Source organism: Mytilus galloprovincialis, chromosome 8 (assembly GCF_965363235.1).
Source record: "Mytilus galloprovincialis chromosome 8, xbMytGall1.hap1.1, whole genome shotgun sequence".
Taxonomy (NCBI): Eukaryota; Metazoa; Mollusca; class Bivalvia; order Mytilida; family Mytilidae; genus Mytilus; species Mytilus galloprovincialis.
The window spans coordinates 13,221,370-13,365,548 of NC_134845.1; the positions used below are offsets into that span (position 1 = coordinate 13,221,370).

The 144,179-nt window shown below is 32.2% G+C and overlaps 3 protein-coding genes and 2 long non-coding RNA genes across 5 annotated transcripts; 2 read left to right on the forward strand and 3 right to left on the reverse strand.

Moving 5' to 3' along the window:
- Positions 1-372: 372 nt before the first annotated feature.
- On the forward strand, positions 373-48,798 carry LOC143043128 (uncharacterized). Its single transcript, XM_076215579.1, has 6 exons — positions 373-453; positions 13,648-13,721; positions 20,342-20,456; positions 22,163-22,206; positions 47,623-47,667; positions 47,948-48,798. Exons 1-6 carry the CDS (start codon positions 383-385, stop codon positions 48,217-48,219), a joined length of 621 nt encoding a protein of 206 aa, XP_076071694.1. The 5' UTR covers positions 373-382; the 3' UTR covers positions 48,220-48,798.
- On the reverse strand, positions 39,879-42,869 carry LOC143043127 (uncharacterized). Its single transcript, XR_012968210.1, has 2 exons — positions 42,549-42,869; positions 39,879-40,188 (listed from the first exon to the last, which is right to left on the reverse strand). It is a non-coding gene; the product is annotated as an uncharacterized LOC143043127 (long non-coding RNA).
- A 13,625-nt stretch (positions 48,799-62,423) lies between the features above and the next one.
- On the forward strand, positions 62,424-70,540 carry LOC143043129 (uncharacterized). The gene is made up of 3 exons (XR_012968211.1): positions 62,424-62,525; positions 67,608-67,654; positions 70,475-70,540. It is a non-coding gene; the product is annotated as an uncharacterized LOC143043129 (long non-coding RNA).
- A 24,063-nt stretch (positions 70,541-94,603) lies between these two features.
- Positions 94,604-96,902, reverse strand: LOC143043130 (uncharacterized). The gene has a single exon (XM_076215580.1). It carries the CDS (start codon positions 96,874-96,876, stop codon positions 95,017-95,019), a length of 1,860 nt encoding a protein of 619 aa, XP_076071695.1. The 5' UTR covers positions 96,877-96,902; the 3' UTR covers positions 94,604-95,016.
- Positions 96,903-109,857: 12,955 nt separating this feature from the next.
- Positions 109,858-118,453, reverse strand: LOC143042965 (uncharacterized). The gene is made up of 5 exons (XM_076215467.1): positions 118,282-118,453; positions 116,938-117,240; positions 115,565-115,631; positions 110,836-110,894; positions 109,858-109,931 (listed from the first exon to the last, which is right to left on the reverse strand). Exons 1-5 carry the CDS (start codon positions 118,367-118,369, stop codon positions 109,858-109,860), a joined length of 591 nt encoding a protein of 196 aa, XP_076071582.1. The 5' UTR covers positions 118,370-118,453.
- Between the last annotated feature and the right edge of the window lie 25,726 nt (positions 118,454-144,179).

Consider the following 144,179-nt stretch of genomic DNA (forward strand, 5'->3'; position numbering starts at 1 on the left):
ACAGTTTCACAGTATATCCCATAATTCATTTTATTGATATGGAAACTGAATATTAGATATAATACGTGCGTTCGATCTTTTAAACCCGTTTAAGCTGAGTATTCAAGTCGATCTTAATATATTTGAAAATTTACTAAATGAACCTGTTGCTTCTTGCAAAGGTCAACCGTCTATGTGTCATCTTTATAATAACCTTTATCTGGACGCCATTTTTTTATGATGTGGTTATTGACGATAATCATAAACATCTAAATCTATGTAAATACTCAAACTATGTTTCCTTGTTCTAATTGTGTCATCAGTTTCATACATGTATCACTTGTATGACTTCGTAATTCCGTTTCAATTGTTTCCTTATCACTACATGATGGATTGGCATTGTATGTTGTCCTTCTATGTTCTTTTTATTTCATTTGAAACCAATTCTGCAAGTGTGTGTAGTCAAGATATAAGGTATGATTATGACTTATTTAAAAGTGACTATGTTCGTAATTATATACTGATTATTGTGACTAATAAAGGCTTATAATCGCATTCATCTGCTACAGCAAATTGATATATCATTTAGAAATGCAAGTAACTTAATCGTGGTAATATTTTATGGTAAATAAATGCAGAATGTTGCCATGGATACACATAAGAGGAATTAATTTTCACCCTTTTAACTTTTGAAAATCAAATCTATGGAAGATACTGATTACATACATATGTACATGTACAACACAAACAGTTAGGTTAATGTATTAGAAATCCAGGAATAGGAGATGATAAAACATTTTGTGGCTCATTTTTAATTTTATTTTCTAACTGTGGAGTGCTACCTTTTGGCACATCAGAAAGCACAGAAATGCACTTTTTAAAATAAAATTTACCACAAATCTTTAGTCTTTTATGTTGTTGTTTTAGTTCTAAAGGTATTACTAGGCACAAAATGAAGTTACATTTTACTACATTAACCTTTAACTTTTGTAGAGTTATTTTCTGTACATATCAACGTTTAAAAAAAAAGACAGATTTACATACTCCAGGAGTTTATTTATTACTGTATCAGGGGTTTGTCATAAAAAACAATTATTTCCAATAATTTTATTTGAAAAAAATGAAAAACAACACTCATCTTTACGGTAATACCACTAAATCATGGTACGTCACATCCCGTTGTATACGAAAAAATAATTCTTTTAAATTTGACAGTTGTAGGTAAATACAAATTTAATCCTACATTTAATTGCAGTAAATCATTTCTGTTTGATAAACATATGTCTTAGGTATTTCAAATCACTATTATTATTTTTTTTGGGGGGGGGGGATTTCTATAGAATATTTTGTAAACTTAAGGTTACATAATATGGTTTCTAAACCTTGTACACAGGTTAAATAAGGGGAAATTTGATAAGTTAATTTCCAGTGATGGTTATTTTCTTGTATGCAATGAAAATTGCAAATTTAACAAAGACTAATAGGGGAAAATCAATAGTGGTATTACACCTTTATTACTACAAATTATTTTATTCAATATTTTATAGCATAATCTAAAATAAACATTTTAAAAAGCGTATCTGATGCAAAGACAGATTTTTTTATATCCCGCTTTAAAAAAGGGGGTATACTGTTTTACCTCTGTCTGTCCGTCAGTCCGTCAGTTCATCTGTCAGTCCGTCAGTCCATTCGTCAGTCCGTCAGTTCGTCCGTCCCATGAATATTTTCGTCGCATTTTTTTTCAGGAACTACAATACCAGGATTTCTGAAATTTGGTTTCAGGGTTTATATAAGTCGGCTTTACCGTGTGATGCATTTTCAGATTCATCACTCAACAACTTCCTGTTTTCCGAACACTTGTATTATTTTACACATGATGGCCAAGTTGAAAATTATCGTCACATCTTTCTCAGAAACTACAATGCCAGGATTTCTAAAATTTGGCTTCAGAGTTTATATAAGTCAGCTATTGTGATGCGTTTTCAGATTCATCACTCGACAACTTCCTGTTTACCGAACACTTGTATCATTTTACACATGATGGCCAAGTTGAAAATTTTCGTCGCATTTTTATCAGGAACTACAATGCCAGGGTTTACGAAATTTGGTTTCAGGGTTTAAATAAGTCAGCTATACCGTGTGATGCGTATTCAGATTCATCACTTGACAACTTCCTGTTTACCGAACATATTTTTACACAATTGACATTATCCTCTTGCGGCGAGGGTATCATCAATGAGCAGTAGCTCACAGTTACATTTGGTAATTTTGCGGAAAAAAGATAATTTATGAGGTATTTTTTCAAATGTAAGAAGGCTCATTCATGGAAGGATTTCAAATTAAAGGATAAGTGTTATACACGCAATAAAAAGAAATTAACCTATAGCTGTACAATGTAATCTATAGGAATGCAACAAGAGTATACATCCCAAGAACCCAACATTATACCATAGTTATCTATGATATATGTTCACAATTATACCATGGTTTTGTTGTATATGTTCTTCGAAAAGAAAAGGAACGATAACTAGACCTGACATTTGACTCTTGATTTTTTTGACACAAGAACAACAGAGTCAGTGCAGGGCCACTAAGCTAAACTGCCTGCTTTGCACAACCGATTTTAATGAATGTCTAGGATGGGAATCGAACCCACGTACACCAACTCCGTTGTCCTATATTTTAAAAGAAGCAAAAATTACCTCTCAAAACAACGAATAGTTTAAAAAATCTAATATATATTACATGAAATTATGCGTTGGTTTTCAAGTTCGTGAAATACCTATATTGTATCCTCATAGGCTCCGCTGTACGGCTACATGTTTAGATTTAAATATGCAGATGCTTTTTTTAAAGAGGGATGGAAAAGCGGGCACGCCTATTTTAAGGAGCTTAATATTTGATAAATACATTAGCCTTTTTATAACAATATAAATGTTGGACCGTTAAAATTCGATAGCAACTGGTTACTCAACATGAAGCTCAACGTTTTGTATAATTTCCTATGATCATCATGTAATTAAACTCGTGATAATTTTTAAATCCCATTTAATTAAAGTCTACACAAATCTTGGTAATATTTGCTACTTATAGCCCTTTTCTATAAAATGCAATGAAACAATAAAAAACAAAGCTTTGCACGAAGTTTACCCTTGATATATATACAAAATGGTCCATCACTATTATTCATTAGATTTTTTGATACTATTGCAATTTAAAAATTTCGTAATTCACATGGCTGCAGAAGGGATCATGAACCTAAATAGCTCTGGTGAAATTAATTTTCTTGTTTTTAATAAAAACAATTTAACATTTGGACCGTTGATACAAAAATTAAAAAACTAACCCTAAATCTGGGATTCCAGAGAGCTTCCAAATATAAAAAAATCTGTGACTTATCTTGCATACATTTCCAGTAAATCTATTTCCTTTACCATATGTTTGTCTAGATCTGTAACGTTATCCGCCACCAATGTAAATGTGCATCCTTCCATGTCGTGTCGAAAATTCATGTCTAACATTACTGATAATCAATCGGTTTCAGAATCCCGTGCTTATTAAAGAAATTAGGCGGAGCTTTGTGTTTGAGGTCAAGAAAGATTTTTTAGCTGATACTTAACAAAGTTGAACATTAAAAGATGTTATAGGTTAAAACAGCTATTTCATATTTTGGATAGTTTTGTGGTGTTTCGTAAATTATATCATAGTTTTTGTTGAAACCCCCGGCAACCTCATTCGACAACCTTCGGTCTCGTAAGGTTAAGGCCGGAGTCTTCAACAAAAGCTACGGTATAATTTACCTTTAACTTTAATGTTATCAGCTGTTAACTTTCACTTCCATAAATAACCACCTGTTTTACAAAAAACTATAACTGTCAGCATATGGTCAGTTTAAAAACTTCAAATGTGAAGGAAATCTATATTAAGTGGTTACACTGTTTAATTGTTTATTCAAAATACACCCAGGCGCAGATTTCCTGCGTAACAGGAGCGACAAATACACATACATTTACAAATAACATAGAAGTGAAATGAGTAGAAGATATAGTACAATGAAATATTTTTACAAAGCTAAATGTATACTAAATCTAGATACCATACCGCAAAAAGTCCGTGCAATCTGTATAGTTTAAATACCACGTGATCACATAAACGCAATCAAATAATAATAGATAGTAAGAAAAAGTGTAACATATATAAATATTCATTTGTGCTGATTTACAGAGAAAGCAGTAGTTTTTCAACCTTTTGTATGAAAATAGAAAGGTTAGTTAATACAAAAGTCATGTAAATTGCAATATTTCAGCATTCCACAAAGTTTATTGATATTTGGGTTGATTCTGTAGTAGTTAGGAATACATTTGTATATGCATTTCTTATTTCAATAACATCAGCATTGCTACTAAGAGCTATGTAGTGATATATACTCATCTCCAGGACCAATTTTACAAAGCTTACAGTTTCTTTCAATTTCTGGAATTCTATTCCATCTCCCTGTTTCAATCGGAAATTTGATATTGCAAGTACGAAGTTTGCAAATATAAAGTCTACTAAATTTTCTAAGTCTAATTAGATAGGGTTCCCTACAGAAGTCAGTCTTAAATTTTGAATAAAACTTCCCCATTGATGAGTTATCGATATCCGAAAATTATTTTTGTATGGACTGGTCATGGAGTATTTGTTTAACGTTAAATTGTAAAAAAATCAAATTAACCTTTCCTTGTTCCTGCCAAATTTCACTGTTAACAGTTTCATCAAATATAGATTTTACATTATTAATCAATCTAAAAGAATTATTTCCATTTTCACATAAATTAAACATAAGCTTGTAGAGTTTTCCAGACAGTTTATCAACATTTGTTACAAGCTTATACCAGAAACAAATCATTTTCATCTTGATACTAATTTCGATAGGAAATCAGCCAAGTTCACCATAGACCATGAAATTTGCTGTCGATGACCTCACCCCAAGAATTTATTTACAGAACTGTAAGTGTATCCTCTCAATTTTCAACTTGTTTTCATATCCCCAGATGTCGGAGGAATAAGTCAAAATTGGGGCTACCAAAGAATCAAATAGTGTTATCTGATAATGTAAAGGGATACTTATATTATTAATTCTTTGGTACAGACTGTGTAAAGCTTTTTAAGCTTGATCAACTAATTTGTTTCTGGCTTTACAAAAATTACCCTTATAATTAAATAACAAGCCAAGATATGTATCTTGGATCTCAATTTCATCATTACCGAAACACCACAAAACTATCCAAAAGATAGTAAATATCTATAACTTAACACACATACTTTTAAAATCCGTTCTTAGTCAATGAGAATAATTTAGATAGAAGTACGAAATATCAAGTGACTTTGTTGACTGATTATATATTTTACTTGATTAACAAAATCATACATTTATTTTGCATGCAAGTTGTTGGACACTGGGTAACATACTGAATGACCAAAATTAAGCTTTTGAATAATAACTTCTTTTCGTTTACGGGTGTAACAATTAACATTATAATCATAGTAATTCGCTATGAACACATATTATTTTGTTCGTTTATTTATTATTTGTATGTAATGGTTAAGACGTTCTAAGTTGCAAAACTTGTGTCTAATCCTACTGTCAATGTTTTTGGACAATGAAATATGTTTAAACTATGAACGCATATCTTCCGATATTATAAGCTTGACATAATGGAACCTTGTTATCAAATTAATTTGAACTTTAAGAGCTTAAAAAGAAAACAACCCGATAAAAAAGCAAACCACAGATGTAGGCCACCAATGGGTCTGCCATATGCAGCGAGAAAAATCCCGCATCCAGAGGTGGCTCTCTCCTGCTCATAAATATCAATGTGTACTTGTTCTGTAGATATGGACGTCATAATAAACTCCAAAACAGTTAAAACATATAAATGAATTAAAATAAATTTAATTTTCGACAGGTATTTTTGGGGTGTACTTACCACTGTTTTGCAAGTAGATAATGTTTCAAGGGAAGAAAAGGTTCTGTCCGATTTCCTGAAAACATTGCATGTACCTATTGCTCAGTGTGTCATGCACAGAGCTCAACCCTTTTTTACTTCATTTTAGTTGAAGACTTGATAGCTTGGGAATGTTCTCATTTTATTTGAATTTATTGTCTTAAAGAATCACACAACGAAATAACTGTGTTATCAGACCAGTTAACTACAGCTTTTATTCGAGTTCTTCGACTGCACTACTTCGGTCTTTCCATACCGTAATTATGATCCCAATTCAAAACTTCGACTTCCAGCCTCTTTTAATTATCTACTTTTAAACAATAGCGTATATTTGTTTTAAGAAATGGTGAAATAACAAAACATCACTTCACACATCTGTTATGCAGGTGCTTAACAAAATCCGTTTCTAATATAAGTTCAACTGCTGCTAATGAAAATTCACCTTCAAAATTTTGCACATTTCACAATTGTGTCGAAAGAGGCAATGCCTCAGCAGCTCGGTTTTTCCTCGTAGATATCCACAAATATTGCCATGCAATGCTTGCAAATGACAAACCTGCTCCAGCTTATCTTCAGAGGATACATTTCGGTTATCAGTGAAAGGGAGAACTTTGTTCCGCTTTTAATATGAATTTACATGAAAAACCCAAATCCAAATATCTTGGCTTTTTCAAGACACCATTATCTTTTTATTTGGTATTTCTATAGAAAATTCCGGAAACTTGAGCATACATGATTATAAAGGCTTGTACACCGGAAAAAAAGTGGAAATTCGATTGGTTACCTTCCAGTGATGATTATGTTCTTATATGCAATGACACATTATGTGAAATTTTGTTTATAGTACTGAACAAGATAAAACTTTACTCATGCCTTTTTTTTAATTTGAATCAAAGATAAATTCTGCACATTCAAGTTTTTTGAAAAATTCAAATTTAACAAAAACTAAATTTAAAGGGAAAACCAATGGTAATATTACACCTTTATTAATTAAATATTCTTATATAATAGGCAAACATGAGAAACATGGTAAATTTGTCATTTTAAGGGACATACATGTAACTCCTATAAAATCTTCTGACTGTTTTGACTTAAAAGGATATTAGGTAGAGTTTAACATCTGAACATGTTTCCCCATCATTTTTTCTCTATTCGTACAAGTTTTCAAATAAAAGTCGACACTTGCTGTTTATTCCTTTGTTCTAATTTTAGTCATGTCAGCCATCTCGGTAGAAGGGCCGGATTTTTTAACACATTTCCCAAACTAGATACACTAATTATAATTGTGCCCAAGTTTAACCAAAACTGTCAGACAACTTCTTATAGAACATGTGTTTAGTAAAACTTGGTCAGTAGTTTCAGGAGATTATATTTATAAAAACAACGACGAGGACAGACGACAGAAGCCAACAGATAAGAATAGTTCACATGACCTGATGGGCCAGGTCAGCTAAAATATAAGTCTTGAAGTATACCACCACTTAACATGAAGTCTAACAGCTGAAAACGACCATGACAGCAGAAGCATCGAATGAACAATTCACTATAATTGTATCTGCTAAGAAGTCATCAACAAAATATGAACCACAAAAGAAACCATTTTATAAAAAATTGAAAACACACTAGAGGCAAAAACAAAACATGGACTCAATACATCAAAAGCAGGAGAGCCAGACGGAATAAGACTTACAATATTAAAATTAAAGCACCAAAGGCGCTGTAGGCAGTTAATTAAAAAAAGCAGAGGCAAACTTGGCAGAAGTTAAGACGAATATTGTTGAAAAATTGGTGAAAATATTTATCTCGGCTATTTCTCAAGTATTGAATAATGTTTGTACCCTAAAGTTTTCACTATCCAATCCTGCCACTTTCAAAAGTTATGTCCAATTATTTTTTTTTAATATTCAATATCTGCAATTATGCACATACTGTACACTGTCCCATGTTAGGGGAGAGTTTTGTGCCAGGTAACATGTTTAACCCGTCACATTCTGTATGTACCTGAAGACCCGGTAATTTGGTAATTGTTGCTGTACATGTATATCATATCTATTTTTCATAATTGTTTTGTACATAAATCAGGCTGCTTTAGTTTTATTGTTTTACATTTGTAATTTCCTAATCTTTTAAAGCTTACTATGCAGTATAGGTTTTGCTAATAGTTACAAGCTGCATGGAGGAATATTCTTATCAGAATAATAATTTCAATAATGGTGTCCAGCAGTGGTGTATGGTTTAATTCAACTCTATTCTAGAGTATGAATATGCCATATTAGCAGTTTTAGTTGCATCAGCTGGTGCACCTATGCACAATCATCAAATCATAGCTGAAACTATCTAAAGTGGTGTAATTTTCTTGTAAATTATATTACAATAAATGCTGATGTTGTTATAATGGCCTAGCAATGATGCAACATATATTTTTGAAGCCTGTACGGTTGCCTAACTATAATTGATTACATTTACTTCATTTGAATTTTGGTGGATATATATATATATATAGTTGTTTCATAATGACGCATTGGCAATCATTCCACATCGTCTTATCTTTATAATAATTGTACATGTCTAATCTATAATCAGCTGTTAAACGCAGAGACATGTTTTGCCTATTTGTTATTTTGATAATGCAAATAATACAATTAAAATAGAAATGCATTAACATTTAAAATATATTTAAAGACAATGACCCATGACTGATTGTACAGGGCTGAACAATCCCTATGGTAATGAGATGTGCCAATGCTCATACAACTGCTTACCAAATACCATTGACTTTTCATAAGTCGTCCACTTCAAACAAACCTTAACACATATCTAATTTCTAAGTCAATGAACAATAATGAGAGGGTGGGGTTATATAGTATCCATTGAATTGAAACTTTCAAATACCAATATGTTTGCATACCAAATGGCTTTGACTTAAGATTACTGGTACATGTATCTTAAACTAACATAATTGAGTGAGGGGAAAGGACCAAATATCCTCTATGGAACTGAGGTGAACTAATGCTTCTTCACCTGCATGGCAATCATCATTGACTGACGACGATTGGTTTCCCTTATAGTAAAATAATTAAAAGCTTTAAGAAATTTCAAGTAACATAAGTTTCCAAGTAAAAAAAGATAATTGAGGGGACAGGGCCAAATAATCTCAATAGAAATTGAAAGTGACAAAGTTTATACAACTGCACACCAAAACATCATTGACTGTTCACTAATGGTTCCCCTTAAACTGACCTAATCACAAACTAATACATGTTAGCTAAGTTTCAGAGTCAAAAGACTAAGGGGTGGGGCAAAATATTCTGGTAATGAGATATGCCTATGCTTACACAACTGCTTACCAAATATCATTGACCTCCTATAAACTAGACCTAATCACAAAATCACAAACATTGTTGATGCTGCCAAAACAACACACCTATATATATGCCTCTCTTTTTTACTCTGTCGAGGCTAGACAAAATTTGCAACAAATTTAATACAAATATTTTGTCCATCTTTTTTAATATGTCAATATTCTTAATTTCTTAAATATATCAATGCTGCATTTACACATAATTCGAATTCAATTCGAAACGTTGAACATGTTTAATGTCCAAAAAAAAATCAACTTCAATACGCGTCAAAATTACTTCACAAATGAGCATAAATTTTTAACTCAATGATATTCATTTATTGTAACTGCTAGCAAGTTTATAATAATTCCTGTCAGAAAGCTGAATCAAAACTTGTTGTACTATTTGACATGATTAGACCTGACTTAAACAATCTTCAAAATTGATCATATGTAGATGTAGGTATATGTAAATATCTTCATAACATCGTAGTAGTCTAGAGTTTCATTGCTGTTGTGGAACTATTGTGGTGAATAGACACCCCAATTGCAACAGAGAATCATGTATTGCACATATACATGTATGCCTTGCCTCTTCTTGTATTAGCCATTGCCAAAGATTGGAATCAAGCTGAAATAAAAACAATTACAAATAGGTATAATATTGCTTTCAAATTTTGACATATACAATGTAGCAAAAAAGCTTCATGTCTAAAATCTGTATGTATTAGTTTTGTCCATGTTCATTGAGGCCCTTATAATTAATGCTTAAATTCTCAGAGTTCCAAGTCAGGATCATCTGGCCGTTGTTAGTCTTGTATGATTTTTAATTATCGGGTCTTGTGTATCATTCTAACTTAAGTTTAGTATGACTATGAAGTCCATAATCACTGAACTAGTATACATTATTATTTAGGGGTCAGTTGAAGCAAGCCTCCATGTGTGGGAGTTTCTCGCTGCATTGAAGACCATTTGGTGGCCTTCAGCTGTTCTCTGCTCTTTGGTCCGGTTGTTGTCTTTTTGGCACATTCCCCATTTTCATTCAAATTTAATTTGATATTGTGAGTGAATTAAAATATCTTGATTACGGTTTCGCTGTCATCCATTGCCAATATTATAATAAAAGTATATATCTATTCTATAAATAATTGTTGTAGGAATTAAGAAAAAAATGTTTGTTACTTGTTGAAAACGTAACTTCGTAAGGCACAACGTTACCTTCTATGGCTTCTTTTCGTATCATGCGAGTTTTTTTCATAGAAAAGTGGTTTACCAGTACCAAGTTGCTGAAGGAAACGGATAGAAATTATTCTTGAAAACTTCACGAGTGTTTAAATATGAAAAAAATCACAAAAAGAAGCATCGAAAAAAGATGTGTTTTTATTTCCGGAAAATGAAAAGTGTTTGTAAATCAAAAACAACTACGGTGTGAGACGCGTCACAAATTCGTACTTAATATTTTACAATAATATGCGACTTTTGGAGTGAAATAATGCTGTCCTTTAGCAAATTATTGATAAAGTATTAATTTCAATATTGTTTGAATCACCTTTGGCTATATCAAAGCACATGTAGCAGTCTGTAACACCAAAAACACGAAGAAGGAAACCATCTTGAAATGACCTTGACATCGACAAAATCTATAAATACGTATTCAAATGAGGTCCCGATTGAAATTGCAAAGGCCACGATCGAGTATAATGTTTGAGGGTTTACACGAAACATAGCAAGTAGACAAATAATAATAACATCAGCTTGCATTTAATGATTAAATAAAATACATAACTTCATAAAATGTAGAAATAAAATAATCAGTTAATTTTACAAATTCAAGACTTATACCAGAGAGGAAGTAAGTTAATGCTTTTAAATATTTACCTTTATTTATAATTACCTAATTAGAATCCACCAAATTCAACGGCGTCACTGATTAAAAATAGCCGCAAAATAATATCCATGCGCCATTTGGCAAATTTTAATGACTTCATTACAAACATTTTCGGTGATGAAATTATTCTTACAATAGTTCACTTACATCTTCATCAAAAGCACAGACGATAAAAAGCTATGTTTAACTTTTTAATGAGCACTTTTTCAAATGGGGAACATCAACTGTTTTGGGTGATTCGACGATCATTTAAGCTAATCTTCCACATATTTATTGTTTTTCATAACAAAAAGTGTGAAAAAAATGTCTAATTAGTTATAAAGAATCTACCAGACCTGCCAGATAAGAGCAATGGCACTTTTTCAAAAATTCCCAGATGGGAACCCAAATCCAGGGTGCTCGCATAAGGCAGGTTAACTGCCTAAAAATATCACAATCGTCAATACCAGCTCAAAACCTGATGGATAGACAACGGCAGACATTTGTTCACTTTTTAAGAAGAGTCGACCATTCGATACCGCTAAGTATCAATCCTTGTTCAGGTGTTATTTAGTACTAGTATAAAATCTTGGAAAATCTGGTGTTAAGTCAGTAGAATCATCCAAACGAGCAGATGTATAGTGTAATTTCTTTTCGTCATAAGCTAGGAACAGAGAATAATGGGTTTTTTTTCAGTTGTCTTGAAATACTAAAAGCATCAAAATGTTTTCAAAAATATCAATATAAATAAGAGTACCTTTCAAATTACACCATTCTTTAAGTGTGAATGCATGTCAATTTCTATGTAAATGTTTTTAATTATAGTACTAGTAATGTACCCGTCTCCTTGGAAATTCTACCAGCTGTTCTTCGTATTTTATAGTAATTGCATTTTTTTGTAATGAAACATATACAGTAGAATTAATAATAAGTGTAAAAAAATATTCGGATGTTTTAGAGAATTACGTACATTTAATGGTCCTTATGATTCGATTGACAGTTTGTTCTGATCTTTATACTACACTTCTACACAATATTACGGAACAAAAGTTTTTCTATCTAATTGAATGGTCGTTTGATACATTTGGTTGAAAACTCATTTTTTGCAGCTCATACATGAAAAGTCTTTTTTTTTTCTCTTGTGAGAAAGGTAAACATGCTAGATATTCTTACTGGAGGTGAGATGAGATGATTAAAGTAGTAAACATTCTCATTCTCATTGACAACACCTTTGTACGTTTGGCAATAAAGTTTATCAACAGCTTGTAGGTATTTATATAGGCACCAATCGCGCCCCTTCAAGTAGAGCTATTCATAAAATCCATGCAGGGGATGATTCCTGTACACGTGTGTCACAGAACTTATTATTCTGGACAGCTAAGATTGAAATAAAGGTTGCAAGCATATTTTTCTATTTTTGTTGAACATTTGCTATAGAAACATGCAGTCGTACATACAAATACTAGACTTGATCCTTAGTTTACTGTAATGAATCACAGTTTATGGTTAAATTCAGTAAAGGACAGTCAGTCTTGGTTCCATTTAAATGAGAAACTATTCAAAACACTTTTTGGGATACGAACCTGACATAACTGCTGAAAATGTATTTGACTGAATTGTATATTTTAAGCCTTTATACTGAAATAAAGTGGAACCATACAGTGGCCATGCAGTTTCAATAGAAAGCACCAAATATGTTTTTTTTTTTTTATATTTATCAATGGTTAAAACATTTTAGAAAAAAAAAATCCGATGATAAAGTTCAAATACTATTTAATCAGTGGTAAACATTCCACCATAAAATTTTAGTTTTATTTGGTTTTTGAGAGGAGAAAGATAACATAAAAGATGTGTTTTTTTTTTTTTTATTTCAGTTAAACATTTTCAAATTTTATGAAAATCACTTCCATGAACACTAAGGAAATATATAATTCCTTGAAGATCCTTAAATAAAGCTTTCACTTCTGAAAGATAATGGTTTTTCTGAATTGATGAATTGATTTTCATAGTATTTGAAACTAAAATTCTACCTCGGAATGTTTCATTACCAATAATTGACACATTAGTCTATAATTTATTATGCATGTAAAAGTTAGTAGTTTACCGCATGTTAAAAACAACGGTATACTAATGTTGCCTCTATTAAACCCACCACTTTCTTCGAGAAATTTCTGTACCAACTCGAAGTCAAAAAATGAAAGTTGTTTTCTATTCGTTCCGTTGTTTAATGGTTTGATTTTGTTTGTACTCATGGAATTCCCCCATTTTTGAATTAACCTTGGAGTTCAATAATTTATTATACTTTTATGTCTAAGCAAATTTTCCAATTGAAAGGTATTAACTGGAATATTGATAATACCCCCATTTTTGAATTAACCTTGGAGTTCAATAATTTTTTATACTTTATGTCTAAGCAAATTTTCCAATTGAAAGGTATTAACTGGAATATTAATAATACATTATATCAATTGCAGTGTAGATGGAAAGAAGATACATAAGAAGTATTACTGTTGCAATCACCACGTTTCCAGGAACAAAATATGCGAACGTATGTAACACAAATTTTATCTATTAACCTCTTGTTTTCTGTTCCATTTTATTCAGGAGAATAGAAAACAACCAAATAGCATATTTTAACGGTATTAGCTCGTCTAGAATTATAGACAAAACTGCACAAACAGTTTAAACTATCGTATTACGGAAGCCTTTTAGGGCCATGCTAATTTACTTTTTACAATTTGATATAACAAATTATTAATTTTATATAACAGATTATTAACTGTATATAACAAATTATTAATTTGATATTACACAAAATATTAAGTTGATATAACAAATTATTAATTTGATATAACAAACTATGAATTTGATATAACAAATATTTCTTTGATATAACAGATTATAATTATTTGATATAACAGATTTTCAATTTTGATATAACAATTTATTAATTTAATATAACAAAAAAGGAAATTTGATATATCATATTACTTATGCATGGATTGGGGGGTTTTCTCCTTCTCTATTTGACATAAAAGGATATATAAGTACAACGCTAAAACTGTTTAGATGTACAGACCTAAATATGTTTTGCGTTCCTCATGATCTGAAATATTAAGCTACTCAGATTATACATGTGTGATCTGTTTAACAGAAATTGCAAGTCAACAATCAAATCTCACGAATGTTTCTTTATTTTTGATTAAAAAATCCAAATCAAAACTATATATTGAAACAATTGTATTTAGGACAAATGCAATGATGATTTGAAGGATGTTTAATAAATCCTTCCATGTTCCTATTGAAATTAATAAAGCAACATGCCAGGCTTTTTCAAAAAGGTGAATCATCCTTGTATGTTCCTATGTTCCTAGAAACACCAATATCTCAATAGAACTCATTCGTTTCCCTTTGATTTGAAGATATGCAATATAAATTGATCAAATAGCCCCCACCTTTTTTGCTCTCTTATACTTGTTCGTTCTAAGACACAAGTTCCCATACACGAAATTGAGAAACTAGTCCCAAAATCTGTCTCAAATAAGTGGAAAGGGGAAAAAGGCGAGTTATAGAAACAATGAAACTGTAAATTGAGTTTTGAATCCGCATTAGATATTTGTCAATGCACGTCAGATGAACAATCAATAAATACACGAAATGCGCCAATTTGGGTTAGGCAATCTTTTAATTAATCATTATTGCATGTATGATAAAATTGTTCTATTGGAAGAGAAATTCACAATTTGTTTTATCAAATTAATAATTTGTAATATAAAATAAGTATATCAAAATTGAAAATCTGTTGTATCATATAAATAATCTGTTATATCAAATTGATAAATAGAGATTAATACATGGCCTTTTCCATATCAGTCTGGGTATCATCCCGAGACCCCCATATCCGCCCGAGACGGAGTCGAGGTGCTGATATTGGTCGAGGGATGATACCCAGGCTGATATGGAAAAGGCCATGTATTAATCGCTTTATCATATACTCCGACAATAGTTTGTGTAAGGGAATTACAAATGCAATAACTGAAACAGTCAAAAACTTTATAAAGAAGTTAAATTATGAATCAAAATATATACTATACTTGTCAAACAACAGCATCACTACCTCCATATATATGTATGGTAACATTTCCTATAGAGGGCATTTTGAAACATTGAAAATTTGGAAGAGTTTTATGATCATTATTACTCCATGTTTGTTGTACTATAAAATGATTCATAATTGTCAATGGCATTTGTTAGCCAGCACTAAACTATCTCCACAAACGTTTCCGTAAATTTTGACGTCGTCTTAAAAAATATCTGACGTCACAATGGAAAAGTAAACAACCGATACCGGAAACAACGGAAGTTACTTGCACGAGAGGCACTATTATGGGTTTTGTGCACGCGATGCACCTGATATGGGTTATCAGCCCGGGTGGGAAATTATGGCTTGTGTACTTCCGCTCATTACACATATGCAAAAGCTAGCATATCAATGCTAAGTATATGATAATCTGTTATATCTGTTATATCAAATTAATAATTTGTTATATCAAACTCAATAGCTCAAACAATCCTTTAAGTTAATTTAAACTTTATTAATATTATATGTTGGCGCGTCTGTAAACACCGAGATCTAAAAATGTAGTACAGTCTAGTAGTATATAAAACTATAAATGAATAAACCGATAAACATTTCTACACACAACGCATGCTGGTTTTTTTTCTGGATGAAGCATATCTAGTTGTTTATCTAGAATCTTTCTCGATTCTTGCAAGGTATAATTCTAGTGACTGATATTTTAAATCACTCGAACTTGTATGCGATTTAAGTCATCGATAATATGGTCTGACCGTCTGAATTTGCAGATAACAAGGAAATGTTGCTCCTTTGAAATATCACTATCATGTACCTTATACGTTTGTGGACTGGCTGCTTTGACTCACCAATATATTGGAAGTAATAAACCAAACATTCTAGAATATAAATCATTCAAACATTTGCCGGTAACATTTCAAAATATGTTTAAGTTCTTATGCTTGACCTTTTCTTATGGTTGACCTTGCTTCCAATTATTGATGCATCATTTTGCAACATTTTAAGCGTTCGTCGACCCTTGAAAGCGACATTCTACAAATAGGTAATCCGTTTTTTCTACACATTTGAAATAACGTGAAATATCAGCTGTCAATCTCAATGTGAACCTTCTTGATGAGTTAGTAATCAGATAATCTTTAATACTACAGATGGGTGCAGTCCCAACCTTGACAAAAGTTAACTTAGAGTTAACTTGTTGACTGCTTTATAAGTTAACTTGAGAATTTTTAAGCAGACCAGCAAGTTAACTTCGTCTACGGTGGACCAGACCTACGGTCCGCTTTTTTATGACTGCGGCAGACCTATCGATGGGTCTGCTCCAGACCAGACCTGTGGACAAGTCTGCTTTTGACCAGTCCTGAAGACAGGTCTGCCCCAGACCAGACCTGTGGACAGGTCTGCTCCTGACCAGACCTGTGGACAAGTCTGCTATTAACCAGACCTGGAGACAGGTCTGCTTATGAAATGTTATCGTTTTTGCGACTTTTCATATCAGACTTCAGCTTTTTTTAAATATGTATAAACAACATTCGCATTTTTCTTCCCTAGACGGCCTCTGGTAGCAAATTTCTTTACTCGCTATATATACTTTACTAAACCAAGGATTTGTATAGTTTTCTAACTATACAAATCCTTGACTAAACATTATTAATAACAACACAATTCTTTCTTTTTTATGTGATATATTCTTATATACATTAGTTAATAACATAGAGCTATCAATCCTCAATCCTCAATCTTAAGCCCTGTTGGCACGAATTGTCCCAATGTGCGGTTTTCCTCAATGTATTTTCTTCTCTGTGCTTTAAATTTGGTATGCGCGGTTAAGATTGGGATTGAGGAACAGCAGTATTAAATCTGCCCGTTCTGTCAATGTAATGTGCCACTGTTTTTAATTTGGCTTTTTATTTTAATTAGAAGGCGGATAGAAAGGTTGTCCAACGCATCGGAACAACATTCTTATATCATGGGATATCAACATATTTATCCACGTTACTTCGTTCCCCGTTTTTTACCTGTCTCTTCCTAGTTTTTACTTATAAATGCATTTATACATGGATGGATATTTCATTGTTATTCTACTTGTTTGGATTGGATTTACTATTCTTTTTCCGCAGAATATTCTAACGAAAATTGTACAGTTGTACAGTGTCCGGATATGTACGATGTGGTGAAACTACCAACAATCTCGTCAAATTCGTCAGGTTTGTCAAGAGATTTGTGCACATGAATGAAATAGTTGTCACTTGATGTTTAACTACAAACAAAATAAATCAACCGACATAATAGATTAACAGTATACTATTCCCAGAAGAGAACCTCATATACTTTTTTTTATTAAAAAGCACAAATGAATTCAGACATGTCAGATGATGCAGCCTAATAGTTTTGTTTTACACACCCTAGTGACTGTTCAATATTATGAATACAGTGACAAATGAGTGATGAAACTCTGACATTCTCAATCTATGCGGGAAAAACATTGCATTAATTGTTTTCCTTATTCAACATGTTCAATGCTTACATTTGCCGTCCTACTATAATGTTCACAGGTGTGCAAGGAGAAGACATAACGACCGGTCAATTATTTTATACATTGAATCCAGACATAAAAAATATGGCTGATTTACTATGCGGATATATATAGATTTTTAAATTAAAGTGCACATATACAGGTCAGTTTTTGGTCCATGCGGTCAAATAATTGTGTTGTTTAAGTCTCATGAGGTATCAAAACGACTGAAATTGTGTTACGTATCAATATTATGAATAAAAGGAGGACATGCTGGCACCTAAAGTTTATACGAACAAAAATTGGTTTTTATTGTATTGCAATATTACCATCCATTGTATTATACATTGAATCCTGACATAAAAAAATTGGCTTATTTACTATGCTGGTATATAGATTTACAAATTAAAGGTGCACATATGGTCAGATTGGTCAATGCGGTCAAATAATTTTGTTGTACAAGTCAGCATGAGGTATCAAAACTACTGAAATTTTGTTACGTATCAATATTTTAAATAAAAGGAGGACGTGCTGGCACCCTAAGTTTATGCGAACAAAAATTTGTAGTCATGTGTTAAAATAATGCTTTCATTTTGTATAGTAAATTCTATCCGGAAATTAAAATATTGCTGATTGGCTGATTGTGGCTACATATAGATCAAGGAGATATATATAACTGACAAGGACATATAACTAATTTCTAAAATACGTCCTTTCATAGATATACAGTTAAATTTAAATAAGTGTAAATACATTTATCATGTTTATGGTTGAATCTGATAGGTATTGGAATATATATTCAGTGCTCGTTATCATTGTAACCAAGATCGTTTTTTCATTTATAGATTGGCAGATCACAGATAAATTTGTGTTACAAGCAATGTTTTATGCGTACTTTATTTTCAAATATTTGGATTAAATCCTGCTTATATAACGGAAGTATCAATTTTACTTTATTTTCGATGTTTATACTACGAAACAAAGATATTAAAAAATATTTTAAAAAAAATCAATGTAGACCGGTCCTGGTTACAAGTTAACTTAGTGTTGAGCAGACCAGTCAAAAGTTAACTTGGGAACAGGTCTGGTTTCGATAGGATTTGTCAAAGCAAAAGTTAACTTATGTTAACTATGTGACAGGACTGGTTTCGAAGTTAACTTATGTTAACTTTACGGCAGGACTGGTTTCAAAGTTAACTTCTGTTAACTTTACGGCAGGACTGGTTCGAAGTTAACTTATATCAATAGCGGACCTGTTTCGAAGTTAACTTTTTGGCAGACATAAAAACAGTCCTAGGACCATGTCCACTTTTCAAGTTAACTAGATTTTGGTCTTAGAACTGGTCAGAGCAGTCCTAAATCCGGTCACAGGTTAACTTTGACCAGTCCAAATGACTGGTTATCAAGTTAACTTGCTGTACAGGTTTGGACTGCACCCATCTGTAAGTTTATCGTGTTTTTTTTTCTTTTCTTGTCTCGCATCTTTAGACAGATTTACGATTGATAAAAGTAAGCTTGAATGCTCCATTCATTTTTATTTTATTTTTTTATTTTCATTATTTATGACTTCTAATTTACAACATAATATACACAAATATAATAGCAATATATAATATTTAAATCTATAGATATTATCTATTCAAGGCGTCTTTCTATAATTTTTTTTTAATATACAAACATAAGATAGAGAGCAAAGCAGTTTGCACACCAGAGAGAGAGAGAGAGAGAGAGAGAGAGAGAGAGAGAGAGAGAGAGAGAGAGAGAGAGAGAGTAGTGTGGTGAGTTTTCAATATAATTCATCTAGACATTGAAATTCAAATTTTGACTGATAACTTATCCTCAGACATTGTGAGGTATCATATTAGTTCCGCTAACATTTCAAAACTGTGATACAAGAATTACGGAGCGAATTGACAGGTTATTGATGCAGGCTAAGAAAGCACAATTAAGAAACAATACTTAGCTTAGACTCTAGACTTTCATCAAGAAGCTGATTCCTCGATGGGATACTAGAAGTTTTTAACTGATCCTTAATGTTCAGAAATTACACCGAGGCTGGTTGATACATGGAGTTAATCTTCTTGTTCTCTTTAATTTTAGCAGCTTGCTCTTGTTGATACTTTTTTTTATTAACCGTCTGGTCTTACGAAATCTTGTCTTCAAGCAATTTTCGTATCTCATTTTGTTTCTGAAGAACGATATACAAGATTTTGTTGTCAGTATATCTCGATACGAAATATTTCTTAATACAGACACTTCTGGCATATCGAAATGTAAAGGCCTTTCGATAACTCGGTCTCGTTAATTGGAACTGGTGATTAATATAGGTAAACACCTTTCGAGTGCAGAGAGGTTTCGATCTGGTGATAAATAGATTGGTCACAATATTGAACCAGTTGTCTAAATGAAAAAAAAAATTATAGAATGTTATACTAGTATATATATAATCTAATAATGACTTTGTGTACTAAATAACAATACAATATTTTCGATTGCTTAAAATCCGATTTATAAATAATTTGTTTTGTATATTTAGACAGACTTCTTTCTTTATTTTTAGTTTGTCCGATCGGTTTTACATCTGAGGATCCAAAAAACGTCGAGTGTGAAAAATGTCCAGACAATTCTCATGGACTTAGATGCGCCAAAACATGTTCATGTAAAGAAAATGAGAGGTATATCATTTTGTTTTAAAATGAAAAATGAAAATGATTCGGTTTGGTCATTGATCGTATGTCTTTATATCTAGTTATTATAATTATGTTTGCTTATGTGTCTGTGTCAGTGTGCTTGTACAAATGTACATATATGTATGAAATATTATATTTCTAAAGTTATAGAAAATGAAATGTCGTTTGATTTACAATGAGACGACTATCCATCTGAGACCAAAGGACAAAGAAGTGAACAACTGCATGTCATTGTCCAGCATTAAAAATGAGGAAACTTATACAGTGAATCTATAAACTTTTAAGGTTCCGTAATGATATTATTTGAAACTATTTAAAAAAGAGAGAAAAATAAGACAGAAACCCAAAACCCGATATCTATAGTATATTAAACAAAAAAAAAAGACTTCTGGTAGACAGCAACAACTGTTAAAACTGGATTGCAGACGGCAGCTTGCCTGAGACATACACACACAATATGCAGGTAAACCATGCTGATGGGCGCCAACTTTCTTGTTTACCGTTGGTAGCTTTGTTACAGAGCAAGCCAGGGGCATAGCTGGACTAAATTAAAGTGCAATCATATATTATACCCTGACAATGCGATGCGATATATTTTTTGGACAAATCAAACGGCCACTTTTAAGTCTTGACTTATAAGATATGAATTTTAATCGAAAAAGATTTCCGGTGCTTGTACTATTGCGCTTGTATTAGTAAATGTGAATACTGCATGCAAGACCCAAAGCATGATAGTTATTCATGAGCACCAACAAAGATAATCTATCCATACCATGTTTGAACGAAGAAAATTTTTTAGTCGCCGTATGACCATTCAGTAGTTGGTGTAGTTACTGGAATTGTAACTGGGGTGAGAAAAAAAAATGTGTTAGCGAATGATTAAATGATTTTCTTGTGTAAATGCAGCGAATTGTTTGGAACAACGAATGCAACTACAATATCAGCTTACAAACGGCTTGGTGACAAATCAGCTTAAACATACACAGCTAGACGAAATTGTTGACCTTTAATCAAAACTATACATGTTTAACGTGTAGTTAGTGGTCTTTACAGTATTTTAGTGTCAGATTACATTTTGACTCTGTTAAATGTGTCAATTTGACTGCATTTATTTCTAACCAAAATTTTGTAAACGTTGTGTGGCGTTTGTTGCTGTTTTCTAAACTCTAAAAAATTACTTACAAATACATCGTTTAATCAGTGTTTACTGATCCTGTTTGAACTTTCAATAATGCATGCACATGTTGTTGGTAAACAGATGTATTACAAACTCAAATTTAGCGAACGCATAGTGTGTCAAAATTTATATAAACTTTGCAAGCGTATGTTAAAAACAAATGGTCAAAACATGTGCGCTTTGCCGTTTGCATCGTATGTGTTAGAAAAAATGCACTTTTCGTCTTGCTCTTTGCTTTTTAACTTTAGTTATTTATTGAATTGGCATGCGTCTTTTTCTAATTTGAATACGTTCGATGAATCGTATATGTGCAGTGTAGCAGCAATAGGCGTATGACGTACCAAATACTAAATCTGATAGATTTCACTTGACAAGTTTTGTACATGTCAGCTGCTTGAGGTAAGCATTGATGTCATTGATTTCATTTATTTAGACTCTATGTCACTAAATTTGTTTGCGAAATTCTTTTTTGCTATACTTCCTTTATATATTTCTAACATATATCATTTAACAGATGTGACAATGTGCAAGGTTGTGTGCCTGTCAGTGTAACATCAGGTAAGTAAGAACTTCGTAAGATTTTTTTAGTATACCTTTCTTTAGACATTTGTAAGCATCTAATTGCAGGAGGCATATTATGCCAATTGTAAAGATGTGATGACAGAAATTACTCTTTTTTGTGACCTGATTAAATAATAGGACATGAGTCCTTTTGCGCCAATTACTGTTTTTCAGGGGTTTAATTTTTTCTCTCAAATGTATCAATTGTACTCATTTGCACCAATTTACATGTGCACATATTTATCATATATATTTATCATATATGATTAATATATTTTTATTCTTATATTTTGCTCATTATCATTCGTGAAATAATTATTACTCTTTCACATATACATGAGACAGACACACAAAAGATTCAGGAATGGACATTATATTCCAGTGGTATACTGCCTTTTGAATGTGCTTTGTTCCCACCATCCGTAGGGAGGGAAGTCATTTATCTACTCATTGGCGAAATCTTGTATATTATATTTTAGTCGCAAATGATAAGTATGTAATTTAAAAACAATTGACACAAAATGAGAAAAAAGAATTCGCGCAAAAGGACGCATTTTTGGCGCAAACGTATTTCTCCCATTTATAGAATAGAGCTACTTATAACACAGTTTAATGGTTGTTATAGGAGTCAAAATGAAATCACATCAGTTGTTCGGCAACACATAGTCTTCTTTAAAAGGTCATTCGTACATCAAACAATGATATGATCTTGTCTACCAAACCAGCATTAAAGTTCATGATTGCATTTCTTTTTTTTTTAAAGAAAGCAACTCGTTTCATATATTGATTAAATATATATTATACAAGTCTTTATTAGTTTATATAAACATTAAAAAGCACTATGTAAATGTAAAAGAAAAGATAAAACAACTGATTAATTTATTTATTTGTTTTAATAACTTAATTTGTTTAAAGTAATTTCAGTTTAGTTTAAACAATTCCAAACTATAATACACTCGCTAAAAATGCGTCTGTAGTTTGTCGTTAGTCGTTTGTTAGTAAAAACGGTGTATTCCTTTCTAACTTTCACATTGAATCAATTATTTATGCAGAGTTTTCCCACTAAAAAGATTGAATCTGACAAAAGAAAAATAAGAACAATTTTGACTGTCATTACTCAAAACAATGTCAACAATTACACAAATTAAGGTATATTATGTATATGCTCTCCTTTCTCTCACAGGCGCTTGGGTATATGATACAGGTAAAAAAAAAATTATTGATTAAAATATTCAATTTTCTATATTTATAATACATATCTATCACTTCTGTATATGTCTCACCTAGTTTCGAGTGATTTAAACGACCCAGAGAAAATACCCAATTTTACTATCCACATGATCCATACTAAGAAACAAAAAGGCAACTTACTCGACGCCATTTTTTTTGCTATCTATAAATAAATAAACTGACCTACCTGGATTCCCCAACGATTTCTCTTGAAAAAGTGCCTTCCTTGCCCTCAGATCGCAGACATCGTTTATATTTATCAAATTGGTATTGTCCGTAACATGTTTGATCCATCTCCAGCGTAAAATTAATGGATTTTAACTATTTCGACTACTTTCAAATTTACGTGCCCGGAAGTTGACTGTTTTTCCCGAACTTTTCTTAAAGGGAAGTTAATTTTTCCCGGACTTTTTCGGAACATCTCTACAAGTACGTATGAAAATAATGAAGTGATTCGATGATTTCTGAACTTTTATAAAAAAAAAAAAAAAAAAGGCGCAACTTTCCAATTGCCGAAAAAGAATCTGAAATAATGACAATTCAACCGTAGGAAGTTACTCATGAAAACATTGATGATAATTTATAAATATACAAATGCTCACACAAAATTGACTTATGAGAGGAATAAAAAAAATACAGCCAGGGACCATTTGATCTGGTATTTTCTTTTTTTTTTTGATGGGGGAGGGGGGAGGTGTTGCGAGGAAATATTTACTAATATTTTCTTGCCACCAAAATATTATAGACTTTGTTTTAGTTATTACAAAACATGGGTAGTGTTAATGAAGTAAAAAAAAGGGGGGGACAACATTTCCATATTTTGCAATTCCCTTTCTAAAATAAAATCAAATATTCTATGACTGTGTTTGTTTGAATATTAAAAGATTATGACCACTAACTATCAAATTAAGGGCTTGATCTTGTTCTTTGTTCATCATATCTGTTTGATTACATTTAGTATCAGTTCGGAAATCATCGTAATTATCCCTTTATTATTTCTATACGTACTTGGAGAGATGTTCCGAAAAAGCCCGGGAATAAATTACTTCCCTTTAAGAAAAGTTCGAGAAAAACAGTCAACGGACTAACCATGTTACAAACAATACCAATTTGATAAAAATAAACGATGTCTGCGATCTGAGGGCAAGGAAAGCACGTTTTCAAGAGAAATCGTCGGGGAATCCGGTAATAGATATGTATTATAAATATAGAAAATTGAATATTTTAATCAACAACAAAAAAATACAAAAAAAATATTTTGTATCATATACCCAAGCGGCTGTGCTTTCTCTCAGTGTTTCTATTTCATATTCATCTGATAAAGACGAAGAACTGACAATAAAATAATGAGTATTATATGTACAGAAGTCTTGAGTGTCTAAAACATCTTCTACAGTAGCTATTTTCCTACATAATAAGTTTGTTTGATAACAGGTTCAGTCCACAGGCGCTTGGGTATATGATACAGATAAAAAACAAATGTTGATTAAAATATTCAATTTTCTGTATTTATAATACATATCTATCACTTCTGTACATGTCTCACCTAGTTTCGAGTGATTTAAACGACCCAGAAAAAATACCCAATTTTACTATCCACATGATCTATACTTCTTAGTATGGATAGTAAAATTGGGTATCGCGTACGGTGTTGGTGATAATACGGTTTTTGCTTTCCAGTTCGCCTTTATTGCATTTGTTAGAAGTTTCGGAATTGATAACTATATAAATGTATATATCAAAATGTGCGTAATTACAAGTAGAAATGAACTATAATGCCTTAAAATCAATATGTTTATTCATTTTGTTACTCGAATCCCTAATAACACTGATTTTGAGCGTGTAGACAAGTAACACCGCGACATATTATCAGCGTTGCTTTGAAGTTATTCTTGCCATTTTTTAAACTTATTAAAAAAATGTTGTACTCCTAGCAAGAGAAGTCTTTGGTGTTAATGGTGTATGTTTTATTTATGACGTCATCGTTAACTGGACGCGTCTGACCAGGGCGAAAAGTTCAATTTGTTTTGTGGTCAAGCTGAAAATAGAAAAAAAATATGGATAGGGGTGAAGTTAAGAGTGATTTTAAAAGGTAATTCAAATAGATTATTCCGAAAAAGATATATCTTTTTATTCCGTATATAATAAGGAAAAAAAAATAAAAAAGTTTTGATACAACATTTCAAAAGATCGTGGCAGAATTAATGATTTTTTGAAATTTGTATTTCTGTCACAAAACCCAAATCTCGCATATATTTTGGAGCTTTTCAAAATTCGAACGAATGCTGCACATCCAAACCACAATTAACCTATCCAACCTTCCTGTGTCAAAATTATACAATAAATATACAACTTTCTATGTCTTCAATTAGTAAGTATTGTTTAAATTATGTCCTAAATTGTAACAGTTCATTTTATTAAATCCGTTGAAATGTCACACTCGCCGTTTTCTGACGTTTTGGCGTATTTGTTAAGTGTCTTATGAAAAGTAATAGACAGTTGCAGTCTTTTCTACGATAAGAAATTGTATTCAAACGTGAAAACTTTTTTTTTAAGTGTACGAAAAAAAATTGTGTCGAAGTTTAAGAGAAAATATTGAAAAAAAAATAAACGCGATCTTTTTGTTTTTGTCTAGTCAAAATGTCACAAAACGCTGTTTTTCACATTTTTGTTACAATTATGATAAGTCATTTTATACAGTTTTGGAAGGGGAAAACTTGAAATTATAATAGCACAAAAAATACTATATAACATTATAATCTACTGTTCAGGGATTTTTTTGAACCCATTTCGATCACATGTCGGAGGTATTAACGACACAGTCAGCGACTACTTTTGTCTAGTCATAATGTCACACCATGCTTTTTTACTCGTTTTGACGTTACGTTCTGTAAAACTTGACATGTAGTGCCTAACGTCGCAAATTACGGAAGCCTTTATGTGCCATGCTTATTAAAACTTTTTTTCAATTTGATATAACGAATTATGAATTTGAAATAACAGATTATGAATTTGATATAACAAATTATGAATTTGATATAACAAATTATGAATTTGATATAACAGATTATCAATTTGGTATAACAGATTATCAATTTGGTATAACAAATTATCAATATGATATAACAGATTATCAATTTGAAATTAGAATTATCAATTAGACATAACAAATTGTCAATTTGATATAACACATTGTGAATTTCTCTACCAATAGTATGTTTTAATTATAATAATGAGATTGATTGAAACATTGCGTAACCCAAATTGGCGCATTTCTTTTTTGTGTATTGATTCATTGTTTATCTGACGTCCAGCAACAGAAACATTAAACCTGTTAAGAAAGTTTTGAATAAGCATTCAATGACATATTTGTTGCTGGACGTCAGAAAAACAAAGACCCATGCGCTAGATCTAGAAGAGAAACCCCATGCACAATCAGTGCAAAAGGGATTTGATATATCAAATTTATAAATTTTTATTTCAAATTATCATAATTTGTTATATCAAATATTTCAATTTATTTGTTATATCAAATTGAAAAAAGTAAATTTGCATGGCCCTCAAAGACTTCTGTATGCAAAACCATAATTTTTTTTATAATTTTTTGTATACAATATCTTAACAGATTTTTATCGAATCTAATTAAAATTAATATCTGTATCTGTTTCGGCGGAGGACATTTTGGCGCATTGGTAGGACATTTTAGAGAAAAAATCTAACGTTTTAGCGCCAATGTAAAGCCCATTTTAGCCCAAGATTTTTAACCCATTCGAGCGAAAATGGAAATTACCAATGCCTCTTTGAGAGCAATGCTTTAATCCATTTTTGATTAATGATTAATGATCAATTTTTTTTTAAATAGAAGCAAGACAGCACAATTTAAAAAATATCATGTCCATTAAAATATACCACTTAAATTTTAAAATCATTTTTTTTTCTCGCTAAAATGGGCTTACGAAAATACAGCTGAACGGATTAATCCTGCGCTAAAATGGCCTCTAATGTCTGCGCTAAAGTGTCCCCTAGTAGTTTTAACATTGTTCGCTAAAATTATCTGCGCCAATCTGTTTTCTTGTTCATAGTTCAGATTAAATTTCCTTTTGTTTATGAAATTGTCAAATTTGATTAAATTAATTTTATTGTGGTTAATTTTGAATTTCCTATCAACGGTTGATTCTTTTAACATTTAATACAGGCGATGAAACAAACGATTCAACTAATAAAATTTTTATTCGGAAATTATCAAAAGCGGATAAAAGAATAAGCCCTTGACACCATTTGCGAGTATGATGGTCTTGTGAAACAATGATTGTCCGTCGGAAGGGGGCGATACATGACTGACCGGTGTTCAGAGAGAGCAATATCTCTTGCACGTAAAAGTCACCGTTTTATATTTCGAAAAGAGCAGACTAAGGCTACAAGGAAGCACTCGCACCCTCAAAGTGGAAACGGATTAATATAACTTGTAATAACTTGTCTACCAATCCACTATAAATAAATATGTTTAAACTAAAAGAAAAGGCAGCAGAAAAGACAGTGGTTTAAACCTTTTTTTTAAATATCCTGTTTCAATCAAAAGAAAGAGAAAATAATTTTGCTCCAAGGGGATACTAATTTAAATGAATATTATTTTTCTGTTTAGATTTAACTGTACTTGTAAAAGTATGTGCCGCTTTTGCATTTCGGTTCTATATGTAGCAAGTCAAGCAAACCGCTCATATAAATTATGCTGTATGATTGAGCTGCATGAAACGAAAAAAGTATGACGTTTTTTAAACATTTGCATGAAAAATAACGTCAAACAGACGTTACCAAAACTAACACCAACACCGTACGCGACGTCACTGTAAATTAGCATGAAATACTTGCAACTTGACAACAAGCGATTTCAGTCAAAAGTTAATTCATATGTTACAGATTGAATTTTCAGGTATGGTAATCAGTTACAACCGGCATTGAACAAACTGATGCTAATAAATGACCACTTCATCAACTGTGTCCCCCATCACAGAAATGCCGTGAACGTTATTGATGTCATTTGTGATATACATGTATTAGCGCGAAAAGACGCGAGACGTTATGGCGTTTAAAGTGGACACGTTTGGGCGAATATCAATTATCGGACACGTTTGGGTAATGTTGAATATTTAGGACACGTTTGGGGAGAAAAGACACGTTTGGGGGAATCGGACACGTTTGGTGGGAAGGACACGTTTGGGAGTGTTACATATATAAAAAAGAAGATGTGGTATGATTGCCAATGAAACAACTCTCCACAAGAGACCTAAATGACACAGAATTTAACAACTATAGGTCACCGTACGGCCTTCAACAATGAGCAAAGCCCATACCGCATAGTCCGCTATAAATATAGTATAACCCATTTCAGCGCAAGATTTGTAACCCAATTTTATAACAAATATTAAATACAAAATACAAATTTTAATAGAATCAAGACAGCACAATATAAAAAATGTCATGTCCATTAAAATACAAAACCAACAAGTTAAAAGGTTGAAGCAAATGTTAAAAATCCGTTCTAGATTGAATTTATATCATAGAGAATGAACGTAATGGGTTCTGGATGTACTCCCTGTACTATATATACCATTTTTAGAATTGTATTAGGAACTGTTCTTTCTCTTTATCTTGTCTATATTGTGGTGCACATTCGTCATTATTTCGTATTTTTATATATGTTAGTGTTTGCAATTTGATGATAGTGTCACGAAAAACGTTAACAGCAAGGTGACAAGTTCAATAGTGTATTATAGTCTCACCACATACATACAAGTATAAACACAATATGACATTTAATACACAATATAAAATTTGGAATGCATGTTCCATTCTTAAAAGAACTTTGACATGTATGAGAGACTTAGTGTTATATACAACAAGCTGTATATGCCCGTGATTTCGCGGGTGTGTTCTAGTATCGTTGATATGGCAAGTCAATGCACTATTATTGTCTATATAACTATGCGTAAGCCTTATTTCAGTATTGGTATTGTCATCTGATAAAGTCATGCAGATTATAAGATGCACAGTTTTCTCTGCTTTCAAAATGTTTCTGTTTGAACCCTTCGACCTGGAACTTAATTTAACGCCATGCTGGCTAACAAATCGAAAACTGTACATATACGCCTTATTTTAAGTCCATATTTTTAGTATACGTATCGCCATCTTAGAAAGTCATACTGATTAGAATACTGCAATAGGGAACAATGTGACAATGCTTGAAGTTAGTAGTGTCAATCCTGTGATTATGACCCGTGTATATAGCAAAATTTTGGTGGTGCTCATGTCAGAGATAAGGTAATAGGTGAATATACTATTGGTATCTGTATCGGATTCGCCCCGGAACTTCTTAATTATTGGCAATACTAATTATGTGGAAAACAAAAGGGTCTGGAGTGGTGTAATTTTTAATCAACACCATTGTCCTATATTAGCTATTATATAAACTTGAATTCTTTGATTCATTGTTTTTACGTGATGACGGCTGACAAATTCGACCTCGTTATTTTAGAATTATAGATATCAAAACATCAGAATAAAACATAGTTTTGTTATTTACACAAAACATAAAAGTGCAATATTACCATGCACATATAAGGATGAAATTCGATACATGTACACAAAAATATCATCTTTAAATTTCAACGATATAAAATTATACTATTTGAATATTCGTCGCAAGTTTTTGGCAACAGAACTACAAACATGTTCATACATTTTTAATCATCTGATAACGTTAAAAACCTATTTTTATGTTGATGAATTTTATCAATAAATAAAAACTGTCTTAGTTCTTCATATAATGGGCATGTTAATTATTATTATACAATTCAATATTTTTATTAAAGTCTCACTACTTGCAATACATAAATATACAGTACATACAGAGTATAAATTATACACAATATAAAACAGACAATACAGACATAAAATACTAGTACCATTCTATTAAGAATTATGACAGACTGTAAAACAATTTCTATATAAAACTAGTTTAAATATATACGATTATTAAAATGATTTCATTTCAAGAATATAAAAAGGTATTTCTTCTACTTAAAATATCAAAGCAGGTTTTGGCAACCGTAATTAATGTTTTTAAATAAATACACAAATTTATCATCATCAGACAAATCATTAAAATTTACATTATATTTTATAGCTTCGCTATATAAACAAAAGCGCAAATCTGCATATAAAGAGCATGATAATATTACATGTTTTTCGTCTTCTATGTTATTATTACACATAAAACACACTCTTTCGTCTACATTTTTATTTTCATACTGCCCTGTTTCAATTCTCAACGGAGCTACTCCGCATCTAAATTTAGCAAAAGCACTTCTATATCTGTACGATAAATTTTTAGATAAATATGATTCACTTCCATAACTGTCTTTAAACAATTTATAAGTCCGCAATTTTTTACCAACATCTTGTGTCAATATTCTATTTTGCCAGTTTTCTATATATTTATCAAAACTTCTTCTATCTGTGTAATATTTTGTTTATACAATACATTATTTAAATCAGTATACAAATCTAAATTACATTCTTTAAACTTAGACATAATCCTAAAACACCAATTTCTTCTCTTATTAAGAGCATTACTAGGACACCATTTAAATATTCTATAATTTAAATTATCTGTGCACATTATGTTACATCTAATACCCCAGTCCAACTAGGCCACGATCGCACTACTATCTGTGAAAAAAATGCAAATTTTAATGATCGCAGTACGATCGTGTAGATCGCAGTAATGTCGTATCACGGTCGTGGTGAGGTCGTCAAGATCGTGATGAGCGTGGCAAACTTTGAACATGTTCAAAACAATCGTGGTGCGGTCGTGGCGAAATCAGGTCGTAGAAGAAGCGTAGTGAGAGCGCACTAAGATCGTAGTAAGATCGCCAAGGTCGCTGTACCATCGTAGTGAGAGCGTAGCGAAAGCGTGATTCTATTCGGAGAAACTGCGCTACGATCTCATTGCGACGTTATTACGACCTCACTACGACCCTCACGTTCTCACCGCGACCAAACTACGCTTCCACTACGCTTCCACTACGACTATACCACGCTGTTCACGACCATAGTACGATTCTAGCACGCCCTTGCCGTCCTCATCACGCTCTTCTTACGACCTGACTACGTTCATACTACGACCATTATTTTCATTGTCATTTTTCCATAGAATATATTAATTCTCTCCAGGTTTTGTTTAAGAATTGAATGCTTCTTTTCGTAAATTTATTGGGGTGTAAAAGCGTTGACCAAAGTACATTTTGTATGAAGCGCGGAAGCGCTTCATTCTAAAAATGTACGCACGGTCAACGCTTTTACAACCCTATAAATTTTATAATTACATTTTTTAGCTATGATCATGAAAACACGAATTTTATATATTTTATTATGTAATTCACCTGTGCACTTTATTGATGGAGCACGTGTTATCATGAGTGAAAAGTTGAATTGAGCAATGCAACTGCTTACGGAATAACACGTGATGTGCAGTTAGCCAATCAGAATAAAATATTATAATGAAACATACATCTAATGTAATTATTTGTCTGTATGTTATTGGGACTTCTTGTCCATTTTCTCTAACGGCTCAACCGTGTTTCTTGTTTTCATATAGATTAGACCGTTGGTTTTCCCGTTTGAATGGCTTTACACTAGTAATTTTTGGGGCCTTTTATATCTTGCTGTTCGGTGTAAGCCACGGCTCCGTGTTGAAGGCCGTATCTTGGCCTATAATTGTTACTTTTAGAAATTGTTACTTGGATTGAGAGTTGTCTCATTGGCACTCATACCACATATTCCTATATCTATTGACACATCTGTTTCATATCTGCTATTGTTCACTAAAATATCGTCATTTCAGCTTTATGGACCAGCAATAGGTTGTAATTTAGGTCGGATTGGTCGGTCCGACATCTCTACTTGATCACGATTCGTTACTATCAGAGCTCCATCTGCCTCTACATCAACCCTAACACCACGCCCACGTGTTCTAGTAGATTTTGGTGGCATGACTGTATTTTTTTAGCTCACCTGGCCTAAAAGGCCAGGTGAGCTTTTCTCATCACTTGGCGTTCGTCGTCGTCGTCGTCGTTTTTCAAACATCTTCTTCTCTGAAACTACTGAATGGATTTGAATGAAACTTAAAATGATTGTTCCTTAGATTATCCTGCATTAAGTGTGTGCTTCGATTTTTGATCCGTCAAAAAACATGACCGCCGTTACTTAAAATAGAACATAGGGGTCAAATGCAGTTTTTGGCTTATATCTCAAAAACGGAAGCATTTAGAGCAAATCTGACATGGGGTAAAAATGTTCATTAGGTCAAGATCTATCAGCCCAGGAATTTTCAGATGAATCAAACAAACTATTGTTGGGTTGCTGCCACTTAATTGGTAATTTTTAGGAAATTTTGCAGTTTTTGGTCATTATCTTGAATATTATTATAGATGAAGATAAACTGTAAACAGCAAAAATGATCAGCAAAGTAAGATCTACAAATAGGTTAATATGACCAAAATTGTCAATTGACCCCTTAAGGGGTAAATGTCCTTTAATGACAATTTTTCACAATTTGTTCATCATATTTGCTAACTTTAAAAAATCTTCTCCTCTGAAACTACTGAATGGATTTGGATGAAACTTAGCATGATAGTTCCTTAGATTATCCTGCACAAAGTGTGTGCTTCGATTTTTGATCCGTCAAAAAACATGGCCGCCCTTACTTTAAATAGAACATAGGGGTCAAATGCAGTTTTTGGCTTATATCTCAAAAACGAAAGCATTTAGAGCAAATCTGACATGGGGTAAAAATGTTCATTAGGTCAAGATCTATCAGCCCTGAAATTTTCAGACGAATCAAACAAACCATTGTTTTTAATACTTTATGCATTAGGTCAACTATATTTGGTGTATGAAAATATTTTATGATCTATATGTCGGTTACGCAGGTTTTATTTGAACTTGACCTCATTTTCACAGTCCATTGCTAAGTTTTAAGTGTTTGTGTTTTGGTCTCATTTTCTTTATTTATAAACAGTAAGTCATATATATTTGTAATATTGAAGAATTGTTAGCTGTACATGTTTGCCTGGCATGGTTCAATATGTTCAATAAGGCATTGTTTACCAGGTGAGCGATTCAGGCTCTTGAGAGCCTCTTGTTTTCGAGAAATCTACGTATTAATCAGAAATAGAACTGAAGGAATGATACTGTATTGAGATGGAACACGATGTTGACGTTATTGCTGAGAGCGTAGTAAGATCGCGGTTTGAACGTAGTGTAATCGTGGTAAGAACGTAGTGTTATCGTGGTAAGAACGTGCTATAATCGCAGTAGAAGCGTGGTAAGATCGTGTTGCAATCGGATAACTCGTGGTATGGTCGTAGTGAGAACGTGATGAGCGTAGAAATATCTTGATAAGCGGAGTAAGGTCGCAGAATAAGCGTGGTGAGAACGTGTTATAATCGTAGCGTTATCGTTGTAGAAGCGTAACGAGGACGTAGTTGCATCGTGAAAGCAACGAAAATTTACATTTTCATGCCGCTCATTGAAGACCTCACCACGACCGTGATACGACATTACTGCGATCTACACGATCGTACTACGATCATTAAAATTTGCATTTTTTTCACAGATCGTAGTGCGATCGTGGCCTAGTGGGACTGGGGTATTACATGTTTTTCCTCTTCTATATTATCACAATAACAACTATAAATTGCTCGTTATAATGGGCGTTGAACGACTCTGGAACGTGGTGTATAAGATACAATTAAAAGCTAACAAAACAACAGGTCGGTAACAACAGTTGCCGGTTATTTTTTCTGCTCGAATATATAGTCAGGTGAAATTCCAATGTAATAATAAAAAAAAAACACACACAAAAACAGGCCTGCCTCCGCTCCTAAAAAAAAACCAATTTACACGTAATTCGAATTCGATTCGCATTAATTAATTCGAATTAGTTTAATTCGCAATCGACGCGTTTAATATTTTGGCCACGAGCATCACTGAAGAGACATGTATTGTCGAAATGCGCATCTGGTGCAACAAAATTGGTACCGTTAATTTTATTAACGTCCTAACGTCAATTCTAATTCGAATTTGAATGGGCGTCAAATTCGCTTTACTGTCCTTATGACGTTAACTTTTAATTCGGATTGACAAAAACGTACTTCGAATTAAAAAAAAAAAAGTGTGTGTGAACGCAATTCGAATTAAAGGTACGTGTGAACGAGGCATTAGATTGGTGTTATCACAAATATATACTGTTCATGCACAGGCATTTAACTCAGAAAAAAAATCCAATATACCTAAATATATACCATTATATATTAAGGTCAAATGAAGGTTTATAGGGAAAAAAATCTTATACAAATGCCTGTTTGTATGTGTTATTTATAAGATGTAACAAAAACGTTATATACAAATGAACGATACTTTATAAAATGTAAGTGTTAGAATACAGTACTATTATCAAACTGATGAATGCATTGATTTTGTATCTTGAAAAGTACTTAATTTGACCCTTTTTTGTTGTTTTAAAACGTCGATACATTTGTAAACTGACACATAACATATTACACTATAGGAAAATTGTATAGAGATAACACTAGATAAAACCTGGACGCAATCGAAATTAAAATCAAGACTTCTCTCGAACAAAAAAACAAGAACCTAGAACCGTAAAAAAATAGTTAAACCATAATAATCCTGATCTGATATGTTATTTCCAAATTCTATATGTGACCAAATAAATCCCTTAGGCTTTAACTCGTCTGATTTGTCCGTCCAGCGTATACGAAACTTAATCTTCAGATACAAAAATGTATCACTGGAAATTTTCAGGTTTTTCTTTCAAATAGAACTCAACTTTGTTTCGCTGAATAACGTTTCTAATCCTACTCCGGAAATATCTGAATTGTTTATTTAAATCACTACTTCCTCAAAACATCAATGGTCAAAAGCGAGGTGATATAATTTGATATTTCCAGAAAACACGCTAGTGTGCGTCATCAAATAACAATTATGATAATTGTAAAATAAATGTTTTGAGTAGTCTTGCACTAAGTTATGAATTAAATAATTTACCAAAAAAAGGTAATTATAGTATAACTAATCGCCGTATTTGAATATCAAAAATAAGACAACGCGTGATCGAACGACGCATGGATTAAACGAGTGCGCAGCACGAGTTTAATCCATAGCGGCGTTCGGTCACAAGTTGTCTTATTTTTGATATTCAAATGCGCACTCGTTTAATCCATGCGTCGTTCGGTCACGCGTTGTCTTATTTTTGATATTCAAATACGACGATTAGTTATTCTTTTTTATTACATTGGCAAATGGCTTTTTTTTTATGAAATTAATGTAGAAAATGTAAGGAACTATATCTTTTTCGTACGCATTGACAATTTGTTTTGATCCGACGTTATCGACGTCTTGACAACGCCTATTGTTGTATGACGTCAGAGAGTGAAATAACCACGTTTATTTCACATGTGAAATTATCGGTTTTTATTTTTAAAACTGGGAAATCAATGTAATTCATTGCAACCAATGTAATAAAACAAAATATCCTTTAGCTAGAAGACTATAATTTTATTGTCTTTTTCATTGTACATTTGTACCACGTGACCATAATTTTTTTATGTACATATTTCAAATATATTAAGAGTTTCAGAATTTTTTCATCAAATAGGTTATCGATTCAATAAATATCCATGTTAGTGTGCTTGTTCATAGACAGGGGCATCGTAAACGGGTTTCTTTTTTCTTCTGAATGTTTTGGTTGTTGCTGTTTATAGAAATAGGAAGATGCATATCCTAATAACAAGTCATATTATTCAACAATCACACGTCAGACTCTCCAAAGGGTGACTGGGGAGGTGTGATCACGTTCCTCCAACATTTTATATTTTTATATACAGGTAAGGAATTTCTTTTCAATTAGGGATTAACGGAATGTACCTGTTATTTGAGTTACAGTAAATCCCGCTCAAATGTACATTTTAATAGTAAAAAACAATATTAATAATACCAAATGAAAAAGTCAAAATTATAAAAATAAAATGGTTACTCTGGCATTCTTCCTACTGGCAGTAAAACCCTTGACAAAGAGGGGCGCCCCTTGTCAGTGCTGGAAGTACAAGAACATAGCCAAGTCCGGTTATAATGGGACTTTAAATTAATTTAAATCCAGATTATTTTTTTCGACTTTCAAATGCAATCATGTAGAAGTTTAGAGAAAAACCTAATTTAATTTTTCGTATTAAACATATTAACTGGATTATAAAAATGCTAATTAATAAGATAATAAGAACATTAACATTGACTACAATGTAACTAAGGAGGGATGATATGTTTGTCAATGAGATTATTATTCATTACGGCGTGCACAACAGTAGGACAACCGGATGTGCCTTTTCGGCTAAAATGTGATTCGGCGGCGCTCAGTAGTCCTACGCCGAAAATTGGACTATTTTGCGTCGGCCGACGTCAACTGAAAAATGGCGCGCTTTTGTATTTTTTTTAAATTCGTTTGCGGCAAAGTGCGGACGATAAATACTGTCGATTTTAAGCATATCTACATGAGAAAAATATATGAGTTTACATATTATTTTCATTTTTTATCATTGAAACATAAGGAAATCTTATTTTTTTACATCTGAACATAGAATTTCGGATTTTGATTTTCTGCACTAAAGGATTAAATGGCTATATCAAAAATGGGAACAAAAAAATACCTATCCTTCGATTTGCTAAAAATTTTTACAACCTATTTTCGCGAGTTTTGGCATTGAAATTCGTAAAGAACAGAGGTGTCCAAGCCAGGGCAAAAATTTGTTCCCATTTTAAAGTAGGGGTCTCAATCTTTTATAGGTTTTTTCTTGCATGGTCGGTAGATTTGAAAATTGGAAGAGTTTCTGTTTTTAAAGTAAATATTTATTCAAATATCATGAAAAGGTGAATCATTAGGTATAAAACCACTTTAAATATAGCAGTCTGTGTCACTGAATTGTAAAATTATAGATTTTTTTCGAAATTGAAGAAGGCGCCATTTTTGGCTATTTTTCCATTACGTCTATTGATATGCTAAAATTATGAGGTGTTTCTAAAAAATCTCCGACTCAATTTTTTTAAAACTTTCATATGCTAATCTTTGGTACAAAATGTATGTGTTTTGAAAAAATTAGGCACTTCTATCGAGTAGAAATGGAGAATGGTCATCTTTACTTTGTATGTCCCCACTATGGGGGCCCTGTTCCTCCCTTTACCTTGTTTCTGAAGAACACGATAGTAATTCATCTCTCGAAAAAATTATCCACTAAAAATAGTTTAAACATATCAAATATATGTTAAGACATCAATAAATTTTACTGGATGTGATTTTTTAAGCAGAATTGCCGGAATCGACCTCAACCGAAGTTGTGTCAGTATATAGATAAACGTTGTCAATTTCCGGCGCCGAAAATGCCAACGTAAAATGTCATTAAAAGTTGGATTCTTTTCTTCTTTGTAGCAATTTTGTTAATCTTAATGCCAAGGAAGGCATGCAATATGTTGAATCCATACCAACGTTATACCATACTTGGTACCCTAGAGTGTTAGGCTTACACATCATGGGACCCCGACTGATTTGTTGAAATCATGATCGTACTTTAACTAAAAGTTTTCAAAGTAACTTATAAAAAAACTAGATTCATTCCGTGAATATTGTTACCTGCCGCTGAGTTTTTAATGAACATTTAATCTGATTAGGTCATAGAAAAGCTGTTGATATTCCTTTCGTTAATATAATTATCGTTGTGTGTTTTGTTTGGTTTCTTATTTTTAAAAGGGGGCGTTGGCAGGGGCATGCTCTTTTTATTTTGTCAGAGGCATGTGTCATTTTTAGGGCTCATGGTTCTCAATCTCTGGTTACAGTGGAGGTTCAAACTCATCATGACTTTAAAAACTTATTAAAAATTCATTTTGCAGTTTCTTGGGGCATTGACATACTGACTATCAATATATCTATGCATAGGAGGGATGACCAATTCTATTCAAAGTAGGTGGTGGGAATTCTAAAGAAATCCTGGTCCGTTCACAATAGTACTTCAGTGGCGGATCCAGAACTTTTCCTAAGGGGGGGGGGGGGCTCCAGTCATGCTTCATTGATTCCCTATATAATCAACCAAATTTTTCCCATGTAAGGGCCCCCCCCCCCCTGGATCTGCCTATGTACTTGTTCGCCCTGGGTGCTTTGCCCTTATACCCATTAGCCCTGTTCTTTTTTTTTTATTTTGTTGTCCTCTTTAATGTAAATTATTTGAATGAAGTATGTAAAATTTGGTTGACAATTTTGTGCATAAACCACATACGCCAAAACGTTGCAGATTTTGTCTGGATTGACTATTCATTTGCATCCATTGCTACACATGCATTTATTTCTAAACATATTTTCACTTTTGCGTACAGATGCAGAATATTCCTTTTCAGCCTGTCTTGTGTCATGTAACAGGGTCTTTTATACATGTGGCTCACTAACTGCTTTTTGTTCAAGTTAACCTTTTTAGACATTTGATATCTGGTGGAGAGTTGTCTTATTGGCATTGATCATACCCCAACTTTCTAAGTTTCATATTACTGAAAGGTAACTGTATTTATTACCTTGAATTGAATAAATAACTACTTACAAAAAACAATTCCACATGTAAAAAAAATAAATGAAACATAATTTCAAATGATACAATGTAGCTAGCCTTATGGAATATTTTGTATGTTGTGCATCTCTTTTCTCCTTTTAGTGACAGGGGGCCTATTTTGTATGGTTGGCTGCTTCATATCTGGTGATGGGATATACATTTAGTTATGCAGTGTTGAATACAAGTCCCCACCCCCCTAATTGATAGGAATAAACAAAACAAAAATTCTTTCACTCAATCTCAACAACAAGGCAAAAGTGAAGTAAATCAATATAAGCATACTACTGGTTCTGCTCGTTTTCTGCTCTTTGGTTGGGTTGTTATCTCTTTGACACATTGCCCATCTATATTCTCAATTTTAAAGATTATTCAAGTATGTGATATGTGATAAATATCCAAAAATGAGCTTATTTGATAAAATTCAGCCTTGATCCACAATTTCTTGAAAAAGTAACAAAGCAAAATACAACATGTGGGTACATGTCTAATTTACCAGGAAAAAAGTCGAATAATTCTGGAATGGCAAAACTTGAATTTGCCCAAAACTAAAAGCGAGCTTTTTTAAATTACACTCATGCAAAATAAAAGGGAAACACTTGAGGCCAGAGGGAAGATATAATATTCGGTTGTCAGAAGTATAAAATAAACGTGGAATCTTATTAATTATATAACAGTGAAATTGCTTAAAACAAAATATTCATGAAAACAACCGAGTCAATAATCTGATTTTTTTTAATAAATATGGTGACATTTCACTTCTGCACTTTTTAATGTTGATGAGTCTCACATATTTAAAAAATCCTCTTGTTAATAAACTTTGGAGCCCATAGTCTGTTAAACTTTCATTTATTAAATCCTGCATTAGTTCAAATAAAATATCCGCTTATAATCACTTGAACCACCTCGGATACCATTCTGTACATGAATATATCTCTCATAACAAATTTCATATAAATTGCTGATTCCAGGTATCAAAATTTTTATCCTCCAGTAAAATTATTCCTCTGACAGGATGTGTTGTCTTCTGAAAATGAAATATTTTGTTATTAAATTAAGTTTGTTAATTCAATCAAAAAGTGATGAAGAATGATAATTATAATATATTGTATTTCATTGTTATTGCCATCTATGACTTCTATACAGTCTGCTCAAGTCATTCTCTTATCTAACAAAAACAGATGCTCCGCAGGGTGCAGCTTTATACGACCGCAGAGGTTGAACCCTGAACGGTTGGGGCAAGTATGGACACAACATTCAAGCTGGATTCAGCTCTAAATTTGGATTGTGATTAAATAGTTGACACAGCATAGGTTTCTGACACAGAATGAATGTGGTCTAATGAACTTAAAAATTTTTTTGGCCTTTGAGCAATTCACTATGCTGTTGAATATTAATCCTCTCAAAAAAATGTTTGAAGAAATTTTCTTTTTATTTATGAAATCTGAAATGAAAAAAATTGACCCCCCCAATTTTTTTTCACATCCCCCTTTCCCTTATTCCAAAACTGATCTCAATTCAAATTTCTAATGGAGTTTGCAACAATAACTACTCATTTAAATACATCATAAAATATTAAAACGTAAAGAAAGTGCTTGTAATCACTGAATGGTAAAGATTGTTTTAATTTATCAGTTGGTAGTAAAAGTGAATATACATTGTTTATTGTATAAAACAATGATTTAAGTTGATTCAACTACTATTCTGGACAAAGAAAGATAACTCCAATTGAAAATTCTTGCTATTGCACAATATTGTGCAATTAGATATTTCTTGCTATTGTGCAATACTATGCAATTGAAAATATTTGCTATTGCACAATACTGTGCAATTGAAGATTTCTTGCTATTGCGCAATACTGTGCAATTGAAAATTTCTTGCTATTGCACAATACTTAATATAATAATTTTGGATCCTGATTTGGACCAACTTGAAAACTAGGCCCATAATCAAAAATCTAAGTACATGTTTAGATTCACCATATTAAAGAAGCCCAAGAATTCAATTTTTGTTAAAATCAAACTTCGTTTAATTTTGGACCCTTTGGACTTTAATGTAGACCAATTTGAAATCAAACAAAGTTTAATTTTGGACCCCGATTTGGACCAACTTGAAACTGGGCCAATAATCAAAAATCTAAGTATTTTTTTAGATTCAGCATATCAAAGAACCCCAACTTGGCCAAGGATTCAATTTTTGTTAAATCAAACTAATTTTAATTTTGGACCCTTTGGACCTTAATGTAGACCAATTTGAAAACAGGACCAAAAATTAAGAATCTACATACACAGTTAGATTCGGCATATTGAAGAACCCCAATTATTCAATTTTTGATGAAATCTGGACCCTTTGGGCCCCTTATTCCTAAACTGTGTGAACCAAAACTTCCAAAATCAATCCCAACATTCCTTTTATGGTCATAAACCTTGTATTTAAATTTCATAGATTTCTATTGACTTATACTAAAGTTATGGTGCGAAAACCAAGAAAAATGCTTATTTGGGCCCCTTTTTGGCCCCTAATTCCTAAACTGTTCAGACCTCAACTCCCAAAATCAATCCCAACCTTCCTTTTGTGGTCATAAACCTTGTGTTTAAATTTCATTGATTTCTATTTACTTATACTAGTTATTGTGCGAAAACCAAGAATAAAGCTTATTTGGGCTCTTTTTTGGCCCCTAATTCCTGAACTGTTGAAACCAAAACTTCCAAAATCAATCTAAACCTTCCTTTTGTGGTCATAAACCTTGTGTTAAAATTTCATAGATTTCTATTTACTTTTACTAAAGTTAGAGTGCGAAAACTAAAAGTATTCGGACGACGACGCCAACGTGATACCAATATACGACCAAAAAATTTTCAATTTTTGCGGTCGTATAAAAATGGTCAGATTTATTAAAACGCTTCATTTGCATGGATATGATGCACATCATGTAAGAGTTAATTCCCTTATAAAGCCTTATATTGATTTTTTTATCATAAAATAAATTTAAATTATGGTACCCTTCATTCTTGAAATTAGGTTTTAAATCCAAATGTAACTATCTTGACATTTATACAGCATAGATAACAGAATAAAATCTTTAAACTATTAAAAGAATACCATTCGACCTTAAAGTCTGTGTATGATTCTTTTACCTATATCTCATTAATTATAATTTCCATCCTCAATTTATTCCATTGGCAACTTTTATATATAAAAAAGAATAATTTAGTATATAATTATGTCTGACTGTCAAATGTAGATATTTTCAGTCAATTCCCTTATGAAAACAGTCTGCATACCATGTATATTATGTTTTTGTTTCATATTTGTGGGATTGAAATCATAGCACACTGTAAATAACTGACTGTTTTTACCCTAAACAGACACTTTTGGATTACTTACCCATAATATATTCTAGTCCTATTGTTTTCTATCAAAATCATTTTGCTTTCAACATTACTGGACACTGGTCGTTGACATTCCATTTGATTACTGTTTTCTTGTTGTATGTATATCACACATACATGACATACACATGCACATGTACAAGTGTTTTTTGTTGATATATAAAAGTCCTATGTATTGAATTTTTGATTCATAGTGAACATCTTTCTCCTTCCTGTAAATATAAAGCAAATGTACATACAATTACTAAATAAATTATATACTAAATTATTCAAAGCAAAATTAAACTTTGCATTGTTATTATCAACACATTAATACAAATTTGCCATATGAATAACCAAGAAAATACATGTTTTTACTAAGTATTATAAATAATTATGCCTCAAGCATTTTGCTCAATACATAAAAGTTAAAGGCAATAATGGGCAAAGAAAATATTTCCAAGTCTTGAAAAATTATTTTTTATGTATAATATAAAAAAGAAGATGTGGTTTGATTGCCAATGAGACAACTATCCACAAAAGACCAAAATGACACAGACATTAACAACTATAGGTCACTGTACAGCCTTCAACAATGAGCAAAGCCCATACCGCATAGTCAGCTATAAAGGGCCCCGATAAGACAATGTAAAACAATTCAAACGCGAAAACTAATGGCCTTATTTATGAAAAAACGAAGAACAAATATGTAACACATAAACAAACGACAACCACTGAATTACAGGCTCCTGGCTTGGGACAGGCACATATATAAATAATGTGGCGGTGTTAAACATGTTAGATAACAATGTTTAATATCATAACATGGAGCAGATTTGTGTGTTAACAATCCTTTCGTTAACATTTTTATATTCAATTAAATTATAGTGTACATAAATATCATAACATGTACAATACAAGCTAAAATTATATACATTTTGGGGGCACTCACAACCCAGTTTTTCTCAATTTAAATCCTGGAACCACCACTGTCATGACTATTGAGACCTTGTTGGTAAAAATTTGGATGATTATATAGGGACTGAAGCATGACTGGAGCCCCCCCCCCCCCCCCCCTTTATGAAAAGTTCTGGTTTTGCCACTGAAATTTGTTAGTTTCTGGTCTGACATGTAAATGTATGTCACTGTGTAAACTCTCAAATGGGTGACGGGTGATTGGTTAATTACAATGGGGATACTACATGTATCTGGTTTATTTTTTTATATATGGGAAAGAAGAGTATGGATAGTGAACCCCCAATGTCAGAAACAAGTGCCTATAATCCCTTTCCCTTTGTATTGTATCAATTTGTGTTCATAAAAGATTTAATTTTTATAGATAAAATATTAAACTTGAGTGTACATGTATTATATAAATGAAATCAGGGACATATAAAAGTTCAAAGTTCTTTATTTTCCAATTAAGGGCCCCTGACGGCAATAATGACAACAATACACAATACATTCCGATTCTTAACACATAAACAATTAACATATAATGAGTTTTGTCTCTTGCTTGTTCATGTTGTTATAAGTGTCAAAAGTGTTGGCTGTTATGTTTTATTGTTGTTTTGTTTTGTATATGTTTTTATATGTTCATGTGTTTCAGCAATGATCCTTTTGTACTGGATTTTATTTTTTTTAAATTAGTTAGGTAGTAAGTTTATAAGGCTATTGGTACTTTACGGAACGGAACGGAATTTCATTTAAGGTATCCAAAGGGGGCATTTATCAAAATTTCGAAAAATCTTTAAAACAAAACAAACTTTAGAATTTCTGTGTTTTACGGTTTTCCATATACAAATAACACAAATGTATACTTAATCTCATCTTCACAGGTGAAATGTGTAATAATGTATAACATCGGGAAATATTCTGTAGATGAATATGTCGTATTGTCCTGATAAATTATCATGAAATTAACGCATTTGCAAGTCATGCATTATGATATCTAGACTGACCTCACGTCGTCCTTGATTAGAGACAGTGATCAAAATGAATCTGATTTAAACTTTTTAATTTATTTTTCCGTTCCGTTCCGTTCCGCAAAGTACCAATTGCTCTGAGGAATTGGTATTTAACGGAAAAAACGGAAACAGACATCTTTAATGTAATTAAAGCAGTATGATAAAAAAAAATTGTCTGACACCTCTTTTTGCATGAGTGGTATGTGTTTTAGATAGCATTTTCGACTTGATCAATAATAAAAAATTTAACACAAAGGCTGGTTACACAAAAAGTCTTTCTCCTTCCATCGGTTATTATATTTTAAAAAAGAGGCCTTCAACAGCCCGTTCCGACGATGATTAGAGACAGTGATCAAGTTGAATCTGATGTAAACTTTTTAATTTATTTTTCCGTTCCGTTCCGTTCCGCAAAGTACCAATTGCTCTGAGGAATTGGTATTTAACGGAAAAAACGGAAACAGACATCTTTAATGTAATTAAAGCAGTATGATAAAAAAAAATTGTCTGACACCTCTTTTTGCATGAGTGGTATGTGTTTTAGATAGCATTTTCGACTTGATCAATAATAAAAAATTTAACACAAAGGCAGGTTACACAAAAAGTCTTTCTCCTTCCATCGGTAATTATATTTTAAAAAAGAGGCCTTCAACAGCCCGTTCCGACGATGATTAGAGACAGTGATCAAGTTGAATCTGATGTAAACTTTTAAATTTATTTTTCCGTTCCGTTCCGTTCCGCAAAGTACCAATTGCTCTGAGGAATTGGTATTTAACGGAAAAAACGGAAACAGACATCTTTAATGTAATTAAAGCAGTATGATAAAAAAAATTGTCTGACACCTCTTTTTGCATGAGTGGTATGTGTTTTAGATAGCATTTTCGACTTGATCAATAATAAAAAATTTAACACAATTAAAGGCAGGTTACACAAAAAGTCTTTCTCCTTCCATCGGTAATTATATTTTAAAAAAGGGGCCTTCAACAGCCCGTTCCGACGATGATTAGAGACAGTAATCCAGTTGAATCTGATGTTAACTTTTTAATCTATTTTTCCGTTCCGTTCCGTTCCGCAAAGTACCAATTGCTCTGAGGAATTGGTATTCAACGGAAAAAACGGAAACAGACATCTTTAATGTAATTAAAGCAGTATGATAAAAAAAAATTGTCTGACACCTCTTTTTGTATGAGTGGTATGTGTTTTAGATAGCATTTTCGACTTGATCAATAATAAAAAATTTAACACAAAGGCTGGTTACACAAAAAGTCTTTCTCCTTCCATCGGTAATTATATTTTAAAAAAAGAGGCCTTCAACAGCCCGTTCCGACGATGATTAGAGACAGTGATCAAGTTGAATCTGATGTAAACTTTTTAATTTATTTTTCCGTTCCGTTCCGTTCCGCAAAGTACCAATTGCTCTGAGGAATTGGTATTTAACGGAAAAAACGGAAACAGACATCTTTAATGTAATTAAAGCAGTATGATAAAAAAAAAAATTGTCTGACACCTCTTTTTGCATGAGTGGTATGTGTTTTAGATAGCATTTTCGACTTGATCAATAATAAAAAATTTAACACAAGGGCAGGTTACACAAAAAGTCTTTCTCCTTCCATCGGTAATTATATTTTAAAAAAGAGGCATTCAACAGCCCGTTCCGACGATGATAAGAGACAGTGATCAAGTTGAATCTGATGTACACTTTTTAATTTATTTTTCCGTTCCGTTCCGTTCCGCAAAGTACCAAATTGCTCTGAGGAATTGGTATTTAACGGAAAAAACGGAAACAGACATCTTTAATGTAATTAAAGCAGTATGATAAAAACAAGTCAGACCCTTCTTTTTTGAATGAGTGGTATGTGTTTTAGATAGCATTTCGACTTGATCAATATTTAAATAAACAGCTGCGCCATGAGCGCATGATACGCCCGTCGTCTTGTGAAAAAACATAAATCTTTTTTGAATAACACAGGGTTGTACAGGATGTCATGCTTAGTATATCCTGACTCATTCCTTATTCCCGCTCAATAGGAAGATTGTACAAGATGTATTTGGAAACCCGACGCAACATTAGCCTGTTAAGTTTTAAGCAATAGAGATACAGCGCAACATGTGAAAAAAAACTCTTTTTTTACAAAAAACTCAATAACTCGAAAATATAAAAATGAAGCTGAGTCCACAAACGTAACGTCTTCAAAGTACTAAAATCATTCACGACGTCGGTATTTTCCCCCAGAAAACAAGCGCGTAACAAAAACACTGGACACTTAGTTTATCACATAACTTTAAATATTTACGTTCAACATATTTATTTTTTCTTTCGAACAAAAAAGTGCAGCAAATGCACATTCTGGAAATATAGATAAATATGTGTTCAGAGCAGAGAAATGGAAATGATTAGCGACTATGTCGTGGACACCTTTCAGAAAATAGCGTTAAAACAATATTTCTTTAGATTGTAACATAATAGCTGGACATTTAAAAGAATCAGGTGTTCAGTCTGGACTATCGAATCATTCATATTTTGCAGATAATTTTAAACCTCTGGTTATGCACATTTGGAATACCAAGTTATTTTAAAAAATAAAAAGATTGCAATTACATATTTTTCTTGCCGATTCTTCCATTTCGATTATTAGTCCTTCCAAATTACTACTTCTTACACATAACGAAGATCATTCAAGACTTATCTACCATGATCTTTTTTGATTTTTTTGCGATGAATTTAGTGTGATGTCCGAGTCCGAGTCCGAACAGTTCTGTTAAACGAAAATGCAGGAAAATATGTTGAATTTGTTTAAGTTTCAGGTCAAAAACTCTTATTTATGCTTATTTAATGTTACAAGTTACACCGTATTTTTTTCCGTTTTCTATATGTCCGTTTCATGCTTTATAGATTAAATTTTAATTTACCTTACTAGTAATGTGGATTTTAATGGCATGCATTCATCATTTTATCATAAAAAAATTCTTATTCTTATTCTTATTCAGAAATATTTTAAACACGGTTGTGTAAAACTTTTTAAAACGCGCATTTTACAGTTGCCGTCAACTTTGTGCACGCCTAGATTTCCTGTAAGTCAAGCAATAGGATTACTTAAAAAAAAACCACTGTTAATTCTTTTGCAGCAAAGTCGACAACTTCTATCAAGGATGAAACAGCCTCAGAAACGGGTAAGCTATTTTTTTCCAGCCGAAACTGATTAAAGTTAATACGGAAAACAATTTGATTTGAAAACACTACCTAGTACACAGCAGCAGAATACATTTACATTGTATGTAACTCTTACTCTTCAAACTACGATGCAATTATCTAGATGTTAAAAACTCGTTTAAATTCCAAAACTGCAACTTCATGATACTTAGTAGATATTTTTTTCTGGCTGTTTAATGAGCTTATACTCGTGTTTGACAATTTTTGCTGATTTTTGCAGTATCGATATCTTTCATCCAGGTTCCTCCAATGCAGTAGTCGCATACATGTCAATTATTGCAACTATTGGTGCCGTTGTTGTTATTGGTATTGCGGCTTGGAGAAACAAGGAATTTCTTCTGAGGAAACTTAAAAAACAGAAGATAAGATTCCCCAGGCTACAACGAAGTACAGACGATGAGTCCGGAAAAGAGAAAAGCGAGAAAACTACTACAAGGAAGAGCGAAAATCTCTACGATGACATAAACGAGAAATACATGATCAAAGATTTCAAGGTCGTTGACAGAAAATAAAGAGCCAGGAATACGTTTTAACTGTTACTGCGTGCTTGATTGACTAACAAACATTAAAGTATACCTTGTTTATATTCCATACGCTGATAGAAAAGATAAGCGTAGCATATAATCACACATACCCAATTGATTTCTTTTATTTGATTATACATGCCCTTTTCATACATCAACTTTTGTCCACTTAAATGCCACTGCTTTATCTCTGCAACCTCAAAAACGGATCAAAATCTGATGTTTCACTTTGTCGCGGAAAACAAATCTAAACATTCAAGCAGAATACAAGATATGACATACATTTATATACTACATGATATGGGGATTGGGGGGTACAAAGTGTGACTATGCAAAAAATAGACAGACATATCTTTGTAACCCATTTAAAAAATACTAATAACTAAACAAACGGCTAAAGATACATGTGTAACACAAAAAACTATCATCCTTGTAAACTTCGGTGCTCTGCAACAATTATCAATTCCTGCTCCACGAGTAACGAAGTCGTGGTCCTGTTGATTGATTTTATACATTGTGAGGCTTCAAATCATGGCTAAATAATAAATATTTCTCGCCTTACATGCATTTATGACTTATTATTTTGTACATATTAATTATGTGACTCTAAAAGGTACAACATGAGAAGAGATATACTTTCAAAGTTTAAATATTCTCTTTGGAAACTCATTTCCAGTGCATTAATGAACGTATATATATTGCATTATTCTTAATTGGTATTTTACATGAAGAGTGTACTATCTAATAATTACATTAGAAGTATGTTTCATTATAATATTTTATTCTGATTGGCTAACTGCACATCACATGTTATTCTGTAAGCAGTTGCATTGCTCAATACATCTTTTCACTCATGATAACACGTGCTCCAACAATAAAGTGCACAGGTGAATTAAATAATAAAATATATAAAATTCGTGTTTTCATGATCATAGCTAAAAAATGTAATTATAAGTATTGAATGCTTCTTTTTGTAACTTTATAGGGTTGTAAAAGCGTTGACCGTGCGTACATTTTTAGAATGATGCGCTTCCGCGCTTCATACAAAATGTACTTCGGTCAACGCTTTTACACCCCAATAAATTTACAAAAAGAAGCATTCAATTCTTAAATGTATGAAAACCTGTTCATATAAAATAAATACATGTTACATGTAGTGCCAAGTACTTCTATATACATGAGTTCAACAAATCAAAGTACAACACAACTGACCTTTAACTTATGACGTGGAAATTAAAAATGAAATAACCAATTACGAAAGAACAGATTGTGCAGTGAATCAAGGTTTTCTCTAAGAGACAAACCTTGTATAACCACAATCACAAATTAGTATCCATACTTTATGTGAAAAGAACAGCGCACTAGCAATACAATAAAAATAGTAACACTTAAAATATGATGAAAGAAATATAATAGATTTCATAACTGCAACAAGTGTGTTACGATATTATCCACCTTACTGCTATAAAATTTTAATTTTTAAAGCGCGAGGCTTGCCGACCTTTTCAAATAATAAAATTTTACTGTTGAGAGTGAAAAAATATCGCAATACACGAGTTTAAGTGGTGGAATCAGTTTCTGTAATGATTTGTATCCTTAACCTTCCTTTACAAACATTTGCAGAAAGTTGTGTTCTTTATATATGTGACGCCATCAGGCATGGTCTCCGTTTTTGATGACTTCACAATGGGAAATTAAAAGGAAATTAAGAGAATTCAATTTCATAATTAAATTTTGACCAATCATTTGCCGAGAACAGACATGTCTCTCGCTCAGGAAATGTGAATATAGCACAAAAATTAGAGAATACTTTAGCTATTTAACGTCAGAGCGAGATTGTTGGCAATCAAACCACATCCTCTTAGTTCTTATCATTCAGTCTTTGTACTAAACCGAACAGATGTTTTATTTAAATTCCAATGTGAGCATGTGAAACAAATGCTTCTGACAACCTATCAATATAATAAAAGACATGGAAATGTGAAGGGGTATATGTCGATCAGACAGCAACCCGATGACTTTATTACTATCTAGAGCTCTTCCAAACAACGTACAGTCCTCAGAAATCATTTTAATTAATATGATATGAATACATAGAGATGTTGGGTCATTAAATGTATACTCTTCAACTTCACAATTTTTCGGGCTGTTTTTCTAACCTTATTTTTTATTCGAGCGTCACTGACGAGTCTTTTGTTGACAAAACGAGCATCTGGCGTACCTAATCCCATTTGATATGAAGGGGTTTATTCAGAGCTCAATAATATTTAGAATAAAAATTTATAAAAAAAGAAGATGCGATATGTTTGATGGAGACAACTACATGCATTTGCAAAATGTGTGACTCGCGTGGTGTTGAAAATGAACGCCACTTCCTGATGGACTGTCTTTTACCGAGATTTAAGAAATCAACTTATATTGGATATAGAACACTCTTTTGAAGACCTTTCTAAAGATGAACAATTTAAACTTCTTATCTGCAAATATCCTAGAAAAACTGCTAAATTTTTGAACAATGCATTTAATAAAAGAAAAAACTTTTTGTATAGGAACAATCAAACATAAATTCTAATTTTGTCCACTGTTATGATTATTATTTTTTATGTATAAATGTTTAAAGTGACTTATAGGTCCAAAGGGCCGGGTGTTGATACATGTAATTACAACTGCTTATTGAAATATTGTATATTGTCATAAAACACATGTATTAAATAATTTGGTATTGGTATTACATGCATTCACCAAGATTAAGATGAAGAGGATCTAAATAAATATAGGCAACCGCCTTCAACAAATGAAAAAAACACGCGTATTGTTGGATAAACAAATCTCCGAAATGGAAATATAAATCTGGTTTTAATCAGACTGAAGTAGTCAAATTTACCTAGATTTATATTTTCATTTCGGGGATTTGTTTTGGTATGTGCAGTCGGAAAGCTGACCCCGGTTTGACCCCATTTCTTAAAGCAACAATGGACGTCATGTGATTACCATATATGGGCATTTTTTTAACAAAAAAAAGTGAAGCCCGTTTTTTGGAATTTGTATATTTTTGCATGGATTAAAAATAATTTCCTTTTAAGTGAACATTCTTGAGTATATAAGAAATATATTACTCAACTCAATTATGGATTGAACTCATTTTTTCTCTCAAAATATGTCTTCAAAGTCAAGGTGTTGACGAAAAAAAATGGTCACAGAAAATTAAAATCGTAATTTTCTTTCATGACTTCTCTGGAAGCTATGCTGAATTTAAATTATGTTATGTAACATAACTTCGACTATGATAAATCAAATTTGTTCCACTTGATATGCTAAGATACGCAAATGTTCCACTTTGATGTGGATGTGTCGATATTTCTGACGAAGCGGGGCCGTCGGTACTTCACGAGTTACGTCCCTTTGCTTGACACTATCATGAACAAATTATTGTTATATCAAGCACCATATGCTGTTATTTACATGTGGATATTATTAAAATAATCTTATTAAATATATTTTGATACTGTAACATGTGCAAAAAATTAGAGAAACACATTTTATCACTTTTCAGAACTCAGTCCCAGTAAAATAGGGATAATAATTTAATATTAATTTAATATTTTAATATTAATTTAATATTCCAAGAGTTAATTCAATATTTATGTTTTGGTAAGTGTTTTGACTGCTGTAACCAAATTATTTTAACACAGAAATACATTTCTACTCAATTAATACAAGGGGTAGTCAAAATATTCATGAATAATGGATCAAGACAGGATTAAAATGATAAAAAAACAGGAGTTCCTTTTCGTTACTGATACCTGGTCCTACCTTTTTCATTTAAATTTAAAAGAGATCATAATGAAGGTATTCTGAATGTAAAATCTTCATTATTTTGGATAAAAGGAAATTATAGTTTGCAATCCTTGTATGAACAAACTAAATATAACAATAAATGTTGTCTTTCTTGTAAGAGTTTTCTCGCTTTTGTCTTTTCCGGACTCATCGTCTGTACTTCGTTGTAGCCTGGGGAATTTAATCTTCTGTTTCTTTAGTTTCTTCAGAAGAAAGTCCTTGTTTCTCCAAGCAGCAATACTAATAATAAAAACGGCACCAATAGTTGCAATAATTGACATGTATGCGACTACTGCACTGGAGGAACCTATATTAGGTTAAAAGATATCGATATAAAAAACTCGATTAAAATTTGAAACGTAAGTGCAAGTTTATTTTAAAAACAGCAAGGCAAGAGAAATTGACTATTGTGATGTTGCAGTTTTAAATCAAAAACGAGTTTTAAGCAATTTATATTAAAATTAAAATAATTGCATTCTACTTTGAAGAGAGTGTTACATATGTATTATCCTGTTGTCTATGTAATATGTTAAAATTAAAGCGACTTTCTTGTTCTAAAGTTATCTCAGACTGAAGAATATCGAAATAAATGCCTTGTTACTTTCTAACCTCAGATACGGACCAATTTTGAAAATAATTAATTGACTTTAATCCAGTAAAGCATTGATATACCAGTGCATAGTATTTTGATATCACAATATTTTAACCAGGGTTTACTATCCATCAGGTCAATTGTTTTAGACATGTGATAAATAACTTTATTTTAAAGTTGATTATTTCCGTTCCAATCACATTTTATATGTGTATTCTCGTTTTCACATATAGATCTATTAAACTTGTCACTAGTATCAACATGCGTTTGTATGTATTCTATAACTAGCTGCATTATAACATTTGGATTTGTCCATGATTTTGTAAATAAGGTCTCACTTTCATGAATGATCATCAAAATAGTATGCACTTCCAGAATTACTTTTTTTAATGGTAAGGAGGCACCAATACAATGCATTTATTATAAATGTATGTGTAACATAATATCTAGGGAACATAATAAATACTCTTTTGAAAACTTAGTAATTAATATTATCAGTGATAGATCCAGATATTTTCATAAGTAGGGGTCCACTAACTGCCTAAGAGGGGACCCGCTTCGGTCAAAATTCAGTGATTCCCTGTATAATCAACCAAATGATTCCCAGAAAAGGTGAGGGGCTGTGCCTCCCCTAAATCCGCCTCTGATTATAGCCAGTGATATTTTTGTGAAACCATTTGTATATATGTTAGCGGCAATAGGTGAAATTAGGCATTAAGCTTAAATCCTAGGCAATAAGCTAACGCCTAGGCAGTAAGTCTATTGCCTTAATGATGTTAGGCATTAGTCTTAAATCCTAGGATTTAAGCTTAAATCCTGAAAAATATGTGCAGGCATTAAGCTTAATGCCTAAAACATAAATGCGAGTAAATAAAAGACATTTATTCATTTAAATAACAATATATTTGTAAAATAATAACATTATGAGAACTGGGGCCTGTTTATCGAAACTGTCATAAGATCGATCCTATAAGATATTCTTAGGACAGAAATTATGATAAGATTAGGACCGACTTACGACAAGTCTCAGCATGCACATTGAAGCTATCTGAGGATTATCTTAACTAACCGCGTATTGACGTAAAAAATAGCAAATGAAAAAAATTAATATTGTATCAAACTTAACCAACAACTTTAATTTAAAAACCGACTAATTATTAGAAAATAAATATTAGTTTTAAATTATAATAATTTGTACATTGTAAACTATATGAAACAAAACATAAGTTAAAAAAATAACTACGTTTTATATTAGAATTGAACAAACTAACTGCGAATAGTTAAAATTTTACATATAATCAGTAAAATCATGCTTTGAGGGAGCTGAAATGGAACACTCCACAAGAGACTGAAAATAAAATCACTAATAAGATATGTTATCTATATTAAAATAATAATCTAAAAATATGAAAACTTGATAAAATTTGTGTTCAAATAATTTTGTTATCACAAGTTGTGAAACTGTTAATAAAGAAAACTTACTTATCCTATAAAAAAAAATTTGAAAACTGGTGTGAGCAAAAAAATCACATTTTAATTTTGTCTACTTTTGAACAGTTTAAATCAGCTCGACTACACTGAAGTGAACATTTTTTCAAATAAATATTAAAATTGTTTTATAGAATCTCCCCCTTGTTTAATTGGATTATAACAATCACTTTTTTAAATCTTTTTAATATTTTGTAATATCACAAAAACATGAAAAAAGTATGTGTAAATTCTGTTTTTTAACTGCTAAAATCATTAAATAAACTAACTAAATTTGAAGATCTGTCAAATGAATGTATATTTACACATGTTATATTAGAAATAAATTAAGTAACTCCTTTATATCAAGAATAAATCACCAAATATGCATTAATTATAGATTTCACTTATTGCCTAAAATTATGTTCGGCAATAGGATGAATAATCATCATAAGATTTCAGGTAATAAGCTTAATGCCTTAAAATTTCAGGCAATAACTTAATGCCTAGGCGTTAGCTTATTGCCTAGGATTTAAGCTTAATGCCTAATTTCACTTATTGCCGCTAACATATACATGCATCTATGTCGGAATTTAAATAAAAACAAAACACTTATAAATATATATATATTCCTTTTGTCGTCGTATATCTTACATAAACATTTTAACAAGCTGACCACACTCTTACTTATAAGTTGGCGCACATCAAAGTCGTGCTCCTATGGCAAACAATTTTGTTTGGAAAGAAATAAAGCAAAATTATATGTCCTTTTTATCATTTTAAATAAGAACAACACATTTAATTATAAATATTGAAGCATAAATCTTTTCGATACAATTGTTTTGAATTACTTAAAATAAAAAAGATCGTCATTGTTTAATCAGTTGCTATGTTATTTGGCATGTGTCAATCGGTTCATTGATTTTCGGCATATCAAAGAAAAACCGGCACGTGTCTAAATAATGTTGAATATCTCGTTAATTTATGATTATTTTTCTGTAAAATTTGAAATTTATGCATTAAAAATCTCTAACATGATATATAAAAATAATACATATAACAGCACTCTTTCTAGTCCTTAGTGGCATTGTATAGTCAAAGCCCTAGTGCACTAAGGACTCCTTAGCAGTGTTTAGACGTTCAGAAAAAAAACAAGATTATATCTTAAACTTGTAAATCCAATTTCAAGTTTTAACAGTTCCTCAATTTAAAATAATACATGATATATTTGCGTGATCTTATATTTGTTTAATTAAAGTAATGCCTTCAAATACATAAATTGTTTATTTTTATTCAATTTTCAACAAAACATTTTAGCTTAGTTTAAATGAAATTCAGAACAGAGAATTCAAACACTGTTGAAGAGAATATACATATTCGTGTTAATTCGCCTCAGTTTAATTTGTTATATTAAGTTTGACATTTAACATTTTTATCCGCAATCCACATTTACCGACAATCTTGTATATTGTATTTTCTCAATGGAATAACATAACGTGCATGTGACCGTTTTTCATCGTGTGCTGACTTAATTTTGTGGACTGTTGTTCGTTTCTTGGACTTTGATTTTATTTTGTTCATGGTTTTAATTATGTTTATTTGATTCATGGTTTGAGATATCGATTGTCCCTTTGGTATTATTTTACTTTATGCATCTGGTGCAGGAAAATTGGCACCGTTAATGTTATTAAAGACATTAAAAGAGGGACGAAAGATACCAAAGGGACAGTCAAACTCATAAATATAAAACAAACTGACAACGCCATGGCTAAAAATGAAAAAGACAAACAGAAAAACAACAGCACACATGACACAACATAGAAAACTAAAGAATAAACAACACGAACCCCACCAAAAACTAGGGGTGATCTCAGGTGCTCCGGAAGGGTAAGCAGATCCTGCTCCACATGTGGCACCCGTCGTGTTGCTTATGTGATTACAAATCTGGTAAATAGTCTAATTCGGTAGGTCACATTCATGAAAGGGAAGGGGATTGTAGTTACGACGTAAGGAACATATCCGATATCATTTGTGAAACGGTTATTCCATAACGGTCAACCAACTCGTGATGGCGTCCGTAAAATTTACGAAGGGATGATTTCAACTTCACCATTTGGAACTCTTGGTTTAATAGCTTCCTTGTGAGCAGTAACCCTCTATCAAGAAAATCATGATAGGAAATGCAAGCACGGGAATATCGTATCAATTGGGAGATATATACCCCGTATGCAGGTGCTGCTGGAATGTTGCTACTTAGAAATGGAAAGTTCACAATTGGAAAGCTGAAATCATCTCTTTTGTCGTAAAGTTTAGTTTTCAATCGACCCTCATTATCAATTTCTAGATGTAAGTCAAGATATGAAGCCGACTTAACTGTATCTGTAGTATCCTTTATCTCCAATTCGATGGGATAGATGCGTTCCACATAGTCACCAAATTTTGAATTGTTTAGTGAAAGAACGTCATCTATATAGCGGAAAGTAGAGTTAAAGGATATTGCTAACTTCTTATCTTTCTTCCTAAGAAGTTCCTGCATGAAGTCAGCTTCATAATAATAAAGAAACAAGTCGGCAAGTAGAGGGGCACAGTTTGTTCCCATTGGGATGCCGACACTCTGTTGAAAAACACGTCCTCCGAACGTTACAAATATGTTGTCAATCAAGAAATCAAGCATCTTGATAATATCGGTTTCAGAGAATTTTTTGTTTGAATCAGAGTGATTCTTTACAAAGTATGATTTATCCCTCCCTAAGACAAGATACTTGTATCTACGTTGGCCATTCTTTTTTATGAAGCAAAGTAATACCAACTCTTTCAATTTGTCTTTTAGCTTGGAATGTGGAATACTTGTATAAAGAGTAGAAAAGTCAAATGTTTTAATACTGTTACAAGATGAAAGAGAGTTAGATTGTATATACTCTAAAAGATCTTTGGAATTTTTAAGTATCCACATCTGATTCACGCCACCTCTAGAATAGGCAGTTTCACAATAACTTTGAAGCCCGTCTTTGATTGCTGATAAAATAGATGTTAATAATTTAGAAAGAGGTTTCGTGGAGCACTTGGAAGACCCAGCAATATACCGTTGTTTGTAAGGACACTTATGTAGTTTAGGTATCCAATACAGTGATGGAAGATCCAGTTCTTCATCTTTGGTTGAAATACCAAAGGAACAAAGAACAGACCTATGATTATCTAGGATTTCCTCTTTGGTAAGTGTCGTGAGGGTATATGTTGAGTTTCCAAGTGAATTGCAGTAATGAAAATCGGCCAAAAAATCGCCTCAAAGTAAAGTGAAGAAGATTAATGCAATAAGACAAATATCCGCGAAAATAACTTAGTTTACTCACGGTGATATAGAACCAAATCGTTTTCATGATACATTTAGCTATACTGATCTACAATTTTTAAACCTTTAACTACTTGAATAGTGACGAAATATATCAAAAGGACATCACACTCATAATTGAAAACTAACTGACAAAGCCGGGCAAAAAACGAACACGACAAGCAACAGTATACAAAACACAACATATAAAACTACAGATTGAGTAACACAAACCCCCTAAAATATTTGGGGTGAACTCAGGGGCTCCAAAAGGGTAGACAGATCGTGCTCCACATATGACACCCGTCTAAGTTTAGACATATTTATCTATAGTGGATTGGGAAACACTTACTTGCAACTTATATTAATCCCTTTCCACTTTGCGGGTGCGAGTGCTGCCTTGTAGCGGCATTAGCCTGCTCTTTTGTGAAATCTACAAGGGTGTCTTTAACGTGCAAGAGATATGGCGCTCTTAACACGGGTCAGCCATTTATCATCCCCTTCCGATGGACTATCATCGTTTTCCTCAAGACCATACTCACAAATGGTGTCAAGGAAGAGCCGAAAATTCATTCCCTGAAATTTACTCCCAGGAACGGGAATCGAACCAGGAACCTTTGTGTTAGTAGTCCAATGCACTTACCACTACACCACGGTTATCTTTCACCCGTTTTGTGGTTCATAATTCCTAACTCGGTGCCAAGCCTTATTCGGAAGGTGACAGTCATGGCAGAGATGACGGAGTTTTGGTTACGTTGATTGGAACTGGCGAAACAGATATCTCATAATTGTCAACCAACTCGTAGTGGCGTCCATAAGTTTTTCAAAGGGATGATTTCAACTTTGCATTTGAACTCTGGTTTAAAACCATGTTTAAACCACCATTTTTCTTCAAATGTCCTGTACCAAGTCAGGCATATGGCAGTTGGTATCGAATAGTATGTTCCTTTGTATGTTGGCGTTTGTTTGTGGTAGCAGTTAAGTGTTTCTGTTATATCGTTGTGTTCCTCTTATATTTGATGCGTTTTTCTCGGTTTTGGTTTGTGACCTGGATTTATTTCAGTTACTTGTAAATCAATTGATGACTATTGAATAACGGTATACTATAGATGCCTTTATTTAATATCTTAATTGTGAGCAGTTGCGTACTATCACGACAATCGTGAAAATATATGCAAGCTCCGGAATATTATATCAACTTGGAGATATATACTCCACAAGACGATGCCATGAAATCGCGTTACAATTAGGCAATTAGTGTTTAAATTGAGTTTTATTTAAATTCGAGGGTAGTACTTCGACTGAGCATGCAAAGACAAATTAAGGCAATACAAAACCCTACATTTATACCTGAGATCACCCCTAGTTTTTGGTTGGGTTCGTGTTGTTTATTCTTTAGTTTTCTATGTTGTGTCATGTGTACTTTTGTTTTTCTGTTTTTCTTTTTCATTTTTAGCTATGGCGTTGTCAGTTTGTTTTAGATTTATGAGTTTGACTGTCCCTTTGGTATCTTTCGCCCCTCTTTTATACGCCATATCATACATATTTCCGACTTGTGACTGTTTCAGAGGAGTTGAGGCTCAGTGAAATCGGTCGCCTCTTTTAGTGGTTTAGATATGCAGGCGTTGCTATAATATTGCTACATGTACATAGAAATGAAAAGTTTATAATTTGGTAGTAAGGAGTATTTTTATGGGTTGATTTATGCTCATCTATTTTGTCGTAAAACTTGTTCTCAACCAGCCCTCATCATCGATTTCAAGATACGTGATAGAGTTAATTATATCTGTTGAGTCTTTTATTTTCAATTTCAATGGAAGATACTAGTCCAACATTGACACAAATTTGGCACTATTCAGTGAGATGACATCATCTTTATAGTGGAAAGTGAAGTTTCAAGATAATGGTAGTTTCTTTTCAGTCGTCATCAGAAGCTCTTGCATGAAGTCATCCTCGTATGAAAAAAGAACTAGTCATTCAAACGATGCAGGAAGTCGAGTTAAGACAAGAATCGTTGCGTATTTATGGATATTTTTTCTTCAAAATTATTCTTATTTGATGAATTAATGCATTATTACAATGAACAACGCAATTTAAGTAATAAAAAAGTCAAGTTTTATAATGTGTTTACTAGTTTTTTCAATTTTCATCAATTTATTTTTTATTCATCTTTGTCTAAATTTTCAATTTATTTTTTAAGGTTCACATTAAATAAAAAAGATCTTTTCACTACATCAATATTTATTATGAAGCTACAAATCAAACAACTAGAAAAGTCGTAATATGTTTATTTCAGTCTGGTAGTTACAATGCTGATCGCAATCTCTTAGTTTCGCCCCCTTTATTTCAAGCAAAAGTATAATTCGCGCACATATTTTTTTACTTAAAATTTTTCAGATTCTTAAGAATTTGTTTATTAAATCTTATATTGACCACATACAATGTTTAAATAGGAAGAAATGCTTAAAAGCTGTTTTTTCGCAGAAAGCGGTATTTTTGGCAACTGTATGAGTTGTTATGATTTACTGTTTGATTAGAAGTAATCATAATTTAAGGGAATTTATGTTGTCAAAAACTTCTTTGATAGTCATTACAGGCTTTTACTAAGTTTTAAGTGATAATCAGTTACATCAGAAAGAAAAATTTTGGTTTTCACACATTTCGTTAACTTTTACTCGAATATCAGGAAACATGTGCTGTCTATCAAAAACACGCTTTAAATATTAAAAAAATGCATTTGATTAATGACTGTTAATCTCTCTGCTAAAAGTTTAAACTGTTTGCATATGTGAATTTAGTAGATAAAAGTCATATTATGCAATCAAGCTGAAATCTTAGAAAATATGCACTTATTCGTCCTTCACCTTTGATCTTGATTTGACGGAAATTGCACCGTACGATGTTTTTACGACCGGACAAAACATATAGTACAGATGTTTAGCTTTCGAATGGTATAGAATTTAGCCGTGTGTTAGGAAGGTGCATTAAAAATTTAATTTTATGGTTAAAGTCACTCGCCTAATATACCTTTACGTATAATTTATTATCAATACATGATTATTTAGGCATCTCCGACATGTAATTTATTGTGGGCATGGGCAAATTAAGTACAGTTTATATTATGTCTGGGACTGGTGTAATACCTCTGCTGGAGGAATTGACCCAGGGAAGGATTACGGTTGTTGTAACCCCCTTTTGACGATGAATGCATTTAAATTGGGATATATGGTGTGAAACCCCAGCCCATCCCCTCTTTACATAATGCTGGATACGACCATATTAAGCCATAGTGGGTAGCACCAGTCCATGGATATTTTTTGTGTAATTAGAAATGCTGGGACAACGTTAGGAGCTTTTCATTGTCGCTAGCAATATATTTCACTCATGTAAATCTAGTATCCCTATCCGTATTCGACTATCGTGTTGCCCTTTTATGGTCTCTACAATTCTTCTACTTCAAAATAAGTTTTGGATTTTATTTTTTAAAGAGCTGTATTAACAAAGTGCAACCTACAAGCTCTCAAAGCTATTATCCGCTATTATCAGTGCCTCGCTATGGATAAGTATTTATTTCAGAGGGTTGGCCTTTTACTTGGTTATACTTTCTAAATATACAGTAAGATATTATTATTTGATGTGAGGGTGTTTCGTTTGCATAACTTAATTCCTTGACATATAGGCATAAAACAAAATAAAATTAGCGGAATTCAAATATTAACTCCTCTCAATGCTTCATACATTTTGTTAGTCATCATATATTTAAAATAAAGGTGATGACCTCAGTTACTGGTCTAAACACAAAATTCATTGGGAGCTGTAAAAGTGAATTATCAAAACCTCTAAATGAAAACTTATTTTCTATTTCTTCCTTATATGTTTTAAAATGTTTCTCATTTGAGTATAAACAACTACTTTTCTCAATAATTCATATAAGTAAAAAAGAAAACTCTTTAATAATCTCATGCAGTGGAGATGAAAAGGGTCATGAAATATCGTGCTCTAAACACAACTTTATATAGCGTCATTGCTGTGCAAAATACATACGGAAAACTTAAAATTTTTACTTGTATTTATCAACTCAGAAGGACACATTAAAACATACATGTACGTCATTAAGCACAAACACGACAAATCCGTATTTAAAGTATACCAATTGACAAAATAACATTCTTTTTCTAACTTATTAATCTTATCCTCCAGCAATATCCATCGATCACGATACACTAATGTGTTGAATGGTATTTTTAAAGAAATTATGGTTAAAAAATCAACAAAATCATACTTTTTCTATATTTTCAAATATGGAGAAATAAAGTACATTTACAAAACGTTTAACTATTCTTTACTATCTTGCACACCAATGATTTAATTTCAAATGTGGTAGGATATATTGAAGTGTGCCAAAATGGATTTTTATGACTTGTTTTTCCTTTAATGATTTACATAACGTTAGTGTCTCATTTTGTATTGAAAAACATATTACTTAGTCATCTTACTTATATTTCGCAGTATCATACTTCAAAAATAGTCTTTTTGACGGCATTTATTTAACTAACTAGTTCCGCCTATTGATGATGAAATTAATGTTCGTTATCCAGAGCAGTGCTTTTTTTTGGTTCTTTTTCAGCAAAGTCGGTTGTAAAAAAGACAGATTCAGGTGGTGTTAAGTTAACAATTATTGTTTAAGATGAATTAAAAACAAAGATCAAACAGTTAAAAAGTCATTCGAAAACGCTAGACTAAAACTATGACGGAAAATAAGATGAGAGAAACATTCAAATGTAATGCATGAGAAGTGATTGATTGTCGTTTGTTATAAAAAAAAATGATTTTCTCTATGAAAATATCACTGTTTTTTTCTTCTTTACGTTTGATGTCCACACTATTCATACATGCTATCTTCTACTTGCTTTTTCGGTAAAATTATGAAATTATGCTAATTGTGTTATTTTCATTTATTTCAGAATGTCCTTTTGGGGAACCGTTTCTCAATAGTACATTTTGTAAATTTTGTGAAAGAACCAAGTATGGGTACAGATGTGAAGGCAAATGCTGTAAGGAAAATGAAAGGTATGTCTGTGTTTCATATGTATGTAGGACTCTAAAATGCGATGGGAACGCTAGAGTGTTATGGTCACGCTAAAGTGCGATGAAGTATGCTAAAGTGCGATGGAGTACGCTAAAGTGCGATGGAGTAGGCTAAAGTGCGATGCATCCACACGCTAAAGTGAGATGGTCCGCGAAAGTATAGATGACGTTAACATTCGTTCATACAAACTAAAAATGAACAAGATTAAGTTAAAAATATCTGTTTCACAAGTTTTATACCAAATGTCCATGACTTAATTATTAGCTTACCTGGCCCGAAGGTAACTAAGATGGCCGCCACGGCTAAAAATAAAACATAGGGGTAAAATGCAGGTTTGGGGTTATAACTCAAAAACTAAAGCATTTAGAGCAAATATGACAGGTGTGAAATTGTTAATCAGGTTAAGATCTATCTGCCCTGAAATTTACAGACCAATCGGACAACCCTTTGTTGGGTTGCTGCCCCTGAATTGGTAATTTTAAGGACATTTTGCTGTTTTTGGTTATTATCTTGAATATCATTATAGATAGAGATAAACTGTTAACAGCAATAATGTTCAGCAAGGTAAGACCTGAAAAGAGGTCAAAATGGTCAATTGACGCCCTAAGGAGTTATTGCCCTTTATATGGTCATTTTTTAACAATTTTCACAAAATTTGTAAAATTTTACTAACATTTTCCACTGTAACTACTGTGTCAAGTTCATTATAGATAGTGATAATTGTAAGCAGCAAGAATGTTCAGTAAAGTAAGATCTACAAACACATCACCATCACCAAACCACAATTTTGTCTTGAATCCATCTGTGTCCTTTGTTTAATATTCACATAGACCAAGGTGAGCGACACAGGCTCTTTAGAGCCTCTAGTTTTAAATATAACTGTGCTTTGTCAACTGCAGAAAATGTGTTTTTATTTGGGGTGATGGAAGACGGACATAACTATGTATCTTGTATTCGACCATTTTTGCTATATAAATACAAAATAGTAATCCCATGATAAGTATTCTGTATCTGGCTTCTCATGGAAGCGAACGAATACATTTGAATCATTGTGTATTTAGTGTGGTGTTCGGAAAAAATACTGTCTATTTTGATAAAAACGGTAAAATCAGTAAAATGAAGGTAATTTTTCAAGCGTATAAAAATTTTAATGTTGATTCAAAGATGAGTTTGTACAGTGTTGTCAAATATAGCAGGTATTTGTACTTGCTACGAAAAAGTGATATATTTTTTCTATCGTTTAAATTAAAGCTTATACAAATAAATGCTACTTATACTGTAAGGAGAGGTGTTCACATTATACTGTGTGAACGGCAAGCTACACCAATTATGCAATACGCCCGAATTTAAAAAAAAATATTTACAGGAAATATGTTATGTTGTGACACCTAAATAACCTTTTTAGCAATCATTACGTGGTCAGTTTTCTAAATTTATAAAGAATCGCATCCATGACCTGTAATGTGTTAACTTGAGCTCTCAAACCTTACCATACTGTTTAAAAGCACTTCAGCGTAGCTACCCATGGTACTATAGCAAACAAACAACCATCGTTCTTTAGAGTGAGACACCATCGTACTTTAGCGTAGACCATCGCACTTTAGCGTGACCATCGCACTTTAGAGTACCATCGCATCATATATATATATATATATATATATATATATATATATATATATATATATATATATATATATATATATAAATATATTTTATTATAAGTCTAAAAAGGAACAAAATCACAAAAAATAAAAAAAAAACAATTAAACGAAACAATGTTAAATATTTCGGGTAACAGATATCTTTCATCAGTATGATCATGACGTATATTAGACCATGTCAGTCTATTCTGATTATAAAACTATCACAATCTTGAACTTTATACAATAAAACAGTTTAAGCGAACATTAGCGACGCTGGTACAATTTAAAAATTTTCAAATACGACGCAAATACTGCAAAGATCACTTAACGGTAGAGCATTTGCTACAGAGACTGTATTTTAATATCCCAATTAGTAGTTTGATAAATAATTGAACTTGACTGCGTACTTAAACATATCCCTGCCAACCTTGTAATTTAAACCCCCTAGTTTTTTGGTGGGGTTCGTGTTGTTTATTCTTTAGTTTTCTATGTTGTGCCACGTGTGCTGTTGTTTGTTTGTCTTTTTCATTTTTAACCATGGCGTTGTCAGTTTGTTTTAGATTTATGAGTTTGACTGTCCCTTTGGTATCTTTCGTCCCTCTTTTAAACTAGTATAATTCAGAAATTTGCTGAAATGTGTAAGAGTACAATACGGAAGCCAGAGTTACTGGAAACAAATAATGACAGGAAAATGAGTGATGGTAAGGAAAATTAGTGACTCGTTCTTAGTTTTTTCATAAATGCTCTTGGGGAAACTGTCCTGAGCGTTCTTATCCAAAACCTTTCACCAGCAAGTCTTTTGGCCCTTATCTGACCATCGGTGTGATTTATGATGGTGATTGTAATGTTTTTGAGATCAACTTAAAACTAAAATGGGATGCTCTCTTGAAAGTCATCTTTTTATAATTGAACACTTACACATATGGGTCGTGTTGCATTCCCATAAAATGTTTATTGTGTTATTGCCTCACCTACTTTCTCAAAAATGTGTGTTACCTTCAGGAAGATTATACCCCTTTTGTGTTTGATTAAATGATATGTTTTTGACACTCATAAATTGAAAGTCATAGAGACCAAGAGTCATTTTATTTGAGATCCTTGGTCTATTAGCAAGAAATTAAGACGTCGAGTGGTCAAATTCAAAATAATGTTCTGAATTTTAAACTGTGATTGTGATCTTAGACACTTCCCCAGACACTTGAAAGTTATATATAATTAAGATTTGTTAACATGTCGCAAAACGCCAACTAGCAAAACGCATTTATGTCCCCTTAAAAATAAAATTAGTACACTTTGTACAAAAACAATTGATAAAATTGTTAAGAATAAGTAATCTTTTTCAGATGACTCAAAATAAAAGAGACTTCTATATTTTATTATTTTTCAAATATTCTATAGAAAAATCTTAGTTTCAAAAGAAGGTCCTTCCCAAATTGTCCTATGATTGGGAAAGTATACAGAATTATAAGCTTATCTGGACCACACTGAACTCCAAGAAAAAATCAAAACGGAAAGTCCCTTATCAAAGGTCAAAATCAAAAGCTCAAACTAATAAAACGAAAGGATAACAACTGACATATTCCTGACACGGTACAGTCATTTCTTATGTAGAAAATGGTGGATTGGATCTTGTTTTATAGCTAGCGAAACCGTTCACTTGTATGACAGTCGTATCAAATCCCATTATATTGACAATAATGCGTGCACAAAACAAACAGACATAATAGGTAAAAATGTCACAGATACAGCAGTAAACATTGTTTAATAATCTTAAGCAGTAAAACAACTAAGAAAATTATAAACCATGCCAGTATAATTGCACTGACTACCAAGCTGATACAATACATGACTCCTAGGCCATAAGGTCCGATATCGCTTATTACTGTCAATTTTATTTAAAATGCAAAATATACAATGAATACGTCAGATGCACATTTGGGCTTTTTTTTTTAATTCAAAACATGCATTACGATTTCAGCAGATAAAATGTCAAACAATACTAACGTAGTCCAATAGTAAAGAAGAGGGAAAACGGCATAAAAAATAAGTACACGATTAAAACAATCAATTCTTGCTAAAAAAAACCCATATCATAGATACCAGGATAAACATTTTACATCTACGCCAGACGCGCGTTTCGTCTAAAAAAATACAGCCAAGGTTATCTATTCCTGAGGTAAAAAAAGCCTTAGTTCTTTTCAAAAATTCAATTTTTTTTAACAGTTAATTTATAATTATGAACATATCAATAATAACTCAAGTACAATACAAGGTAAAATATTTTGCTCCATAACAACCCTTTATTTTTTCATACAAGATTTAATAGCTCATAATTGGTCATTTACCAAAATTATTGCAGATATATTAATTTTCTTTCTCTTCATTTAAGACCAAAATAATACCAATGCAAATATAAGTAAAAAGTCCGAGTCAGCCTTTTCCCGCCATCTTTTTAATATCAAATATCTCGAAAAGGAGTTCCATGACCTATCAATATTTTTTGCTTATTTTGATTCTTAATCAATGCTTTTTTTGACTTATAGTATCAATTTTAAATTCTTTATTGTTTTGAATTTCACAAACCCTCACCTACATTTGTAAGTACATCCTTAAACTGACCGATTAACACTAACTAAAGTTTCTGTAATAATTGACGAAACCTATACTTCTGTATTGCTGCGGTTTTCTGGTCTCTCAACAAAAGAAAAATTAAGCATGTACGCTACAGAAAATATGACCTCTAAGAACAAGAAACGTTTTTAATTAGAACAAAATATTTCTATTGATAAAACCTTTTTTTAGAACAAAATGTGCATTATATAACAAATATACAACATAATTTCTGAATGGTACAGCATTCTACAAGTTGCTGTTCCTTATAAAATATGCACACAAATAAAAAGACATATATGAGGAGCAGATATTTAAACTTATTTCAATGAACGGTAGCTAGCTTTCAAATATTATGACAAAACAGTTACATGAAAAAACTGAATAGTTATAAGTCATACCAATCCCGAAGGTTATGTTTGTCTAAGGGAGATTAGTTTTAGTATAACCATTCATTTGTGAAAAAAAAGCATACCACTTTAATGTAAATCATGTCAACATCAAAAACTGATGAAAAAAAAATAGATCCCGTTTTGATAAAACAGTAAATGCCGAAGGCCAAAAGACGCTTTGTTATCTGTATAATGAAAACTTTTCAAAAAATCAGAATGGTACAGTTGAGAATGGAAATGACGAATGTGTCAAAGAGACAACAGCCCGATCGCAGGCCCCCAATGTGTCATCAACATAACGAGGAAATCTCACATGCGGAGGCGGAATAGCCATTGTTATAATTGTTACCTTCTTGTTTATATAAGTGTTTTTGAAATTTATCATGTTTTGTTTATTTTGCTTATATCTTTTATCTAGATGTGATATCTTGCAAGGATGTGCTGGACCTATATCCACAGTATCAGGTATGACGACAAAAACAAAGATATGTTTAATAATTGCATTAATTATTACTCAGGATTATATTACATCAACATGTTTAGAATTCTTTGAAACGGTTTAACTTTGCATAATTGTTTTTGCTTGTGTTAGGTAGCAATAAACAGTTAGGAAAAAATACTAAAATTTGCCCTTATGAATTTTACCATCCCCTTTTCATTGCTTTCTTGTAATATCAAGCTTACTGTTTGTGTCATATATGGGCATATGTATGTAATCAGAATCTTCCATCGATTTTATATCCAGTATATAAAATGGTAAAATATAATTTCTTTTTGGTGTATCCATGGCAACAATATGCATTTATTTGTTATACAATATTGCAAAAAGGGGGGGAAAGATGTCACATATTTCCCCAAAATTTGGCTAAAAGTAGAATTTCAATCGCTGGAAGTAATACCTTTTCTAAAACTGTGTACATATATCATTCAGCAAATCCAATGAAAATCATATGTCTTTCATCTCATTTTTTTGTAAAATTGCGTCAAAAACTTCGTGTAGAAAAAGAGTGTTTGTAAACAGTACATTAATTTCTGGACCGATGGCCGGTCTAGCTATGAAAATACGGATTGTCAAACAGAAAACAGCCCATAAACCATGTACAAAATAATCTTGATGCTCTTATAAACCATCTTTGAAGGTTAAATTAGCACTCATCTGTCTAAAAATGAATTTTATTACACAATAACTTTCCTATTTGAAAAATCCACAGGAGCCAAAATGCGAAACTAAACTCCTAACTGTGTATTGCTACCTTATGTTAATACCTTCATTACTCCGGCATTTTAAAACTATGAAAAATGAAAGCAACGATATAGGACAAAAGTGCTGAAAGTGGTATTAAACATAATTAATTCAGTCGACAGTTCATCACAGAGTAATCTGTACTGATCAAGTATGTGTTTCAACATGTACAAGTTTGCATTGTATTAGTCTTATGAAGACGAAACATGGGTATAAAATTATAACCCTGATACTATTTACTGATTGGTATTAAAAGGTGAAATACTATCAACGAATAAACTGGTTTTACGTCAATGTATATCAAAAGTCTGGATATTTAAGTTTTGTTACGTGTAAAAGTTTGGGTTGATACATGTAGTAGCATGTAACACCTTCTATTGATTTTGTTAACTTGATTTGGACTAGGAGCGATCTTGACGAAATTTTATTAACTTCGAACTTGAGATTCGATGGATGTTTTTTAAAATGTTTCATTTGTCGCATGGAACACAATGGATGTTTAAACTTTACCCATGGCACAGGCAACGCGATTGATGTTTTAACGTCTTACTTGTCACACAAGATGGATGTTTTAACGTCTTATTTGTCACACGCGATTAATGTTTTAACGTCTTACTTGTCACACAAGATGGATGTTTTGACGTCTTATTTGTCACACGCGATGGGTGTTTTAACGTTTCATTTGTTGCATGAAACACAAGGGTTGCTTAAACGTTTCATTTGTCGCATGGAATACAATGGATGTTTAAACGTTTAACTTTTCATAGGCATCCATTTGTCGCATGGAATACAATGGATGTTTTAAACGTTTAACTTTTCATAGGCTTTCATTTGTCGCATGGAATACAATGGATGTTTAAACGTTTAACTTTTCATAGGCTTTCATTTGTCGCATGGAATACAATGGATGTTTAAACGTTTAACTTTTCATAGGCATCCATTGTGTTCCATGCAAGGGTGTTTTTTTATCGTTTAGCATGTCACAGGCAACGCGATTGATGTTTTAACGTCTTTCTCGTCACATGCAATGTATGTTTTAACGTCTTACTTGTCACAAGCGATGGATGTTTAACGTTTCATTTGATGCATGGAACAAAATGGATGTTTAAACGTTTTACTAGTCAAAGGCACACTAGGGGTGTTATAGCGTAAAGCATGTCACAGGCAATGCGTTGGATGTTTTAACGTCTTACTTCTTAAACGCAATAGATATTTTAACATTTTATTTGTCGCATGGAACACAATGGATGTTTAAACGTTTCATGTGTCGCATGGAACACAATGGATGCTTAAACGTTTAACTTTTCAAAGGCAATGCAAGGGGTGTTTTAACGTTTAGCATGTCACTGTCGACGCGATGGATGTTTTAACGTCTTTCTTGTCACACGCTATAGATGTTTGATCGCCTTTCTTGTCACACTCGATGGATTTTTTACCGTTTTACTTGTTACTGTTGGTGACCTTCTGCTGTTGTCTGCTCTATGGTTGGGTTATTGTCTCTTTGGCACATTCCCCATTTCCATTCTCAATTTTATTGACACACGCGATGGATGTTTTAACGTTTCATTTGTTGCATGGAACACAATGGATGTTTAAACGTTTTACTAGTCAAAGGAAACAAGAGGGGTGTTTTAGCATTAAGCATGTCACAGGCAACCGATGAATATTTTAACGTCTTACTTGTCACACGCAATGGATATTTAAACTTTTCATTTGTCGCATATGACACAGGGGATGTTTAAACGTTAAACTTTTACTTGTAATAGGCAACACGAAGGGTGTTTAAACGTTCTAAAAAGTAAAATCACAAAAAATACTGAACTTAGAGGAAGATCAATTGGGAAAGTCCATAATCACATGGCAAAATCAAATAACAAAACGCAATTGTCAAAGGCAACACGAGGGATGTTTAAGTTTTAAAACATTTTCCCTGACCTTCATAGGTTACAGAACTTTGATGCATTACAAGTAAGTATTTTTTTCTTCAAATGTTTTAATATCTTAACATGTTTGACACCAGTAAAATATTCATCTCATTCCAGAACCTAAAACTGTCAACGACAAATTGACATCAGCTACCGAAAATGCAGAAACAACTGGACAAGATGGTAAAAATGTCTTACTACTTAGTAGCTTGTCTCAAATTTTACTCTGCTGCTTTATTGTTAATGCAAATAGTAAAGAAATCATTGTTTATCAAATGAACATATCTTAGTGAGAGTTATTTAATAACCCTTCACATAGTCATAACAATAAACTGAATTTGGATATATGTAATAACAATGGGACTGGTTTTTGTTTGTTTTGTTTTTTGTATAACGGATTAAACCGACTGTTATTTATTACAGTAAGGCATTACTAGTTAAATTTTTAAATGTGAAGTTTGTTTTTGGACTTTTAAGTTTCAATTTCTCTTTGTTTTCTTTTTTTGCCTTTCTTTTATGTAATGCTGATGTTGCATATTCTGCTTGATGTCTTGACTTGTGTAAGTTGTCATTTGATTTTTTTCTTTACTATATATAGTACAAGACTAGTTTTCTTGCAAACAAATTTCGCAGGCAATAGTAGAAATACAATACATGAGATCATTCTATCAGAAATATTTTAATATATTTCTGGTATCAGAAGAATACCTAACCCCAATTGTAGTGATTGAAATAAAAGGGTTTTTACTCCCTGAGCTATTTATACAAATTCGTTGTACTCCTAATCCAATTGAAAATTATGAAACATCACAATAATTATCATGATCGAAAAGGACAAGAAGACGTGTGATCCAATTGAACGTCTGAATAGCTTGCAAAGTAATGTTACCTCTTAACCTGAAGAAAACTTTTTTTGTAGAAAAATGCGTTCCTCAAACCTCGAATAAGCAAAACCCCCTCAACTCAATCACATGTTTCGTGTTGATATATATCCAATTAAACTATCACTGTTAGTTCCTATACAAAGTGCTTCTGACTAAGTTTTGGTTATTCCGCATTGTTCCACTGCACGTAACATGATAATGGTCGATACAATAATATAGCAAATGCACTGGAATAAAGCAGTTAGTAACAGATAAAGGCAACAGTAGTATACCGCTGTTCAAAACTCGTAGAAATGTATAGTAAATTTACCTACCAGTAAATGTTGTTCTAAGATTTACTATTTAAAATGAAAGACTTCTTGACAAATGATATAATGCTCCTTCCGTTATTCAATCATTTCCTCTGATGTCAAAATACAAATTGAAAAACAAATCAAACCTGCTTTGAAATTCTAAGGCGATGCTAATAAGTAACTGTATGAATATGAATAAGGAACATGAGAAAAATGGTAAAAATTAAAGCATGGTAGCAGTAGTAAAAACGTCAATATCGGAATAGTTAATTGCCAACAAATATAACTGATATCAAACACATAAATATCACCATGCTGTGATGAAAGGATGATGATTAATAATATATAATTTCAGATTTCGATTCCACTACATCGGATAATACCGACGAAAAAGGTATGTTAATGCAAATTTTAAGATTGAACATAACTGATTATCTATCTCTAAAAACAATCGATCGAAGAAAAAGTATGATATTAAAAAAATGGTATATGAAGTATATACATATAAACATGATAAAACAATACCAGTTTTACAGCAGCAGACGCATGTTTTCACCAATTACTGTATCTTCAGTGATGCTTGAATCCACAGTTATGGTTACAATCTTAAAATATTAACTGCTGTTGCAGGGTTAATAATTACAAACAGTATATACTGTAAAGCCAAACACGGACAAGAAAAAAAACCCAAATACTTGAGGAAGATACTTGTTTCTATTTTTTTCAAAATACTTTCTTGAATTTGGAACAGCAAATTTCAATAAAAACAATATCTATATTATCCTGCCAGTACGTAATCATGGTAAGTCCTGTTCTTCTGTACTGAGGATTCAGTCAGAGCCAACAACCTAACAGTAGTAAAAACATTAAAAAGGACCAATTATTTTGCAACAGATAACCAATTCGACAAGCAATGTCTCTACAGTTATGACAGAAGTCACAAAATTTTGTTCTGATCTTTAACATTATTTACAGAAGATTTACAGATAATGACAGCATCGCTGATATAAAATGTTAGCTCCTGAGTGTTGACGTCTAGGCTTTTGTACCTTGAATAACAAAACCCCAACCGGAAGTGGTTTAAAAAAAGGTCATCTAAAAGAACATATAAATTGGCACGAAATACAATTATTTGTATAAACAATAGGCACTTCAATAAACACAGACAGATGACCGAATCAGATAAATCACTATCAAGATAAATCGCCTTATTTGAGTATGCAAAAGCTCTTTGCTCAGTGTTATCGTAGGGACAAAAATGGTTTCTTTCACCCATTTATCAAGATTACATTATTTTCAACTAAACATCTTTAATATTTATATTGATTAGAATACCTATGTTTCAACTGTAACACGGGCCACTGTAAACTAAATTATTGTCGTAACAATAAGAAACACATTTTGATTTGATAAATTATATATTGTTTCAGTAAGTCAGAATGTGTTCGATGTTATTGTTCCAAAAACAATTATTATAACTGGAAGCATCATGACATTGATAGTCATTTGTGTGATAATGAAAGTACTTAGAATTGGAAACAAAAATGTTGTCACAATAGTGAATGAAGATCGACATCACTATGAGGAAATTGATGAATCTTTCATCTTGCAAAACGATAACAATTTTCCAATAAATCATAGTGCCGGTTCTGATGGTACCCGTGATGAAATTTCTCAATACACAATGGATTTTCCGAATCCCAACACTTCATTTGTCACTATAGCTGTTGGGGGAAATAACGAGAACAATGAGTATGAAAACTTTCAAAGAACTGACACAAATAGAACAGATGGTGCCTCCCTAAACATGTATGAGCGCAAGGACAAAACAATCCAAATGATGGCTATTCCACGTGTCAAACAGAACAAAACGGCTACGAAACGGAGACTGAATATGCTGCCATTGTTGGAGAATATAAAATTTGCTTTTACAAGATTGAACATTAAATGATAGAAGGTGTATATTCGTTATCAGACGAACAAATTTTTAATACATTTCAACTTGCGCATGTTACGGAAATACTGATAGTGTAACCTGATCATTTAAATGTAGAAACACTTGCATGCAGTTCCATCAAAACTCAACATTATTTTATATGTATAATCTTTTTATATATTTTACAATACTGTTGAAAATATTGACACTAACGAATGTTTTTTTTTAAGCCAAAATATTTGTATATTACCATCTTTTATTAGTATCGTTGTGCAAATCTACTTACATGTACATAATGTTTGCCCTATCTGCGCATCTATTCAAGACGATCAAGCACATATTAAATTTGCAGGTCAGTCCTTTTTATAGACTTATATAAGTATATATATATTTAAGTACATTGTACGTCTAAACTAAGAGACAACTTTACAACAGATCCATTAATTTGATCAGCAGTGAAGGTAACACATGGCTGAACATACTTTTTATTCATAATTACACGAACAATGTTAAATCTGCCAATTTGCAGAAGCAAATCTTTGGCAAAACTTTTTGGAATTTCGGATTCTCAATGCTCTTCAACTTTGTACTTTTATGGCTTTATAAATATTTTGATATGAGCGTCACTGATGAGTATTATGTAGACGAAACGTGCGTCTGGCGTACTAAATTATAATCCTGGTACATTTGATATATATTTACACCACTGTGTCGATGCCACACTAGACGGGTCAATCATTTGTTGAGACCAATTCAGTCTATACCAAGTTTATTAAGTATTGAATATGTTTATTAAGTCGAGACCATAGTTGAGTACAGTTACAAAATGTAAGTTCAGTTAAGTACTGTCGCAATTATGTCGAGTCTCATTAAGTAACATATGTGCTATACCTTACTGCCTTACTGGTCGAACTCAAAATATGGTCTCGTCAGACTCTGAAGTGTGTAGTTATAGAAGTAGTTAATAATAATGCTTATCTTTTTTCTCCTTCAAACAATTAAGTTTTATTACACAGGAATACTAGTATCTCAAATTTATCAGATGCAGTAACACCTACCGGAGATGTTTTATACATAAAGAAAAAAGAAGATATGGTATACTTGCTAATGAGACAACTCTCCACAAGAGCCTAAATGACACAGAAATTAACAACTATAGGTCACCGTACTGCCTGCAACAATGAGCAAAGCCAATACCGTATAGTCAGCTATCAAAGACCCGAAAATGTCCAAGAAAAACAATTCAAACGAGAAAACTAAAGGTCGAATTTATGTACAAAATGAACGAAAAACAATTATGTAACACATCAACAAACAGCAACCACTGAATTACAGGCTCCTGACTTGGACAGGCACATAAATACAGAATGTGGCGGGGCTAAACATGTTAGAGGGATTACAACCCTCCCGTAAAATAGGACAGTGGTGTATCATTACAACATAAGAACGAACTATAAAAAACGCTTGAAAAAGGCTAAACTCATCAAATGGATACACATAGAAATACTACACTGAGTGGACGTGGCCGGGTACTTGTATATCTCAACAACAACAAAAAAGACAGACTTGAAAGTAATCGCAGTTAGATCAAAAAAAGTTATCAAAGGTACCAGGATTATAATTCAGTACGCCAGACGCGCGTTTCGTCTACAAAAATCTCATCAGTGACGCTTATATCGAAATATGTATAATGCCAAACAAGTACAAAGTTGAAGAGCATTGAGGATCGAAAATTCCAAAAAAGTTGTGCCAAATACGGCTAAGGTAATTTATGCCTGGAATAAGAAAATCCTTAGTCCTTCGAAAAATTCAAAATTTTGTAAACAGGAAATTTATAAAAATGACCACATTATTGATATTCATGTCAACACCGAAATGTTGACTACTGGGCTGGTAATACCCTCGGGGACGAGACGTCCACCAACAAAGCCTCTAACAACTAATAGAAAAATGGAAAAAGCATGCATCTAAGATTAAATTATCAATCAGTACATGTATTCGTTCGAAATATATTTCATGTCTATTTTTCTGTCATCCAATTAATATATCATCGCTGTCTTTGTATGATAGTATGAATTGCACACTGTATCAAATAATGCTAAATTCAGAGTTAGAGTGTGATAGTGCAAACTGTATTTTGATGTAAATTATTACAAAACAGTATTGAGTGTATGTAGACAAAACTTGCGAACATTTCGGATGAAAACTCAAGGAAACATTTTATATTTCATATAATGTAATCATTTCATTTTTTGGAAACAAGATAATCATGCATATAATCAAACATACAGTCCTAGCTTATTACAACATCAAATTATCATGAAATATTTGTTCAGGTAATGAAATGATCACTATAAACGGCCATGTATTCAAGTAATCAAAACCCCCATGATTAGGCTCATTATTATGGGCAGGCAGTAAGCCGGTCCATTATATGATATGGGTTTGAGATTTCGGATCTACATTATTATTTTGTGCGGTATATGAAAATAAAAGATTTTATGTAGTTGAAATAAATATATTTCTTTAAATATTTTTCATATAAGAAGATGATGTCAAACATTTATAACAAGACATGTTCATTGTTTTATTATGTACATAACTTGTGACCTGTATTCGGGGACTTCCCAAACCAGGTTATTTTTTTAAATGTAAACAAGGTACAATGTTCTTACAGCAAATCGTCGTCGGAACATGGTAAATGATTTATAGTTTGCGTTATTTTCTCATTCTATATTCTATTTTGATTATAGTATTTCAGTTTTCATCATTTTAAAAAATAATCATAATAAAGATATATTTACTTAACGTAAATGATCTATGGAGTTTTTAATTGGTAACATGTTTCAGTAACTGAAAGTGATTTTCAAACCTCTTAAATATCCACTTGGTGCTTGTTAATACTTTGCAATTTAACTACAACCAAACAGATTTGTCAGTTGTTACGAAAAAAATAATTTGCTATACTGTCTGAGGCTCTCTGATTTTGAGTTGTAATATGAAGCAGTTCTTTAATCTGTCGTATACCCAATGAAGTTATGAAGGGATATGAAGTAAATGTACATGAGACAATATTAATATAAATACATGGTTAAACCAAATATTGAAAATTTTTATTGTTGTCCTTCATCTTTAAGTCACGAGGCATTCAACAATGATTTATATTTCACATACTTGGTAGTAAGTTCAAGTTTATCCTTTGCATTGGTTTGAGCAGAATTCATGGTTAAATATCATACAAAGCTACATTCCTATTTTTATGACTGTTTGTTGATACTTTTAAATTTAACAAAGAGCGAATAGAAATGAAAACTTTATGTCTAGGATTTCCCTACCCTTTTACTGAGAGGAATAGTTCGATATTTGTTTGCTTTACTATTTTTATATCTTTTGTCAAACGAAGTTGGAGAAGAAATTTAATATTTCATCTGTCCATCATAATTATAGTTAATGTCCATTTTTCTAGTTTAAACATATTTATTTATAGTCAATTGGGAAACAAGTAATTGAAATTTAATATATATCCGTTTCCACTTTACGGGTGCGAATGCTGCTTTTTAGTGGAATAAGCCTTCTCTTTTTCGAAATCTACAAGGGTGTCTTTTACGTGCAAGATATATGACTCTTAATAGATATTATGGTATGCTGTTTGCATGTAATGTTGGTAATTTTTTTTCTAACATGCATATTGGTTATTATCATATCAAAGCATAATTTAATACATGCAAAATTCATTGACAAACGCAATATTGTGTCAACGAAGCGTACAGTATAAAAAGGTGTAATGACAACGAAGCGTACACAACATGAAAATAAAGACATTTTAAAACGTGTATTTTTCTGTTTCTAGACACAACATAAAGAAACGATCTTAATACGTCTGTTAATTTTAACAATGAAATTTTCAAAAATGCATGATTTAAAAGCTATGAGGTACGAGAAACATTAATTTTTGAGTATCTAAAAATAACAAGCATGTTTATCATTGATATCGTCGTGCGTTTTTTAATGTTTGTATATAAAAATGTCACATATTTGAAAAATCTTTTAGTAACTAATGAGTATTATGGCAAAGAATATATTGGAGCAAAATATCCGAAGAATAGATATTGGATTTTCTTTAAAAGTATTATTTTTTTACTGTCTGAACTCAGTGTTACACGGTGTGTTCAATTCGAACGCTTCAACGTCCGGTTTCATCTGTATCGGGGTTATATAGGGTGATACCACTTAGATAAAAATGGCGGAATTTCCTTATGACCCCTTCTGTAGCCATTTTTTGTACGAAATTTTCAAACTTCAATTGTATCAAAACTACAGATATAATGAATAATTGAGATAGGCCATGATTTTGTACATATATCGAGGGGAAACTTGATGCAAAGCATTATTATTTACTGATTCATTGGATTTATTAGAAAAAGAGTACTTTGTGGCTAATAAACCAAGATTTTTATAGAAAATCCACAGCCTTTATTACAGAGATTTTTGTTATAAAATTTGAATCATTGATAACTCACTTGCTTTTCTATGATGTGCTAGTGTTTATTTTTTACAAAATGTTCTAACCAACCTGTAAATTCCAAAATACCTCGTGCTGAGTCACTATATTCGAGCGCACCCTAAAAGGTATACTTGATTTGGTCCATAGTTTTATTTGTTATAACCAATAACTACAATAATAAAATTGTTTTGAGGAAATCAATGCTAGCACTTCATGCAATAATCCTATATCTATCCGTCATCAAATTGCCAAATATTAGAGTACAAGAATAAAAGGCTGTGGATTTCCTTTAAAATTTCCATATGTTTAGCATTGAATCAACACAAGGGTAATCATCCTTATTAATAAGTGTTTACTAAGGAAAATCTTAACTTAAGTAGCTTTATGTCAGTTAACTTCTAGTAGTCTGTTGTTATTTATGTATTATTGTCATTTTGTTTATTTTCTTTGGTTACATCTTCTGACATCAGACTCGGACTTCTCTTGAACTGAATGTTAATGTGCGTATTGTTATGCGTTTACTTTTCTACATTAGCTAGAGGTATAGGGGGAGGGTTGAGATCTCACAAACATGTTTAACCCCGCCGCATTTTTGCGCCTGTCCCAAGTCAGGAGCCTCTGGCCTTTGTTAGTCTTGTATTATTTTAATTTTAGTTTCTTGTGTACAATTTGGAAATTAGTATGGCGTTCATTATCACTGAACTAGTATATATTTGTTTAGGGGCCAGTTGAAGGACGCCTCCGGGTGCGGGAATTTCTCGCTACATTGAAGACCTGTTGGTGACCTTCTGCTGTTGTTTTTTTTCTATGGTCGGGTTGTTGTCTCTTTGGCACATTCCCCATTTCCATTCTCAATTTTATTATGCATACGGACCCTGGTCCTTGGCAGTTCGGCAATAGTATTGCATGAAATGCTATTAATCGAAATCAAAAGTGAAAGATTGAAAAAGTAAAATCAGCCGCTGGACGTTAAATAATGACCAGCCATTAAACGATGATACAATACAATCAATGTGTTTCTATCAATCATTTAATGATAATAAAAAACGTTTGACTTGATTGAAATACATTTAATTTATTTTAATTACATGTTTTTTCATCAATTAAACATTCTTATAAACAAGAAAATAGATTGATTGGTCGAGAAAAACTGACAAACGTCATGGCATAACGAAAAAAAAAGACGCCAAAAAGACAAACAGACCAACAATATACTGCATAGATACAAAAGACTTAGTAACACGTACTCTAACACATTTTGGAATTTCGTCTTTAAATCTGTTACCTTCGCCAGAGACATATATCTTAGACTCTGCCTTGGCTAAGTGAATTATTGAAACAAGAAGTATTATGTTAACTTTTATTGTATGTAAAAGTGTATATAATGAAGTCTTTAAATATGTTGGCTCAATTTCACACCCATATCAACCCGAGACACGGATATAATCCCAGACCTTCACGAAGTATTATTTTGATGAGAATAATTTACCTTTGCAACTAGTACTGTGATTGCAATCGACATCACCACGGATTGGCGATACAGAACGGCTACCATTGATTCTTTAAAATAGAAAATTGACTTGTTGTTTCTTATTATAATATATCATATCATAATGGTTAAAATTATGCTTTTGTTGTTTTAAAACACCGTTGCCTTTTTGTAGGGATGAATACAAATTCGATGGTTACATTATTGGAGCTAACTTTACTGTTTTCTTTCTTACAGTTTATTTTGATCATGCGCAAGCTCAAATCTGCTTACAATACTTATGGCGTTGCTTCAAGACAAACTGCAGCTGCTTAGAATTATCGGTCGTTTTAATTTTTTTAATCCGGTTAAGTACTTTAAGCTTTTCGAAAATTTATGTTAAATCGCATATATTTGGTGTAAATATGAAAATAATTCGAATGTTTTAAAGACTAGGGACGATGTGAAATGATTCTGACCTAGCTGTCTCTTATTGATGTATGCCTACCAATTTCCTATGAGAAACTTTTGAACTGTCTCTTATTGAAGACCTTACATCTGTAAATAAATGAAGACTTTAAGTTGTCTATGAATGGCTGTATTTTTTTTTGTATTTGGGTTGCTGTTTCATTGGCAATATATTTTTTACTAACATTTCCAAATTCAATAGATGTTATAGGGGTTCTTAATCAAAACAGATTTATGTTTCTGATAACAAAGTGCAATTTAAACCCGATGAGTAAGTTTTTGGCATGACACGGGCTAAGTATTTTTCATATCGTCGCTGGGCTTCTAAAAATTTGTAAGTTAAACATTTTTCAATAATAAATATCTCACAAACAGGCTTTGAAAATTTTGAATGCATGCTTCCAAAATGTCATATGTGAACTTGAACATTTTTGTAAATAGCAGTGAAATAAAAAATTTGGCATTTCTGGATTTTCCAAGAACTTAAATTATTTTCACAGAAATAAAGAAATGTACAATTATTTTTTTCACAAAGCCATCCTACAACGATTTTCAAGTTTTCATACAACATTTTGGAAGCAAACTTTACAAACAACTGACATTGGCAATTTTGTAATATGTCTTATTTCACAAATTTTGATTGGTCTAACTGTATGCTATTTTGTAATACCAAAGATTTCCTCCTGTCCAGACCATTGGTGTAAAAAAGTATTTTTAGCCAAAAAAAGTAATATACGACATTTTAGAAGCCCAGCGACGATATATGTTATGATGGTATGATACTAAACCCCTAACGGGAAGGATTGTGCCTGATATTCATACTGTATGATGAAGACATAATCTTTCAATCAGTTTAATTAAAGTCTGGAGCTGTCATATCAGTTAAGTGCTAGTAGTCTGTTGTTATTTATGTATCATTGTCATTTTGTTCATTTCCTTTGGTTACATCTTCTGACATCAGACTCGGACTTCTCTTGAACTAAATTTTAATGTGCGTATTGTTATGCGTTTACTTTTCTACATCGGCTAGAGGTATAGGGGGAGGTTTGAGATCTCATAAGCATGTTTAACCCGCCGCATCTTTGCGCCTGTCCCAAGTCAGGAGCCTCTGGCCTTTGTTAGTCTTGTATTATTTTTAACTTTAGTTTCTTGTGTACAATTTGGAAATTAGTATGGCGTTCATGATCACTGAACTAGTGTATATATTTGTTTAGGGGCCAGCTGAAGGACGCCTCCGGGTGCGGAACTTTCTCACTGCATTGAGGACCTGTTGGTGACCTTCTGTTGTTGTCTGTTCTATGGTCGGGTTGTTGTCTCTTTGACACATTACCCATTTTCATTCTCAATTTTATCTAACATTTAAATGTGATTCACTCCTTTGTAGATGTAACAATGTATATGGCTGTATTAATATAACAACTAGTACTCAACACACGGATGCTATCGTTTTTTGTAAGCACTTGTTGCTGCAAAACTTCATTTTGGAATAAAAGTAATTTTGTTTGGCAACATTTGAATTGAAATACTTCGCCCTTGTAATTTTTTGTTTTAAGATTATCTTACAATATTGAATTGTTTTAATGTTGTTCTCAGATATCATTGAAGGAATGAATTGGCCAATTCACTCATACAAATCTAGTACATATGCATTTGTCCCGTAAATTAAATGAATCAAACATTAAATAAAATTGGGAAAGGAAAGTCAGTTTAAGTATGTCATGTTTATATCTTCAAAAAAAATAATGAAAACCATTTATCGGAAATAATATGAGACTTCCTATCATAAACTCGTCTAACATAAAAATGCATTTTCAAATATACTCTTTATAAAACGTTGTCGACCGTGTAAAGAAGGACTTTGGTCAACCTTTTTATGTATCCCATTAAAATTACAAAAAGAAGCATCATGTCTTAAAGCTCAAAGGGAACAATTTAAAAATGGTACATTATCCATGATGTTCAACAAGGGAATATACTCAACTAGTTTAACAAATTTTGTGAATTCTGCTTGATATTGTAACATTTTTGTTGAAGCATGTCCAGAAGGTTATACACCTGAGAACAATCGTTGTCGACCGTGTAAAGAAGGATTTTACGGCGAGAGGTGTGCATTTGACTGTGATTGTAAAGCCAATGAAAGGTAAGTTACTTATAGATATACATACATGTACAATTATGTACATTGTACATGTATGCATACATGAAATATGTGTTACTATGTTATGATAATTGGAGTTAAATTAATTTTGTATTTGTAATCGAAATATATATTAATGAGGGAAAAAACATGCAATGAAAATATATGTAACAACACAAATTCGTTTGCCGTATCCCGATTTTTGTCACGTTTACCATTTAAGCGTATTTGGGTTAATCGCTCAATTTTTTCAAATAAACGGTTTTATAAGCAAATCCCATACAAGTGGGAGGCTTAGCTATCTAAATAACCAGGTTTAAGCCATCGTGTTCTATAGGAAATGCAGGTGCCAAGTAAGAAATATGACATTTATTTTCCATTCATTCCCTTGGTTGATTCACCCGATAATTTGGTTTTGTATGGTTATACGGACCGGACTTCCTTAGTTAAATTTACCTTTGATTTCGTTTTTTTTTTGGTCATTAAACAACGTTATTGTCATAATGTTATTGTCATAACGAGGAAATAATAAACGTCCGACCTTTTAAGTATGAGAATAATACATAATTATAAGTGTCTATATGAACATAGTTTTCCCCTCTCTCATTAAAGGTTTTTCACCTTATATATATGATTTGGCATAAACACGGAAGTGATTGATCCAAGTGTTTCAAGTACATGTAGTAAAGTTTGATTCCATTATCATAGGCGGATCCAGGGAGTGGGGGGCCCGCCCCCCCCTTTGGTGGAAAAAATTTGGTTGATTATATAGGGAATCACTGACGCGAGCTGTAGCCCCCCTTTTTTGGTCAGTCAGAGGGCCCCCCTTACAAAAAGTTTTGGATCCGCCACTGATTATATCGACAGTTTAATTACGCCATTACTAGTTGTTTGATCGCTATAAAATATACATGTACATGTACCAAAAGGTTGTAAATGTGGTTATACTGACATGTTCCAAGAATGACACGACGCGTTCATCTCGTGGAGAAAAATAAATGCTTACCTTTCCGTATCACTAAAGATCACTAAAAGTTTAAGTAGGGCCTGTGTGGCGAAGTTTTCAAATTTCCGTGTTCGACAGATCCTTACGAAATGCTTTTATTTAGTTTACGAATAATCTACTTTATACGGAAACGCTTCATCCAGAAAATAATTCGGTCAACCTTTTTGTATACCCCATTAAATTACAAAAGGAAGCATCAAGTCTTAAATATTTTCATAATGCTACTTCAAATGGCTACTTATATATACATGTGATACGTACGCTGTCTTTTTTTCTTGTGTATAACTTTTTCAGTTTTTTAAATAAAGTTTGAATGAAATATGTTTTCTTTTAGATGTGACAATGTATATGGCTGTATTAACTCTACAACACAGGAAACTGACGATATCACAACAAGTAAGTGAAGAGTGTCTGTCAGGAAGATTTACAAAGTGATTGCATAACTAGGAAAATATAAACAGGTTCAATACTACAATATAAATGTAGTAAACGGTAATTTCTACACTCTTGACATATTTAAAAAACAAAACCCATCCTGAGCTGTTTTAGCTCATCTGGCTGAAAGGGACAAGTGAGCTTTTCACATCACTTGATGTCCGTCGTCCGTCGTTAACTTTTACAAAAATCTTCTTCTCTGAAACTTCTGAGCCAAATTTAACCAAACTTGGCCACAATTATCACTAGTGTATCTAGTTTTAAAAAATGTGTCCGATGATCCCGCCTGCCAACCAGATGGCCGACATGGATAAAAATAGAAAAGAAATTTTGAAGTTTTTGGTTGTTATCATGAATACTATAATAGGTAGAAATAAACTGTAAACAGCAATTATATTCATCAAAGTAAGATATACAAATAAGACAACAGGACCAATATGGGCAATTGAATCCATAAGGAGTTATTACCGTTTAAAGTAAAGTTTAACAATTTTTCGCAACTTTTTGTAATCTTTTCCAAAGGCCTCTCATGAAACAAATGAGACAAATTTAACCAAACTTGGCCACACTCATCATTAGGGTATCGAGTTTAAAAAAAGTGTCCAAAAAACCCAGACAACCAACATGACAGGCATGGCTTAAATAGAAGCTAAGGGGAAAATGCAGTTGTGTCTTATATATCTGAAACTAAAGCAAAAGTGTAACGCGCGTACGGTTGCATTATTTCATGCATCTATTGTAAATATAAATATCAGCCTCTAGTTTCGTTAACTGCGAGAATCAATTTCAATTCGAATTGTCGAAAAGTTTTCAAACGTTCCAGTTTAAAATATAAAACTATCTTTTATTCGGGGAGACTGGTATCAGATTCATCAGTTAAAACAATCATTATATTTTAGCTCAACTTTCCAAAGGAAATATAGCTTTTGTCATCACTTGGCTTCCGTCGTCGTCCGTCCGGTGTAAACTATTTTAAACATCTTCTCCTTTGAAACAACTAGACCTATTTCAACTAAACTGAAGTCCAATGATCATAGAATAAAGTTTTATTTTCTCTTTTGATAACAAAAAATATGCCGCATTGGCTAAAAATAATACAGAGGGGTGACATGCAATTTTTGGTTTATACCTCATAGACAAAAGCATTTAGAGCAAAACCGAAATTGGTTTAAAAAAGTCCATTATGTCAAGTTCTATCAGCCCTGAAATTTTCAGATGAATCTAACAACTCATTGGTGGGTTGTTGCCACTTTGCCAATTGGTAATTTCAGGACATTTTGCAGTTTTCGGTTATTATCTTGAATAATATTATAGTTAAAGATAAACAGCAAACAGCAAAAATGATCAGCAAAGTAAGATCTATAAATAATTTTGAATCAAAATTATCAATTGATCACATTAATTAATAATTGCCCTAAGCTTATTAATGACAAATTACACAATTTGTTTATCATGTTTTTCCTAACTTAACAAAATCTTCTCCTCTGAAACGAATGAACCAAATTAAACCAAATTTAAGCTAATTGAATCTTGGGTTATCTAGAAATAAAGTGTGTGTTTACTGTTTCTTAAAACAAAAACATGGTCGCAATTGCTAAAAATAACGCATACAGTGAAATGCAGTTTTAGTCATCTTTCAAAAAATATAATTTAGCATTTAGAGCAAAAAGACAGAAGTTAAGTATTCAATGGGTCAAGGTATACCTACCAATTTCAATCAAATAAAGTCGCCTCACAGGCCTCCAGATTTTTTGGAAATTAGTGTTCACCCCATGCAAGAACCTGTTTGACCACAACGTAATAATTTCAAGTTTATTACAATTTACACAGTGTGTATATGTTAAGTATATTCAAAGGAAGATATGTTGCCATAGTTTAGGACTTTAATCATTTTAGGTTGAAAAATACATGCAAAACTAAAATGTTTATGAGGTGTCCAATATTTTGACTTTAGTGGAACCTAAATAAGCAAAAATAAAAGAATTAAGCAAAAATAAATGAAAGATTTAAGCAAATAATTACAGGTGAGCGATGAACGCATCGGAAAAGAAAATTTGTATTTTGTATTTTAAGCTTTAAAATATATAGTTTTTATTACATTTACATGCACACACATAGACATACACATATATCACACACCTCTTTGTTTTTTTTATTTCCACGACAGTAAGTCGCACTCGATTTGTTTTTACTAATCGATTTAATAAATGCATTAATGTGTTCTTCAAAATGTTTTGATTGTTTTTTCATCCGATTAAGATAGGATTTTTTTTCATTGTGTACCTCCTTTTTTTATCCTTTTCAGTTACTTTAACGAATTTAACGTAATTCATACATGTACGGTTATTGAGTAAAAAGTGTAAAAATAACTCCTGAAAGTCATAGTTTGCCTCACTTTTCTTAGGGTACATAATGGTTTTGTTGGGGTTTTTTTTCAAACCGAAGTGAATGGGGTCTTTTGCATTGTGTTCCTCATTTTCATCTCTGTAATAGAAATATAATTAAATGTTTTAACCGTGTCCACTTTCTTACTGTGTCCATACTATTTGTTACCTTATTGTAACGCGATTTCGCGGACATCTTTTGGTTTTACTAATCTAAATACATTGTACTGAACAGTAAATCGAAAAGCGCCATAATCTATTCGTTACAAATCAAATGCCTTACACAAATGTGTATGCTTTACATTTATTGTTAGGTTTATTGCGTATCTTGTGAAGATTTTCAAGGGAAACGAATCAGACGGACAAAAGGAAAAGCCAGACTCCAGTAATAAAAATACACGGTCCAGTAAAGATGTATTTTAAATCAAAAATCTTTTTTTTTTACTAATTCTTATGAATATGTATCGTTTTTGAAAGCAATACTATAATAAGTATAGCTGATTATCTGATTTATATGTAAAGATAAATTAGCCTAAGAATAAAAAAAATATAAAATTTTAGTTAATTTTTCTAGAAATGTGACATCTTTTTTATCTTTATTCATGACTTTATATGTGACGCCACCCATCGCCCATTTCGTCTAATTAGAAATATCAAATAATCTTTCATCCGATCGTCAGACTAGAGGTTCTAAATATTGCTTGTCGCTTACCTGTCAATACATGTATTTTGTTGTATTAACAACATTAAAGAAAAGAGTTTAATCCACGTCTAATACATTTTTGTAGCTTCGTTTTGTTATCTTGAATTGGTGTCAATCAAGAGTAATCGCTTTCAAACTTAACTACGAATTTCTGCTTTAGTGTTCTTTCTTAATGATAATGTCTTGCTGGTAATTTTTTTCTGCCTACATTTTCTCTTTATCCACTATAGTTGTTGCCAAACATATATAAAGGGTATTATTATTCGCCATGTAAGGGCAAAAACGTCAATTCCTATGTGGAGAAAGCTGACATTTCTGTAATGCAAAACATGACAAAAAATCACCATCACAAGCAATATCTCCTATAAGACGTATATCGACTATCGACTATTTTTGCAATGACGGTTTAATTAATTGTAGATCCAGTCTTGCTGCCTATTTCTGCTAATAACAATTTTTTCCTTAACCGCCAAATCAAACACTTAGTAAATATCGTCGTTAAAGGACAATGCATTTATTAAAATTGGAGTTGACTTTCTGAAGTGTCTACTAATCAATCATCGCTTTAGTGTATAAAACATAATAAAAATGAAAATAATAAGCAGTCACCTGAAAGTTTTGGTGTTGATAAACAGTAGGAACATCTTCATATGGGGAGCTTGACAATACTGTATTGAATTTGAAACTGAAGTTTCGTTTGATTTTTTTTTTAAGTACTTCGTATGGTAGCTTTCTGATTTACTTCATCAACAGAAATAACACTTTAATGTTTTCTTAAATCTTTTAAATGTGTGCCCCGAAACTCATCTGGATTGACATTCATCAGGAAACAAAAACAATCAGTGCTTTTATGTTAAGTTTTTTTTTCTTTCAGAGTTTAAAAACAAGGAAAGTATTATTTATATCGGCTGTGTGGGTCTTTTGACAATTGTTGTAATAATTTTGTTAACATATATCTGTTGCATAAAGACAAGAAAAAAGACAGCATTAGAAAACGCTGAACCAAAGCATGGCCATGCGATTACTTCTGCAGAAAAACACGTGTTACACTGGATGAGTGGTAAGAATATCATCGGTGAAACTTTGTATGACGAAATTGATGATAATTTCCTATGCGATATTAAAGCAAATGAAGAAAACAAAATGATTGCTGACGAAAATGATGACAGCACTCAATCAACTAACGATATCAACGACGGGTATATGAATATTTACCAACCAATTATATCAACAGAGGTAGATGTTCATCAATATAGCTCAACAAAGAACGAAGATGACAATTCAATAACCTCTGATGAAAATCAGAGGGACTCAGGATACCTCCATCCATATCAATCACTCAAATCAAATATTCCAGAAGTTAAACATGAGTATACCGGACTAGAAACAAATGGATACCGGTATACTAGGAGTCAACACGACGAGGAGATCATAGTTACAGAATTGGGTGCACAATAAAGACCTGAGTTGACCTTGTTGATATGGCATATATATTTTCTTTTTCAATACAACGATATTTTCTAACTAATATTATTAATTCGTAAAATTTATCTAATTTAATTCGTTCAGGGATTGTCACATGTTAAGCTATATTTGTGAAGGTAGAACGAAAACGGCGGATAGTAAAAAGCATATTGCATGGTTATACTTAGAATATATCTAAAAACCGATATCAGTAAATTAAAAGCTAACTAAATATTACTAGTATGTTATATACATATACATATTCATGGATCTACAATCTGTCGATACCTGTAACTTGGCATTGCACAAGATCATGTTTTTCTCTGGCTGTTGATGACGTCTTTACACTAAATCCATTGGATGTTGGATGTGTACGGATTGATAGTTTAGTCTTAGATGTATGATTTTTTTATCAGTTGTTAGTGGCTTCGAACTAGCTGTCAGATAACTGCGAGTACTCTCAGATCTGTTCATTGTGTCTTTTTGTGTCGGGATGTAAAAGTACCCGGCCACGCCAACTTGTATTTTTTTTCCATCTGATGAGTTAAGCCTTTTTCAACTGATTTTTATAGTTCGTTCTTATGTTGTACTGTTATACCACTGTCCCAGGTTCGGGGGAGGGTTGGGATCCCGCTAACATGTTAAACCCCGTCACATTATTTATGAATGTGCCTGTCCCAAGTCAGGAGCCTGTAATTCAGTAGTTGTCGTTTGTTTATGTGTTACATATTTGTTTTTCGTTAATTTTTTTATATAAATAAGGCCGTTAGTTTTCTCGTTTGAATTGTTTTACATTGTCTTATCGGGGCCTTTTATAGCTGACTATGCGGTATGGGCTTTGCTCATTGTTGAAGGCCGTACCTATAGTTGTTAATGTCTGTGTCATTTTGGTCTCTTATGGACAGTTGTCTCATTGGCAATCATACCACATCTTCTTTTTTATATACTTTGTTACGTCAGAGCCAACCATCACACTCCAGTATAACCACCGCGGTTATCGTGGTTCAGAGTTCCTTTTTAAAATGTTTAATTGCCACGGGTAATATGACAGGTTTCACCAGTGGAGCAGGAACTGCTTATCATTTCAGAACATCTGAGATAACGTCCACCTTTTTATTTGGTTATAGTTGCTCGGTCTTTTGGTTTCTGTGTAGTGTTTGAAAATGTTGTAAAATAATTCTTCGTTTTTCTTTTTGTTGATATAAACAATCGCAACATGCACATGAACACAAAGAAAACAAAGACAATATTATTCTTCATGTATATTTATCAGTTATTTATTCTGTATGTAATGCAAACTATTAACGGTACAAAAACAGACGATCTAAGTTTCTAAATTAGATGAAAAAAGATTGTGAAAGTGGTGTCTACTAAATAACATTTCACATACTTTTTGTGACCGATTACATTATGATTGTTATCAAAGGTACCAGGATTATAATTAAGTACGCCAGACGCGCGTTTCGGCTACACAAGACTCATCAGTGACGCTCATATCAAAATATTTATAAAGCCAAAAAAGCTCATAGTTGAAGAGCATTGAAGATCCAAAATTCCAACACGTTTTGCCAATTACGGCTAAGGTAATCTATGCCTGGGATAGGAAAATCCTTAGTTTTTCGAGAAAAAAAATTGTAAACCGGATATTTATAAAAATGACCACATTATTGAAACAGTTAAATCAAAAGCTAAAAATCAATAAAGTTAGGAAATTGTCATGCATTATATTCATTGATATTTGGTCATCTGATGATACATGTTCAGTGCGGTTTATCAGGACAAAACGTATTTTAAGAATTGTAAAGGAAGGAAACATTTGCTGCATCATTGCTATCATTTACATGAAGTTTCAAAATCACATTTTAAAAAATACCCCCTTTAAATTGTACTGCTTAGTCAAATCATTGAAGTACTATATTGACAATATATTATTTTCCTGATCAAATAGAAATTTATTGGTTATAGGATCGTTATCCGGTTTAAATCAATGGAACAAGTTTCCGTTAGTACTTTACGTTCGAGTACAGATTTTAACACTTGACACATAACTGACATTGACGAGACAACAAAGCACTGTAATCACAAAAATACTGAACTCTGAGAATCATTCAAAACGGAAATTCACTTATCAAATCGCAAAATCAAAAGCCCAAAACACGCCATACGAATTGATAATAACTGTCATATTGGTCCGTGTAACACTTATCAATTCAAAGTTTTAAAAATTTTGAAATTTTAGATTTTTGGAGTTTTGATCAAAGTTTTAAAATAACAAAATTTCAAATTGTGTAAAAGTTTTGAAATTTTGAAATTTTAACCAAATTATTAAAATATTAAAATTCTAAATATCGTTTATAAATTTGATAGTTTAGGAATTTGATCAAACTTTTAAAATACTAAACCTAACGTGCAATTTTGATTATTTCACTTTTTGAAAGTTTGATTTTTTAAATTTTTGATTAAAATATCCATATTCCTGACTTAGTACAGGCATTTTATCATGTAGAAAATGGTGGATTAAACCTGGACCATATTTTGTGGGGGAAAATTGCTTGATTATATAGGTAATCACTGAAGCATGATTGGAGCGAGGCCTCTCTATAGAAGTCAGTGAACCCTCCTCTTTAACAAAATTTCTAGATACACCACTAGTTTGTGTTCACCAGGTCCATAAACATAAATATGGTGTATGTCTGTAGTGGCTTTTTTTTGTCAATATTGTAGGCAATTACTCAGGAGATTTGATACATGAGTTTTATGGAGCTCCTTACATAGAAAAATAAATCTACAAGGTTCGGTCAAAATTATTCAATCTAGGTAGAATCTGTCAACATATATTTATCTTGTGGCACAATAATTAAACAAGTGAAATAAATCAGCAATTGTCGTTTGTTTATAAGTTGTATGTTGTTTATCATTGATTTTTGTTTGTACTTTCGTTGTTGTTTACTAGCAATACAGCTATTATAATAATAGTCTAGATAAACCAACGGACAATCGTTTCATTGACACATGTTTTAAAGACCGAAAGTTTTATTCTTTTGGTTTTTATATAGCATGTTTCTCTGTTGTCATAAAAATTCATAATATCTAATAAAATTAATAGATTTAACTAACAAAGTCCTTATATTTCAATAAGCTTACTTTATTTGTTAATGGAAAATTGTTTTAATGTTAATTAGGCTTAAATTAAAAATTGTTTGCTTTCCCCTCTCTGTGATTAAAGTAAGATAACTCTGGTCAATTTTCCTAATATTCAATCATTATGGGAAGATGATATAGTTCTGTTTTCATTTTTAGTCTTTTTCAGAAAAGTTCTAATTGTTTTGGGTAGGTCTCAATTACAATTTTACACTCTAGCATTGGGCATCAGTTAGAAGCTTCTGGAATAAAATGGTGGCTATGGTGTACTGTTTTGTGTTTGTGCGTATGTGTGTTTGTGTTAGGCGTTATTATACTTCTTTCATGTATTTGTCCTAAGGGATCGAGTAAAGCAGATAAGTTACATCAGCTTTCTGCTTCATTTGAGTTCTGGCATAATGGTATACACCATATCGATCTTAGAAACAAATGACTTTAAGAGTAGAAGGACGAATGCTGTTGGGCATTTTTTTATGCATACCAGAACTTGAAACAGTGTATTCTTGACAGCACAAATAACGTTTTTCACTGGCATATTGTACCTCAAATTAAAATTAGGGAAAAAGTGTTTTTTTTTTAATTAATTTCCAGGATATGGCTTTAATAGAAACCAATTTCATGAATACTTGGAAGATGCTTTTTATGTGACATAGTCACTTGTTTCAGAATATTTCCCCCTATTTACCTTAATGGTATATTTAGATATAATAATTACATTACATGTATGTTTCATTATAATACTATATTCTGATTGGCTAACTGCACATCACGTGTTATTCCTTAAGCAATTGCATTACTCAATAAAACTTACCATTCATGATAACACGTGGTCCCACAATAAAGTGCACAGGTAAATTAAATAAAAATAATATAAAACTCGTGTTTTCATGATCATAGCTAAAGAATGTAATTATAAGTATCGAATGCTTAATTTTGTAACTTGTAAAAGCGTTGACCGTGCGCACATTTTTAGAATGAAGCGCTTCCGCACTTTATACAAAATGTACTTTGGTCAACGCTTTTACACCCCAATGAAGTTACAAAAAGAAGCATTCAATTCATAAATTAAGGAAATTTTTATTCTGAAACGAGTGCCTGTGATCTGCGATTTAGAGTAGTTTGTCTCATCGCTCTACGAAAGTTAGTGATGATGAAGGCAGATTTGACCTTGCTTATGTTTGACGTATAAACCCGGTATGAATGCTTTCAGATAACAAAAACATATTTATAAGATAACAAAATAATTCTTTATATTGGTATATATTAATTTTAAACATTTCAAAACAAATAAAAGAAATTATAGATATACATAAATCACCGGTGTCAACGTGATGATCGTAACTACAATTACGATCATCCCAATATGGCGGACACAAATTTTGGGAAATTTTAGAAGGCTGTTTTCTCCACTTTAACAGCTTATTTTCAGATTTTTATTATGTCAAGAAACATCTTTATAAGCATTGCCATGGAATGTGTTTTTCCTAAATGATCGAAAAACAACCAGATGAACGAAAATTTAGATTAAAAAAACACGATGATGATCGTAACTTCGTCTATGGATGATCGTAACTTGGACTTGTTTTTATAATAAGATGATCATAACTCAAAATTTACGATATGTTTTTTCTTTAATTGAACATCGTGTTTAGCAGTCATGATGTATTGCAATTACTGCAAAATTTCCCAAAATTTGTGACCGCCATATTGAGATGGTCGTAATTGCAGTTACGATCATCACGTTGACACCGGTGATAAATGTCTTTGACAAACTAATGAAAAATGCAAGTATCTAGTACATTACAGATTTTGTAACGATTTTAAATTCAATAATAAAAACTACATTGTATACGATAAAATTATAACCCTGTTCAAGATAGACATATTGACTTTATGAAATTGAACATAGACTCATAGTTCAAAGGAATATAACTCTTGTATACAAATGACACATCAATCGAATTATTTGGCTGCGAATTTGTGCGCCACCTTCAAGGAAGATTCTAAATTATCAATATAACCACAAGTTGTTAATCTATAGATACTGACGACTAATGAATGCTAACCACAGTAAAGAATATTTGTTTGAATTTTTTTAACACTTACTCAGAAAAATGCTCGAACTACTTGACTTTCAAAGCTCATAATTAACGTGTTTACACACTGATATAATATGGTTGTTAAACATTACAAACCTGTTATCGTATAAGACACTATACACCTGGTGTGCTTGCATTAACGTATCCAAAAATATATTTATTTCAAGCCTAAATATTTCGACATGTTGTTTACGTTTTATAAATTTTAGAATTCTAATTGTTTCACAAATTCCGGTTAAGATTTGACTAAATACCAATATCCTGATATCGTCAGGTAAATATTATTAAACATGGTGTTATATCATGACACAACAACGTACCAAAGTATGCGCGCAGTCTAAGAGAGCGAACAGAATATATTTATACCTGGCTTAAGAAATACTCTACTATCGACCACCGTACTTTTATCAAGATATCCCACATCTGAGTAATGAAAACATGAATAAACAAGTATGTGTCCAAAGTACACGGATGCCCCACTCGCACTATCATTTTCCATGTTCAATGGACCACGAAATTGTATAAAAAATATAATTAGACATTAAAATTAGAAAGATAATATCATAGGGAACATGTGTACTAAGTTTCAAGTTGATTGGACTTCAACTTCATCAAAAACTACCTTGACCAAAAACTTTAACCTGAAACATGCACTTTCATTTTTGATGCGTTTTGTTATTTGATTTTGCCATGTGATTATGGACTTTCCCAATTGATCTTCCTCTAAGTTCAGTATTTTTGTGATTTTACTTTTTTCTATGTTCAGTGGACCGTGAAATTGGGGTCAAAAGTTTAATTTGGCTTAAAAATTAGAAAGATTATATCATAAGGAACATGTGTACTAAGTTTCAAGTTGATTGGACTTCAACTTCATCAAAAACTACCTTGACCAAAAACTTTAACCTGAAACATGCACTTTCATTTTCTATGTTCAGTGGACCGTGAAATTTGGGTCAAAAGTTTAATTTGGCTTTAAAATTAGAAAGATCATATCATAAGGAACATGTGTACTAAGTTTCAAGTTTTTTGGACTTCAACTTCATCAAAAACTACCTTGACCAAAAACTTTAACCTGAAGCGGGACAGACGGACGAACGAACGGACGGACGAACGGACGCACAGACCAGAAAACATAATGCCCTCTACTATCGTAGGTGGGGCATAAACATTTATTATTTGTAATACATTACATTTGTAGAAAATTTTAGATAGTGCTATTATTTTCGTAGTATTACAACCATTTTAATTCAAAGAATTCTTAATGCTAAGTCATGTTAGGCGAACATAACTTAAAGAGTGACATCTCTTCATATCATAATATAAACAAAAGTTAAAGAAGTAGTCTGCCATGAAATAGAGAAACAGGTTGAATCGTAAAAATAATGTGTAACTTATTGTGTGTTTTAAATTGACTTCGACACAGTAACAAACACATCATACAATTATATATAAATATTCTATAATAGATGACAGCCATAGGGTTGAAAAACTGTTGATTATATAATATGGACTCTCTTTGTTGTATGAGATTGTTGCTTGTGAGGTCACTATAGATGGTTGATTACATTAATTAATAAACGAAATAGCATTATATGATGGAGTTTACAATATGTTTATTATTATTAAGCTCGTGCAATTAAGAATGCTACTTTCCTTTTACCCAGTGTAATGGCTGAGTATAAGCCATCAGTATAAAATTAATCGACATTGAATCTAAAATACTATTTTATCTTTACATTAATTGTACTTTACACTGTTATGCTTTAACAAGTTTATCACCTCATTGTCCTTTTTCTGAAGAGCAAGTCTAATAGGCGTCATGTTGAACGTGTCACTCACGTTTACTGATGCACCATTTTGAAGCAATAATTCGGTAACGTCTTTATGAACTACCGATAAAGACTTGAAAAGAGGGGTTTGTCCTAATTTTTCCACCATATTTACAGATGCCTTACTTTCAAGTAACTCTTTCGTAAGACAAGCGTTTCCAGCCTGAGCAGTCACATGCAGAGGTGTTATACCATCTTTATCAGATTGATTTACGTTTGCACCTTCTGCTATTAAAATTTTAACCACTTCTATGTTACTATCTTTGCATGCTAAATACAAAGGCGTCCATCCATCTTTATCCGTTTCGTTTACCTTTGCACCACATGATAATAGAATTTTAATGATATCTATTTTGTTATCGCGACATGCAATGTACAGAGGAGTTAAATTCTCTTTTTCCATTTTATTTATATCAGCTCCATGCTTTAACAGTATGGGAATCAATTTAAAATGCCCTTGTTCACAACTAATATGGAGAGGGGTTCTCTCATATTTTTCTGTTTCATCAACTGAGACACCATGCTCACATAATTCTTCCACAATCTTGTCATACCCACCAAAGCAAGCTAGATGAAGGGGAGTTATTGATTCTTTGTCTTTAGCACAGGCATCTGCTCCGTTTAACAGCAGGAGGGAAACTGCTTTATGTAGACCGCGTGTACATGCCAGATGTAGTGGAGTCTTTTCATATATGTTTGTGCAGTTAACATTTGCCTTATATTCTAACAACATCTTGATGATATTAAGATGACCATTACCACAAGCACAATGAAGTGGTGTATTCCCGTATTTAGTAATTAGAGAAGCTTCTGCATTTTGTTCCAATAACATTTTAACAACAAGCTCACGGCCTTTTCTACAAGCCCAATGAAGTGGGGTAGAGTCTTGTGAGTCACGTAGATTTATGTCAACGTTGTTCGAAAGTAGCAGTTGAGTTATCTCAATGCAACCTACTTCACAACTGCAATGTATTGGACGCTTACCGTCGTCGTTTTCTATCAAAGTTTCAGCATTATTTTTTAAAAGCAGCTGAGCAACCATGATCTGCTTCTTCTCACAAGCTAGATATATCGCAGTTCTTCCTTTAAAGTCGGAAAGATCCACATCACAATCATATTGAATTAAAAGTTCAACAATCTTAACGTGTCCTTTCAATGTGGCTAAATGTAATGGAGTGTGTTTAGCGTTGTCTCTTACATTAACCTTTGCATTCCTATGCAATAACATTTTAGCTATGCTTATATTTCCTTTACTACAAACAATATGAAATGCCGTTTTTAGATCTTTTTTTCGTTGTCTTATTGTAGCTCTCTTTAACAAAAGAACAGCTACTGTATCAGTATGATCACCAGCGCAGGCTAAATCTAAAGGTGTATTTTCATTTTTATCCGTTTTGTCAATAAATGCTCCTTTCTCAAGTAATAACTCTGCTGTATGACTATGTCCCTTGAGACAAGCCAAATGCAACGGAATTTGACAAGATTTATTTTCTTTGTTAACCAATGAATGGTCAAAGTGTAAGAAATATGTAAGGTAGTCGTCATAACCTTCTACGGATACAGCATGCGCAATTGTTGAACCATCATCAGAGTTCTTTAAGTCATTCCGTTTTAACATTGTTTTAATATACGAAATAAACGCTTCTCTGAATTGCGGAAAGGCATTATGCGTATCCGTTATTACATCCCAGAACAACCCTTGTTTGATATCAATTAAAATTCGGTCAAAGTATGCTTTTTCTAAAACAGGTGGAATCATAATTGTCATTGTTGGATGATGTCCTTTCAGAGACAGAAACTTAACCCTATCCTTTAAAAACGACGTTTTACCATATTTCAGTAAACTTCGTAGGATATGTTGACTCAAGATATGTGCAATTACATTGAAAAATGTTACGTTCATAAAGGAATATCCATCTTCCGTTTCCATGCAATAAGATCCAACTAAGGCATTTAGACAAAATAGTATTGATTGTTTTGATGGCGTTTGGGAACATCCAATTTCATTTGCCAAAAAATGGATAACTTCATTATATTTTTTATCTCGACTCTGATAACTATTATCCAGGATAAGTTCTTTTTTTAAATTATTATTAAAAATCGCCAATAGTGCTAATGAAAAGTAATTCCAATCTTTTGTTTTATTGCATTTTTCGATGTCTGCGGCCACATACATATATGGTGTTGTAAAATATTCTACGACATTTTCTGTTGTCTCGGATGTATAATCTGAGCACAGTGTAGGAAAAAAGCTATATTTCATTATTACTTCACTGCCTAATTGGTCCATTAAATCTGTACTTAGATATGATTTCCCAATTGTCCGTCGATTGTTTTCAGTTAGCTTCAAGTCTTTTCCGAGAAGGTTGTGATGCACAAAAGCCCTCTTCACTGTTACACTATCAACCGAATTATATATATAAGACCTACAAGTTGCTAATATCTTAAAATCCTTAATTCTATCTAGAAGCTTAAGAACCAAATTAACTTGCTTACTCCACCACATAGTATCATACTCATGTACACTATACTTTCCAAATATATCGTCAATTATAAATATCTGTTTCTTATCTTTAGATGCATATCTGATAATGTCATCTGGATTTGTAACAGTAAATAGTTCGAATTCTTTGGTTTCCTCTAGAGTTAACGCGATGTGAAATGCTAGGGACGACTTTCCACATCCTTGTGGTCCAGACACCAGGATACACTGATCTTTCTTCATACTCTCTAATATTATTTTGGATGCCTCTGTTTCAACAAATCGATACAGACGTTCTTTCCACTGCTTCTTTTCATAATTCTGTAGTTCTAAAACATATAATGATATTCACTTTAAAAAGTAATTATATCACGGTTTTTTTCAAAATAATTTTTGACACCAAAATATCCTATAAGCTGTTTTGCTTTTGGAATAAAATATTATTGTCATAAAACTTTTTTCAGGAAAGGAATAGGTATGTCACAAATTTTCGTAAAATTTTCATGTACTTTGATCTCGTTGTTTTTATTACTAAAATAGAAAAGTGTTCATTTATATTTCATTTATTTTTAAAGTTTGTTTAAGAAATGTAAATGTAACATTTATCTAAAAAGCACTATATCTCGATTAAAAATGTTCATATTTCATACATTTTTCTTAAAAATTAGTTGTTGTTAATGATTTTTCTGTTATAATGATGTAAAGGTCATACTGTAAATGACTACGTGTTGATGTAGGCATCAAGTTACATCGTTGGTAGTGCAAATTTGTTTTGTAGAATTATAATGTTTTAGAATTTGACACTTCATTAAGAGTGAAACTTAGTATGATATTCAGAACAGTTTCATGTGGACACTTTTTCATTTTAACTAAAAATGCACTTTAAGAATCACTCTGATTCAAACAAAAATATCTGTGAAACTGACATTTTCAAGATACTTGAATTCTTGATTGACAACATATAAATGACGTTTGAAGGAAATGTTTTTCAACAGAATGCCTGCTTTCCAATGGAAACACATAGTGCCTCTCTTCTTGCCGACTCGTTTCTTTATCATTATGAGGCTGACTTCATAGAGGAAATTCTTAGGAAGAAAGATAAGAAATTAGCAATATCCTTTAACTTTACTTTCCGCTGATAATTTATAGATGATGTTCTCTTACTGAATTATTCAAAATTTGTTGCTTATGTTGAACGCATCTCTCTCGTCAAACTACAGATAAAGGATACAACAGATACTGTTAAGTCGGTCTTATATCTTGACTTACATCTAGAAATTGACAATGATGTTCAGTTGAAAATAAAACGTTTCGAACAGCGGAATACTACTGTTGCCTTTATTTGTTAAAAGAGATGATTTAAGCTTCCAAATTGTGAATACTCAATTTCTAAGTAGCAACATTCCAGCAACTCCTGCATACTTAGTATATATCTTCCAATTGATACGATATTCCCGTGCCTGTATTTCCTATAATGATTTCCTTGACACAAGGAAGCCATCAAACCAAGAATTCCAAATGGTGAAGTTAAAATCATCCCTTCGTAATTTACGCCATCACGAGTTGGTTGATCGTTCAGGAATAACCGTTTCACAGATGTTATCCAATATATTTTTTACGTCGTAATTGCAATCCCCCGTTTATTTTCGTGAATGTTGCCTACCGAATAAGACTATTTCCCGGGTGTGTAAACACATGAGTAACACGACGGGTTCCAAGATTGGAGCAGCACCTGAGATCACCCCCAGTTTTTGATGGGATTCTAGTTGCTTAGTCTTTAGTTTTTATGTTGTGTCTTGTGAATTAATATTTGTCTGTTTGGTTTTTTTCTATTTTTTGCCATGGCGTTGTCAGTTTATTTTCGATTAACGAGTCCCTTTGGTATCTTTTGACCCTCTTTTAAGTCACCAGAAAACGTTTTTGAATGTCTGAAAGGTTTCAAAATTGTAATTAAAAGTTCCCATAAAATTACTTATCTATGTAATGACCTAAGAATTTATACTGACAGAAATACGTAATGCCTACACATTTTATTCCAAGTTGATGACTTATAGCGTTTTGATGGCCATTGTCTTAAAAAACGTAAATTAAATTACCTGAAGCTCCTATAGACATAAACAAAAATACACAAGTTATACTGAAAGTCATACTGAAGAAGATCACACAAGAACATTTTGTAAAATCAAAACTTTAGTTTTCAGTATGGGCAAATAATACTACATTTGTAATGCGCCTCAATTATAGGTACTCATATTTAACGTGTTTACACAAAGCTACATGCAGCCATATTAGGTACAATGTATGTTGCTTTAAATAGTAAAGGACTATTTATTTTATACTAATTCTACGGAGTTATAAACTTTTCACAAAGTACTGAATTTCTAGAGAATTAAGCTCTTGTTTAAAAATACAGATGTTTCACCTCGGGAAACGTAATGACAAAGTTTTTTATGTTGCTTTTTATATAACTGAGCATTACCATTTATTTCGTACTGATTGAGTGTGAATTCTATGGAATTATTAAGGTTTTAAATTACCGAATTTCTTGAAGAGGTTTTGTGTAAAAGTAGGAATGTTTCTCTTCGTTAACCTGTATTATAGACGACAACAGCTGCCAAGTGATTGTAGTATATTTTTTCAGACAAACTCGTACAATGTGAGATTAGCAAAGTCTATTTTGTAAAGTATGTCTTACCTTTGATGTTTTCTGGTATTGGATTATCTAGCCTATTCTTCAATTCTATGTTTTCACGCATAATATCTTCAAATTTTATATGTCCATTTACGCTGCCTAAAATGGAAAAGGTAATGTGAAACTTCAAATTAATGCATCGTATTTATAAAGTGGAGGGTACTCCATTTAACCTTTACAAAGTATTTTTTGAGTAATTAGAAACCAAAAGAAACATTGCCTATTTATTCAAAGAAAAATATATGCTCTATCTCATTAAAGCTATTAGGTTAAATAAAATTAATCAAATACAGGGGTTCTTTTTTTATACAATAAATCAAAACTACAACACGAGTCTGTCAAAGTGAAATAAAACCTGATTTTCTTGCAGATGTCGAACCCTGAGCAGCTGAGTAGGTATTGATACATCAGTGTAGCATAAAACAGCTCTGAATTTGGATTGTGATGATTTCAATTTATAATCAAATATAATTAATAGTTCTCATATTTTTTTCTTTTATTTGTCACAAACTAATATAGATCTTCAACTTTTCTAGCTGTCACAAACTTTATCTGCACAATGTAATGTATTGAATATATCCTTTAATAAAAAGAAATTGTTTTTTTCTAATAAAAAAGATAATTCCATTTAAGGAATGACAGAAAAAATATATTGTCTGTCTATGAAGAAATAACATAAAAAATTGGTGCACACTCGATAACGCGCGTAGCGGTTTATTTAGCAGTGTGCACCACATTTTACATGTTATTACGAATGGACAGAAAAAATATTACAGTCATTTCTTATAATTAAATTCTAAATTCCATTTTGAACCGTAGAAAACCATGATAACACATTGATTAAAACGTCACGGTCACATGACTAAATTATGTCTATGGGCTGATAACAAAATAACATCAGCCAATCAGAAGACGCGTTACATCCAAAATTAAATTCTCTCTGGATCCAAAAACAGGATCAAGTAAAAATTACACATTAGCATACAAAAAAGATAAAATACCACGTAACATCTGTAACATCTACCTTCAAAACATACTTGACATAAAATAATAGTTATAAAGAAATTTCTGTAAACTCCTGAATAACCAGTTAAACAGATATAAATTAATCATTAATATACTATCTATACAAGAAGTAATTCATTTCTGTTCAAAAGGCAATAACTCAATCAATAATAAGTATAACTTTTTCATTTCTTATAGGGTTCAATATTTAAAAAAAGGGGAAAAGCTTAAAATTGTGAAAATTGTACTTGTACGTCATTATTCAAATGAAACAGCATATCAAAATGCGTCAAAGCGTGTTCATGTTAATGAACGGACACTGTCGTGACGCCTCCCCACCGCCTACACGACCGCCGTGAATCTCCAAATCAATAACTGACTTTTTTTTCGAAAATCCAGTTAAAAACGGATTTTTTTTAATGAAGTACTTGAGTCCTTCACGACGGTAAAAATTAAAGATGAAGATTTAAATTTTTCATAATAAAACTTATTGTTGGCAGAGATATATTCGTTTAAACCATAACAATGATCTATAAAGAAAATTTCCAAAAGCTTTTGACACAGGATGTGATTTCAACATACAATTTAAAGTTTAAAAATATTGGTTGAAGACGTTTGTTCCTCTGCAATTGACTAGTATTATAATTTGTTTTTACTCTAAGAATTTTAGAATTATAGTAAATCATATATTCCTATTTCTTGCTAACAAACTTACCATTCGGTGACCTGTCCAGAATGAGCACACTCATCATAAAAGCTGCAAATAAGACATATCAAAAAGCTAGTACTTGTAAATCATGTTATCAAAGTTAAGTGTTTTTCAAATGTATCTTATAAGACGACGTCAGCAAAGTCACTGGCTAGTTAATTAAATAATTTTAGCATCCTTTCAAAATTCGCATTGATAATTTATAATATACTGTTTGTATCTTATTATTTAGGAGTTGGTAGTTGAATATAAATCAGTACTATTCAAGAAATAAAACAAACAGTTCACATAACATTACAAACAGTTCACATAACATTACAAACAGTTCACATAACATTACAAACAGTTCACATAACATTACAAACAGTTCACATAACATTACACACAGTTATAGACATATGATTCAGAAAGAATATCAAATGAAATGTTCAAGGGTAACATGCATAACACTGTTAAATAATTTCATTACTGCATACTCAGTTTGAACTGTATACAGTACTGCTGATTTTTTTTTTACGAAAGTTGACTTTTAGCCCATGTTTTATCCGCTTTATAAAACTGTTAGATAAGCTAGAATACTATAAGAAAACCAAACATATATTTATACAAATTTCCTTTGTTGGATACTTTAGTAAGACGAACAACTTACATTTGTTGCTAAGGTTTTCACAAAATAACCAATTGACTTGAACGCTCGACAAAAGAGAAAAACATTTTTTTTTGTTATATCAATCTCTTATGCTAGTTTTAAACACGTGTTCAAATTGAAAGTAGCTTATTTAAATTGTGCAAAAAACACTGCGATCGCAATTCCTTTTGAATTGTTCAAGCACTTCAAAATGTTTAGCTGGTGTAATATACCGCCTATTAACATAGTTATAACGGATACATGTCATACCAGTTATGATTTAAGTCATAATTATGAGGAATTAAAAGAAAGGCTTTTAAAAATAGAGGGTTTAATGAGACTATATTGCTCACCTAGAACTATGTACATATTCAACGGGGACAATTATTCATCATCTTAGATGAAAGTGTAATGTATGACATTTTTCAGTGTTTCTGTTTTTGTACAGCTGACAACATTTTTTTCTTCTTTTTTACCTATCTATTAAAGTTTTTGCTATTCGATAAAAATCTTCCTTTAAGGGCAATTACTCATATAAGTCATAATTATAAGACGATACGACTTATTTGTAGATATCGATTTGTCTTAAAAAAGATCTTTACCTATTACAGTTTTCATCGAATTTGTAAAATGGGTAAACATCATTTAAGGAGAAAAAAACATTTCCGCTATTTGACAAATTTGTGGACATTTTCATCATGATCATTTGATCGGTGTGCAGTTTTATTTATCTTCTATATTTCTGGCCAAAAATTCAAAAGGTAAAAATTTGCTACATGTATATGGCGATTTTGAGAGTAACTATATTGCAGGTTCACAATGATTGAATAAAAACGATACTTTAGGCAAATGAAAACCCAAATATCGTAAAAATGCACATCTTTTATATGTGTAAAAACATCCAGCATAATGTGACTAGCTTAAAACTACATGCGGTGTTATCCGAACAGATGATGTATTCCACATATTTGAGTAAACAGTAGAAACATCATGTTTGTTAATGTACAGCTGTAACTAAAATAGTATACTGTTGAGCTTGAACAGTATTGTCAGTTATCACATAATTTTTTCTATGATTCATAAGATTTAATTATTCACAGAATGAACATTAAAAGCAGAAATAAAAATATTAAGAAAATATAAAGAAACATACAAAGTTACGGAGCCCTGTTGGTCTCACACATATTACAAAGTGTCTTTAAAAGTCCTGCGCTGAAGATGTGGAAAGTCTAGCGTTGGATATGTAAAGTCTAGCGCAAGAGATGTAAAGTATAGCGCTGTAGATGTAAAGTCTAGCGCTAGAGATCTAAAGTCTAGCACTAGAGATGTAAAGTCAAGCGCTGGAGATGTAAAGTCTAGCGCTGAAGATGTAAAGTCTAGTGCTGAAGATGTTAAATCAAACGCTGGAGATGTAAAGTCTGGCGCTGAAGATGTAAAGTCAAGCGCTGGAGATGTTAAATCAAGCGCCGGAGATGTACAGTCTAGCGCTGGAGGTGTAAATTCAAGCACTGGAGATGGCGCTGGAGATGTAAAATCAAGCGCTGGAGATGTAAAATCAAGCGCTGGAGATGTAAAGTCCAGTGCTGAAGATGTAAAGTTTAGCGCTGAAGATATAAGGTGTAGCACTGAAGATGTAAAGTCAAGCGCTGAAGGGGCAAAGTCCTGCGCTGGAGATGTAAAGTCGAATGTTGAAGATGTAAAGTCTAGCGCTGGGGATGTAAAGTCGAGCGCTGAAGATGTTAAGTCTGGCGCTGAAGATATAAAGACAAGCGCTGGAGATGTAAAGTCAAGCGCTGGAGATGTAAAGTCTAACGCTGGATATGTAAAGTCCAGCGCTGGAGATCTAAAGTCAAGCACTGGAGATGTAAAATCAAGCGCTGGAGATGTAAAGCCTAGCGCTGGAGATGAAAAGTCTAACGCTGAAAATTTAAAGTTTAGCAGTGGAGATGTAAAGTCAAGCGCTGGAAATGTAAAGTCTAGCGCTGAAGATGTAAAATCAAGCGCTGAAGATGTAAAGTCTGGCGCTGATGATTTAAAGTCAAGCGCTGAAGATGTTAAATCAAGCGCCGATGATGTCAAGTCTAGCGCTGGAGATGTAAAGTCAAGCGCTGGAGATGGCGATGGAGATGTAAAATCAAGCGCTGGAGGTGTAAAGTCCTGCGCTGGAGATGTAAAGTCAAGTGTTGAAGATGTAAAGTCTAGCTCTTGGGATGTAAAGTCAAGCGCCGGAGATGTAAAGTCTAGCGCTTGAGATGTAAAGTCAAGCGCTTGAGATGGCGCTGGAGATGTATAATCAAACGCTGTACATGTAAAGTCCAGCGCTGAAGATGTTAAGTATAGCGCTAAAGATATAAAGCGTAGCACTGAAGATGTAAATTCTAGCGCTGAAGATGTATAGTCCTGCGCTGGAGATGTAAAGTCAAGTGTTGAAGATGTAAAGTCTAGTGCTGGGAATGTAAAGTCAAGCGCTGAAGATGTAAGTCTAGCGCTGGAGATGTAAAGTCCAGCGCTGGAGACCTAAGGTCAAGCACTGGAGATGTAAAGTCAAGCGCTGGAGATGTAAAGTCAAGCGATGGAGATGTAAAGTCTAGCGCTAGAAATGTAAAGTCCAGCGCTGGAGATCTAAAGTCAAGCGTTGGCGATGTTAAGTCAACCACTGGAGATGAAAAGTCTAGCGCTGAAGATGTAAAGTCAAGCGCTGGAGATGTAAAGTCAAGCGCTGGAGAAGTAAAGTCAAGCGCTGGAGATGTAAAGTCAAGCGCTGGAGATGTAAAGTCTAGCGCTGAAGATATAAAGTTTAGCACTGAATATGTTAAGTCAAGCGCTGGAGATGTAAAGTCCTGCGCTGGAAGTGTAAAGTCAAGTGTTGAAGATTTAAAAACCAGGACTGCAGGGTACCGTTTCACTGAAGGTCGTAAGAGTTACAGCCAGTCGTTACTCTTCCGACCTTCAGTGAAATAGTACCCAGTGCTTCAAAGTTATCAAGATGCATATTTCCTACAAAAATTTATTTTTAAAACTCATCTTTGAATTCACTTCAGCTATTATTATACTGTGACCTATATATAAATTTATCCAAGTTTGATAAACCAGAAGCTCTAGAGTCTTTAATCGTTCACCTGATTTTTAAATGAACTTACTGGTATTTTCTACATAAAACTATATTACGGATTACAAATGTATCGAGGTTTGTGATTGGATAATAACACAGAGATGTCAGTATATATTCGAGAAACTGCCGGGGTATATACGACGTTTTTATCCCCAATTGGAACCTCAAAAACGTCATCATAACACCGGTTACTATGTGACGTAGTCAAAAGCTATGGGACTGTCAGAGGCTCACAAAGGGAAAATAATAACGTGCTTCAGTCAATAATACATTTTTAATACAAAATCACGCAATTTACAATTTTAATACTTAAATTTAATGTTAAAAGTGTTATTATAAATTATTACATACACGATAAAATTATTTTCACAGCAAATTAGAAAATCCTTCACGTATGCCGAACATTTTCATCATACATGTGTTGTCAACAAATACTTGCACTGGAAAATAATATTAAGTCAGGGGTAATCCGTAATATATGTGTAATTCAGGTCTCAGACAGGGTATATACTGTGACATTCCCGGCTAAGGTCTTATATCCCCTTCGCCTTCGGCTCAGGGGATATAAACTCTAAGCCGGGAATGTCACAGTATATACCCTGTCTGAGACCTGAATAACATATAATGTTTGGCTGCGGAAGCTATCATTAATTTTTTTTAAATTGGCACCACAATCATAAAATTTTCTTTGTAATGAGTCAGTACAGATTGCAAAGTTTGAACAAAATAAATTGTGTGTTTTGGCAAATTTGTTTGACGGTTTTGTTTAACTTGAATCTCAGGGGTGCATCATAGCCTGTGACGCTAATCCTGTAACCCTATCCTGTGCCACAAACAGAAACAAACTGGCGTTTCTACGCAAAAAAACGATATTTTTTGGTTATTTTAGAAGGCACTTATAAATTTTGTGTTGGAAAACTAGGTAGGGGGTGCTTATAGTGGCAGGGGTGCTTAATACGAGAAATACGGTACATGTGTTCGAGAAAACGAGAGTCGACGACTGTATTTTCAAGGTTTAAACTCTAGGCCTTGTAGTTTCAGAGGACAAGAATTTAGTTTTATTTCTACCAATCAGAAGAAAGAATTTCCCATGGCGACCATTTTTGAAATCAAATCGACATAAAATGAGGAAGCGTTGTATAGGACCTCCCATACACCATTCCCACCAAGCTACAGTTTAATCGGAATTGTAGTTTCAAAGGAAAACATTTTTTGATTTTGACCATTCAGAAACAGGTACTGCCCATGGTCACGGTAATTGTGGCTATGTTTGAGGTTGAATCAACACGAAATCTTTGTACAGGACTTTCATACATCATTTCTACCATTTTAGTTACAGTTACTAAATATACTTTGACAGGAAATGATTTTAAATTTCGAAAAAAAAATTGCCCATGACATTATTGGCTGTCATGTTTGATTGCAGAAAAATGTGAAATCATAGTTCATGCCTACCAAGTTACAATTCAATATGCCTTGTAGTTTCAAAGGGGAAACAAGGTTTATTCGACAAATCAGAAACAAATATTGCCGGTTGTGGCCATGATTGAAAATCAATCGGCACAAACGAGGAATCTGTTTAAAGGACCCTCCATATACATTCCTACAAAATTTAGTTTCAATTGAACAAGCAATTTTGAAGTAGAAGATTAAAAATGTGAATTTTTTACAGACGGAGGATAGACTGACAACAAATGACGGATGCCAAGTGATGGCAAAAACACAATGTTAAACTAATTTCCGCCAAGGTGGCCGTCAAAACATTGTGGAGGACCATCATAGGTTCATTCATGTATAATGTTGATTCAAGTGTAGCCGTTTCTGAGGGAAAAAACTGTTAAGATTTTTTTGGAATAGTGTCCAATGTTAAAATGTGTACCGCTCCGACGACCGTTTTGGAATTTTCGGATTGACACAAAAATCTTACAAATTGGTGAAGGACCATCATAGGATCATTCATACATAATACCAGTTCGATCTTTGTTATGGTAATTGGTATCTGAGAGGAAGCTGTTTACATAATTCTCGTAATGGTCCAATGCTAAATTATGTTCCCGCCATAACAGACATTCTGGATGTTGGATAGATGCCAAAAACATATTTTCCATGAAGAACCAATATCTCATCATTCATGCATAATATCAATTCATTGCTAAAAAAGGCATCGGAAAAAAACTTGTTTATTATATGTATTTCCAATAGGATTCTATGTTAAGCTATGTCTCGTGGTGGCGGCCATCTTAGAAATTGGCCGAGGTCAACGAACACAAGTTGGGTTTCAATTGACCCAGTGGTTTCAGAGGAGAAGATTTTTTATATTGTTTTCTTTAAATTTTCTATTATTAGTAACGTGGCGGCCATGTTTGAAAGATGTTGGGGTCATCAACCAAAATTCTTAAAGGTAAGTGTATCATTAACCCCAATTTTGGTAGCAATTAATCCATTAAATGATTTTATAGATTTTTTTATTGATTTTTATTTTGATTGTACCCCTTTATTTTTTTTATAGCCATGTCGGCCATCTTGGATGACAGACTGGAACATCGGATACAATTTTTAAAGTAGACACCCTAAGAATGATAATGGCCAAGTTTGGTTCTAATTGGACCAGTGGTTTCAGTGGAAAAGATCTTTATTTATTTTTTTATTTTTTGGGGTCAACTTTTCTATTCTTAGTTATGGTGGCGGCCATGTTTGAAAGCAGTTTGGGTCATCAACCAAAATTTTAAAGGTAATCATAAGTGCATCATTTACCCCAATTTTAGGAGCAATTGGTCCATTAAAATATTTTATAGAATTTGTTTTATTGATTTAAACCCTATGTTCTATTGATAGCCACGGCGGCCATGTTGGATGACAGGTCGGAACATCAGATACAATTTTGAAAGTGGACACCTTAAGGATGATTATGGCCAAGTTTGTTTCTAACTAGTCGAGTGGTTTCAGAGGAGAAGATCTTTGAATTTTTTATATATTTTATATACTTTACATCCCCAGCGCTTGATTTTACATCTCCAGCGCACGACTTTACATCTTCAGCGCCGGACTTTACATCTCCATCGCTTTGTTTAACTTCTTCAGTGCTAGACTTAATATCTCCAGCGCTTGATTTCACATCTTCAGCGCTTGACTTTACATCTCCAACATTAGACTTTGCATATTTCCAGCGCTAGATTTTACACATTTCCAGCGCTAGACTTTACATCTTGTGCGCTTGACTTTACATCTCCAGCGCTAGCCTTTAGATCTTCAGCGCTGGACTTTACATCTCCATCGCTGGACTTTACATCTCCAGCGCTAGACATTACATCTTCAGCGCTGGACTTTACATCTCCAGCGCTAGACATCACATCTCTAGCGCTAGACTTTACATCTCCAGCGCTAGACTTTACACATCGTCAGCGCAGGACTTTAAAAGACACTTTATAATCTGTGTGAGACCAACAGGGGTCCGTTCAAAGTCCTTCAAAACCTCTATTTTTATTTTTACCCTGCTGTTCTGGGTTATTTTAAAAGGTGATATTCACTTAAATCGTGTCAGATTTTTTTTGCGACATGAAAAACACATTATTTTTAAAAGTACATTTCGACTGAAGTGTCGAATTTCACATATAAGTGCTCTTAATTGGCAATGTGGAACAACAATTTTATTTTGGCATGTCAATTTCGATTTGTACGAGTGCACCCCATGGGTTTTAAGAAAATCATGTTTTCTTTGCCGATCGTTTACATCACGTGGGGATCAAACTTTCTTGATATTGACTTAATATATGCAAATACAAGCAAATACAAACATGACAGTTGCATATTGGACTATAAACAACATCGTAAATTTGCCTCCACATGTAGTGAAGCAGAACCGGCAGTGATAAATTGTAAACTATACAAGATGCAGTTGAACATAAACAATTAGAAATTAATTAATCTATCCAACTTAACACAATAAACAATGAATCTATACCAAATCATCAATTTCTCAAAGTGCTTTGAAGTTTAACAATAGTTGTCTTTCTTGGAATAGTGAGAAAAAGCGGTTAATTTAAAATGAAAATAGCTTTTGATAGTTAATAGGCTACACATAAGAAAATTGATATGTTGTTTGGAAGATTCCATATTCTCTGTTATGCTAAATGGTTTACTACAAATAGCCTATTCACAGCAGATATATGCTCTAGCATCCAGCATATTTCCAATACTTATAAAGTGAGAAAAACATTTTATTAGGGTATAAATGACATTAATAGAAGGCTTTAACAATTATGGTTGAACATATGTGAATTTTTACTCAAAATGTGTCACATTACCAAATATTAAGCATATTGGAAACATAGTGTAAATCACTTTGTCTTCATATTGCATGATTCTAAGGTGGACCCATACTTAATATATGGAACTAAATAAGGGTTGTGATTCTTAGGGTTTACGAACATAAACTGTACGGATGTATAGATATGGTATAAAGATATAAGAAAAAGTGGTATGAGTACCAATAAGGCAACTCGCTATCCAAGTCACAATATAAAAGTACACCATTATAGGTCAAAGTACCGTCTTCAACACGGAACATTGGCTAACATGGAACACCAAGCTATAAAGGGCCCCAAAAATACTACTGTAAAAAAATCAAACGGGAAAACCACTGGTCTTATCTATAAAATAAAATAAATGAATGGTATGTATTTATAGTTTGTTTAAATTTGAAAACATTGTACATGTTTCTTCCAAAACTAAGTAACATTGTGGTTCCGTCTTGTCGTTTATTATGTTTTAAGAATAAACATAACTGCATAATATATATATTTACCTATTGCGGACGAAATCGCAGCCACAACTAGTACAGAAAAGATCGTTTTATGTTCAATTGACGAACTGTGTGCTGAAAAGAGAATAATGTGCGTGTTATAATTCACTTAGTCTTCAACACTTTTACTTAGCTTGCTACTATGTTCGCAATCATTTATTCCTTTGATTTCATTAAATATAATGTGTTTTCTTAGATTGTTCATTTGCTTTCGCGGTAAAATTGTTTGTGTCTTAATTGAATATGCTTTTGGTTATAATATGCTGATATAAATCATGATATACCGGTATATAAATACCTTTATCAGTCTCTTTCCGATGAGGAGTGAATGATGTTGTTGGTATACTGTCTTTGTCTCTGTCAAAATAGCATATCAAACTTTTAAATTAGTAGCAATTGTAAAATTGGCAAATTGTCCTTTGATGGCTTGAAACTTAACAGTTAACACTAATAAAAATAGCATGACATGCATATTTAGTGTAGTCATACAATAATTAGTTTTCTTCAAAACATTATATATCCTATATTTGAGCATCAGCACCTTTTTTTTTTAATTTGAACAAAGAAAGTAATTTGTACATCCACAATACATTGTGTGTTTTATGCTGATCTAATTTCAAATCGAAACGCATATATGCAAGCTGTAAAAAGCTAACGTTGTTTATGCATGCTGCAATACTAGAGATATAAAATGTTCTATATGCAACTGCTACTGGAATGGCACTTGTTTTCCTATTCAAAAATTTAGTTTCACTTTTTATAAACGTTTATATCTCAATCAATTTCTCGTTGTCGATAGCTAGCATAACGTCAAGTTGTGCTTTATCTGCTGTATTCATCATATGAATTGAATTAAATAGACATGATCATTTAAGTCATGAACTTAAAGTTTAATGATGCTCCTAGATTGTATTTGTATGTGAAACATTTAACAGCATAAGAATGATAAACACGTCATGAAGATTGTTTTTCAATAAAAGTGAAGCCTCATTTATAATTTGATTTCCAGAAAAATGTAACAAATTAAAGAAAAAGGGTTTCACATTCACATTTAAGTAGTTTTGATTATTTGGACACTAGTTGAATTTGACTGCATTACTTTACACATAGAGAGCGGTTTATAACATGGTATACTGTGAAAGTACTTTAATTCGTGGGCATCAATTTTCGTGGTTTCATCAATATTTACATGTTGTGGGTTTTTAAATTCGTGGATTTTAGTTTTCTAAAATAAGTAAATAATAAAGCCTTTAGAAATGAAGGTTACAAATAGTCTGGATTAAAGGAAATTGCAAAGTAAACATTGACCTGTGTAAATCGTAGTGACAACACTTATTAACCAAAGGTAAAGTGATCAACAGATTAAGGACCATCAAAGGTGTTAATTAGGCCATAAACATGTCTCCTAAAGAAATCAGTATTATACACAAATTCTATAAACGTATCTATAATAATATTGTCAAATAATTCAAGCCCAGCATGAAATTATTATAATATTTTACCATATGTACGAGAACTATGAGGATATAGAACTAGATATAAAATGAACACTTTATCATACTTGCATATCAATAACGGAAATCTGACTTTCATAAAAGATCAAAAGTTGTACAGTTTATATTATTAAAGATTAAATGGGTATACTTCTGCAAACAGTTGTACATGTTGTAGTTCTGTGGCTGATATTAAAGTATTCTCAGATTCGAGGTTATTCAATATATTCTCTAGATCATATCAGTAGTCAAACCTTCATGGGGATCTTTCCATGTCTTGATTTGGACAATGGTTGTTTTATTTCGTTGGACACTTAAATTCGTGGATTGAGTCATCCACGAAAACCACGAAAATTGGTACCCCACGAATAAAAGTACTTTCACAGTATCTATTTTCACAGATTCCTTTATTAAACACTCTATGCAATGTAATAGCAAAACCGATATTGTCCAGATATTCCAGCTTGATTCTCATCGAAGCAAGTGTTCGCTTTTCAAAACGATACTTGTATACACAGCTACTTTTGCATAGGTACTATTTCTGTACTACAAATCTGTAGTGCTGAAAATCTACTTTTAATATTCAGTACTATTTTGTTACTTTAAAATTATTGTAATATTTAGGTACTTGTATTTTACAGTACTTAATTTGTACTTAAAATTTAGTTACTACAGATTTTTGGTTACTACCGTTACATTTTCAGCATTTTGAAAGTCTTTTTTATTTCAAATGTCTTTAAATCATGATTTTCAAACATGGAATATTGTATTATTTCCGTACCAAAATATCTAGTACAAATCATGTACTGTAAAATACAAGTACCTAAATATTACAATAATTTTAAAGTAAAGAAATAGCACTGAATATTGAAAGTAAATTTCCAGTACTACATATTTTTTGTACAGAAATAGTACCTCATAGTATGCAAAAGTAGCTGTGTACAAGACGTGAATAACTGGAAAAACATTGTGACAGAGTGCCAATATGCGTTCTTAATTTGATTATACATTTATAGTCTTAATCATTCAAAAGTAGCCCATGGCCAGCACACATAATGTAAAAATTAAAAAAAGTTATTTTTTCTACCTGCGATGGTTAACGCCGTGTCTTACCTAAGACCACATAGGGAGAATGAGTCCTAATTGTAGGGACTATAAAAGATGTTCGATTGTTTGAGATGTGTGAGGTGAAATAAACCAGCTAAATGAATTTACATGTGTGTGTATGTATGATCACAATCTAGTTGATTAACATTTTGGATTTCCGATAGAATATACTTTTGAAAAAAAAAACATAAAAAACAACATAGATAAAGACTGTCTACCGTTTAGGACAGGTGAAAAAAGATGCAGTTAAATAGCGACAATAATTGTAAAATGTATGAATTTCGAACAACGCGAAATAAAAAGGGGGCAAATGTTGAGAAAACGAGGAAAGAAAACAAAATAAATGGGAAAATGTTCATTAGATACAAATTGAGTCCCCGATGCAAATACGATTATAAAGAGATATACCTCAATAATAGTGGCTAATACACTACCATCATTTGAACTTTATCTGCGTGTTAAGGTAAAAAGCGTTGTGTATAAGTTAACCAAAAAAATATTGAGGAAAACTTAATTAAAAAAACATGCATATATCAGTAATTGTACTAATAGATTTATAACTGAAGCTATGTCGTTTTAAAGGATTATCCTAAATATCAGTTTTACAAATACATACATGTATCATAGAGTCGAATATGTAGCGTAATCATGTAAGGTATATACATTTCAAATATAAACCGTTACTTAGCAAGCATCGGTTATATGTACATAATTTAAATATTGAAGTTTGAAGGTTCAAAATATTAACGAAAACACTGGAATATGTAGTACTTGCAATGGTTTCATGAAGAGGATTATTATTTTTCAAAATTTTGGAATGCATAAAATATCAATATATCCATGTCAGACAATATTTGCAATTGATTTCTCTTTGGCTGTTGAGGTAACGTTTTCCTCTGTAGTTCAGTCCATATCGTTTACTTCGATATGTAAGATGTTTATAATTAAGAAATAATTCACGGGGGCTTGAATATATCGTGATTTTATCACGGGTTGGCCTTTTCTGACAAATATTTTACTTTGAGCGATAGCGAGGGGTAAAATATCGGCATAAAGGGAAAACCCGTGGTAAAATCTAGATAAATTCAAGACCCCATGAATTATTTCGATTCTAATAGGACAAATACGGCAATTCGTTTGGATCGAAGTGCTCTAGGTGGAGGCTGATATTTGCCGTTCCCATAAATAAATGCACTATACACTGAATAAGTGACATGCTTAAACTACTTACAATAATGTATTAAGATTTTTTTTGATGAATGTAATGATATTTTACTTTTATGTTTTATATGTTTAAAAACAAATTGGGTTATATCACATTTTAGAATCGTTTGTTTACGTTTTCTTGTTGTGATGATGTTTGGCTTCACAACCATGTATTGTCCCGTAAAATGCGTATATGCTGACGTAGTTGTTCTATGACGTTGGGTAGCTCATTCATTAAAATACATATGACGTGGGAGTACAATAGGACCAGCCCTAACAATATATATTCATATTTTACCACGGGTGTGTACTCAAAGCGTATGAAGGACGTCATGTTAGAATGGATGATGACACATTTTCACATACATATATGTGGTTAATTTTCGGGGTATTATGTGAGATAAGTTTACCGGTGAATAAGCATACCGAAAAAATTCTTTCGTGATGCGGCTCATCGTTGTAAATAAATGTAACAGAAGTATACCGCTGTTCGAAATTCATAAATCGATTGAGAAAAAAAACCAAATCCGGCTTACAAACTAAAACTGAGGGAAACACATCAAATATATATGAGAGAAGAACTACGACACAAAAGAAACACAACATCAAAATGTAACACACACATACACGAACTATTATATAACAATGAGCTTAGTATATGTATACTTTTGGTTCAAAGTACTTGTTGAGTCGATTACAGATATTTTTGTATTGATAACACATGATGGAAAAAAACGCCACTTTTTGTACATGTATGGAATTTACAAATAAGAAGCATCATTATTTGAACAGACAATAAACTAAATAAAAGAGTTATAAGATAAGAAAAGATAGCTCCTAACTATGATTTCAGAATATCCAAAGAAAAACTAGGATCACTTTTAAAGAATAAAATTTTCTGGCGATTACTCTTTAAATTAAACAGTTTCTGAGTTACTCCCCCTTAATGGACAAAGTAAATAAAACAAATCAAGCATCCTACTTCTACAATTGTAACTAAATAAGTTATTTGAACATCAAATAATTATTAGTAAATAAATTCCGACATCGAAATTTTCTCTGACTTTACTGAAAATCTAGATCTGTGTGTTCTTCTTTTCAACAATCCAACATTGCGGAGGACTTCCATGTGCTATACCTTGACATAATGTCAGTTAAGTAAACATAAATGTTCAAACAATATAGCGACATGTATATATATTATGACTAGTCGTTACTCACCTATTAGAATGTATTAAAGCACAAGTAAACCGTCCTGTCCACACTATTTTATTTATACATTCGTAATCTGAAATATATATAAAATAGATGTAGATTGTGTCAATGGGCCACAGATCCCCCTTTTATGTTAATCCCTATTGTGTATAAGTTTCATAAGATTTAGATGAGGTAAACCTAGGACAAACTAAAATAATCGAAATACGACATATTGTGAAATGTTTCCCTTTGTAAAGAGGCATAACTCAAGATCATTTAATGTGACGCCATCCAATTTCAAACTTGATCTGTGTTGTTTTGCTAATAGGCAATATCGTGTATAAATTTGATTACATTTTGGTAAGTCAAACTTAGGGAGAAAACGAAAACGAAAAATTCAGCAACCTTTATGTTTATAAAGGGTCATACATCAGGAACAGTAAAAGTAAAGTCACCCAATTTCGATATTGGTCTGTGTTTTGTGGTTGTTAGCATTATATACGTTTTATAACAGTTAGTTGAAGCAAAATAAAGGTAGAGAACAGAACCCGTGCGGCGGACAATACAAACGGACAGGACGGAAAAAGTAACACTTAATGCCCCCGTATCCTAGCGGCAGGGGCATCATTTTGTTATATGGTATCAATTATCAACCGATTGTGATTTTATGGCGCACGCCTTATTATTCCATTTACATTCTTCATGTAGATTTTACTTTTCCAATCTAATCGACAATCGTGTACATTAGATCTACAGTATTTCGAAAAGATTCACAAGGCATTCACAGATTTGAAAAACACCTTACACAAAAAATTAAAGATTGAACATGTGAAAAAAAAACTACGATAAATTTCTTGAACAAAAGACAAATTACAAAACTGTAGTTCACAGTTACGCAGCTTACATTAAAATCAAAACATGAAACTTATCATTACAGAACAGTGAAGTATAAAGTTTGCACTATTTTGCAGTGAAAGCTAAATATTGCATGATATTAAGCATCGGAAGGCAATATTATGAAATGGAGATACATTGTATGTCCTTTACAAATAACTTTAATTTTGCTACAATTATTGATAACAGAAGATAACTCAAATCTGTAATATATATTAAAAATATATGTAGTTTTATTAAAAGTAAATAGTTATAAGTATACGAAGTAAACAAATTATATTATTACCTCAACATTCACAATAACAATTATATTTTATTAATAAATTTCTTGAAATGTTAATGGGTAGAAGGTATAGAATGGGTTTTTTTTTTGCACTTTTTAAAGTTATGATATAGTCTGGAAAATAAATAACTTTCTAACCAGCTCAGATAAACTCAATCAGTATTCGGAATGTATGAATGCAATCTCTATTCAAAAGACACAAATGACCGATGATAATTACCAGGCGTCATGATAAAACCTAGAGGACATGGTTTTTTGTAACACGAACAGTCTTCTTTCGAAGGTACACAGTAACATCTTTGTTCTGGCTTTATAATAAAGGCATAACTCCTTTTGTAGTCACAACGGCACTGTCTGTCAGAATCAGCTGTTCCCTCAGTTTGAATAACTTGTCCCTCTTCTTTACAATATGTTTTTTTAAAGATACAAGATGACATTCCATTGGTAGAAAACGTAAATGGCTGATATCTGGTACCTTCACACTCCCTGTGATAATGATGACCAACCAAAACAAGTTTATGTCCTGTTGTAAAGGAAACCAGATGCAATAACAGTTTGTTTCTTGGGTAGATAGATAATTATCTTAATTTTCAATGCGAAATTAAGTTAAATAGTATATGTATATATAGCACGCAAATGTATAACAAAAACCCTAATGAAATTAGAGTGTTTTACTTCACTTACTTTATTATTTATATTGTTGAATTACTGACTAATTGGTGCATTTTGTACATCTTCTCGTAATTTGTTCATAGTTAGATGTATTAATTTCAGGTTTATTTTACCCGAATTTGATAGCAGTTTATACCTTTAATGATATACAAAGGGATCGTTCTAATGGGTAATAAATCTGTCTCTTTTAGTTTAAAAAGTTTTTAATAGTATGCTCTAAAGTTCAAAATTTTGCAAAATTAATTGTGACAGTAATGAAGGCAATTACATTAATTTCTATACGAGAAGTCAATCAAAACATGACGATCTCCCGTATTTAATATTTTACAATGGGATGTTTTGAAGATTTAAAAACATTTTCAATAAAATTTAAAGATATCGAATATATTTAAAAAAAACCATAAACAAAACGTAGAAGTTATAATCTGCCCATTGTTTTATTCATAAATGCAAAACTCAAAAAGTAATGAAAATCTAAGAATTGAATATAGAATTTGCAATTGGAATATGCCAAATAAAAGATGAATTAATGTCAGAGTTAAGTATAACTTCCAGAATCACTGAACTAGTACTCATTTTTGTTTATGGATCAGCTTTACCACGCCTATGGATGCGGCATTCTCTATGTTAGTTGAAGATCCATTGGTAGACTTTGGCTGTATCCTACTATTTGTTCGAGCTGCTGTATCTTTGGTACATCCTCCATTTCCATTCTCATCTTAATTGTTTCATCTACCATGACAGAAGTAATTATTTGGAGGTTATATCGTGTCATTTTGTCTATGAAAATTCGTTGATAAATTGTTCATAATAACGCTTTTTGTTTTACCTTTCATATTGAAACTTTTTCCCCTATTAAAAATGTATCGTGAATATACTTTAATATACAAACCTGCTTGCCAGTGATATGATCTTGTATCACATAATTCTGTATAGGTGTCATTATTTTCATCATATAAACAGTGATAACCCCCTGGCATGTTGCACGTTCTTCCAGCTATGAATTTCCATTCGGTACGGGTTGGACATTGAAATTTAGGATAACTTAAAACTTGTGTTATAATGAAAATCTACAAAGAAAGTACATTCACATACATAGATTTCATTGTTAAACAATTGATCAATTGAAATGAATTAGTAACACATATGCATGGTTCAAAGCTTTGATTTATATTTTTTATTATTTAAACGAAAACACATCATATAATCATTTCATTTAAAATGCAGATGCTAAATATGTTTCTTCATTTTGTATACACTTTCAAAACACAATTTTGAACTTAAAACATTGCTTAATGGGGAAGTTGATTTCAAAGTAGATAACTTGTTGTATATTTTATGAATTACAATAATTATAAAATACATGAATATAATCTTCTTATAACTGCAAGGGGGAAATTGTTCATACATGGGTTTACTCAATTTCTCATATTTTGACATTTAGTTATTTTATTTATTTCATATATTTTGTATTAATTAAGACTGGCATTTTCTGATATTTCAGTTCAAATTTCAACACATATGATGGCTTTGATTACTTCATAAATATCATTTTATCTAGTATGTCGTGGGATCAAGTAAACGGTAAGCAAATGGTTCTGTAATTGTCTTGTTATCTCTATGTTTAATACTGATAATAATTATAATAATTAAAAGTTTCTATCCATGATAGAAAGTAGGATTACATTGTCAAGGTGGTGGTATATTTTTCGCAAAATCGTGATTAAAAAGATCCTCAAATACTGTAAAACTGTGCACACAGACTGATTAAACGCCGTTCTGACGAATTGTATAAAAGATGATATGTTAAACAAAAGTTGCATCGCAATAACAATCAAGTAATTATCGCTTATTATAGATTTGACCATATAACTTAAAAATAAGAAAAAGTCGTTTGACATATACTGACTTAAATGGTTAAAACAGCAGCACCATGTGGGTACGGAATAATGTATACAAAAGGTCTTTTAAAAGCTGTTTTGACTTTGACCTCGATCTTACGAATTGATCCTTCAATGTTTATGAATACTTTGGAGAAGGATAAGTCAATATCAAATCATGTTTGGTAAAAGATTCAAATATGGAAAAACAATAAGTAAACATTTAACGAACAACATTTGCAACACAACAGTTAATCACATACTACTCAGAGTTACATTTTTGAATCTACAGACAACAAGATAAACAAAATCTTACTCGTTCTAAATAGGACATTATGGAAAAAAGTTTGGTTCGAAGTTGGCCGTGTCGTTGAACTGTGTTGACATAAATATCATTGATATGGTATTATTTTATCCGTTTGCAAAGATCTTAGTTCCTTGAAATAGTTTCTATCCTAGGAATACACTTCTTTATAAGAAGCGTTTGTTAAAACCGTTTGAAATTTTGGATCATAAATGCTGTTCACTTTTGTAATTTTTTTTTTGGCCTACTAATTTTATTGATGGAAGCGTCTGATAAGAAGTTAGAAGGCAAAACGAGCGTGCTGTATCTAATCAGGAATACGGCTATTGTTGTCAATTCAATTTAAGCTTTTTCTTCGGAGTTCAGTATTTTTGTGATTTTACTTTTTAAGGAAAGTACCAAGAAACCCACATGTTACCTAATATTAGCCTATCAAGTGACTAGGGTGACCTTAATCTCTTACAAACTTATCTACAATCAATCAAGGTCCTACTCGTACCATATATCAAATCCCGAAACAAAGTCTGTTCAAATATTCTCAATGGCTTAAAAAAAATCATACCGAATACTTTCATCAAGTTATCAGCCACATTCGCCTAGTTTCAAAACTATGAGGTTTTGATAAAATATTGAATGACTTAAAGCTCTTATCAAAACCTCAGTAAAAATTATACTTACTAAGATAATATGAACCGATTGAAAGCAGGACGCTTTGTGTTTATTTATCATATTTGTATTCTGAAAAGCAAACAGATGAAATATTAAAATACTGTTGTAAACAGATTTTGAGGGGTTATACAAATATAACATGCCATATTCAAAGCCCTCTCCTGTAAATTTGTTCATCCAATGCAATCGTAACACTTTGGTTCAGCATCGACTTTTAACGTTTTGCAATTTAAAGTTATTGTCCGATAGGAGTCAAACTCACTACTTTTTGTCCATCAGTGATAAAAATCGACTAAATGAAAAGAAAATTGGTAATCTATGATGACATGTAACATACTTTATAATAGTATTTTATTATGGCGTACACGTTCAATACGAAGGGCAAATATAACTTTTTCTTTTACGTTTATAATCGCTAAAATCTGCAAAAAATAACACTCTATCAATATCTTTCCCATTTGAAGAATATATGTCGCTTCGCATTTTTTTTCCATGAAATAAGGAATGATTGTCATTTGATATCTAGACACACTTAACGACTGAAACGCCAAATTGTGTTACAAATGGATAACAGGTTTTATGCAATATCAAAATATCAGTTCTTAAATTCGCAGTATATAACCTTTTTTTTAATCTAAAACAATATCGTTTAATATAAACAAAGACAGTTTGATTAAAAGTTAAATAGTTATCAAAGGTACCAGGTCAGAGTTATACATTTATTAATTAAAGGTATACAAATCCATTAAATGTACCAGGATTATTCAGTTATCCATTAAAGGTATATAAATATATTAAAACAATGTTGTTATTCGTATCAAATAGCTTGCAATTTGTGCAAATATGAAATACGGCTTTACTGTAAAAATCATACCAAGACTCGAACTTATATTTGACGATATTTTCTAAAAACGTTTGCTTGACCAATTCAACCGTTATATAGTACGGGTATTAATAAATGTGAAAGTAAGACAAATTGCCAACTAGAGGACAAACCAATGTGCAAAGGTAAAGGTAAGTATGACGTAGTTTTGCAAAAGATATGCCGGGAAACACAAATGAAGTGAAAGAATGCATGCTACCACTGAATAAATCACTGCCATCGTGTCACAACAATGAATAAAAGCTGTTAACAAATCCAAGTCACTGCAAAGTTTGCACGATGATAAAATTCAATGACGCAAAGTGAGCTAGCAAATTCCTCGATTACAAAAATACAACCGATAATTCCCAAAACTCACACTATCATATTTCAACAGAAACAAGATGACAAACATGACATTATTAGTTACATAGTGTTATTGACCTAATATGAAATATACTGGTTCAGTAAATTCCATAAGGGGGTTCGAACCCCATATAGAATTTACTGAATTCGTATATATCGTATGAGGTCACTAGCACATAATGTATCGATTTTATCTCACCGACTATCTTTATTGGTTGAATTTAGACTAGAGTTGTCTCATTTGCAATCATACCACATCTTCTTATTCCTATATTAAAGAGTTCAGGTGTTCAATTTTGAGACCCTACTTCCACTGGACTGCACACAACAAAACTTATGTCAACAATTACAATTTAACCTTGATATAACAATATTAAACAGAACTTTCAATTCATTTCAATAATCAAATAGTGCCGAATTCGTAACTCGACTACTAACCGTGTCTTGAAATAAGTCCAGTCTCCTTACTAACATAATAAAGAATAAACACGGTCTCTACGCGGTTGACTTTAACCTTACATGTATAGGAGGTAAGATAAATATATTTGCAATACTTTATTTGATGTTATACTGTCAAATTGATTACATACATGTCAATATGCATGTAGAATGTATATATGACTTTTTTCCAATGTACAATATTAAGTTCATGAAGTTGCGCCAACATAAATATTTCAGTCACTAAATGGATAACAGGTAAATTCATGCGATCATTACTTTTATATTGCTAAACCTCATTCAATGTGTACCTTTAAAGCAGGATATAGTTTTACGAGTCTCTATAATTCTAATGGTGCGTGCCCATAATACTCCATGTCACATTTATTTATAACTTTTAACCTTACCCTATATAGTGGTGGTATAGATCAATATAAGAATAATCTATAAAAACCAGTAGTGAAAGGAGCTGGACGCACCATATTGCCACAAGGCACAAAACTTCTGATTAGGCTCCTCACACGAACAAACAGTTACTGAAAATAGTTCAAGGCCAATAAAAACTAATAAAAACTTCATATCATTAAGTACACATACGATGGATTTATTGTTACAGTAACGACTTCATTACTTATCAATGTAAACAAGCCCTTGTGGGATACCAAAATATGTAGCGACAGGATGTAAAACCGAAAGTTTTAATAACTGAATATCGCTTGTACGTATTTCAATACAATACACATCGAGTGATGTGTAACAGGAGGGTCGGGTGGCTATGCCTCACCGTTCCCTCTTGTCGATTAATGGTTAGTTCTGCTGTGACTGAGCTCTGGCAAATGAGACAAAAAACAGATGTTCAGATACTTTATTAAAATACACATCGTTCACATGTGAACAGTAAAACCAAAACATAAATTTAGTTAAGTGAAGAAGACTTCATTGGTCGGATTAATGATAAATCCTTGTTGTGAAATATTGTAAAGCGGATTAATGATAAATCCAAGTGGTCAATTTAAGACCCAGTACAAAATATTTCTTTATCAAGTCTATACTTTTTACAAGTTCATTTCAAACGGTATAATTCCTGCATGAGAATGGCAAAATCTTCTCTTAAATATCCAGTAAGTTATATGAAAAGTCTTCCAAATCATTACCATATAATTTATCTAAATATAGACTTTGTCATATTCCTTTCTTTGACAGTGAAATTGTTCATTTTGAGTCATTCCTTGTTTAGCAAAGGGAGATTATTCCAAAGCTGCGCATCTCCGTTACATTCCTCCCTTCTTAAAACTCGAAATACAGTGAAGCTTTATTTCTAGTTAAACTTTCGAAATAATCTCACACTGGTAAACATCACTTTATTCACATTTCTCAGTGTCTGTAGCATGATGAACTGCTTCAACTTGTATGTAGGAGACGTTTGATCCCCATGACAAGTAAGCTGTCAATACGTAAATGTTTAGCAAGTACACTTGCTGAAAGTAGAAAGCAAACATGAGAAAACTATACTTAAAAGTCAATTCAAACAAAACATACACATAATGTTCATACTGCTTAATTGTTGTACAGTGTTTGAAAATATTCACACAGCTAACCAAGGTACCGGTACTATTTTTCCCAAGTCCTATTAACGGTATAACCAATTAACTCTGTAAACACTTCACCAAATTGTAGACATATTTTAAACATATACACCAGAAAATAGACACATCAATGTGTCATTCACAGATATACAGTCCATTAGTCACCTTGACTTTTGAATGTAAATCTCCCCAGTAGCAGCTATACTAGATACCCCTACTCACATTTTCGGAAGTACTAGTCTAAACTAACCACTCTGGTCCTAAAAAATTCTCAACCCTTGTGAGAAAAAACACATCCAGAGCAAAGTTATATGTCGCTACTATATGCTATATAATTAAAAATAATTACATGTATTGATAATGTAAGTGTAAAACTATCCATGCGGTTGCTTAATCTACAAGTGTCTACAAAATGTAATGTATGCAATCATTGAACTCTCAAATAAAATTCTCCTCTGTCTCTATTACTAACATTTGTATACTGCATATTACGCAGTTCTATATTTATTATATCTTCTACAACATTTTCTACAAATGTATCTATTCATTTCCTTTCCCTTTTCTTTTTTTTTTAAACAAAGTTTTTCCATTTGTTAATAGTGTAATATGTGAACATCAAGTTTTATACATAAAATCAACAACATATATGTATACAACATTTACAATGGTAACATAAAATTCATGTTCTAAGTTTAGTAAAAATACAGTATTATATCTTGATCTCACTACCAAGTTTCAACTCGAGTCAGATAACACATTGGCCACCAAAAATGTAACAGGAGGGTCGGGTGGCTATGCCTCACCGTTCCCTCTTGTCGATTAATGGTTAGTTCTGCTGTGACTGAGCTCTGGCAAATGAGACAAAAAACAGATGTTCAGATACTTTATTAAAATACACATCGTTCACATGTGAACAGTAAAACCAAAACATAAATTTAGTGAAGTGAAGAAGACTTCATTGGTCGGATTAATGATAAATCCTTGTTGTGAAATATTGTAAAGCGGATTAATGATAAATCCAAGTGGTCAATTTAAGACCCAGTACAAAATATTTTTTTATCAAGTCTATACTTTTTACAAGTCCATTTCAAACGGTATAATTCCTGCATGAGAATGGCAAAATCTTCTCTTAAATATCCAGTAAGTTAGATGAAAAGTCTTCCAAATCATTACCATATAATTTATCTAAATATAGACTTTGTCATATTCCTTTCTTTGACAGTGAAATTGTTCATTTTGAGTCATTCCTTGTTTAGCAAAGGGAGATTATTCCAAAGCTGCGCATCTCCGTTACAGATGACTGGAGTAGAACGAAGTCAAAATACATGATTTATCTTTATACTCCTACACTTATATTGTAATGTTTGTAGTCAAATGTCTGATTGGTAAATTTAATTTAAATGTTTGTGTATAATTAGATGTGGTATGAGTGTCAATGAGACAACTTTCCATCCAAGTCACAATGTGTAAAGGTGAAAGATCAAACTACGGTTTTAGTGTTCATTTATTTGTAAGTTGTATGTGTACAGGAAAAGACGAAACTAAGTATTAAAACTTGTGTCTCATCCCTTTGTTAAATTTCTGAACCATAAAACAAAACTAATTAAGCAATCACATGATATATCGTATCGCGTTTTGTCATACATGTTATACACATGTATCATGTGTATGTGTATTTAATATAATTTGTATAGTGACGTAGTATTTTCAATTGATTACAATACACCTGTTTAAGCTACACATTTAATCTTTAATTCGTTTGTACGATTATCAATAACAAAGACGGTTGTTTATAGCAAAAATAGAATATCAATCTTTCGATAAAAACTTAGTATTCTCACAAATAAGTTTTGACTGACCTAGAACAGTCTGTAATATCAGTGTAACCAGACAATTACATGTTCACGTAAAAACTATTAGTTGACCGACTTAACAACTGAAGTAATATATTGGTAAAGGCATATTTACCTTTTTCAAAATTGCCATACGTCTGCAGGAGCACACATCTTTGTTTTATCCAAAATCATTCCATAATGCCAGATAAACGTCTGTGCTTTCTAAAACCCAAAACTTTCTGTCGCATAATATCTCTTTCTTTCTTCTTTCTTTATTTTCTTTTTTTGTAATTAGGTTTTTCCCGCAGAGGTATAAAAAGAAACAGGTAAATAATTTTTGTTTAAGTTTGCCTTGCCAATTGAATCTACGAGTAATATAATTTTAAATAATTATAATAATGATAATAATTATAACTTTAGAAAAATAGTGTTACTAAGATAGATAAAGTTACACAACACTTACTTAGTAATTGAAGAGTGAAAGTTGAAAGGAAGTTTTTAGGAATTTTGTATTATCATGATTGTTTTTGGCATCACTGAAAAAAAAATTAAACTGAAAACCATATTTCTCTTTGATTACTCTCTATCTCTTGCTAAAAACGCAAAAAAAAAAATCATCTCCAAATATTTCAAGGGCGATAACTCATGTTAAAGACAACTGATCTTTTATGTACCGTTTTTAATGATCTTGACTTGCTGATAAGCTTTGTTTTTTTTTTTAAATATGTAATAACAGGCAAATTATTGATCAATAACTTAAAATGAAGTAAAATCATCATGCAAGTTCAAGATTGTCTTAGGCCGTGTACAGTAAACATGTTTACATTTGGTTTAATGTAATCTACACTAGTTTCACATAAGATTTGTCCACATCTATACACCTTGTTTAGTTACCTGTACATAAGATGTGTTCACACTTGTAATGCGGGGTTCACACATTGCCGATTATTGCTCCCGTTTGAGATCAGACAGCAATACGACACGAAAAGTGAAAAGTCGGATTAGTATCCTCAATTATCTGGAATGTCCCATCATTGTCTGTACACAGTCGTTTTAGTTCGTAACAGATTCTTACGGGTCGGGAATGGTCCGAATAGTTCGACAAAGCACCCCGACAGTTAGGTGCGTCCCGTAACATTCGGGACAACTCAGCCGATTTTGTCTAGTCGGATTACAATAGTGGCTATGTCGTGACAGATTCTGCTGTATCGGATCGAATTCCGAACAATGTCTTGTGTATTCTGGACGGTGTCTTGTGGAACAGGAATGATCTGGAGTAATTTTTCATAGTTGTTTTTCTGCCGATTGAGTCCAGATTGCATCCAGATCTTGTCGATTGCGAACCGTTTTTTGCCGAAATCGTTCCGAAACAGTCCCGTTATTAATACGAAATCAATCAATGATACACATGTCAGAGTCCCGACAATTACAGAATACAATACGACTGAGACCAGACAAAGCCGTTTGCAATGCGATAGAGCGGACCGTAATAGGATAACGTTCCGACAGTACCTGATCATACCGAATATGCCGACAGTTTTCTAACGGATATCTTCCGTCAGCGTCGGTTCACTGTCTGATCTCTGTCGGATTATGTTCGGTAGAGTCGGGACGAAGTCGTGACATACTCGGTCGAATTTTACCTGGCGAAAAATACAAATCGGGTAAGAAGCAGATTCACAACGGGATTATCGGGACTAATTCGCTTAGAAACGGTTGAATATCGTCGCTTCCTGAACACTATCTGATTGTTGTGATCAAATTATTTTTTTTTACAAATTTTGATTTAAGCTTGAATTTCCATCCACGATTCACAGGATCTTGATCAGACTTTTGATAAATTTTAATCGGGAATGGTCCTGTCGAGGACGGTAGTAAAAATCGTGAATGTGTGACCCCAGCTTTAACTTTATGTCATTTAAATGTTCATTACGTAGAACAGAACTCAAATGTTCGAACAACTTTTCTAGCAGTAAGGGAACGACCATTTGACTTTTAAAAAAAAGGGAGAGTGGTGGGGATTTTTCCACAATTTGATTGAAAAAAACCGGGTCATACAGATGATTCGAGTGAAAAAATAATCTGAATCCAAAGTTTAAAGTAAAGTGGTTGCTCCTTTACGAAAGTCATTTTGGATGATTTGCAGTAGTTTAAAGATTTCTCGACTACGCATTAAAAATGTAGGCTGCATCAGCGTGCTTATAGACAAAGAAAAAGAATTGCGATGTTAAGGATCACTACATTTCTATCTTTTCTGTTTGTTTCCAATGGCATTATTTCTAGAAGTTGGTTTTTTTTGGCAAAAAGAGAGGGTGATATTTTTTTTAATTTCTAATTGTATTTTAACGGATCTGAGATTCTACACAAACAAACCATTAACCTCACCCTTTTTCAGTAATGCATTTATGAGTGAATCGTTGTTTGAATAAAGACCAGTGGCAAATATTTCTATCAGTGTGTACGTCCAGTCGATTCGGGGAGACCTTTTCTAAGGAATAATGTGTTCGGCAATGATGATGGATGAGTTTTAATAAGGGGTTAGGAAGCTACAATTTGATTTTTAGGGGGGGGGGGGGCTAGGATGAAAAATTTTGTCCTGCATTTTTTATTAAGCTGTAATCCTTGTCCTGCCTTTTTATTTTTCACTCTGTGCGGTCCTGCATTTTTATTTTTTATCCTGACTTTTTTTTACCGATATTTTCGTCCTGCCTTTTTTTTGCAAGTGTCTCATCCTGCCTTTTTTTTACTCAAAACTCCTGTCCTGCCTTTTTTCAAATTTCATCCAAGCCCCCCCCCCCCCCCCCCCCCCTCCCCCCTCTAAAAATCAAATGGTAGCTACCTTAATAAGGCTACGTAAAGTGTTTTTATAACAAACAAATATGTAACACTCCCAAACGTGTCCTTCCCCCAAACGTGTCCGATTCCCCCAAACGTGTATGTTCTCCCTAAACGTGTCCGAAATGTACATTCTAATGCAACAACGTTTGTAACGTTCATTTTGATTGGATAACGTCACTTTCTTACATGGCATCAATTGACAATTGATGCTATGGGACGTACGCGCAAGCGCAGACGACATATGACAGATTTTAAATACATGTTTTAACGTTGTTTTCTGTTAGTTTCATTAGAATGGAGATAACAATATTGTATTTTAAGCTCCGACGGCATCAATTTGGGATTTGATGGTCGCAAATACCCGTTTACTGTCTCCGCTAACGCGTCGCCAGTAAACTTAATTTGCGACCATCAAATCCCCAATTGATGCCGTCGGAGCTTAAAATACAATACAGTTATCTCCTAAATGTTCCCCAAACGTGTCCGATTTTATAACATCCAAACGTGTCCGATAAATGTTATTCGCCAAAACGTGTCCAATATTTAACGCCAGAACGTCTCACGTCTTTTAGCGTTAATACATGTATCTCCTAAATAAAATCGCTAATAACGATTACGGCTATTCTATGATGGGAACACTGGTAACAAAGTTTTCATTGATTAGTTAATTAAATGTAGGTTTTTAATGAATATCATAATTTCAAATTCAATCTGTAATTGTTAATCAACTTTTGACTGAAATTGCTGATTGTTCAGTTGCAAGTATTTCATACACATTTAGAGCGAACCTACAAATAATTATAGAGTTGAATAATCAGTAACTTTGTAAATTATTTTGTACTTTTAAACTCCGATAATGCTTTTCATAGTTATATGAATATTGCATGGCTGGTGTTATTTAGCATTTTTTTCTCACTTTTGTTAATAGTTCTCCATCTGAATTTGTGTGTATTTCAAAAACTCATCAAATCATAAAATGGTTATCCAGTTTTTTCATAAATTTTAGGTTTCCACCATCACTAAAGACACGCGATCAAGAGACATAACGTCCAGTGCCAAATAATTCATGCATTAGTTTTATAGATTATGTTTATTAATATGAATGTTATGTGATCAACGCCGGTTATTAGTGATTACCGTAATTGCAAATTTAATTTGTACTGTATAACTTCGTTTTCTAGACTGATAATAGCGTATTGTCCAGTTGCAAGTTGTTCATGCATATTTAGAGAGAACATACTTTTAATGATTTAACTGCTCTATACTGTTTAAATTAACTTTAGACTGTTGATTGCGTATTGTTCAGTTGCCAGTATTTCATGCATATTTAGATAGAACATACATGTAGGTTACAAGTTTTGAATTTTTTACATTTGTACTGTATGAATTTACTAAAGACTGTTGATTGTCTAGTTGCCGTAGTTTCACGATATTTAGAAAGATCATACAAATTTTAATGTGCAGATAAAGGGCCACTTTGACCCGTTAACAGTACAGTTATACTAAACATTTTCGCTTACAATTTACATACGACATAGCCGAAATGACACCCCCACTTTTACCCAGTTTTTTCGGCCGGTTTAAAAAAGAAACTTACGTACCTTATCTATATTTTTAATGAAATGGTAAAATTAGTATACTTTAATGAAAAAGCAATAACCAAATAACGCTTGATATGGACACGTTTTTGGGATTGGACACGTTTGGGGGTTAGTTGGGAAATGGACACGTTTGGGCGTTTATACAATCACACGCTTTGGCGATGTTTTTAACTAGACATGTTTTGCAGTTCAGTGACGTCAACAAGGACACGTTTGTGGGAATCGGACACGTTTGGGGGGAAGGACACGTTTCTGAGTGTTACAAATATATCAAGTTTAGACAAATATTTCTGTAAAGAACTTAATTAATAAGTGTTATAAGTATCAATTTTATATAAAAATGGTTTCTTTTTTTACATATAAATGGAAAAATTACAGTTCGGAATGTCTAGTTTTGTGTACACTGAACCTACACAAGGCCTACATCGACTATCGACTGCATGTAGACAAAACATGATTTAAACTACATGTAAACATTGAGTTTTATCAATGGGAACGTAATTATGATTAGTTTATGTGTAAGTTACACTAACACAACACCGAGTTTAGGTCAATGTGAACACGGCCTAAAAGGTGTCAACTAACAATTTTGGCAATGTGACTTATTTAACAACAGTGGTAAAAAAATGATATCTCTGGACAGTACATCTTAGTGTCTTGTTGTTGATGGGATGTACAAGTACTCATCCACTCTTTTGTTCTATTTATTTCTATTTGTATCCATCTGATAAGTAAGGCCTTATCAACTGATTTTTATAGTTCGATATTATGGTGTTCTGTTACACCGCTATCTCAGGTAAGGGGAGGGTTTGGATCCCGCTCACATGTTTGACACCGCCATATTTTGTTTGTATATGCCTGTCCAACGTCAGGAGCCTGTAACTCAGTGGTTGTAGTTTGTTGATTTGTTACATATTAGTTTTTGGTTCTTTGTTACATTGATTAGCTATCTCGTTTGAATTGTTTTACTTTAATTTGTGATATGTTTTCACTAATTACATCAAATATGATTGTTATTTGGTTTGTTTAAATTTGATCAAGAGTCGCAGATGAGAAAAGATTTGAATGTTATTTATTTACAAATGCTACGTACGTTTTAGGGATTGTGTTCGTATTTCATTTTGATAATTAAAAACCAATTGTTCAAAGAACAATTAAAGGTCTTTCCACAAGTAAAGATCTATTTTATTATCAAAATATTAAAAATCAATCTAAAATATCAGTTCCTATGACTTTATAATGTATAAATATGAATTTAAAGCAAAGTTCGAAACCTAGAACGTCCTATTACCCTTTGACCTTGACCTCAATTTCAAGGTCACCAACAAAGGACCTCAAATCAAAAGACCCTAGGTCTGTAATATGTATGGTTCATGAGTTATATCACTTTGGGCATGATTTTAAATATAAGATGGGCGAAAACTCTCATTTATTGTTTACGCACCCTTCCAACCAAGATTTATAAGTAACAACATGTCGCAACTCACAATTTAGTAAAAAAAATTGCCAATATCTTTCACTGTTGTTGAAAATAAGAGAAAATAAGCCAAAATCAAAATTTAGAATATGACCTTGACCTTTGACCTTGACCTTATTTTCATTTTTTTTGGACCAAGGAACTTAAATCCAAAGACCCTAGGCCTATATATCACTTATGGTTTACCATTTAAAAATGGAAAAGGGGGAATAACTCTCATAAGGAGTCTCCGTAAAGCTTCGGTCCAAATGAATATCCTAATCCTGAAGATGTAACGAGCAATTTGGTAAAATAAATTTGTCGTAATCTTTTACGGTTGCGAAGGAGTAGTGGCCACAAGAATAACAGTGTTTGGGGAGATAACTCTTACAACATAAAGTATTTTGTTACGCAGTTGTAAATTTTTAAAGCGTATAAACTATACGACATCATATTCCAAATATCTAAGCGACATGTTTTGTAATATCAATACTACGCAAGAAAAAAATTAATGCGGAAGAAAAAAAAAAAATAATAATTAAAAACCAATTGTTCAGAGAACAATTGAAGGTCTTTCCACTAGTAAAGAGCTATTTTGATATTGAAATATGAAAAATCAGTTTAAAATGTTAGTTCCTATGGCTTTATGATGTATTTATATGAATTTAAAGCAAAGGTCAAAATCTAGAACGTCCTTTTAACCTATGACCTTGACCTCAATTTCAAGGTCACAAACCAAGGACCTTAAATCATAAGACCCAAGGTCTTTAATATGTTTGGTTAATGAGTAATACCACTTTACGCGTAATTCTAAATGTAAGATGGACAAAAACTCCCATTTATTGTATGCGCACCCTTTCAACCAAAATATACAAGTAAGGACATGTCGCAACTAACAATTTAGGAAAAAATATTTGTCGATATGTCATACGGTATTTGAAAATAAGTGAAAATAAGCCAAAATCAAATTTTAGAATATAACCTTGACCTTTGACCTTGACCTTATTTTCATTTTTTTGGACCAAGGATCTCAAATCAAGAGACCCTAGGTCTATATCACTTATGGTTTACCAGTTAGAAACGCATATCACCTATATCAAATACATAAGGGGGAATAACTCTCATATGGAGTCTCTGGATAGCTTCGGTCAAAATTAAAATCCTAATCCAGAAGATGTAACGAGCAATTTGGTAAAATAATTTTGTCGTAATCTTTTACGGTTGCGAAGGAGTAGTGGCCACAAGAAAAACAGTGATTGGGGAGATAACTCTTACAACGTAAAATATTTTGTTACGCAGTTGTAAATTTTTAAAGCGTATAAACTATACGATATCATATTCCAAATATCTAAGCGACAACTTATTAAACAACAATACTACGCAAGAAAAAAATTAGGCGGAAGAAAAAAATAAAATAATAATAATTAAAAACCAATTATTCAGAGAACAATTGAAGGTCTTTCCACTAGTAAAGATCTATTTTGATATTGAAATATGAAAAATCAGTTTAAAATGTTAGTTTCTATGGCTTTGTGATGTATTAATATGAATTTAAAGCAAAGGTCAAAATCTAGAACGTCCTATTAGCCTATGACCTTGACCTCAATTTCAAGGTCACAAACCAAGGACCTTAAATCAAAAGACCCTAGGTCTTTAATATGTTTGGTTAATGAGTAATATCACTTTACGCGTAATTCTAAATGTAAGATGGGCAAAAACTCCCATTTATTGTCGTCGCACCCTTTCAATCAAAATATACAAGTAAGGACATGTCGCAACTAGCAATTTATGAAAAATTATTTGTCGAAATGTCATACGGTATTTGAAAATAAGTGAAAATAAGCCAAAATCAAAATTTAGAATATGACCTTGACCTTTGACCTTGACCTTATTTTCATTTTTTTGGACCAAGGCACTTAATTCCAAAAACCCTAGGTCTCTATCACTTATAGTTTACCATTTAGAAATGCATATCACTTAATTTAATGGAAAAGGGGGAATAACTCTCATATGGAGTTTCCGTAAAGCTTCAGTCCAAATGAATATCCTAATCCTGAAGAAGTAACGAGCAATTTGGGAAAATAAATTTGTCGTAATCTTTTACGGTTGCGAAGGAGTAGTGGCCACAAGAAAAACAGTGTTTGGAAAGATAACTCTTACAACGTAAAGTATTTTGTTACGCAGTTGGAAATTTTTAAAGCGTATAAACTATACGACATCATATTTCAAATATCTAAGCGACATCTTTTGAAACATCAATACTACGCAAGAAAAAAATTTAGGCGGAAGAAAAAAAAAAAAAATTAAAAACCAATTGTTCAGAGAACAATTGTAGGTCTTTCCACTAGAAAAGATCTTTTTTGATATTGAAATATTAAAAATCAGTTTAAAATGTTAGTTCCTATGGCTGTATGATGTATTTATATGAATTTAAAGCAAAGGTCAAAATCTAGAACGTCATATTAACCTATGACCTTGACCTCAATTTCAAGTTCACAAACCAAGGACCTTAAATCAAAAGACCCAAGGTCTTTAATATGTTTGGTTTATTAGTAATATCACTTTACGCGTAATTCTAAATGTAAGATGGGCAAAAACTCCTATTTATTGTCTGCGCACCCTTTCAATCAAAATATACAAGTAAGGACATGTCGCAACTAACAATTTATGAAAAATTATTTGTCGATATGTCATAAGGTATTTGAAAATAAATGAAAATAAGCCAAAATCAAAATTTAGAATATGACCTTGACCTTTGACCTTGACCTCATTTTTATTATTTTCGACCAAGGACCCCAAATCTAAAGACCCTATGTCTTTATCACTTATGGTTTACCATTTAGAAATGCATATCACTTAATTTAAGGGAAAAGGGGGAATAACTCTCATATGGAGTCTCCGTAAAGCTTCGGTCCAAATGAATATCCTAATCCTGAAGATGTAACGAGCAATTTGGTAAAATAAATTTGTCGTAATCTTTAACGGTTGCGAAGGAGTAGTGGCCACAAGAAAAACAGTGTTTGGGGAGATAACTCTTACAACGTAAAGTATTTTGTTACACAGTTGTAAATTTTTAAAGCGTATAAACTATACGATACCATATTCCAAATATCTAAGCGACATCTTTTGAAACATCAATAATACGCAAGAAAAAAAATTAGGCGGAAGAAAAAAAAAAAAAAAAATAATAATAATAATAATAATAATCAGAACAAATTCAATAGGTCTTTCCACGGAAAGGTGGAAAGACCTAATAATTAAAAACCAATTGTTCAGAGAACAATTGTAGGTCTTTCCACTAGTAAAGGTCTATTTTGATATTGTAATATGTAAAATCAGTTTAAAATGTTAGTTCCTATGGCTTTATGGTGTATTTATATGAATTTAAAGCAAAGGTCAAAATCTAGAACGTCATATTAACCTATGACCTTGACCTCAATTTCAAGTTCACAAACCACGGACCTTAAATCAAAAGACCCTAGGTCTTTAATATGTTTGGTTTATGAGTAATATCACTTTACAGGTAATTCTAAATGTAAGATGGGCAAAAACTCCCATTTATTGTCTGCGCACCCTTTCAACCAAAATATACAAGTAAGGACATGTCGCAACTAACAATTTATGAAAAATTATTTGTCGATATGTCATAAGATATTTGAAAATAAAAGAAAACAAACCAAAATTAAAATTTAGAATATGACCTTGACCTTTGACCTTGACCTTATTTTCATTTTTTTGGACCAAGGAACTTAAATCCAAAGACCCTAGGCCTATATCACTGATGGTTTACCAGTTAGAAACGCATATCACTTATATCAAATGCATAAGGGGAAATAACTCTCATATGGAGTCTCCGGATAGCTTCAGTCCAAATGAATATCCTAATCCTGAAGAAGTAACGAGCAATTTGGTAAAATAAATTTGTCGTAATCTTTTACGGTTGCGAAGGAGTAGTGGCCACAAGAAAAACAGCGTTTGGGAAGATAACTCTTACAACGTAAAGTATTTTGTTACGCAGTTGTGAATTTTTAAAGCGTATAAACTATAGGACATCATATTCCAAATACCTAAGCGACATCTTTTGAAACATCAATACTACGCAAGAAAAAAATTTAGGCGGAAGAAAAAAAAAAAAAAAATAATAATAATCAGAACAAATTCAATAGGTCTTTCCACGGAAAAGTGGAAAGACCTAATAATAATAATCAGAACAAAAACAATAAGTCTTTCCACAGAAAAGTGGAAAGACTTAATTAAAAACCAATTGTTCAAAGAACAATTGAAGGTCTTTCCACAAGTAAAGATCTATTTTATTATCAAAATATTAAAAATCAATCTAAAATGTCAGTTCCTATGACTTTATAATGTATAAATATGAATTTAAAGCAAAGGTCAAAATCTAGAACATCCTATTAACCTTTGACCTTGACGTCAATTTCAAGGTCACCAACCTAGGACCTCAAACAAAAAGACCCTAGGTCTTTAATATGTTTGGTTAATGAGTTATATCACTATAGGCATGATTTTAAATATAAGATGGGCGAAAACTCTCGTTTATTGTTTACGCACCCTTCCAACCAAAATTTTTAAGTTATAACATGTCGCAACTCACAATTTAGTAAAAAGAATTTGTCAATATCTTTCACGGTTGTTGAAACTAAGAGAAAATAAGCCAAAATCAAAATTTAGAATATGACCTTGGCCTTTGACCTTGACCTTATTTTCATTTTTTTGGACCCAGGACCTCAAATCTAAAGACCCTAGGCTTATAACACTGATGGTTTACCAGTAAGAAACGCATTTCACTTATATCAAATGCATAAGGGGAAATAACTCTCATATGGAGTCTCCGGATAGCTTCGGTCCAAATGAATATTCTTATCCTGAAGAAGTAACGAGCAATTTGGTAAAATAAATTTGTCGTAATCTTTTACGGTTGCGAAGGAGTAGTGGCCACAAGAATAACAGTGTTTGGGGAGATAACTCTTACAACGTAAAGTATTTTGTTACGCAGTTGTAAATTTTTAAAGCGTATAAACTATACGACATCATATTCCAAATATCTAAGCGACATGTTTTGTAACATCAATACTACGCAAGAAAAAAATTTAGGCGGCAGAAAAAAAAAAATAATTAAAAACTAATTGTTCAAAGAACAATTGAAGGTCTTTCCACAAGTAAAGATCTATTTAATTATCAAAATATTAAAAATCAATCTAAAATGTCAGTTCCTATGACTTTATAATGTATAAATATGAATTTAAAGCAAAGGTCAAAATCTAGAACGTCCTATTAACCTTTGACTTTGACCTCAATTTCAAGGTCACAAACCAAGGACCTTAAATCAAAAGATCCTAGGTCTTTAATATGTTTGGTTAATGAGTAATATCACTTGACGCGTTATTCTAAATGTAAGATGGGCAAAAATTCCCATTTATTGTCTGCGCACTCTTTCAACCAAAATATACAAGTAAGGACATGTAGCAACTAACAATTTATGAAAAATTATTTGTTGATATGTCATACGGTTTTTGAAAATAATGAAAATAAGCCAAAATCAAAATTTAGAATATGACCTTGACCTTTGACCTTGACCTCATTTTTATTTTTTTGGACCAAGGACCTCAAATTTAAAGACCCTATGTCTTTATCACTTATGGTTTACCATTTAGAAATGCATATCACTTAATTAAATGGAAAAGAGGGAATAACTCTCATATGGCGTCTCCGTAAAGCTTCGGTCCAAATGAATATCCTAATCCTGAAGAGGTAACGAGCAATTTGGTAAAAAAAAATTGTCGTAATCGTTAACGGTTGCGAAGGAGTAGTGGCCACAAGAAAAACAGTGTTTGGGGAGATAACTCTTACAACGTAAAGTATTTTGTTACGCAGTTGTGATTTTTTAAAGCGTATAAACTATACGATATCATATTCCAAATATCTAAGCGACATCTTTTGAAACATCAATACTACACAAGAAATAAATTAGGCGGAAGAAAAGAAAAAATGATAATCAGAACAAAACCTATAGGTCTTTCCACGGAAAGGTGGAAAGACCTAATAATAATAATCAGAACAAATTCAATAGGTCTTTCCACGGAAAGGTGGAAAGACCTAATAATCAGAACAAATTCAATAGGTCTTTCCACGGAAAGGTGGAAAGACCTAATAATAATTAGGTCTTTCCACTAGTAAAGATCTATTTTGATATTGAAATATGAAAAATCAGTTTAAAATGTTAGTTCCTATGGCTTTATGATGTATTTATATGAATTTAAAGCAAAGGTCAAAATCTAGAACAACCTATTAACCTATGAACTTGACCTCAATTTCAAGGTCACAAACCAAGGACCTTAAATCAAAAGACCCTAGGTCTTTAATATGTTTGGTTAATGAGTAATACCACTTTACGCTTAATTGTAAATGTAAGATGGACAAAAACTCCCATTTGTTGTATGCGCACCCTTTCAACCAAAATATACAAGTAAGGACATGTCGCAACTAACAGTTTATGAAAAATTATTTGTCGATATGTCATACGGTAATTGAAAATAAGTGAAAATAAGCCAAAATCAAAATTTAGAATATGACCTTGACCTTTGACCTTGAACTTATTTTCTTTTTTTTGGACCAAGGACCTCAAATCCGAAGACCCTAGGCCTCTATCACTTATGGTTTACCAGTTAGAAATGCAAATCACTTATACCAAATACATAAGGGGGAAAAACTCTCATATAGAGTCTCCATATAGCTTTGGTCCAAACAGCGAACCTAATCCTGAAGATGTAACGAGCAATTTGGTAAAATAAATTTGTCGTAATCTTTTACGGTTGCGAAGGAGTAGTGGCCACAAGAAAAACAGTGTTTGGGGAGATAACTCTTACAACGTAAAGTATTTAGTTACGCGGTTGTCAGTTTTTTAAGCGTATAACCTATATGACATCATTTTCCAAAAATCTAAGCGACAACTTATGAAACAACCATACTACGCAAGAAAAAAAATTGGCGGAAGAAAAAAAAAATAATAATCAGAACAAAACCTATAGGTCTTTCCACGGAAAGGTGGAAAGACCTAATTAAAAATCAATTGTTCAGAGATCAATTGTAGGTCTTTCCACTAGTAAAGATCGATTTTAATATTGAAAAATGAAAAATCAGTTTAAAATGTTAGTTCCTATGGCTTTATGATGTATTTATATGAATTTAAAGCAAAGGTCAAAATCTAGAACGTCATATTAACTTATGACCTTGACCTCAATTTCAAGGTCACAAACTTAGGACCTTAGATCAAAAGACCCTAGGTCTTTAATATGTTTGGTTAATGAGTAATATCACTTTAGGCGTAATTCTAAATGTAAGATGGGCAAAAATTCCCATTTACTGTCTGCGCAGCCTTTCAACCAAAATATACAAGTAAGGACAGGTAGCAACTAACAATTTATGAAAAATTATTTGTCGATATGTCATACGGTTTTTGAAGAAAAAATGAAAATAAGCCAAAATCAAAATTTAGAATATGACCTTGACCTTTGACCTTGACCTCATTTTTATTTTTTTGGACCAAGGACCTCAAATCTAAACACCCTATGTCATTATCACTTATGGTTTACCATTTAGAAATGCATATCACTTAATTAAATGGAAAAGGGGGAATAACTCTCATACGACGTCTCCGTAAAGCTTCGGTCCAAATGAATATCCTAATCCTGAAGAGGTAACGAGCAATTCGGTAAAAAAAAATTGTCGTAATCGTTAATGGCTGCGAAGGAGTAGTGGCCACAAGAAAAACAGTGTTTGGGGAGATAACTCTTACAACGTAAAGTATTTGGTTACGCGGTTGTGATTTTTTTAAGCGTATAAACTATACGATATCATATTCCAAATATCTAAGCGACATCTTTTGAAACATCAATACTACGCAAGAAATAAATTAGGCGGAAGAAAAAAAATAAAATTAAAAACCAATTGTTCAGAGAACAATTGAAGGTCTTTCCACTAGTAAAGAGCTATTTTGATATTGAAATATGAAAAATCAGTTTAAAATGTTAGTTCCTATGGCTTTATGATGTATTTATATGAATTTAAAGCAAAGGTCAAAATCTAGAACGTCCTTTTAACCTATGACATTGACCTCAATTTCAAGGTCACAAACCAAGGACCTTAAATCATAAGACCCAAGGTCTTTAATATGTTTGGTTAATGAGTAATACCACTTTACGCGTAATTCTAAATGTAAGATGGACAAAAACTCCCATTTATTGTATGCACACCCTTTCAACCAAAATATACAAGTAAGGACATGTCGCAACTAACAATTTAGGAAAAAATATTTGTCGATATGTCATACGGTATTTGAAAATGAGTGAAAATAAGCCAAAATCAAATTTTAGAATATGACCTTGACCTTTAACCTTGACCTTATTTTCATTTTTTTGGACCAAGGATCTCAAATCAAGAGACCCTAGGTCTCTATCACTTATGGTTTACCAGTTAGAAACGCATATCACATATATCAAATACATAAGGGGGAATAACTCTCATATGGAGTCTCTGGATAGCTTCGGTCAAAATTAAAATCCTAATCCTGAAGATGTAACGAGCAATTTGGTAAAATAATTTTGTCGTAATCTTTTACGGTTACGAAGGAGTAGTGGCCACAAGAAAAACAGTGATTGGGGAGATAACTCTTACAACGTAAAGTATTTTGTTATGCAGTTGTAAATTGTTAAAGCGTATAAACTATACGATATCATATTCCAAATATCTAAGCGACAACTTATTAAACAACAATACTACGCAAGAAAAAAATTAGGCGGAAGAAAAAAAAAATAATAATAATTAAAAACCAATTGTTCAGAGAACAATTGTAGGTCTTTCCACTAGTAAAGATCTTTTTTATTATCAAAATATGAAAAATCAATCTAAAATGTCAGTTCCTATGACTTTATAATGTATAAATATGAATTTAAAGCAAAGGTCAAAATCTAGAACGTCCTATTAACCTGTGACCTTGACCTCAATTTCAAGGTCACCAACATAGGACCTCAAATAAAAAGACACTAAGTCTGTAATTTGTATGATTAATGAGTTATATTACTTTAGGCATGATTTTAAATATAAGATGGGCGAAAACTCTCATTTATTGTTTACGCACCCTTCCAACCAAAATTTATAAGATACAACATGTCGCAACTCACAATTCAATAAAAATAATTTTTCAATATCTTTCACGGTTGTTGAAAATAAGAGAAAATAAGCCAAAATCAAAATTTAGAATATGACCTTGACCTTTGACCTTGACCTTATTTTCATTTTTTTGGACCAAGGAACTTAAATCCAAAGACCCTAGGCCTAAATCACTGATGGTTTACCAGTTAGAAACGCATATCACTTATATCAAATGCATAAGGGGAAATAACTCTCATATGGAGTCTCCAGATAGCTTCGGTTCAAATGAATATCCTAATCCTGAAGAAGTAACAAGCAATTTGGTAAAATAAATTTGTCGTAATCTTTTACGGTTGCGAAGGAGTAGTGGCCACAAGAAAAACAGTGTTTGGGGAGATAACTCTTACAACATAAAGTATTTTGTTACGCAGTTGTCAATTTTTAAAGCGTATAAACTATACGACATCATATTCCAAATATCTAAGCGACAACTCATTAAACAACAATACTACGCAAGAAAAAAAATTAGGCGGAAGAAAAAAAAAAATAAAATAATAATAATAATAATTAAAAACCAATTGTTCAGAGAACAATTGAAGGTCTTTCCACTAGTAAAGATCTATTTTGATATGGAAATATGAAAAATCAGTTTAAAATGTTAGTTCCTATGGCTTTATGATGTATTAATATCAATTTAAAGCAAAGGTCAAAATATAGAACGTCCTATTAACCTATGACCTTGACCTCAATTTCAAGGTCACAAACCAAGGATCTTAAATCAAAAGACCCTAGGTCTTTAATATGTTTGGTTAAAGAGTAATATCACTTTACGGGAAAACCTAAATATAAGATGGGCAAAAACTCCCATTTATTATTTGCGCACCCTTTCTACCAAAATATACAAGTAAGGACATGTTGCAAATAACAATTTATGAAAAATTATTTGTCGATATGTCATACGGTATTTGAAAATCAGTGAAAATAAGCAAAAATCAAAATTTAGAACATGACCTTGACCTTTGACCTTGACCTCATTTTCATTTTTTTGGACCAAGGACCTCAAATCTGAAGACCCTAGGTCTCTATCACTTATGGTTTACCAGTTAGAAATGCATATTACTTATATCATTTACATAAGGGGAAATAACTCTCATATGGAGTCTCTGGAAAGCTTAGGTCCAAATGAATTGCCTAATCCTGAAGATGTAATGAGCAATTTGGTAAAATAAATTTGTCGTAATCTTTCACGGTTGCGAAGGAGTAGTGGCCACAAGAAAAACAGTGTTTGGGGAGATAACTCTTACAACGCAAAGTATTTTGTTACGCAGTTGTCAGTTTTAAAAGCGCATACACTTTACGATATCATATTCCAAATATCTAAGCGACATCTTTTGAAACATCAATACTACGCAAGAAAAAAATTAGGCGAAAGAAAAAAAAAAAAAAAAAAAAAAATAATAATCAGAACAAATTCAATAGGTCTTTCCACGGGTAAAGATCTATTTTATTATCAAAATATTAAAAATCAATCTAAAATGTCAGTTCCTATGACTTTATAATGTATAAATATGAATTTAAAGCAAAGGTCAAAATCTAGAACGTCCTATTAACCTTTGAACTTGACCTCAACTTCAAGGTCACCAACCAAGGACCTCAAATAAAAAGACCCTAGGTCTGTAATATGTATGGTTAATGAGTTATATCACTTTAGGCATGATTTTAAATATAAGATGGGCGAAAACTCTCATTTATTTTTTAAGCATCCTTCCAACCAAAATTTATAAGTTACAACATGTCGCAACTCACAATTTAGTAAAAATAATTTGTCAATATCTTTCACGGTTGTTGAAAATAAGAGAAAATAAGCCAAAATCAAAATTTAGAGTATGACCTTGACCTTTGACCTTGACCTTATTTTCATTTTTTTGGACCAAGGAACTTAAATCCAAAGACCCTAGGCCTATATCACTGATGGTTTATCAGTTAGAAACGCATATCACTTATATCAAATGCATAAGGGGAAATAACTCTCATATGGAGTCTCCGGATAGCTTCGGTCCAAATGAATATCCTAATCCTGAAGATGTAACGAGCAATTTGGTAAAATAAATTTGTCGTAATCTTTAACGGTTACGAAGGAGAAGTGGCCACAAGAAAAACAGTGTTACAACACAACGCAAAGTATTTTGTTACGCAGTTGTAAATTTTTAAAGCGTATAAACTATACGATATCATATTCCAAATATCTAAGCGACATCTTTTGAAACATCAATACTACCCAAGAAAAAAATTAGGCGGAAGAAAAAAAAATAAATTAAAAACCAATTGTTCAGAGAACAATTGAAGGTCTTTCCACTAGTAAAGATCTATTTTGATATTGAAATATGAAAAATCAGTTTAAAATGTTAATTCCTATGGCTTTATGATGTATTAATGTGAATTTAAAGCAAAGGTGAAAATTTAGAACGTCCTATTAACCTATGACCTTGACCTCAATTTCAAGGTCACAAACCAAGGACCTTAAATCAAAAGACCCTAGGTCTTTAACATGTTTGGTTAATGAGTAATATCACTTTACGCATAATTCTAAATGTAAGATGGGCAAAAACTCCCATTTATTGTCTGCGCACCCTTTCAACCAAAATATACAAGTAAGGACATGTCGCAACTAACAATTTATGAAAAATTATTTGTCGATATGTCATACGGTTTTTGGAAATAAGTGAAAATAAGCCAAAATCAAAAATTTAGAATATGACCTTGACCTTTGACCTTGACCTCATTTTCATTTTTTTGGACCAAGGACCTCAAATCTGAAGACCCTAGGTCTCTATCACTTATGGTTTACCATTTAGAAATGCATATCACTTAATTCAATGGAAAAGGGGGAATAACTCTCATATGGAGTCTCCGTAAAGCTTCGGTCCAAATTAATATCCTAATCCTTAAGATATAACGAGCAATTTGGTAAAATAAATTTGTCGTAATCTTTTACGGTTGCGAAGGAGTAGTGGCCACAAGAAAAACATTGTTTGGGGAGATAACTCTTACAATGTTAAGTATTTTGTTACGCAGTTGTAAATTTTAAAGCGTATAAACTATACGATACCATATACCAAATATCTAAGCGACATCTTTTGAAACATCAATACTACGCAAGAAAAAAAATTAGGCGGAAGAAAAAAAAAAAAAATAATAATAATTAAAAACCAATTGTTCAAAGAACAATTGAAGGTCTTTCCACAAGTAAAGATCTATTTTATTATCAAAATATTAAAAATCAATCTAAAATGTCAGTTCCTATAACTTTATAATGTATAAATATGAATTTAAAGCAAAGGTCAAAATCTAGAACGTCCTATTAACCTTTGACCTTGACCTCAATTTCAAGGTCACCAACCAAGGACCTCAAACAAAAAGACCCTAGGTCTGTAATATGTATGATTAATGAGTTATATCACTATAGGCATGATTTTAAATATAAGATGGTCGAAAACTCTCATTTATTGTTTACGCACCCTTCCAACCAAAATTTATAAGTTACAACATGTCGCAACTCACAATTTAGTAAAAAGAATTTGTCGATATCTTTCACGGTTGTTGAAAATAAGAGAAAATAAGCCAAAATCAAAATTTAGAATATGACCTTGACCTTTGAACTTGACCTTATTTTCATTTTTTTGGACCAAGGACCTCAAATCTAAAGACCCTAGGCATATATCACTGATGGTTTACCAGTAAGAAACACATATCACTTATATCAAATGCATAAGGGGAAATAACTCTC

Excerpts from the sequence above, each read along its gene's own strand:
- LOC143042965 (XM_076215467.1), bottom strand. The coding sequence starts at position 118,369 with ATGCCAGGGGGTTATCACTGTTTATATGATGAAAATAATGACACCTAT. Across the intron at positions 117,241-118,281 it reads ATCATATCACTGGCAAGCAG|GACATAAACTTGTTTTGGTT; the intron begins GTTTGTATATTA and ends CCTTTACAACAG. Across the intron at positions 115,632-116,937 it reads AGGTTTTATCATGACGCCTG|ATTACGAATGTATAAATAAA; the intron begins GTAATTATCATC and ends TATATATTTCAG.
- LOC143043128 (XM_076215579.1), top strand. The coding sequence starts at position 383 with ATGTTGTCCTTCTATGTTCTTTTTATTTCATTTGAAACCAATTCTGCA. Across the intron at positions 20,457-22,162 it reads TCATGTAAAGAAAATGAGAG|ATGTGACAATGTGCAAGGTT; the intron begins GTATATCATTTT and ends ATCATTTAACAG. Across the intron at positions 22,207-47,622 it reads GCCTGTCAGTGTAACATCAG|CAAAGTCGACAACTTCTATC; the intron begins GTAAGTAAGAAC and ends ATTCTTTTGCAG.
- LOC143043130 (XM_076215580.1), bottom strand. The coding sequence starts at position 96,876 with ATGACAATTATGATTCCACCTGTTTTAGAAAAAGCATACTTTGACCGA.